We start from the raw sequence: 112,400 nt of genomic DNA, 5'->3' as shown, positions 1-112,400 counted from the left end.
TGGCCCTGTGGTGCCCTGAGCCCTCCCCAGAAACCAGCCATAATCTACTTATTTAGCAAAAATCATGAATATAATATATGATTATTTAACTATAATATATCCCTCATGTTGTACAGTCCATCTTTAGGATTGGCTATCCTTAATCTTACAGATTCTTTGATTCTTGAATGAATGAATGAATGTGTACAAAATACAAATAATTGGCTATACTTAATCTTATAGAATCTTTGGTTCTTGAATGAATGAATGGATGTGTACAAAATAAAAATAATTTAAAAATAATAGAATCTTTTGGGGTGTGTGAAGAACTATGACAGTGTATATTTTTTGTCCTTTTAGGAGAATATGAAGAAGCGCTTAAGGTAATGATTATTTAATCTCATTTTCAAATAATTTTAAAAATATTATTATGGGTGGTTTTTTTTTTTGTTTTTTTTTTTAAACAGGGTTGTGCTCTGTCATCCAGGCTGGCATGCAGTGGCACAATCTGGGGTTGCTGCAACCTCCACCTCCCAGGCTTAAGTGATCCTCCCACCTCAGCCTCCCGAGTAGCTGGAACTACAGACACACGTCACCACGCCCGGCTAACTTTTTGTATTTTTTGTAGAGACAGGGTTTCGCCATGTTTCCCAGGCTGATCTGGAACTCTTGGGCTCAAGCAATCTGCCAGCCTTCGCCTCCCAAAGTTCTGGGATTATAGGCATGAGCCACTGTGCCTGGCCTAAAATATTTATTGACTGAAACTCAAACCTGAATTCCATTAGTTACGGGGAGAGGCTAATAAGTATAAACACAGTGAAACCTATTTTTAGAGAGACTGATGAATGGGGACGACACTCAGCAAAAGGCAATTCATAATAAAAAGGTCCTTCTCAGTTATAGTCCCATCTCTTTGCTGGTCTTTGTGCTACTGTTCTAGTGTTTAAAAATACAAATAAATGGCTGCGCGTGGTGGGTCACACCTGTAATTCCAGCACTTTGGGAGGCCGAGGTGGGCGGATCACAAGGTCAGGAGGTCGAGACCATCCTGGCTAACACGATGAAACCCCGTCTCTATTAAAAATACAAAAAATTAGCCGGGCTTGGTGGCAGGTGCCTGTAGTCCCAGCTACTCGGGAGGCTGAGGCAGGAGAATGGTGTGAACCGGGGAGCCGGAGCTTGCAGTGAGCCAAGATCACACCAGTGCACTCCAGGCTGGGCGACAGAGCGAGACTCCATCTCAAAAATAAAATAAAATAAAATAACCTGGCCGGGCGTGGTGGCTCACGCCTGTAATCCCAGCACTTTCAGAGACCGAGGCAGGCAGATCACCCAAGGTCAGCAGTTCAAGACCAGCCTGACCCACATGGCGAAACCCTGTCTCTACTAAATACAAAAAATTAGCCACGTGTGGTTGCTCATGCCTATAATCCCAGCTACTTGGGAGGCTAAGGCAGGAGAATCATTTGAACCTAGGAGGCAGAGATTGCAGTGAGCTGAGATCATGCCATTGCACTCCAGCCTGGGCAACAAGAGGGAAACTCCATCTCAAAAAAAAAAAAAAAAAAAGACATCTCTAGAACAGTGCCTTGATGCTTTTTTTTTTTTTTTTTTTTTCCTAGAGAGACCGGGTCTTGCTATGTTACCCAGGCCAGGCTTGAACTCCTGGGCTTAAGTAATCCTGCTGCCTCAGCCTCCCAAGTAGCTGGGACTATGGGTGTGCACCATCATGCCTGGTCTAGAACTATGTTTTCTAGTTCACATTTTTCACCTCTTTCCCTCACTCTGTTCTCTCCTTTTTTTTTTTTCTTTGAGACACAGTCTCACGCTATCGCTTAGGCTGGAGTGCAGTGGTGTAATCTCGGCTCACTGCAACCTCCACCTCTGGGGTTCAAGCGAATCTCATGCCTCAGCCTCCCAAGTAGCTGGGATTACAGGTGTGCACCACCACACCCAGGTAATTTATTCTGTAGTTTTTAGTAGAGACAGGGTTTCGCCATGTTGGCCAGGCTGGTCTCAAACTCCTTACCTCAAGTGATCCGCCTGTCTCAGCCTCCCAGAGTGCTGGGATTACAGGCATGAGCCACTGTGCGCAGCCCACCTCACTGTTCTCTGTAGCCCATACATTCTTATATTTAAGGCAGAGATCACAGCCACTTTGTGGACATGGAATGCTTTTTTTTGTTTTTAGTTTCTGATTTTTAAAAATTTGGATTTAAGGTATAAAATGTGATGTTTTGAAATATGTATACGTTGTGAAATGATTACCACAATCAAGCTAATTAACACATCCATCACCTCAGATGTAGTTACCCATTGAATGCTTTTTTTTTTTTTTTTTGAGACGGAGTTTTGTTCTTGTTGCCCAGGCTGGAGTGCAATGGCACGATCTCGGCTCACTACAACCTCCACCTCCCAGTTTCAAGCAATTCTCCCGCCTCAGCCTCCCGAGTAGTTGGGACTACAGACATGCACCACCACGCCTGGCTAATTTTTTTTGTATTTTTAGTAGAGACGGGGTTTCTCCATGTCAGGCTGGTCTCGAACTCCTGACCTCAGGTGATCCGCCCACCTTGGCCTCCCAAAGTGCTGGAATTACAGGTATGAGCCACCACGCCTGGCCTAATTTTTGTATTTTTAGTAGAAATGGTGTTTTCACCATGTTTGCTAGGCTGGTCTCGAACTCCTGACCTCAGGTGATCTGCTTTGGATTAGCTGGGCGTGGTGGCCTGCACCCGTGGTCCCAGCTAATGGGGAGACTGAAGTAGGAGGATCCCTTGAGGCCAGGAGGTGGAAGTTGCAGTGAGCCAAGATCGCGCCAGTGCTCTCTAGCCCGGACGACAGAGTGAAACTCCATCTCAAAAAAACAAAACAAAACAAAAGGCTGGGCGCGGTGGCTCACACCTGTAATCCCAGCACTTCGGGAGGCTGAGGCAGGTGAATCACAAGGTCAGAAGTTCAAGACCAGCCTGGCCAAGATCATGAAACCCCATCTCTACTAAAAATACAAAAATTAGCTGGGCATGGTGGCAGGTGCCTATAATCCTAGCTACTTGGGACGCTGAGGCAGAGAATTGCTTGAACCCGGAAGGTGGAGGTTGTGGTGAGCTGAGATCGCATCATTGCACTCCAGCGTGGGCAACGAGCAAACTCCGTCTCAAAAAAAAAAAAAAAAAAAAAAAATCAGCTGAGCATGGTGGCCTGCACCTGTGGTCCCATCTACTGGGGAGACTGAAGGAGGATCCCTTGAGCCCACGAGACAGCGGTTGCATTGAGCCAAGATCACGCCACTGTTCTCCAGCCTGGACGACAGAGTGAAACCCCAACTCAAAAAAAAAAAAAAAAAGAGAAACCTGGCACAGTTGCTCATGCCTATAATCCCAGCACTTTGGGAGGCCGCAGGGGGTGGATCACAAGCTCAGAAGTTCAAGACCAGCCTGGCCAAGATGGTGAAACCCCATCTTTACTAAAAATACAAAAATTAGCTGGGCATGGTAGCAGGTGCCTGTAATCCCAGCTACTCGGGAGGCTGAGGCAGAGAATTGCTTGAACCTGGGAGGCGGAGGTTGCAGTGAGCCGAGATTGTGCCACTGCACTCTAGCCTGGGCAACAGAGCGAGACTCCATCTCAAAAAAAAAAAAAAAAAAAGAAGCAATAATACAAGTTCTTGCAAGGTTTTTCCACCATAAAGAAATCGTCTTCTCTTTTTTTCTCTGGACATTTGTGTCCTTTTGTTCCTTTATGTTCATGGTTTTGTGTCTTGGCCACAGCTTTCCAGGCTAAGTAACTGTGATTCTTCCTGCACTGATAGATCTGAGATATTTTGCGTACATTTTGGTGTGGAGAAGTTTTTTGTAACAGACCTCAAAGCATATCTTGGTTTATTTTAGCCCTGCAGGAGGCAAGAAGCCTACGAACTGCTACTTCTGGACACTGACTGTTGATGATATGATGCTTTCTCTTGATTGATGGTTCTCCTGTCATCATTCTCCGGATATGACTCCCTGCATGTCTCCTCTGCCACATGACAGTCCTTTAATAGAGAAGCCAGGCTTGGGGCAGATAGAGGAAGAGAATGAAGGGGCAGGATTTAAAGCACATCTTGGTAAGGGATTAAACATTTGTAAAGTATTTTCATCCTCCCTTTCCATATCATACCCTATTTTACGGCTATCCCCTACTGACCCTACTTTAGCATGTAAATGCGCTTTCTTTCTGTAGCATCTCATGTTTTGAAGTCTCCTCACCTTCACGTGGCACAGATAGCGGCTATTCCTTGGTTTAGTTTTAGCATGGGTAATGACTGGTGAATGTTCCTCAGCACTTTAAACACCAAGTGCAGACAAGGTTCGTGTGTCTTTCAGATTCTATGGTGTCAGTAAAGAGGAAGGCTGAGAACATTGCTTCTGTGGAGGAAGCAGAAGAAGACCTGAGTGGGACCCAATTTGTGTGTGAGACAATAATCCGATCCCTTACCTTGGATGCTGCCCCAGACCACAACCCGCCTTGCAGACAGAAGTCCTTGCAGAGTGAGTGTCCTTGCATTTCCCTCACCTAGCAGGGTGGCACCTGAATTGTGACTTCCAGACTTGACTAGTTAGATGTGCTCTTCACTGAGACTGAAGGGAGAGTGATCTTAGTTAGAAGTTCTGATCTTGTTTGTGTCTTTAGACTCTAGGTATGCTGCCTGACTGTTCTAATTAGAGCATCAGGAGCAAAGAAGCCACCATAGTCATTTCTCCATCTTCTCAGGGGCAGAATTACAGCTGCATTCCACAGTGGAATAGCAGCCATTTGTGGTACCTGGATTCTGCAGTAAGGAATCTTCCGGTAATTTGACAGAGCTCCTTAGCAGAGACCCCTATGGGTAGCTGGGTTGTCTGCTTTCTCCAAGGGCAGCAGTCCCAGAAACAGTGGATAGAAGCAGGAGTACCAACAAAGTTTCTCAAAGTTAAATTCTGCTGTAATAAATACCTTTATTGGCCAGTCGCGGTGGCTCACGCTTGTAATCCCAGCACTTTTATGAGGCTGAGGCGGGTGGATCACCTGTGGTTGGGAGTTTGAGACCAGCCTGACCAACATGGAGAAACCCCATCTCTACTAAAAATACAAAAAATCACATACCTGTAGTCCCAGCTGCTTGGGAGGCTGAGGCAGGAGAATTGCTTTAACCCGGGAGGTGGAGGTTGTGGTGAGCCGAGATTGTGCCATTGCACTCCAGCCTGGGCAACAAGAATGAAACTCCATCTCAAAAACAAAAAAAAAAGAATAGGATGAGTGCAGTGGCTCACGCCTGTAATCCCAGCACTTTGGGAGGCCGAGATGGGCGGATCACGAGGTCAGCAGATTGAGACCATCCTGGCTAACACGGTGAAACCCCGTCTGTACTAAAAATACAAAAAATTAGCTTGGCGTGGTGGCGGGCGCCTGTAGTCCCAGCTACTCGGGAGGCTGAGGCAGGAGAATGGCATGAACCTGGGAGGCGTAGCTTGCAGTGAGCCGAGATCATGCCAGTGCACTTCAGCCTGGGCGACAGAGCGAGACTCCGTCTCAAAAAAAAAAAAAAAAAAAAGGAATAAATACCTGTATAACAGAAACTTCTAGGTACCACTTAGATAGAAACAATAGCATATATTTTAAGAAGTATCCGAAAATTCAAATATAGTGTGTCAAAATAATATTGGAGAATCTATCAATGAAATTTGACCTATATCTTTAAATATTATTTATCTCACTTTTGTTTAAAGTATACGTAAGGCCAGATGCGGTGGCTCATGCCTGTAATCCCAGCGCTTTAGGAGGCTGAGGCGGGTGGATCACGAGGTTAGGAGATTGAGACCATCCTGGCTAACACGGTGAAACCCTGTCTTTACTAAAAATACAAAAAATTAGCCGAGCGTGGTGGCGGGTGCCTGTAGTCCCAGCTACTTGGGAGGCTGAGGCAGGAGAATGGCGTGAACCCAGGAGGTGCAGCTTGCAGTGAGCCGAGATCACGCCACTGCACTCCAGCCTAGGCGACAGAGCGTGACTCTTTCTCAAAAAAAAAAAAAAAAAAAAAAAAAAAAAAGGACAGGGTCTCCTTGGAGCCTGCTTGTGTTGTAACTTTTTCTCAGCCTGGCCTCTCTTGCAGGACAGTGCCCATTCATTTCGAAGTGAGCCAAGCCGATGAAATGACTGTCTCCTGCAGCCCTTCCCCACCCTTGATCCTCCCTTGCCCACCTACCGGCGTGGCAGCCTGGGGGTCCAGTCCATTCTCCACCACTGAGAGCATCTCCACGCACGCAGCTGCTCCCTCAGAGAATCACATGACACCTCGAGACAGATGGCAGCCAGATGAATGAGCAGGCAACTCCTCACCAGCCAGAGTCCATTCCCAGCAAGCAGTAGGAGGTCAGCCTCTCTTACTCGTACTGCAGCCAAAAGGCCTTTGAAGAACACAAAAATAAAAACTGAGAATGGATTTGAAGGAATGAAACCAGGAAGGAAAGTCCAGGGGGCTCAGTACTTGGGAGGCAAGGAGTCCTGGGTGCCGGGGGTGGGTCCACCCCAAGGAGTGGGTGGTAAGGGCACTTCACATCAAATGCTGCCCAGAAAGCCAGGGCCCTGTAGGATCAAAACCTGTTGGCAGGGAACGACAGGCTGATTCAGATATGGAGCTGTGGGTTCGAGGGGGAGGCTGCAGCTGAAGGTGGCAGGACCTGCAACACCCTGCCCCCACCCCTCCTGTCCCAGTCCAATGTCTGCCAGCTCATCAGTAAAAAGTACAACTGGAACGGCTTCAAAAGGAAAGGGCTCCCTTGCTGCACTTCTGCTTCTCATTCGGGCTTTGAGGGTCTGGCTTGAGCAGCACAGACAGGGACTTGTCTAATCGGGACGACCATGAGGTCTCATCGCAATTTGCCACTAACCAGGTAGGCATGCACAGACCTCTCAGTTGGAGAATGTGTAAACGCCTGTCACAGGGCCTGATATGTACCTGTACCTGATATGTTGTACTTGGTATCTGTCATCCCAGTGGATGTGGCCACCTAAACCTACAGATCAAGAATGCCATTGCCTAAATCAAGTCAATGAGTGGTTAAATCCCTCAAGGCTGCCGGCTTCTTCCTGGGAGTGGGTGGGGTCGGGTGGGGTGGGGACTTACAGCCTGAGCCTGAGGGGGCTGCTGGCTGGCTTGGTCCCACCCCAGCAACTTGGACAGACCTGGGCTAGGCAGGCACATTCACATGTAAACAAATCTCTAGCGAACACCTGGCTGAGCATCAGGGGAACGCAGGGAAAGGTGATGGCTGTCTCAGCTCTCAAACAATCACCGCACAAAGAAGTTAAAAAAACCAAGAAAAGTTAAATGGGCTCGATTCTCTTTACATATATTGCCTAATTTATAGTCCTCCTGAGCACCCTAGGAGTGCTGTTTTATTATCTCCACCTGACAGATAAGGAAATGGCAGCTGACCCAGGTCAAGGAAGTTCCTGAAGTCCCAGGGCTGATAAGTGGCCTGACTCCACCACCCCTTCTTCCAGAAGGAAGCCAACCCCAGCCCAGGAAAACCCGATTCCTGAGTGAGTGCTGTAAACCAAAAATAAAATTCTAAGCCCCCTAACTGCCTGGATGGGCCCCTCTTGGTCAAAGGGATTTCGAAAAAACCTAAAAACTGAGTTCAGGCAATGACAGCAAGTGGGGCGTGGGCCATGCCTCATCCTAGCCTCTCCCTTTTGGAGCTTGGACACAACTGACCAGCATTAACATTAAAGCAGAATCCTGGGCCAGGCGCTGTGGCTCACGCCTGTAATCCCAGCACTTTGGGAGGCCAAGGCGGGTGGATCACAAAGTCAGGAGATCGAGACCACCCTGGCTAACACGGTGAAACCCGGTCTCTACTAAAAAATACAAAAAATTGGCCAGGCACGGTGGCTCACGCCTGTAATCCCAGCACTTTGGGAGGCCGAGATGGGCAGATCATGAGGTCAGGAGATCGAGACTATCCTGGCTAACACGGTGAAACCCTGTCTCTACTAAAAATACAAAAAAAAATTGGCCGGGCATGGTGGTGGGCGCCTGTACTCCCAGCTAGTCGTGAGGCTGAGGCAGGAGAATGGCGTGAACCCAGGAGGCAGAGCTTGCAGTGAGCTGAGATCGCGCCACTGCACTCTAGCCTGGGCGACAGAGCGAGACTCTGTCTAAAAAAAATTAAAAAATAAAAATAAATTAAAAAAATTAGCCGGGCATAGTGGCAGGTGCCTGTAGTCCCAGCTACTCGGGAGGCTGAGCCAGGAGAATGGTGTGAACCCAGGAGGCAGAGCTTGCAGTGAGCCGAGATAGCGCCACTGTACTCCAGCCTGGCCGACAGAGTGAGACTCCATCTCAAAAAAAACAAAACAAAAACAGAATCCTAAGACTGACAGAACAGATTCTCAGCCATTAAGATACCAACTCCAGCCTGACTCTGGTTTAACATCACATGAGAGATAGCAGGCCCTAAAGGAAATCAAAGTGTATTTCTGTTTTAATGTATTTCACGGTGAAACCCCCTCTCTACTAAAAATGCAAAAAATTAGCCAGGAGTGGCGGCGGGCGCCTGTAGTCCCAGCTACTCGGGAGGCTGAGGCAGGAGAATGGCGTGAACCCAGGAGGCGGAGCTTGCAGTGAGCCGAGATCGTGCCATTGCACTTCAGCCTGGGCGACAGAGCGAGACTCCATCTCAAAAAAAAAAAAAAAAAAAAAAAGGATATCAGCTTTTCCTTTTTTTTCACCATTAATGTTAATGCTGGAGCCTTCGGCCCCGTGAGCCTCAACAGTCTACAGGGCGGCGCCAGACCCTCTTCCCAACGCCACCCTCTAAAGCCTGGGCTCCAACCGGTTCAACTGCTTCAGGCTCAGGATTTTCACTCTTCTCGAATGGGGCCCTCCCCTGATCTTCTGAATCGCAACAGCATCTCCCTCCCTCCAGGACCTCAGAGCCAGAGCTGGGCGAGAGGCCCTGACCTCCGGGGTAGGGTGGCAGTGTCCCTGTGAAGGTGCGGTCCTGCCTCCCATCTCCAGGCGCCCGGCCTCTCCCACCCTCAGCACCCTGCTCACCTCCAGCTGAAGATGCCAGGGCACCTCTGCTTCCTCCCTGCCCTCTCTGCAGTACCGCAGAGTGAGCATAAAAGGGCTTAATACAGGCTTCGGCGGGCGCGGGGGCTGCCGCCTGTAATCCCGGTACTTTGGGAGACCAAGGCGGGAGGATCACTTGAGGACAGGAGTTCAAAACCAGCCTGGGCAACAAAGTGAGGCCTGTCTCTAACAAAGACAATGATAAATAAATCTAGAAATTGGATAGACTGAAACAGGCAATGAGGAAAGGATTCCCTATTTAATAAATGGCATTGGGAAAACTGACTAGCCATATGCAGAAAACTGAAACTGGACCCCTTCCTTACACCTTATACAAAAATTAACTCAAGGTGGATTAAAGACTTAAACATAAGATCTAAAACCATAAAAACCCTAGAAGAAAACCTAGGCAATACCATTCAGGACATAGGCAGGGGCAAAGACTTCATGACTAAAACACCAAAAGCAATGGCAACAAAAGCCAAAATTGACAAATGGAATCTAAACTAAAGAGCTTCTGCACAGCAAAAGAAACTACCATCAGAGTGAACAGGCAACCTACAGAATGGGAGAAAATTTTTACAATCTACCCTTCTGACAAAGGGCTAATATCCAGAATCTACAAAGAACTTAAACAAATTTACAATAAAAAATGAAACAACCCCATCAAAAAGTGGGCAAAGGATATGAGCAGACACTTCTCAAAAGAAGACATTTATACAACCAACAGACACATGAAAAAATGCTCATCATCACTGGCCGTCAGAGAAATGCAAATCAAAACCACAATGAGATACCATCTCACACCAGTTACAATGTCAATCATTAAAAAGTCAGGAAACAACAGGTGCTGGAGAGGATGTGGAGAAATAGGAATGCTTTTATGCTGTTGGTGGGACTGTAAACTAGTTCAACCATTGTGGAAAACTGTGGTGATTCCTCAAGATCTAGAACTAGAAATACCATTTGACCCAGCGATCCCATTACTGGGCATATATCCAAAGGATTATAAATCATGCTGCTATAAAGACAAATGCACACGTATGTTCATTGCGGCACTATTCACAATAGCAAAGACTTGGAACCAACCCAAATATCCATCAATGATAGACTGGATTGAGAAAATGTGGCACATATACACCATAAAATACTGTGCAGTCCTAAAAAATGATGAGTTCATGTCCTTTGTAGGGACGTGGATGAAGCTGGAAACCATCATTCTGAGCAAACTATCGCAAGGACAGAAAACCAAACACCACATATTCTCACTGGTAGGTGGGAACTGAACAATGAGAACACTTAGACACAGGGTGGGGAACATCACACACTGGGCCTACAGTGGGGTGGGGGGAAGGGGGAGGGAGAGCATTAGGAGATATACTTAATGTAAATGACGAGTTAACGGGTGCAGCACACCAACATGGCACATGTATACCTATGTAACAAACCTGCACGTTGTGCACATGTACCCTAGACCTTAAAGTATAATAATAATTAAAAAAAAAGAATAAAAGAGGTCCCTTTTTCTGGGAGATTGATGTAGGGGGGAGCGAGCGTGTGAGTTGGAAGGGAGGCATCGAGGATCAGCCATTTAAAGCAGCGTACAAGGATGTTCAAGGCTAGAGATCCACGTGTATTTTCAGAAACTGAATTTCCTGGTGGGGCACAGTGGCTCATGCCTTTAATCCCAGCACTTTGGGAGGTCAAGGTGAGCAGATCACTTGAGATCAGGAGTTCAAGACCAGCCTGGCTAACATGGTGAAACTCTGTTTTTACAAAAAAATATAAAAATTAGCCAGGTGTGGTGGTGGGTGCCTGTAATCCCAGCTATTTGGGAGGCTGAGGCAGGAGAAACATTTGAACCCAGGAGGCAGAGGTAGCAGTGAACCAAGATCATGCTACTGCACTCCAGCCTGGGTGACAGAGTGAGACTGTCTCCAAAACAAAACAAAACAAAAACCCAAAATAGGCCAGGTGCAGTGGCTCGCACCTGTAATCTCAGCCCTTTGGGAGGCTGGGGTGGGTGGATCACCTGAGGTCAGGAGTTTGAGGCCAGCCTGACCAACATGGTGAAACCCTGTCTCTACTAAAAATACAAAAATTAGCTGGGCATGGTGGTGCATGCCTGTAATTCCAGCTACTAGGGAGGCCGAGGCAGAATTGCCTGAACACAAGAGGCAGAGGATGCAGTGAGCTGAGATTGTGCCATTGCATTCCAGGCTGGGCAACAAGAGTGAAACTCCATCTCAAAAGGAAAAAAAAGAAAAAGAAAAAGAAAAAAACCCCAAACAAAACCCCTGAACTTTCCTGTGGGCACCTTTCCTCTGGCAGCCTTTTTCAATGAGGGCTATGTTTTCTCCAATACTATATGGCCTGCGGACCGCTCAGCTTTCATTCCAGTGAAAACATTCCAGAACAAACTCTGGGTCAATCCCAGGTGTTTCTCCAATCAACTCAGGGCATGATTGTGTGTCACCTGCTGCCCAGCTAGAATGACACCTCTCCAGGCCTCTGACTTAGCTAGGTCTCCACCATGTGACTCCACCGTAGACTCCGTGCCTTCTTCTTTTGCAAAGCCTCGGACACCCAAACACCTACGAAAAGTGGGTAGGGTGCCAGGACACCTCTGAGTATAAGTGGGGCTCCCCATCATGCCTGGATGTGGAGTTGTGCTGCAGAGTGGTAGCTGCTCATGACACTCATTTCACCCCTTTCTGTGCAGGTGCCAGAAGCCCAGGAAGCACACATCAAGGCTCCCTTGCCAGCGGGGTGCTGCCAATAAAATGTAGTCACATGGAATTTGGAATGTGGAAAGGAGGTAGAAGTCATCCTTTCCTCCCCCGTAGCAGAAGGCGTGCAGGCTCTGGTGGTCAGCTGGACTCCATACTCCCCCACCAGTCACCAGCCTGGGGACCGTGGGGCTGCAAGGACCTCAGCAGCGGTTTCCCAAGTTTCCTGACTTCTTCCATCCTCTGGAAATCAGCTGTGGTAAAGTAGCCTGAAAGCCAGTTGTGCAACCCCCTCCCCCCAACCTTCACCACCTCTAGCCCCTCCAATGATAAGCACTAATTGCCTATATACAACCCCTTTTTGTTTGAAATATCTAGAGTAATTTCTGTTTTCCTATCTGGGGTAGTGGAACATAAGAACAAATATATATTTGGTCTCTGCCCCCAGTTCCTAACACAAAGCTCCTAAAACCCTTGGAAACTCCTGAATGATGGGGGTGCTGGGAGCATTGTCTTTTTTTTTTTTTTTTTTTTTTTTTTAATTTATCATTTTTCTTTTCTCCCAGGTGTTTTTTCCTTTTCTTTTTTAAACTTTTATTTTAGGTTAGGGGATACAATGTGCATGTTTGTTATATAGCTAAACTTGTGTCACATGGGTTTGTTGTACAGATTATTTCATCACCCAGGTACTAAGCCTAGTACCCGATAGTTTTTTTTTTCTTGTTTTTTTTTTTTTTTTTTTTTTTTTTTTTTTTTTTTTTTTTGAGATGGAGTCTCGCTCTGTTGCCCAGCTAGAGTGCAGTGGCACGATCTTGGCTCACTGCAACTTCCGCCTCCCAGGTTCATGCAATTCTCCTGCCTCAGCCTCCTGAGTAGCTGGGACTACAGGCGCCTGCCACCACGTCTGGCTAATTTTTTTTTCTTTTTATTATTATTATTATTTTTTGCACACAAAACAATAAACATTTTCTAAAAGTACATACAAACAAAAAGATGCATATCAAACATATTAGGTAGGTTGCACATGGGAAGACGGGGAATAGAAATGGGGGGTGGGAATTAAAGAAAATAAATAAGAGAGGGACTTTGTATGGATCAATGATAATAACTCAATCCTCTATTTGACAAAGAAGAAGGAGAAGGAAGAGGAAGAAAAAGAAAGTGGGATAAAGGATCAGAAAGGGAGGAAAATAGAAAAAATTAGAGTATGACTCCACGGTAGACCTGTTTAGTTGTGGCTTGGTTGGTTGGTTGGTTGGTTTGTCAGTTGTATTTTTCATATGTTTCGCCATGTTGGCCAGGCTGGTCTCGAACTCCTAGCCTCAAGTGATCAACCCGCCTCAGCCTCCCAGAGTACTGGGACTACAGGTGTGAGCCACCACATCCAGCCCCCACATTGCTTCTGGCCTCTGTGGTAGACCTCCCAGACGGGGTGGCCGGGCAGAGGCGCTCCCCACATCCCAGACGGGGCGGCCAGGCAGAGGTGCTCCTCACTTGCCAGACGGGGTGGCCGGGCAGAGATGCTCCTCACTTCCTAGACGGGGTGGCGGCCAGGCAGAGGGGCTCCTCACTTCCCGGACTGGGCGGCCGGGCAGAGGCGCTCCTCATATCCCAGACAATGGGTGGCCAGGCAGAGGCGCTCCTCACTTCCCAGACGGGGCGGCCGGGCAGAGGCACCCCTCACTTCCCAGACAGGGCGGCCGTGCAGAGGCGCTCCTCACTTCCCAGATGGGGCGGCCGCGCAGAGGCGCTCCTCACTTCCCAGACGGGGCGGCCGGGCAAAGGCGCTCCTCACTTCCCAGACGGGGACGTCTGGCTAATTTTTTATGTTTAGTAGAGATGGGGTTTCACCATCTTCGCCAGGCTGGTCTTGAACTCCTGACCTTTTGATCCACCCACCTCAGCCTCCCAAAGTGCTGGGATTACAGGCATGAGCCACCGTGCCTGGCCAGTACCCAGTAGTTTTCTCGGCTCTCTCCCTCCTCCCACCCTTCACCCTCAGGTAGGGCCCAGTGTCTGTTGTTCCCTTCTTTGTGTTTATGAGTTCTCATCATTTAGCTCCCACTTATAAGTGAGAACATGTGGTGTTTGGTTTTCTGTTCCTTTCTTAGTTTGCTGAGGATAATGGCCTCAAGATCCATCTGTGTTCCTACAAAAGACATGATCTCATTCTTTTTTATGATTGCACATCTTTTGTTCTAATGTTTGGTCCTTCACCTTGGTTCCTGACACAGGGATTCCTAAATCCCTTGGAATTTTCTGCATGATAGGAGCGTCCTTTGTTCTCATGAGGTGACTCTTGATGGGCTCCTTATTTGGGGATTGGTCACCAAAAATACCTAACTATGGTTGGAAGTTTAGTGCTTTCAGCCCCATTCCCCATCCTCTGGGGTGGGGAGCGGAGCTGGAGCTTGATCATGCCTACGTGACAAAGCCTCCAGAAAAATCCTTGAAAGACAGGACGTGGAGAGCTTTCGGGTTGACGAACACATCCATGTTCCAGGAGGGTGGTGCACCCCAACTCCACAAGGACCCTTCCAGACCTCACCCTGTGTATCTCTTCATCTGGCTGTTCATTTGTATCTTTTAAAATATCCTTTGTAATAAATCAGCAATAGTAAGTAAACTGTTCTCCTGGGTTCTGTGAGCTGTTCTAGCAAATGGTCAAACCTGAGGAGGGAGTTGTTGGGACCTCCAATTTATAGCCAGTTGGTCGGTTGCATAGGTGATGCTTGGCCTTGCATCTGGGGTCTGACATGAGGGCGGTCCTGTGTGACTGAGCCCTTAACTTGTGGAGTCTGGTGCTCACTCTACTTAGGGCTTCTCTGCCTTTGTAGTGTCCTGTCTAGAAGGCCTTTCCTTCCTCTTTTCTGCTCAGAAAACTTTTCTTCCACTTCCCTTCTTCTAAGCCATCCCTTACATCTACTCCTTTCCAGCCGACCAAGAGCAGAACCACAGCTGGCTCCACTGCCACCATGCTGTCCCACACTGTCTCCTCAAGATGTATTCAGATGTCCGGCCCTCCCCCCAGTCTAGGAGCCCTTTGAGGAAAGGGATGCTGGCCTAGTCAACTCTTTCCCAGCACCAGGTACAGTGTCTGGCATGTTCCATCTTTTTCATGGACTCTCCCCAGGTGGCCTGACCTTCCCTCCTCTGAACTGCTGCATTTCCCGTCTGCATCATGTTTGCCCTAATCAGACATCGCCTTATTTCATCATCCTTTAAAAAATGCTTATTTCTCTGGCAGATTTCATTGGAATCAGAATTTTCATTCATTTAGTAGCTGTTGGACTTGTGTCCACCTTTCTGTGGCACTCAGGTCTCACTTAAGAGCTGGCCGTCTGAGCTATGGTTTGCCGTCAGTGAGATGGAGACAGAGGCAGCGCTAGGCAGTCATGTTTTGTTCCACCTGACCCTGGGCACCCCTCCCCCTCCCAGGCTACTGGCAGGGATGGGCACCAGCCTGGGAGAGACAGCTCATCCATAGGCTGGCCCAGCAGAAACTCTGGGCTCAGACAAAACTGCTCAATTGAGGACAAACTGGGCAAAATAGAATCTTACTTTGGGAGTTTTTAGAAATATGGTTGGGGTAGCATTGGGGAATAATAAGAATTGTAGCCAGGCATGGTGGTGCATGCCTGTAGACCGCCAGCTACTCTGGAGGCTGAGTCAGGAGGATATTTTGAGCCCTAGAGCTTGAGGCTGCAGTGAGCTATGAATGCACCACTGCACTCCAGTCTGAGTGACAGATCAAGACCCTGTCTCAAAAGAAAAATGTGCACATTTGAGGTACATAAAAAATTTTTTGTTATATAAAAAAAAATTATCGCCGGGCACAGTGGCTCACGCCTGTAATCCAGCACTTTGGGAGGCTGAGGCGGGCAGATCACGAGGTCAGGAGATTGAGACTATCCTGGCTAACGTGGTGAAACCCTGTCTCTACTAAAAATACAAAAAATTAGCCGGGCGTGGTGACGGGCACCTGTAGTCTCAGCTACTCCGGAGGCTGAGGCAGGAGAATGGCGTGAACCCGGGAGGCAGAGCTTGCAGTGAGCTGAGATCGCACCACTGCACTCCAACCTGGGTGACAGACCAAAAAAAAAAAAAATATTATCTCTGGGCGACAGACTGAGACTCTGTCTCAAAAAAAAAAAAATTATCTAAGCATAAAAATGTGAAATTATGTAAATATGCTAAAATAGGAACCTGGAGGTGCTTGGAATCCAGACTTTGGGAGCCCAGCAGTGCAAGGATCTCTAGTCTTGGCTTCTTTTTTTTTTGAGATAGAGTCTTGCTCTGTTGCCCAGGCTGGTGTGCAGTGGCCCAATCTCGGCTCACTGCAACCTCCACCTCCTGGGTTCAAGCAGTTCTCCCTGCCTCAGCCTCCTGAGTAACTGAGATTACAGGCATGCATCACCATCCCCAGCTAATTTTTATATTTTTTAGTAGAGACGGGGTTTTGCCATGTTGGCCAGGCTGGTCTTGAACTCCTGACCTCAGGTGGTCCGCCCACCTCAGCCTCCCAAAGTGCTGGAATTACAGGCGTGAGCCACTGTGCCCAGCCTAGTCTTGGCTTCTTGTCAACTCCCTGATTATGTCCAACACTCACCCCTATTACAGAGCTGGTGTGGGGGAGTTTCTGTCCTGGTGACTTAACAGTGAAATTAAAGTGTAATTAAAGTGCTTAGAACTGTACCTGACCACAGCTGGTGCCCAATAAATAGCAGCTGCCATCATTCTCACCATCCGTATGTTATTGTTATTGACTCTTTGATGGCAACCATGGCTTATCTCCCTTTATCTCCCTATGCCCCACAGCTGGGCAGAGGAATGGTTAAGAGGCTTTGAGCCTCACAGTGCTGGCTTAAAACCATAACTTGTCGTTTTGGATGTGTGGCCTTGGGCACTTGGGCAGGTCACCTACGTTCTTCGAGCCCTGTATTCTTATCTGTCAGATGATGATTTTAAAAACTATGCTTCCATGGATTGCTGGGCTAAATCATATAAGACTGTAAAATGCCCAACCCAGGATTTGGCATCAAGTAAGCAAATTGTAAATGGTAGCTGCTGTTCTGCCTGTGACTCGTCTTGTGCTTTACTTTTTATTTATTTATTTTTAAGATGGAGTTTCGGTCTTACTGCCCAGGCAGGAGTGCAATGGTGCGATCTCGGCTCACCATAACCTCCACCTCCCGGGTTCAAGTGATTCTCCTGCCTCAGCCTCCTGAGTAGCTGGGATTACAGGCATGTGCCACCACGCCCGGCTAATTTTTTTTTTTTTTTTTTTTTTTGGTAGACACGGGTTTCTCCATGTTGGTCAGGCTGGTCTTCAACTCCCGACCTCAGGTGATCCGCCTGCCTTGGCCTCCCAAAGTGTTGGGATTACAGGCATGAGCCACCACGCCCGGCCTAGTCTTGTGCTTTAGACTCAAATATTTGTTGGCCCACTGAAGTCACCACACAGAGAAAGACGCTTTTCATTCTCAGTAAGGAACTTCGGGAGATAACTGGGGCAGGCAGCTAAAGAACAGGTGTCTTTTGTCCGGCATCAGCAAACTCATCGAAACCGACGGGCAGCTCACTTTGCTTAGAACCCCCACAGCACGCACACAGGGCTGCTTCCCAGTCACACTGCTCCTGGGAGGGGGGTGCTGCTGTTCTGCAGTTAGCGCTGTTCTTTACTTCCTATTACTGAACTGCCAGCGTTCGTTTGTGTTCAGTTAGATAGATGACCAATTCTTGTTCATTCAGATTTTCTTTTGCTCACTAATGTGTTTAATGTTCACTAACTTACCAAATGTGATTTATTAGTGACTTTTTCTTTGAAGATGGAGTGGAGGAATCCTTGCGTCTTCTGCAACATTCCACTGCCGTTATGGAACTGTGCCACTATGGAACCGTGCCGCTATGGAAGTGCATCAGCGGGGGATGGGGAGAGGCTAGGGCAGTACACGTGAATGGAGAGGTAGCCCCACCAGTATATTTTCTGAAATATAGTCTCGCAGAGGGCAGTCTTGGGAAATTACTGCTCTCACGCACTCTTCTTGACCCTATCCCTCCAGCACCTCCCTGCTATCCAAAGGTTGGGATTTTTAAAAAGAAAATTAAATTATAAAAAAATCCAGGCGGGGCGCGGTGGCTCACGCCTGTAATCCCAGCACTTTGGGAGGCCAAGGTGGGAAGATCACAAGGTCAGGAGATCGAGACCATCCTGGCTAACATGGTGAAACCCTGTCTCTACTAAAAATACAAAAAGAAATTAGCCTGCCATGCTGGCAGGCGCCTGTAGTCCCAGCTACTCGGGAGGCTGAGGCAGGAGAATGGCGTGAACCCGGGAGGCAGAGGTTGCAGTGAGTCGAGATCGCGCCACTGCACTCCAGCCTGGGTGACAGAGCGAGACTCCGTCTCAATAAAAAAAAAAAAAAGTGAATTTTCCACCATCTTGTAAGGGTGACAAGCCCCCTACCACATCTGAATGAACATTCATGCATGGGCTTGAGGGCTTGGGAAAAAGACAGGGCTTGGCCGCACAGTGCAGGTAGGCCCAGTGATCCTATGAGAGGGGCCAGGAGGTGGTAGGTCCCCTGTGGGCAGGAGGTCAAGTATGTGGTATTATACTTGATGAACCAGGGGATTGGGCACCAAGAACAACGATATTTAATTGTAAAATCTCCATCCTCTGAGGATATGTTTTTAGGTCTGGGTGACTAGACTGGGAAACAAGGGAGGGAAAGATGGTCCTGTGCTTCCTCTGCCTGTTGCCTTTGTGGATGCGTGGGCCGCCAGCTTCAGTCCTGCTTTTCTTTCTGATGGCCCTTGTTATTTATGCATAAATATTTAACTACACATTTAAATGTCTTACTGCATGGCTAGAATTAGTTATATATATTCTTTAATATAAGAAAAATAAGAGCAGCTCCGAGGCCAGGCACAGTGGCTCACGCCTGTAATCCCAGCATTTTGGGAGGTCAAGGCAGGTGGATCATCTGAGGTCAGGAGTTCGAGACCAGCCTGGCCAACATAGCGAGAGCAGCTCCAGCGGCAGCAGGAGTGGCAGCGGCCAGGCAGCGCAGCTTCGCGAAGGCTGTAGGCACACCGTGGCCGGCAGCCCCCTCCACCGAAGGGGCTGCCAAGGAAGAGCCCAAGAGGAGATCAGCGCAGTTGTCAGCTAAACCTCCTGCAAAAGTGGAAGTGAAGCCGAAAAAGGCAGCAGCGAAGGATAAATCTTCAGACACAAAAGTGCAAAAAAAGGGAAAAGGGGAGCAAAGGGAAAACATGCCAAAGTGGCTAACCAAAAAACTAAAGAAGATTTACCTGCAGAAAATGGGGGAAACGAAAACTGAGGAGAGTCCAGCCTCTGATGAAGCAGGAGATAAAGAAGCCAAGTCTGATGAATACCATAAACCATGTCTTATCAGTGGTCCCTGTCTCCCTTCTTTACAATCCAGAGGAATTTTTTTTTTTTTTTTTTGAGACAGAGTCTCACTCTGTCACCCAGGCTGGAGTGCAGTGGCACAATCTCGGCTCACTGCAAGCTCCGCCTCTCGGGTTCATGCCATTCTCCTGCCTCAGCCTCCCGAGTAGCTGGGACTACAGGTGCCCACCACCACGTCCAGCTAATTTTTTGTATTTTTAGTAGAGACAGTGTTTCACCAAGTTAGCCAGGATGGTCTCGATCTCCTGACCTCGTGATCCGCCCACCTCGGCCTCCCAAAGTGCTGAGATTACAGGCATGAGCCACTGCACCCAGCCTCCAGAGGAATATTTTTATCAACTATTTTGTAAATGCAAGTTTTTTAGTAGCTCTAGAAACATTTTTGAGAAGGAGGGAATCCCACCTCATCCCATTTTTTAAGTGTAAATGCTTTTTTTAAGAGATGAAATCATTTGCTGGTTGTTTATTTTTTGGTACAACCAGAAAATTGTGTAGGATATTGAATTATGGGAGGCTTTGACTGTCTCGGGTGTCAGCATAACGTTCTATAAATGGGGGGTTAGTTTTTATATCCTGTAATAAAAAGCATATTAAATGGCAATATGGAGTCAGTCCTGCGTTTAATGTCTTGAACATTTTAAATTACTTCCATCCCCATGTTGTTTTTTAGTAGAATTGTTTCCTAAAGAAAACCACTCCTTGATCATGGCTCACCCTGTCGGAATTGTGTGCACTCTGTAACATCTTTGGTTGTGGTAGTCCTGTTTTCCTAATAACTTTGTTACTGTGATGTGAAATACTAAAAATTTGAATATGTAGTGTACATGCTATTCAGTTGTGAACCGTGGGCCATACATAACAGCTGATCAACATGTGAAGATACTGGTACTTAATAGTCTCTTAAGGAAAATTTGTTTCCAAATTTTAAGCTGGAAAGTCATTGGGATAACTTTTAAAAAGGATTACAGTACGTGGCTTTTTAGATTTTTGTTACTTATGTTTTTTTTTTTTTTTTTTTTTTTTTTTTTTTTTTTTTTTTTTTGAGATGAAGTCTCACTCTGTGGCCAAAGCTGGAGTGCAGTGGCACGATCTTGGCTTACTGCAAGCTCTGCCTCCCAGGTTCACGCCATTCTCCTGCCTTAGCCTCCCAAGTAGCTGGGACTACAGGCACCCTCCACTATGCCCGGCTAATTTTTTGTATTTTTAGTAGACAGGGTTTCACTGTGTTAGCCGGGATGGTCTCGATCTCCTGACCTCATGATCTGCCCACCTCGGCCTCCCAAAGTCGTGGGATTACAGGCATGAGCCACGAAACCTGGCTGATTTTTGTTACCTATGTTAAGAATTGTGTACAAATTGAAATGTCAGTACTGACCCTCAACCAATAAAATCTCAATTATGAAAGAAAGAAAAAAAAGAAAAATAAGTAATTTTACAGGAGGCCTGAGGTGGGCTAGGGTCACTCTGTGTTCTCCTCCTAGGGCAGGGCCTCACTCTATTCCCCTCTCGGCAGCCCACTCTCCGGTTGGGATCTTCTCTGTTGGGGATTCAACATCCCTGGGATAAGAATAACAATGCCAAGGTTTTGACTCTTGAAAGGAGCAATTAAGTTTCTCACCCCCTCCTCATTTTAGATGGGAACCTTGAGGGCCCGGTCATTTACCCCGCATCCCTGTTGAACATCTCATCCTCACTAAAGACTCCTTGTCGTGCAGCCTCATGGCTTTTTTTTTTTTTTTTTAAGATGGAGTTTCACTCTTGTTGCCCAGGCTAGATTGCAATGGCGCGATCTTGGCTCACCATAACCTCTGCCTCCTGAGTTCAAGCAATTCTCCTGCCTCAGCCTCCCAAGTAGCTGAGATCACAGGCCTGCGCCACCGTGCCCGGCTAATTTTGTATTTTTAGTAGCAACGGGGTTTCTTTTTTTTTTGAGACAGAGTCTCGCTCTGCAGCTGAGGCTGGAGTGCAGTGGCACGATCTCGGCTCACGGCAAGCTCCGCCTCCCAGGTTCACGCCATTCTCCTGCCTCGGCCTCCTTAGTAGCTGGGACTACAGGTGCCCACCACTATGCCCAGCTAACTTTTTGTATTTTTAGTAAAGATGGGGTTTCACCGTGTTAGCCAGATGGTCTCGATCTCCTGACCTCGTGATCTACCCACCTCGGCCTCCCAAAGTGCTTGGATTACAGGCGTGAGCCACCGTGCCTGGCAGTAGCGACAGGGCTTCACCGTGTTGGTCAGGCTGGTCTCAAACTCCCAACCTCAAGTGATCCACCCGCCTCGGCCTCCCAAAGTGCTGGGATTACACGTGTGAGCCATCCCGCCTGGCCTTTCTAGTTGAAATTCTGTGAGGTTTGTAAAAAAGGAATAGAGTGGGGGCCCAAAAACCAGTAAGATGAGAAAGTACTGTTTCCTCAGTTTTAGGATCCATGAAATAAATAAATAAGAGAAATTAGTGTTTCCTGCCACTTTAGAGGAAGGACTCACATATCCTACCTTCCATCAGCCTTGAAGGAGATGAGTGCCCTCTCTCCAACACCTGGTGGCCTTCCCTACCCCTTCCCCAAAGCCTCCAAGAAGGCACCTGGCCTGGCCTGATGCCCACTATCAGCAGGAGCAGGCACCAAAACCTTTCCCCTTCCTATCCCTCCCCACCTCCGGAAAGGGCTGGGGGACAGCAGATGTGTCCTTGTTCCATCCATTTCAGCATTGGCTGGGGAGCTAATTTCACTGGAGCCAGGATAAGCATTAGGGTAAGTACCTATTTTTCCTGTCTTGGGCAGTTTCCTCACTGAAAAATGAGGGCAGAGTTCTAAGCTCTCCTCTAATTCTAAAATTCTAATTTAAAAATTGCCAGACTAGTGGTGGCGCATGCCTGTAATCCCAGCTACTCAGGAGGCTTAGGCAGGAGAATCGCTTGAACCCGGGAGGCGGAGGTTGCAGTGAGCTGAGATCGCGCCATTGTACTCCAGCCTGGCAACAAGAGGGAAACTCCGTCTCAAAAAAAAAAAAAAAAATCACCAGACTAATATTTACCTGGAGTGTTATGCGCATCTGTGAGAAGAGACCACCAAACAGGCTTTGTTTTAATCACCTGGAGTCAGCAAAAGGAGATGGGGCGGGGCAGTTTTATAGGATTTGGGTAGGTAGTGGAAAAATTACAGTTAAAGTGGGTTTTCTCTTGTGGGCAGGGGTGGGGGTAACAAGGTGCTTGGTGAGGAGCTCCTGAGACTCATTGTCCAGAAGGAATGTCACAAGATCAATTGATCAGTTAGGGTGGAGCAGGAACAAATCACAATGGTGGAATGTCATCAGTCAAGGCAGGAACTGGCTATTTCATTTTTATGGTTCTTCAGTTGCTTCAAGCCATCTGGATGTATATGTGTAGGTCACAGGGTTATGATGGCTTAGCTTGGGCTCAGGGGCCTGACATTGAGAATTCTTTTTTATCTTCCTCTGATGCTCTTCTATAAGAATGAATCTGTTTTGGAAGAAAACGCAATTAAGATTATCCATCACAACAACCACTATCTCCAAATCTGTATTCATTCCTTTTAATTCATTATAAGTCTCATCTACCAAATGAGATAACTTTTTTGAAGACAGGAATTGTATGCTGTTTAACAGTGCTTTGTTTCTTCTATAGTTCAGTCATCCTTGATATTTTGCGGGGGACTGGTTCTAGGATACTGCCCCCACACACCAGAATCTGTGGATGCTCAAGCCCTTACATATAACGGTGCAGTATTTGAATATAACCAACACACATCCCCCCGCTACCCAATTAACTTTTTTACTTTTTTTTTTCCCCCAAGACAGAGTCTTGCTCTGTCTCCCAGGCTGGAGTACAGTGGTGCGATCTCGGCTCACTGCAAGCCCTGCCTCCTGGGTTCATGCCATTCTCCTGCCTCAGCCTCCTGAGTAGCTGGGATTACAGGCGCCCGCCACCACACCCAGCTAGTTTTTTTTTTTTTTTTTTGTATTTTTAGTAGAGATGGGTTTTCACCGTGTTAGCGGGTGGACCTCGTGATCTGCACACCTTGGCCTCCCAAAGTGCTGGGATTACAGGCGTGAGCCACCGCGCCCGGCCAATTTTTGTATTTTTAGTAGAGACAGGGTTTCACCATGTTGGCCAGGCTGGTCTCGAACACCTGACCTCAAGTCATCTGCCCACCTTGGCCTCCCAAAGTATTAGGATTACAGGCATGAGCCACTGCACCCAGCCTCAGACTAAACTATTATAAAAGAGAAAGCAGAGAGAGTAAGAGCACCTCATATGGAATCACCTACATTTCAGAAGCTGGAAAGAAAGAAAGAGTGATCTACTTGATGATATGAAGCATGATCAATCAGTATCAATACTAGCTTTAGGGTGAAGGTATAGCCAAATTGGAAACTATGGACAAATTTCAGAAACTATGCACCAAAACTTACAAACCTCAAATCCTAGTTCTCTTCCTTTCTCTTTGGCCACTACCCTCAGTTTCTTTTTTTGTTTTTGAGATGGAGTCTTGCTCTGTCGCCCAGGCTGGAGTGCAGTGGCGTGATCTCGGCTCACTGCAACCTCCACCTCCCAGGTTCAAGCAATTCTCCTGCCTCAACCTCCCGAGTAGCTGGGATTACACCGTGCCTAGCTAATTTTTGTGTTTTTAGTAGAGACGGGGTTTCACCATCTTGGCCAGGCAGGTCTCGAACTCCTGACCTCAGGGGATCCACCCGCCTCAGCCTCCCAAGGTGCTGGGATTATAGGTGTGAGCCACCATGTCTGGCAAGTTTCTTTTTACTTAATTTGTATTTATTTATTTATTTATTTGAGACAGGGTCTTGCTCTGTTGCCCTGGCTAGAGTGTAGTGGCGTGATCATGGGTCACTGCAGCCTGAACCTCCTAGGCTCAAGCAATCCTCCCACCTTAGCTTCCTGAGTAGCTGGGACTACGGGCTCTCACTACTACACCTGGATAAATGTTGTATTTTTAGTACAGACAGGGTTTCATCATGTTGACCAGGCTGGTCTCGAACTCCTGGCCTCAGGTGATGTGCCTGCCTCGGCCTGTCAAAGTGCTGGGATTACAGGTGTGAGCCACTAGGCCCAGCCTCAGTTTCTTTTATGGACTCACCTCTACAGATTGGCTCAAATGTCATTATTCTTAGGCTTCTCTCCTGTTTACAGGTGTCCTGGACCATCCAGTCCAGTCACTCTCTTGATATTTGCCAGCCAATGTGCTCATGTTTCCCAAACCAGCATCTCTTGTCTAGACCCATCCTCTAATTAGCTGTTTCTCAAGCAACCTTTTGACTGTTGTTTTTTTTTTTACTTCCCTGGTACCAGGGATAAAAGTCCCCTGAATTCAAACATGAATATTCACCTCACCCAGTCCTCTGGGAGGTCCACCAGTCCCTGTTTTGGGAAGAATTAAGCTGAGCTCTAGCTAAGAAAAAAAAACTCCATTTGGGGATCTAAAAATTTTGCAGCTTGGAAGTTCAAAAAAAAATGTGCAGCTTTGCACAGTGAGTCAGGGTGACCAAGTTCTCCTAGTTTGCCAAAAAAGAGTCTCCCAGTTTTAGTACTAAAAGTCCTAAATCCCAGGAAACCTCTCAGTTCCAGGCAAACCAGGTAGTTTGGTCAACCCGACAGGAAGGTGTCCTTTATGAGGTATGGCAAGAGTGAAGGCTTGGCAAAGGGTGGCTGTGCCCATCAAACACAGACAGTTTATGAATACTTGGGTGGGTGGGGCATATGCTTTATTCTCTAGGGCCCTCAGGGCCTTCGCAGAGGTCTGTAAGAGCTGGTGGGGACAATGGGACAGTGAAATTTGGGTAGAAGTCTAATGTGACCTCATTTAAAATCACAGGCTGGAGAGGCCCATGGACTTTATGTATCTATTTACGTAGCCAAGATCACATCAGATTCAAATTTTATCTAGTGCTTTTTGTATCTATGACTGTCAAACATTGTCGCAGTTTAACAGCTACATAACACTCCATCAAAAGGATATTATATGAAGCGCAGTGGCTCACACCTGTAATCCCTGCATTTTTGGGAGGCCAAGGCAGATGAATCACTTGAGGTCAGGTGTTTGAGATCAGCCTGGCCAACATAACAAGACCCCATCTCTACTAAAAATACAAAAATGAGCCACATGTGGTGGCACATGCCTATAGTCCCAGCTCTGGGACTCTGTCTCAAAAAAAAAAAAAAAAAAAAAAAAACCTAGAGGAGGATTTTCAGAGTGTTCCAGAAATGTTCCTATTATAAATACATCTTTGTGCTAAAAGTTTTTTTTCCCTATATGTAAGATTTACTTCAGGCTAGATGCAGTGGCTCATGCCTGTAATCCCAGCATTTTGGGAGGCCAAGGCAGAAGGATTGCTTGAGGCCAATAGTTCGAAACTAGTCTGGTCAACATAGGGAGACCCCGTCTCTACAAAAAATGTTTAAAAAAACTTAGCCACACATGGTGGCACGCCCCTGTCGTTCCAGCTACTTGGGAGGCTGAGGAGGGAAGATCACTTCAGCCTAACTGTTCAAGGTTGCAATTAGCTATGGTTGCACCACTGTACCTCAGCCTGGGTGACAGAGCAATACCCTGTCTCTTAAAAAATAAAAATTACATTTTTTTCTGTAGTAATTTGGAAGTACCATTACGTGCCAGAGACAGTGCTAAGCACTTTACATGCATTATTTCCTTTAAATATCATCATAAATAACACTCTGGAGTAGGTAATATTCTCCCCAGGTAGAAACTGGTGCTTAGAGATTATGTAATTTTCCCAAGGCCACATAGTGCGTGATGGAGCCAAGATTTGAAATCAGCACCACCACATACTTTCAAAATATGTCGATGGTGAATTTTGGTTTGTTTACAGCTGTGTCATCTTTTGCCTGGCTTTGCTCTACTGAGCCACCACTGAGCCTTGTATATGTCTCTATTTTTGGTTATGTGCACGGCCCCAGTGACCACGCAGTTCTCTCTTTAGCACCTCTCCCACTGTGTTGAAATTGCTTGTTTACACTTCCACTCCACCTACAAGTGGAGGGTAGAACTGCATTTATTCATCCTTTTCCAACACATCTAGCAAGATATAGTAGAGACTCAAGAGAAATTTTTTTTTTGAGACGGAGTCTCCCTCTGTCGCCCAGGCTGGAGTGCAGTGGTGTGATCTCGGCTCACTGCAAGCTCCACCTCCTGGGTTCATGCCATTCTCCTGCCTCAGCCTCCTGAGTAGCTGGGACTACAGGCGCCCCCACTACGCCCACCTAATTTTTTCTATTTTTAGTAGAGACGGGGTTTCACCATGTTAGCCAGGATGGTCTTGATCTCCTGACCTTGTCATCTGCCCGCCTCGGCTTCCCAAAGTGCTGGGATTACAGACATGAGCTACCATGCCTGGCCGAGAAATTTGTTAATGTATAAAAGGAGAACTCCAGGCCGGGCGCGGTGGCTCACACCTGTCATCTCAGCACTTTGGGAGGCTGAGTGGGTGGATCACGAGGTCAGGAGTTGGAGACCAGCCTGGCCAACATGGTGAAATCCTGTCTCTATTAAAAATACAAAAAATTGGCCAGGTGCAATGGCTCACACCTGTAATCCCAGCACTCTGGGAGGCCAAGGTGGGCAGATCACAAGGTCAGGAGATCGAGACCATCCTGGCTAACACAGTGAAACTCCCGTCTCTACTAAAAAATACAAAAAATTAACCGGGCGGCTGGGCATGGTGGCTCACGCTTGTAATCCCAGCACTTTGGGAGGCCGAGCCAGGCGGATCACAAGGTGAGGAGATCGAGACCACGGTGAAACCCCGTCTCTACTAAAAGTACAAAAAAATTAGCCGGGCGTGGTGGCGGGCCCCTGTAGTCCCAGCTACTCTGAGAGGCTGAGGCAGAAGAATGGTGTGAATCCGGGAGGCAGAGCTTGCAGGGAGCCGAGATTGCGCCACTGCACTCCAGCCTGGGTGAGAGAGCGAGACTCCATCTCAAAAAAAAAAAAAAAAAAAAATTAACTGGGCATAGTGGCGGGTGCCTGTAGTCCCAGCTACTCGGGAGGCTGAGGTAGGACAATGGCGTGAACCCGGGAGGTGGAGCTTGCAGTGAGCTGAGATCACACCACTGTACTCCAGCACTCTAGCCTGGGTGACAGAGCGAGACTCCATCTCAAAAAAAAAAAAAAAATACAAAAAATAAGCTAGGCATAGCAGTGGGCACCTGTAATCCCAGCAACTTGAGAGGCTGAGGAAGGAGAATCCCTTGAACCTAGAAGGTGGAGGTTGCAGTGAGCCGAGATCTTGCCACTGCCCTCCAGCCCGGGCAACAGAGTGAGACTCTGTGTCAAAAATAATAATAATAAAAATAAATAAATAAATGGAGAACTCCACTGGTTAAGAGCGAAGGGAAGGATTACTTCTGGATTGAGGAGACTGGAACTGCTGGACAGGTCACTTGACCTGTAGAGTTTCCTGCATTTTGGATTTTGCTGATTGTATAACCCCATGGTGAGGTTTAACATGTTCCTCTGGAACAGGAATTAAAAGAAATTAAAGAATGTGTAAGCAGAAACTCAGTTGTATGTAAGAAAACCCAATTCCCCCTGAGAAAAAGAAGGAGCTGAAGTTCTTTAAAAATTAACTGCCACCGGGCGCGGTGGCTCATGCTTGTAATCCCAGCACTTTGGGAGGCCGAGGCGGGCGGATCATGAGGTCAGGAGATCGAGACCACAGTGAAACCCCATCTCTACTAAAAATACAAAAAAAAATTAGCTGGGCGTGGTGGCGGGCACCTGTAGTCCCAGCTACTCGGAGAGGCTGAGGCAGGAGAATGGCGTGAACCCGGGAGGTGGAGCTTGCAGTGAGCTGAGATTGCGCCACTGCACTCCAGCCTGGGCGACAGAGCGAGACTCCGTCTCAAAAAAAAAAAAAAAAAAAAAAAATTAACTGCCTGTTTTTCTGTGGCTAGTGAGCCTTATCTCTCCTCCTTTCCGAGGCATTGTGAAGACCCTGTTTCCCTAGCTGTGCAGCTGCAGGGTCACTAGACAGATAAACTCAAGTCGTAAAAAATGTTTTTCCTTGAAAAGTAAAAAAGATGTAATATATGTCTCAATTAATTGAATAACTGTCTTTGTTTCTCACTTCTGTAATAGGCTTCCCCCTGCACAGATCTCCTCCCACCCCACGAAATGCTTAAAAGGTAACTTAACTCTTTGTTCAGGGCTCAGTCCTTTGGATGTTAATCCACCTGGGCCAGTGCACCTAAATAATAAAGATCCTCTTCAATCCCATCAGTCTCTCTGATTCCTTATCAATCCTGCTAACCCTCCAACCTTATTTCCTGTAAATTAGACTTATAGGCCTAATCAAATTCAGGTTTAACCTTTTGGCAAGAACACTTTACAGATGGTACTGTGTACTCTTATTAGATCACTTCAGAAGAGGCATGATGTTTGGTTTGTGATTACTTTATAAAAACAGTGTAATAAGTACTCACTAAAGGAAATTTAGAAAATAATAAGCTTAAGGCTGGGCATGGTGCCTCATGCTTGTAATCCTAGCACTTTGGGAGGCTGAGGTGGGTGGATCACCTGAGCTCAGGAGTTCCAGATCATCCTGGACAACACGGGGAAACCCCGTCTCTACTAAAAATACAAAAATTAGCCAGGCGTGGTGGCCCATGCATGTAGTGCCAGCTATTTGGGAGGCTAAGGCAGAAGGATCACTTGAACCCTGGAGGTGGAGGTTGCGGAGTGAGCCAAGATCATACCACTACACTCCAGCCTAGGTGACAGAGGAAGACTCTGTCTCAATAAAAAGAAAATAAGGCCAGGCACGGGGGCTCATGCTTGTAATCCCAGCACTTCGGGAGGCCAAGGCCAGCAGATCATGAGGTCAGGATTTTGAGACTAGCCTGGCCAACATGGTGAAACCCCATCTCTACTAAAAATACAAAAACTAACTGGGCATGGTGGCAGGCACCTGTAATCCCAGCTACTCAGGAGGCTGAGGCAGGAGAATTGCTTGAACCTGGGAGGCGCAGGTTGCAGTGAGCCAAAATCGTGCCACTGCACTCCAGCTTGGGTGACAGAGCTAGACTCTGTCTCAAAATAATAATAAGCTTAAAAAAATAAAAACTTTAGAAAATACATCTCCCCAGTTCCCATCCCTACCTGTCCATCCACAAAACAAGGCATGCCTGAGAGTAATTCATTTATTATACTAATATAACAAGTGTTTATTAAGTATCTACTACTATATTCAAGTACTATTCTAGGAGATAGAAATATAGCAGCTTACAAAATAAAGCCTGCACTCACATTCTAGTGTGGTAGATAGTTGATGCAGAATTAAAGAATACATGGGAATAAGTGTATTAAAGAGAAAAAATAAGCAGGGTAAGGGGAAATAGGTAGTGTAATATGTATAGGGGGTAGATGTACATAGGGGGAGTCAGGAAAGGTTTCACTGAGGTGAGACTAGAGGACAGCTTAATAATGTAAAGAAACACACTATGCAACAATTAGGGGAAGAGCATTCCAGGAAAGAGGGAGCAGAGAAGGCAAATCCTGAGCAGGACCATTCCTGTGTATGCAGGATGTCGGATAGGTCATGGTGCTAAAATGTAATAATCCAGGGGGATATTGTAGGGGAAGATCATCAGAGAGGTAGCTGGTAACTTCTGGTAGGAACCTGCAAGCTATTTTAAATCTTTAGCTTTATTCTGGTCTTTTAAATTTTCTTTTTTGAGACAGAGTCTCACTCTGTCACCCAGGCTGGAGTGCAGTGGCACAATCTCAGTTCTCTGTAACCTCCACCTCCTGGGTTCAAGTGATTCTCCTGCCTCAGTCTCCCGAGTAGCTGGGACTAAAGGCATGCACCACCATGCCTCGGCCTCCCAAAGTACTGGGATTACAGGAGTGAGCCACTATGCCTAGCCATCTTTTAAATTTTTAATGTTAATTAATTTTTGTAGAGACAGGATCTCACTATGTTGCCCACGCTGGTCTTGAACGCCTCGCCTCAAGCAATCTTCCTGCTTCAGCTTCCCAAAGTGCTGGGATTACAGGTGTGAGCTACTATACCCAGTGAAACTTTTTTGGGGGGGAGATGGAGTCTCACTCACACTGCTGATCAGGCTGGAGTGCAGTGGTGCAGTCTTGGCTCACTGCAACCTCTGCCTCTCGGATTGAAGTGATTCTTGTGCCTCAGCCTTCCAAGTAGCTGGGACTACAGGTGCATGCTGCCACGCCTGGCTAATTTTTTTGTATTTTTGGTAGGGAAGGGGTTGCACCATGTTGCCCAGGCTGGTCTTGAAGTCCTGACCTCAAGTGATCCACCTGCCTCAGCTGGGATTACAGGTATGAGCCACTACACTTAGCCCTACATGTGAACTTTTGAAACGGATTTTTTGGGTAAAGTCCAGGCAGGACATCAAAGAACAAGTAACCTGGTAGTGCAACAAGAATGTGGTTCTTTTCATTAAATATTTAACTTTTTAGAAAACCAGGTGTGGTGGCTCATGCTGTAATCCCAGCACTTTGGGAGTCCGAGGCAGGTGGATCACCTGAGGTCTGGAGTTTGAGACCAGCCTAGCCAATATGGGGACACCCCGCCTCTGCTAAAACTACAAAAATTAACCAGGCATGGTGGCACACACCTGTAGTCCTGGCTACTCGGGAGGCTGAGGCAGGAGAATTGCTTGAACCCAGGAGGCGGAGGTTGCAGTGAGCTGAGATTGTGCCACTGTACTCCAGCCTGGGTTATAGAGTGAGACTCTATCCCCAAGAAAGAAAAGAAAAAAAAAGAGAAGGATCACAAGAAAAGCTTGGGGACAGTAACCTTATTGTGAAGGATTTATAATACTACTCTTGTAATCATGGTGTTTCTGACGTAGCACAGGGCAGTGAAAAGAAAAACACTGAACTAAGTCAGGCGGCTGGGTTTCTACTACCAGTTGTGTATATAAGCAGAGCCACCTTGGGCTAACCACTCTACCTGAACCTCAGTTTCCTTCTCTGTCATTCACCCTGCCAGTCTCCTTGGGCTATTTCAAGAATAAAATTAAATGCAACTTGGGAAAATGCTTCACAACCTGAGATGACTTGTACCAATGTGGATATTATTACTGGGACCAAATGTGACTTTATTTTTTTATTTTTATTTTTTTTAATTCTTTTTGAGACGGAGTCTCGCTCTGTCGCCCAGGCTGGAGTGCAGTGGCGCAATCTCGGCTCACTGCAAGCTCCGCCTCTCGGTTTCACGCCATTCGCCTGCCTCAGCCTCTCCGAGTAGCTGGGACTACAGGCGCCCGCCACCACGCCTGGCTAATTTTTTTGTATTTTTAGTAGAGACGGGGTTTCACTGTGGTCTCGATCTCCTGACCTTGTGATCCGTCCACCTCGGCCTCCCAAAGTGCTGGGATTACAAGCGTGAGCCACCGTGCCCGGCCTACACACAGAATTTTCTTTACAATTAACGTTTTGAAACTTGCTTAAATCTTCAAAACAATAATTTTTTTTAACTTTTTAATGTAGGTGAAAATGTACATTCTTATGCCTCCTTTCAATTCTTTTACCAAAGGTATATTTTACTTTTCTTATACACATTGTATATAAACTTTTTTTTTCAATAGTTTTACATTCAGGAGGCCTAGTTACTTTTAAATTATACAACATTTTTTGCATAAAATTTTTTATAACATTTTTCTCTTTCGTGACTTTCGCAGACAATTCTTCGATATGCCTCAACTTTCTGACTTATTACAAATATTTATTTCTTTTTTTTTTTTTTTTTTTTTTTTTGAGACGGAGTCTCGCTCTGTCGCCCAGGCTGGAGTGCAGTGGCGCAATCTCCGCTCACTGCAAGCTCCGCCTCCCGGGTTCACGCCATTCTCCTGCCTCAGCCTCTCCGAGTAGCTGGGACTACAGGCGCTCGCCACCACGCCCGGCTAATTTTTTTGTATTTTTAGTAGAGACAGGGTTTCACCGTGGTCTCGATCTCCTGACCTCGTGATCCGCCTGCCTCGGCCTCCCAAAGTGCTGGGATTACAAGCGTGAGCCACCGCGCCCGGCAAATATTTATTTCTTTAAACAACCAGTTAATTTGTTTCAGGACAAGAATTTACCATATAATACTCTTTTTATATAAATTCCGCCCCCCTTTTTTTTCCGAAGATGATAAACATTCTTTTCCAAAGTGAACCTTTTTTATGTCTGTGGACTAGACTGTCTAAGGCCACAAGAATAGAAGTTACTATAATACATGTTACACTATTAACTTTAAGCAAACTTTAGTTGAAAACCTTTAAAAAAAATTTAAAAAAAATGCACGTTGTACACATGTACCCTAAAACTTAAAGTATAATAATAATAAAAAAAGAAAACCTTGTAAGTTTGAGATTTTAATTATCCTTTGCTATTAATAAGACCTTGTTTTGTCTAAATTAGAATTGGTATAGATGGCTTTTTTTTCTTAACTTTGTGTATCTCTCTCTCTCTCTTTGACTTTGTTTCTCTCTTTGACTTTCCTTTTGCCTCTGTCTCTTCCTCTCTCTCTCTCTGCCTCTCTCTTTCTCTCTCTCTCTATCCTTGACTCTCTGTCTCTTTCCTTTCTCTCTCTCTGCTGGTCTTTCCTTGCCTCTGCCAGCCACTTACATTGCTGTTCTCTCAACCACTATGTGTTGGGGGCAGGGGGTCTAAAACCAGCTCTAATCAAGTGTCTATGTAAGGGAACTGGTCTGCGTTCCTTGGCTTATAGGTTACCTTGTGCCATACCTTTGAAACAAGGGACCTGTCCAGGCTTCCTTCTAATGGCCAACATACCTCTAATGCTGGCCAGTCTATCTTACACAAAGTTTTAAGTTTTCCTGGTGTCATAGCACTCCATAGTCTCCCTTAGATTCTTTTTTGAAATTTGTCAACATAGTTCCTAGTGGGGTGGGCTTATTTGTGCCTGACCTATGCTTCTTCAAGACAAAACACCACGCTAACACCACACACACACCACAAAACAAAGAACGGGTAAAAAGGGCACACACACAGTTTTGCAGTTTGCATCAAACCAAAATCAAAACCAAAATCAGAGTATCCAGAAATCCAAGCCAGGTCAAAACCAAAACCAAAGTATCAACCAATCCAAGTCAAGTCAAAAACAAAAACCAAAGTGCCAGTACAGGCACACCATGAGTGATCAGGCCACGCTTCCACTCAAATGGAGTAGGCAAGTTCCCAAGACCAATCCTGTCAAGCAAGTCAAACCAAAACCAAAGTGCCGATAACGGCATGCCATGAGTGATCAGGCCACACTTCCACTCAAATGGAGTGGGCAAGTTCCCAAGACTGGTCCTGTCAAGCAATTCAAGTCAAAACCAAAACCAAAGTGCCGATAAAGGCACGCCATGAGTGATCAGGCCACGCTTCCACTCAAATGGAGTGGGCAAGTTTCAAAGACTAGTCTTACCAAGTTTTAGATGTCCAGACTCCAAGTGCCCGTTCCTTCCCAGTGTTCAGCCACTGCGTTGATCCTCCGTGGGGACCTGCCACACACTGCTTTGGCGAGGCGTCCCAATGGGGCGAATGCCTAACCGGGAGCGCTCTCAGGATCCGTGTTGCTCGGGCTGGTTGGAGTCCCCTGCAGGGATGTTCCACAGGGCAGGCTTAAGCTGCCTAAGGAGCTGCCTTGACCATCTGCCATTCACCTCGCTTCCCAGTCAGGGAACCAAGAAATGGAGCTGCAGACAAAACTCCTCAGACACCGAGTTAAAGAAGTAAGGGGTTTATTAGGCCAGGGGCAACGGCAAGACTCCGGTCTCAAGAGCCGAGCTCCCCGAGTGAGCAATTCCTGTTCCTTTTAAGGGCTCACAACTCTAAGGGGGTGCGCCTGAGAGGGTCGTGATCGATTGAGGAAGCAGGGGGTACGTGACTGGGGGCTGCATGCACCAGTAATTAGATCGGAATAAAACAGGAAAGGGATTTGCACAGTGCTTTTCTATACAATATCTGTAATCTATAGATAACATACCAATTACGTCAGGGGTTGATTTTTAACTACCAGGCCCAGGGAGTGGCACCCGGGGTGTCTGCTTGTGGATTTCATCTCTGCCTTTTAGTTTTTACTTTTTCTTTCTTTGGAGGCAGAAATTGGGCATAAGACAATATGAGGGGTGGTCTCCTCCCTTACACCATGTTAGCCAGGATGATCTCGATCCCCTGACCTCGTGATCCGCCTGCCTCGGCCCCCCAAAGTGCTGGGATTACAGGTGTGAGCCACCGCCCCCGGCCTCATTCATGATTTATTTTGCCATTTCAAGTGATGGAGCTGGTTTTAGAGCTAGAAGAAAACCAAAATGCCAGTTAATCTAAACTAGATTCCTGCCCCAGTGCAGAACCAATCAAGACAGGGTCCCTGTCTTTCAGGGACCACAGGATTTGTGTTGAAGAGGAGAGGAGTGGGAGAGGCAGAGTGGATGGAGAACAAGGAGTCATTTTCTATATTTTTAAAGTTCTTTGGTTAAGAAAATCAGCAATTACAATAGCCTAATCTTACTAGACATGTCTTTTCCTCCCTACTATGTAAGGTCAATTCTGTTCATTTGCATAGGAGATAATCATTTAGGAATCCCAAATTAATACCCTCTTCTGGTGACTTACCAGATTGGACACTCTAAGATTTTCTGCATAGTATTAAGGACATTTTGTACTTCTTCAACGCGAACAGCAGATAAATCTATCTCTTTCTGTTCCAATGAACTTTAACACATTAGAAAAACATATATCTTTTAAAAAGGTTTATAAAAATGACAACTTCATTTTATCATTTTAAAATAAGGTAAATTGGGCTGGGTGTGGTGGCTTACGCCTGTAATCACAGCACTTCAGGAGGCCGAGGCGGGCAGATGACCTGAGGTCGGGAGTTCAAGACCAGCCTGATCAATACGGAGAAACCTCGTTTCTACTAAAAATACAACAAAATGAGCCAGGCGTGGTGGTGCATGCCTGTAATCCCAGCTACTCAGGAGCTGAGGCAGGAGAATCACTTGAACCCACGAGTCAGAGGTTGCGGTGAGCCCAAATCATGCTATTACACTCCAGCCTGGGCAACAAGAGTGAAACTCTGCCTCAAAAAATAAATAAAATAAAATAAGGTACATTTAAGATTTGGAAGGTTTTAGAATAATACAAAATCCTTTATTTTTAAAGGTTCTAGAAGTTGCTTTTTGTAATTAGACAACAAAAATTCTGTATTTTTTCACATATTGCTTCCAACCCTTTGTGTCTTTTCCTTTCTCCAAGAAAGAGAAAGCTACAGGGGAGCGACTGACCGGGTAAGTGGTGAGCTTTCTTCAATGCTTCTGGCTATTTTCTTTCTCTTGCATAAAACCAAAATCAACAACGACCAAATCAACACCAATCAACGCCTCCCTGCCCCTAACCTTTCCCAGTGACCTGCTCTCATCTCAGGATCCCCCTCAAGCACATCCCTGCCCACAGCATCTGTTACTACTGACGTTCCTCTACTTCCCTCTTGCGCTTTCTCAATAGCGCAAATGGATCCAGTTCTTAAGTTCTCCCTCTCATAAAATCCTGTCTCCTCCCCTTCCCAGACATATTCCTGGCACTTCTTCCGCAAGGGCCCATCCTCTCATATATACCAGCCAGTGTTTATTTCTTTGTTTTTGAGACGGAGTGTCGCTCTGTCACCCAGGCTGGAGTGCAATGGCGCGATCTCGGCTCACTGCAACCTCCGCCTCCCGGGTTCAAGCGATTCTCCTGCTTCAGCTCCTGAGTAGCTGGCGCACGCCACCACGCCCGGCTAATTTTTGTATTTTTAGTAGAGACGGGGTTTCACCATGATGGTCAGGCTGGTCTGGAACTCCTGACCTCGTGATCCGTCCGCCCTGGCCTCCCAAAGTGCTGGGATTACAGGCTTAAGCCACCATCCCCGGCGACCAGCCGATGTTCTTATACACATGGTGTCCCCTTCAAGGCACATCCCAGTTCCTATCAGGAGGATTCCTCCTCGGACACACCGTGCCCCCTACCTGATCCTTAGTGCTTCCCTCGCGACCTACAAACTGTCCCCTTCCCCGGGGGGTTCACAACGCCTTATGCCTCTCAGGTTCCGCCCCCCGCCCCTCGCCTAAACAATACCCATCTGCCTGCTTCGGAAATTCACTTTCCCCCGCCCCTCCCCGGAGTATTAAGGACAAAATGTCCTTAATACTATGCAGAAAATCTTAGAGTGTCCCTTTCCCGGGGATCTTCTACCTTTACCCAGAGCAGAGGGTGCAGGCCTCCCGAGCCCAGGGGCCCAGTTATCTGAGAAACCCAACGGCCTGTCCCCCGTCCAGAAAGTCTCAGCGAGCTCACGCCGCGCAGTCACGGTTTTTTTTTTTTTTTTCCTACATTGCAGATGTGGCTCCCAATGTTGACGTTGGCCAGGACCTTTGCAAACAAGCCAGGCCAAAAAGGTTCAATATTTACACTGGCTGCTTTAATAAGGGCATTGATATTATCCTCCGTGAAGTTCACCTCATAGTAGTGCAGAATGAGGGCAGAGTAGATGCAGGCAAGCTGGGAGACGGAGGCCATTGCGCGGGCGAGTGTGGGGCTGGGGCTGCCGAACGCGGTGCTACTCGCCGGATGAAGTGAGGGTCTCACCCCAGCGCGGCCTTAGCTTCCCTCGGAAGGACCGAGCACCTTGGCAGCAGCCGAGGAAAGGGGTTCCACAGTTTTAATTTATCTGTAATTCCCACGCTTTACTGTTGCCACGGAAACCGCTGAGCAATAGCCTCTCAGAATAGGAAATCAAGACACAGTCAGAGGAAGGGCGGGACAGAAAGAGCCTAGCGTCTCTCGGGGCTCTGGATTGGCCACCCAGTCCTCCCCTGGTGACATAAAAAGAAAGAGACGGAAAAGGAAGAATTCTACCTGAGTTTGCCATAAAGCGCCCGCCCTCTTGCCTCTACGCTTCCAGTTGCGGCTTATTACGTCACAGTAATTGCTGTACAAAGGTCAGAATCGCCACCTGAGGCCTGAATATCAGCGTAAGATAGTGTCCAAAGCAGTCTTAAGAAGAGGTCCCATTCCCCCACTCTTTCCGCCCTAATGGAGGTCTCCCGTTTAGGTAAATAAAAGGATTGTTCGGAGGTGGAGGGAAAGAACTACTATTTCCAACATGCATTGTTGCGGAACGAAAGGCCTTGGCCACACTGTTCCTTGGAAACTGTAGTCTTATGGAGAGGAGCATCCAATACCGAAGCGGGCACAATTCTTACGGAAATCCAGTGGATAGATTGGAGACCTCCGCGGGCTTATACATGTCAACAGTTATGGATTGGAGTGTTGTTATGTTTTCGTATCTTGAGAGCAGAGACTAGGCCAAGAAAAGATACCTACAACTCCTAGGAAGACTACAATTTCCATCCAGCCCCACGAGTCTCGGGCAAGTAGTCTTCTAAGGTCAGTGGCCTGCGGGGACCCAGTGGGCGCCGAATTTGCCTGGGGAAGCGGAAAGCCGCTCTGGCCCACATCTGCGCACTGGTAGTTCCGCCCCTCAGCCTCAATGTTTGTTATTGTTGTTCGGGTTCAGGTTGCTTCTGCCCCGCCCCGTCGACGCAATCTCCACCAATCAATGGGGTGGTCGTTTTGAGGGACAAGTGGTAAGGGCCAATCATCTTGGCGAAAACTCGGAGAAACGGGACTAGTTACTGTCTTTATCCGCCATGTTAGATTCACCCCACAGGGATAGCGGCAGAGCTGGCAGCGGACCGTCCTTGCATTGGCCTGCGGCAGGCGCCCCCCGGGGGCGGGAAGCTGGTAAGGAAGCAGCTGCGGTTACCTAGGGGTGGGGTCACGTCACACTAAGAGGGTTTGGGGAAGCCCAAGGGAGGAATCCTGCAAAGAAGAGGGGTGACTTTTTCCGTGTTTCGGGACAGCTAATCTTTTTAGTGACAGGATGAGAGAGCCCTTCATGTTCAGAGGGACCTAGTTGGCGAGAAGCGCTGGAGAGTTGGAGAGTCTGTGGGTCAGAACATCCGGCTTCTACTGATGGAAGGCCACGACCCCCCAGTGGAATGAGGACCTAGGCAAAGAAAATGAGAGAGAGCCCTCGGGGTAGTGACACTGTCTTGGGAACATGGAGTGCTAGGAAACGAAAACTGGAAGGCTAGGATGAACTCTGCAAGTAAAAAAATGACACTACTTACACATCCTTCTCATCCCATCCTCCTTTTTTCGAGACCTTAAAGAGATCTCCTTGGTTAGGGACCTTCAGTTTTGGAAAGGCACTGTTTTTCCTTTTTGTCAAACACTCAGCTTTCAGGCCACACTTTTTTTTTTTTTTTTGAGACAGAGTCTCGCTTTCTCAGAGGCCAAACCAGGCTGGTCTTGAACTCCTGAGCTCAAGCGATCCTCGTGCCTCGGCCTCCCAAAGTGCTGGGATTACAGGCATAAGCCACCGCTCCCGGCCTCAGGTCACACATTTTAAAGCCTGGATAACTTGGCTTGTAAAGGCCTCTGGTGGAGACAGTAATCAAAGCTCAGGTTGCCAGGTCTGTTTCATTAAAGGGATTTTGTTGAGGCTGAAAAAAAAAATCGACGTGGAGGAAAAGCTAACTTGTGCCAAGCAAAGGTGAGTCAGTGGCATGGACTTACAATAATGCCAGTTATGAAAGCTGAAGGCCTAGGACCCAGCTATCTGACTCTACTGGCTTTAGACCTAAGGGGCAGATAGGGTTAACCATAGCTTTGGTGTTTACACACGTTTAAGATTAATGCTCCTGCTGAAAGAATTTTTTTACATGTCAGCCAAAGAGAGTTCCTTATGAAGACCTGGATATGATCCAGTTAAGCTAGAATCTCCCACTTCCTGTTTTCTCTTAGTTGGCCCACCAGCTGGAGGAGCTCCAGAGGATCTAAATTAATTTCCAGTTGTATAATTTGAGAAAAAGAGAGGAAGATTCATTTCCTTCAGAAGTAGGGAAGTGTGTTTCTTGAAGTTAGAAAGTGATATTTCAGAATATCCACTTTTGGTGGACTGAGTGAGTCACTTCATTTCCCTGATTTTTTGCCTAAGGTCCTGGGGAATTGACAAAGATTCTCAAATTTTAAGGACCCCAATAATTACATTTCATATGAATGAATACTAGATGTCAGCAGGATTGTTGTTAAGAGACTAATATTATTTTGGTGATGAACTTGGTTCTTGGCAGAAACAAAGAATGGAGAAAATTGGGGTATAATTGTCTTAGGGTTTCAAAAAAGTGCCTTTAAATGACAGTCTTAATTGTAGTATTTTACAGGGCAGTGCATTACATTGTGGAAAACAGTACAGGTTTATGGTTCTAACGACTGGTTTATTATTTATTTATTTATTTATTTGAGACAGAGTCTTGCTCTGTTGCCCAGGCCAGAGTGCATTGGCACGATCTCGGCTCACTGCAAGCTCTGCCTCCCAGGTTCACGCCATTCTCCTGCCTCAGCCTCCCGAGTAGCTGGGACTACAGGCGCCCGCCACCATGCCTGGCTAAGTTTTTTGTATTTTTAGTAGAGACGGGGTTTCAACGTGTTAGCCAGGATGGTCTTGATCTCCTGACCTCGTGATCCACCCACCTCGGCCTCCCAAAGTGCTGGGATTACAGGCGTGAGCCACCGCGTCCGGCCCTATTATTTTTTAAAATGTTTAATTGAACTTAATTTTTTTAAGGAGACAGGGTCTGGCTTTGCTGCCCAGGCTGGTCTTGAACTCCTAGGCTCATGATCCTTCCGCCTCAGCCTCCCAAAGTGCTAGGATTACCAGCATCAGCCACCACACCCGGCCAGTTTTTTATTTTATTTTATTTTTGAGACAGAGTCTCGCTCTATCACCCAGGCGGGAGTGCAGTGGCGTGATCTTGGCTCACTGCAACCTTGCCTCCCAGGTTCAAGCAATTCTCCTGCCTCAGTCTCCTGAGTAGCCGGGATTAAAGGCCTGCGCCACTACACGAAGCTAATTTTTGTATTTTTAGTAGAGACAAGGTTTCACCATGTTGGCTAGGCTGGTCTCAAACTCTGGACTCAAACGATCTGCCTGCCTCTGCTTCCCAAAATGCTGGGATTACAGACTTGAGCCACTGTGCCTGGCCTTTATTATAATATTTTTTGTATTTGAATGACATTTTGAAAGAACTTGCGTACACATTTTTAATTTGATGCTTATGGTAACACTGTGAGATAGGCAAAGCAGACGTATTAGACCTATTTTATAGGTTAAAGAACCGAAGCTCAAAAGTGAACTGACCTGCTCACAGTTTTATGTCTAGTAATGGGCCGGAGCTGTGTCTGAAAGCTAAGTCTTCCCAGTTTGTGTGCTCCTCTGCCTCCCCTCTGCCCCCCGCCCAACCCCCACAGACCACGCCATAAATCCCTGGGACTTCATTTTGTTGCTCTCAACCTAAGCTATTTTTTCATAAAGTCATAAAAACCAATTAAACATAACCATTCATCAGTAAACAAAATCCTTAATTAAAAACATAATGATCAGAATAGAAATCTAATTAAGGAATTGTTAACTTGTTAGGCATGATAATGATATCTAGACTGTTTTTAAAAAATTCTTATCTTTTAGAGGTACATACTCAATTCTTAATGGATAAAAGCATAGATGTCTGTCAAAATAATCTAGTAGGGAAAGGGTATTGCTGTAAACCCTTGGTTACAGCAGACTAGTCCTGAGTTGATAATTATGGAAGAAGCTAGCTTATGGGTCCTTAGGGATTCATTATATTCTCTCTACTTTTGTATAGATTTGAATTTTCCCATAAAAATATTTTAAAAAGTAGTCCAGGCATGGTGGCTCACGCCTGTAATCCCAGCACTTTGGGAGGCCGAGGTGGGTGGAATCACGAGGTCAGGAGATCAAGACCATCCTGGCTAACACAGTGAAACCCTGTCTCTACTAAAAATACAAAAAAATTAGCTAGGCGTGGTGGCGGGCACCTGTAGTACTAGCTACTCGGGAGGCTGAGGTGACAGAATCGCTTGAACCCAGAAGGCGGAGGTTGCAGTGAGCCAAGGTTGTGCCACTGCACTTGAGCCTGGGCGACAGAACAAGACTCTATCTCAAAATAAATAAATAAATACAATAATATAAAATAATTAGATTATTATAGTTTGGTTAAAACATTAGTTGACTATGGTCAGTTCATTGTTGGGGCAGAAGTGGGGGATGCAGGGGTATATGTGAAATGAGGATAGCCTTGAGTTGATTGTTGGTTTAACTAAGTGTTTATTACTCTCCACTTTTATATATGTTTGAAATCCCCCATTTAAAATTTCAGTACAAGGCCGGGTGCGGTGGCTCACGCCTGTAATCCCAGCATTTTGGAAGGCCAAGGCAGGCAGATCATGAGGTCAGGAGATCGAGACCATTCTGCCTAACACGGTGAAACCCTGTCCCTACCAAAAATATACACACAAAAAAAAATTAGCTGGATGTGGTGGCGGACACCTGTAGTCCCAGCTACTTGGGAGGCTGAGGCAGGAGAATGGCGTGAACCCGGGAGGTGGAGGCTGCAGTGAGCTGAGATCGTGCCACTGCACCCCAGCCTGGGGCGATAGAGCGAGACTCCGTCCCAAAATAAATAAATAAATAAATAAATAAATAAAAAATCAGTAGATTGTGAAAAAACGTAGTAACTTGGATGGAGGGCATTGAATGCTACCTCTGTGTAGTTTCTTGGCTAGTGTTTGGGCCTGTAAGTTCTTAAAACTGATAGAAAACCTAGGTTCTCAAGTTAGGACAACCCTCCTTCTGCAAGAAAAATGTAGAATGTCACTCTCAAGTCATACAAGAATACAAGTTCCCTGAGGGCAGAGACCTTATCTCTCTTATCCATGTTGGTATGTCCTGCTACTAGTAAGTATTTGTTTAGTTAACCAGTCATCATAAAGTACCGTAAAATATTTAAGGATTTTACAAATGCTAGATGATTTCTGGGAATGTGGTCAGAATTTAAATACTCTCAGCATACTTCTGTTTCTAATGTGGAAGTTCCTAATAACTTCAAGAATAATTTTTGTGACTTAAGTACAAGTCTTTATGGCATGGTTTTAGCCTGTCTTTCTTTCCTGAAACAATTCCTATTTAACAGTTATGGTAAGTTCCGTAAGAGCAGGGACAGTGTTTCTTTTGTTCATTGCTGTGTCTCCCAAGCCCAGCCCATATTGGGTCGTCACAAGTATTTGCTGAGTGAACTTTTAGTGCAACTTATAGAACCCTTTCTAATGTGTTTTTCTCTCGCTCCCACCAACCTTCTCAACCCTAGCCTCACAGCATGGAACCACAGGTTACTCTAAATGTGACTTTTAAAAATGAAGTTCAAAGCTTTCTGGTTTCTGATCCAGAAAATACAACTTGGGCTGATATCGAAGCTATGGTGAGTGTTACTTTATTTTGTTTCTCCTTGGCTTAAGCATGGTTATTTTTTCCAAAGGTAGCTATTTTTAGCAGTGTTGTTTCATAGCTGTGAAGTCTGTCATAGTTACCATTTCTGGGCCTTTTGGAAAATTGCTTTTGATAGGGTTTCAGTATTCATATATGAGATGTGCCCCAATAAAGGGAACCAACACATAAATTTCCTTTTGAACATTTTAGAAAGGGAAGGTAAAATTGTTTTTAGTGAGATAGGATTTAGAAAACCTATTAATTTTAGAAACAGTATGAGGAGTAAATTGGTGTGGACTCCACCCCAACCAGATCCCAAGGAAATGTTCTCTTGTGTGAGGATATGACTTGTGTTTTGCAAGAGCCTATTGGTTGTTTTTATTGCTAGGTCAGAAGTTGAGTATCTCAAAGTTGAGCAGGAAAAACTTTCATACCTGCTTAGACAGCAGTTCACCTGTTCCGTTTTTTTGCTAAGGCTTTTCCTCCTCTTGGTTTGCCCTTTGTACTCTTCTGTTTTTGTTCAGTTTGCAGTGGTGAATGTTTTACTTCCTGTGTTGACTGTGTTTCTCTCTGAAACCCTTTGGTAAATCTACGTTTACCTGGTTATATCTGATGATAACTAAAAAGGGAAAGAAATGGTAGATCTTAAAAGATGATCTGAGGTAGTTGTCTGCCTTCCAGCAAATACATGTTCATACTGTCCTAACAGTGACAGTGAGACCCGTCTCAAAAAAAAAAAAAAAAAAGATTGGATTCAGAAAGAAGTTAGATCTTGTTTGTCAAAAGATGTGAAAATCACAGTTGTCTTTCTTTTCCTAGTAGTTAAATGAGCTGACAGCTTGCCTTTTTTCTTCATTGTAAATTTTAAATTGTAAAAGTATAATACATGCCCATTTTAAGAAGAGAAACCATCTCAAGCAGTTAATAGCCCTCTGCTCTCCCTCCCCTCATCTGTTACTCCCACCTGTTTTGGGTAACCAATGTTAACGGCCCTATATGTACTTTACATTTTCCATGTTCATGCAGATATCATACTAGGATCATACTATAAACATTATTTGGCCGGGCACAGTGGCACACGCCTGGAATCCCAGCACTTTGGGAAGCCGAGATGGGTGGACCACTTGAGCTCAGGAGTTTGAGACCAGACTGGGCAACATGGTCAAACCCCATCTCTACCAAAAAAAATACAAAAATTAAATGAGCGTGGTAGCAGGCACCTGTGGTCCCAGCTACTCCAGAGGTTGAGGTGGGCGAATTGCTTGAGTGCTGGAGGTTGAGGCTGTAGTGAGCCAAGATCGAGCCACTATAATCCAGCCTGAGCGACAGAATGAGACCCATCTCAAAAAAAAAAAAAGATCCTTTTCGTTTTTTTTTTTTTCTTATCATGAAACTTCAGGAGATATCCATCTATACACATAACTTATACACTGTTCTATAGGATAAACTCTGTCCTATACAAATGTGAGATTAATGGGTCACAAAGCATTTTATTTGAAATTTTAATAGATTCTGCCAAATGCTTTGCAGAAAAATTGTAGCAGCACACAGAAATACATGACAATGTCCTGAAGTTTTGACAACACTGGATGTTACGGCTTTAAAAAAACATTTGCTGTTCCCTACCCCACACCCCACCCAAAACACACACACACACACACACACACACACACACACACACACAATTTGGTATTCTGATGAGATGTCATCTCATTCCTTCAATTTGCATTGTTCTGACCACCAGAAAGTTTGAAAGTCTTCTGATGTATTTGTTAGGTGTTCTGATTTCCTCTTGTATGAATTTTATGTATATTTTTACCTGGGTTATTAATTGTATCATTAGCAGTTTTGCTGATACTCTGGGCGTGGTGCAGATATTAACCCTTTGTTATGGGTTGTTATGGTTGTTTGTTGTTTGTCTTTTGATTTTGTGGGTTTTTTTTACTTTGACTTCTGTGTACATTATAACTTGCCTTTAAATGTGTATCTCTTTTATAGGTAAAAGTTTCATTTGATCTGAATACTATTCAAATAAAATACCTGGATGAGGAAAATGAAGAGGTAAAGTATATTATGGTACTTATTGCTAGGTGTTCAGAATAGGGATCTTATTTCTCCAGTGATATGGGCTTTAATAATTCAAAATAGTGTTTAGCTCATTTGTGTGGTGGTTTAAATATATTTGATAATTGAATATTCTAAGAAGACTTGTAGCATCTGAGATGGAGTTGAGAAATGGAGAAACAACACTGAAGAATATCTCAGAGATAACTTTCACTTTAAAAAAAAAAAAAAAAGGCCAGGTGTGGTGGCTCACGCTTGTAATCCCAGCACTTTGGGAGGCCGAAGCGGGCGGATCACGAGGTCAGGAGATCGAGACCACGGTGAAACCCCGTCTCTACTAAAAATACAAAAAATTAGCCGGGCGTGGTGGCGGGCGCCTGTAGTCCCAGCTACTTGGAGAGGCTGAGGCAGGAGAATGGCGTGAACCCGGGAGGCGGAGCTTGCAGTGAGCCGAGATTGCACCACTGCACTCCAGCTTGGGTGAAAAAGCGAGACTCCGTCTCAAAAAAAAAAAAAAAAAAGGAAACAGGGTCTCACTATGTTGCTCAGGCCAGTCTTGAACTCCTGGGCTCAAGCAGTCCTCCCACCTCAGCCTCCCAAAGTGCTGGGATTATAGGTGTGAGACACCATGCCTGGCCTGGCCTGAGATAACTTTTTTTTTTTTTTTTTTTGAGATGAAGCCCCACTCCATAACTTAGGCTGGAGTGCAGTGGTACGATCTCTGCTCACTGCAACCTCCAGCTCCTGGGTTCAAGTGATTCTCCTGTCTCAGCCTCCCGAGTAGCTGGGACTACAGGTGTATACCACTACGCCTGGCTAATTTTTGTATTTTTAGTAGAGATGGTATTTCACCATGTTGGCCAAGTTGGTCTCGAACTCCTGGGCTCAAGCGATCGGCCCACCTCAGCCTCCCAAAGTGCTGAGATTACAGTCGTGGGCTACCACACCTGGCCAAGATAACTTTTAAAATTATATGGTGACCTTAAGTTCACATATAGCACGAGCTACCACTTAGTTTATCGTAATACAAATATAATGGCTAAGCTTTTTTTTTAAAGAGACAGGGTCTCAGTCTGTTGCCCAGGCTGGAGTGCATTGGCATGATCATAGCTTGCTGCAACCTAGAGCTCCTGGGTTCAAGGAATCCTCCCATCTCAGCCTTCTGGGTAGCTAGGACATACCTCTGCACCTGGCAGAATTTTTAAGTTCTTTGGAGGGATGGGGTCTCACTTTGTTGCTCAGGCTAATGGCTAAGCTTTATTGAGTGGTTACAGTGTGTCAGACTAGCAACAATACCATCTATTCAGTACATTATTATCATCACTATTTTACTCATGAGGAAACTGAGGCACAGAGAGGTGAAAATAACTTGTCCAAATGCACAAAAACTTGGAAGTAGTAAAGTAGCGGTTCAGTCCATACCCTCTGGCTATAGAACTCAAGATCCTCAGTTATATTGCACTGCCTCTTAATGTATCTGAAATAAAGGAGGGCACAGTAGATAAGCAATAAAATTTCTTAAGTATTATTCATGACTAGCAAGTGATACGGAAAAGCTGAACGCTTGGCCTGAGTTTTTGTCTGTCCTATGGGGCTGGTCCTAGTAACAGAAATGCTTAACTGATGAGACACTTAAAATTCACTGTTGCTTTTTTTCCTTTTATAGGTATCCATCAACAGTCAAGGTGAGTCCCTGAGAATGTCTGTTCAGCCTTATTTGAAAGCCTTAATCTGCTCATTGAGGCATTTCTATTTATACTCAAACCTTATTGCAGTATTAATTTTAGTTTGGAATTTGGTATACTATAAATTGACGTTGCACTATTGGACATTAGTTACCTAGGGGAATTTATTGTATAGCAGATTTTTTATATATAGGATGATGCCTTTGAATGGACCCTAAGGACAGCTTTAATAGGAGGTTCTCATATTTAAGATGCCAGTCCTCTGAAATTAATATGCCTCCCAGTTCAACACATATAAGTATTCTCATGGTGTTGCATTTGTTTCTGACTTGGTATATATGTTAATATCAACTTATAAAACAAGTGGTATTCCAAAAGTTTATTTATCAGATGTTCAGAGCTTGGAGTGCATTTTCCCATGGGAACCATGTTATAGTTGAAGATTAGTTTCCCAAGATAGCCCCTAAAATCTTAATTTAATCAGGCAAAATGATAGTATTAACACTGAACTCTCTTGAGTCCTGAGCATCACAGTGCGTAAATGTGAGGGACCTGGGTTGAGATTTTGTAACTGGAAGATTCCCAGTAGTGATGAAAGAGGGATTTAAGGGGAAGAACTGATCTATAGTAGATTCTGTTTGCAACAAAAAGGGAGTTTGTCAGCAAAAAGATAGTTGCTGTTCATATATTATAAGCTAAGAATTCTTTAAAGTCAGGATTGGCTGTACATTTAACAAATTTTTATTGTATATATTGAAGGTGTACAACATGATGTTATGAAATACATATACAGTAATGCATCGCTTAATGACAGGGATTTGTACTGAGAAATGCATCAATTAGGTGATTTTGTCATTATATGGACATCATAGAGTGTACTTACACAAACCTAGGTGGTATAGCCTAGTACACACCTAGGATATATGATATAACCTATTGCTCATAGGCTATGAACCTGTAGAGCATGTTACTGTGCTGAATACTATAGACAGTTGAAACACAATGGTATTTGCATATCTAAACATAGAAAAGGTCACAGTAGGCCGGGCGCGGTGGCTCACGCTTGTAATCCCAGCACTTTGGGAGGCCGAGGCGGGCGGATCACGAGGTCAGGAGATCGAGACCACGGTGAAACCCCGTCTCTACTAAAAATACAAAAAAAATTAGCCGGGCGTGGTGGCGGGCGCCTGTAGTCCCAGCTACTCGGAGAGGCTGAGGCAGGAGAATGGCGTGAACCCAGGAGGCGGAGCTTGCAGTGAGCCGAGATCACGCCACTGCACTCCAGCCTGGGCGACAGAGCGAGACTCCGTCTCAAAAAAAAAAAAAAAAAAAAAAAAAAAAAGTCACAGTAAAAATGTGGCATTATAATCTTATGGGATCACCATCACACACACGTGGTTGACCAAAATGTTACGTGGCAATGGTTACTGTAGTGAAGCAAATTAACATATCTATCATCTCATTATAGTGGCCCTGTGGTGCCGTGAGCCCTTCCCAGAAACCAGCCATAATCTACTCATTTAGCAAAAATCATGAATATAATTTACAATTATTTAACTATAATATGTTCCTCATGTTGTACTGTCCATCTTTAGGATTGGCTATCCTTAATCTTATGGAATCTTTGGTTCTTGAATGAATGAATGTATGTGTACAAAATAAAAATAATTTAAAAATAATAGAATCTTTTGGGGTGTGTGAAGAAGTATCACAGTGTATATTTTTTGTCCTTTTAGGAGAATATGAAGAAGCGCTTAAGGTAATGATTATTTAATCTCATTTTCAAATAATTTTAAAATATTATTATGGGTTGGTTTTTTTTTTTTTTTTTTGAGACGAGGTTGTGCTCTGTCATCCAGGCTGGCATGCAGTGGCACAATCTGGGGTTGCTGCAACCTCCACCTCCCAGGCTTAAGTGATCCTCCCACCTCAGCCTCCTGAGTAGCTGGAACTACAGAAACACATCACCACGCCTGGCTAACTTTGTATATTTTTTGTAGAGACAGGGTTTCACCATGTTTCCCAGGCTGGTCTGGAACTCTTGGGCTCAAGCAATCTGCCGGCCTTGGCCTCCCAAGTGCTGGGATTATAGGCATGAGCCACTGCGCCTGGCCTAAAATATTTGTTGACTGAAACTCAAACCTGAATTCCATTAGTTATGGGGAGAGACTAATAAGTATAAACACAGTGAAACCTATTTATAGGGAGACTGATGAATGGGCACGACACTCAGCAAAAGGCAATTCATAATAAAAAGGTCCTTCTCAGTTATAGTCCCATCTCTTTGCTGGTCTTTGTGCTACTGTTCTAGTGTTAAAAAATACAAATAACTGGCCGGGCGCAGTGGCTCACGCCTGTAATCCCAGCACTTCAGGAGACCGAGGTGGGTGGATCACGAGGTCAGAAGATCAAGACCGTCCTGGCTAACACGGTGAAACCTAGTCTCTACTAAAAATACAAAATAGCCGGGCGTGGTGGTGGGTGCCTGTAGTCCCAGCTACTTGGGAGGCTGAGGCAGGAGAATGGTGTGAACCCGGGAGGCATAGCTTGCAGTGAGCAGAGATCGCGCCACTGCACTCCAGCCTGGGCGATAGAGTGAGACTCCGTCTCAAAAAAAAAAAAAAAAAAAACAAACAAATATCTTGGCCGGGTGCAGTGGCTCATGCCTGTAATCCCAGCACTTTGGGAGACTGAGGCAGGCAGATCACCCGAGGTCAGCAGTTCAAGACCAGCCTGACCATGATGGTGAAACCCCATCTCTACTAAATACAAAAAATTAGCCAGGTGTGGTGGTGCATGCCTATAATCCCAGCTACTTGGGAGGCCAAGGCAGGAGAATTGTTTGAACCTGGGAGGCAGAGGTTGCAGTGAGCTGAGATCACGCCATTGCACTCCAGCCTGGGCAACAAGAGGGAAACTCCATCTCAAAGACAAAAAAAAACCAAAAAACTCTTGATGCCCTCTTTTTTTTTTTTTTTTTTTTCCCTAAAGAGGCTGGGTTTTGCTGTTACACAGGCCAGCCTTGAACTGCTGGGCTCAAGTGATCCTGCTGCCTCTGCCTCCCAAGTAGCTAGGACTATGGGTGTGCACTACCATGCCTGGTCTAGAACTATGTTTTCTGGTTCACATTTTTCACCACATTCCCTCACTCTGTTCTCTTCTTTTTTTTTTTTTTTTTGAGACAGCCTTACTCTGTCGCTCAGGCTGGAGTGCGGTGGCGCAATCTTGGCTCACTGCAACCTCCACCTCTGGGGTTGAAGTGAGTCTCATGCCTTAGCTTCCCAAGTAACTGGGATTACAGGTGTGCGCCACCACACCCAGCTAATTTATTTTGTAGTTTTTAGTAGAGACAGCGTTTTGCCATGTTGGCCAGGCTGGTCTCAAACTCCTTACCTCAAGTAATCTGCCTGCCTCAGCCTGCCAAGGTGCTGGGATTACAGGCATGAGCCACTGTGCACAGCCTACGTCACTCTGTTCTCTATAGCCCATACAATCTTATGTTTAAGGCAGAGATGACAGCCACTTTTTGGACATGGAATGCTTTTTTTTGTTTTTAGTTTCTGATTTTTAAAAATTTGTATGTTTAAATATAAAAATGTGTATAAAATGTGATGTTTTGAAATATGTATACATTGTGAAAAGATTACCACAATCAAGTTAATTAACACATCCATCACCTCAGATGTAGTTACCCATTGAATGCTTTTTTTCTTTTTTTTTGCGACGGAGTCTCGCCCTGTTGCTCATGCTGGAATACAGTGGTGCGATCTTGGCTGCCAGCAGCCTACACCTGCCAGGTTCAAGTGATGTTCCTGCTCAGCCTTCCTAATAGCTAGGATTACAGGCGTATGCCACCACGCCCAGCTGATTTTTGTATTTTTAGTAGAGATGGCATTTCACCATGTTGGCCAGGCTCATCTCGAACTCCTGACCTCAGGTGATCCTCTTGCCTTGGCCTCCCAAAGTGCTGGGATTACAGGTATGAGCCACTGCGCTTGGCGTCTTTTTTTTTTGAGACAGGGTTTTACCATGTTTCCCAGGCTAGTCTTGAACTTCTAGGCTAAAGCAACTCACCCACCTCAGCCTCCCAAAGTGCTAGGATTAGAGGTGTGAGCCATCACGCCTGGCCCCTTTTTTTCTTTGACATATGTGTCATTCTTTTTGTTGTTGTTTTTTGAGACGGAGTCTTGCTCTGTTGCCAGGCTGGAGTGCAGTGGTGCAATCTTGGCTCACTGTAACCTCCACCTCCCGGGTTCAAGCAGTTCTCCTGCCTCAGTCTCCCGAGTAGCTGGGACTATGGGTGTGTGCCACCACACCCAGCTAATTTTTGTATTTTTAGTAGAGACAGGGTTTCACCATGTTGTCCAGGGTGGTCTCAATCTCTTGACCTCGTGATCCACCTGCCTCAGCCTCCCAAAGTGCTGGGATTACAAGCATGAGCCACTGCGCCCAGCGACACGTGTGTCATTCTGTCATAGAGGCTGGAGCACAGTGGTGCAATTATGGCTTACTGCCCCCTCAACCTCCCAGGCTCAAGCAGTTCTCCCACTTCAGCCTCCTGAGTAGTTGAGACCACAGGTGTGCATCACCACACCTGGCTGGTTTTGTTTGTTTGTTTTTGAGTCTTGCTCTGTCACCCAGACTGGAGTGCAGTGGTACAATCTCAGCTCACTGCAGCCTCCACCTCCTGGATTCAAGCAATTCTCATACCTCAGCCACCCTAATAGCTGGGATTACAGGAATGTGCCACCACACCCAACTGTTTTTTGTATTTTTAGTAGAAATAGGGCTTCACTATGTTGGCCAGGCTAGTCTTAATCTCCTAGCCTCAAGTGATCTGCCTGCCTCAGCCTCCCAAAGTGCTGGTATTACAGGTGTGAGCCACTGTGCCCAGCTACCACACCTGGCTAGTTATTTTTATTTTTAAAAAGTTTTTTTTCACTGACAGCACTTGTTAAAAAAAAATCACTTCGATATATTTTTTTGAGATGGGATCTCACTGTCACCCAGGCTAGAGTGGTATGATCACAGCTCACATAGCTGGAGTGCAGTGGTATGATTGCAGCCTTGACTTCCTGGGCTCAAGTGGTCTTCCTACCTCAGACTCCTGTGTAGCTGGGACTACAGGAACATACCACCATGCTCCGATAATTTTTAAATTTTTGTTTTTATAGAGACAGGGCCTTGCTGTGTTGCCCAGGCTTGTCTTGAACTCCTGGGCCCGAGTTATCTGCCTCAGCCTCCCAAAGTGCTCGGATTATAGGCATGACCCACCTCTTATCGCCCCAAAATACTATTCTTTTTTTTTTTTTTTTTTGAGACAGAGTCTCACTTTGTTGCCCAAGTTAGAGTGCAGTGGTGCCATCTCAGCTCATTGCAACCTCTGCCTCCTGGGTTCAAGCAATTCTCCTGTCTCAGCCTCCTGAGTAGCTGGGATTACAGGTGCACGCCACTATGCCCAGCTAATTTTTGTATTTTTAGTAGAGATGGGGTTTCACCATGTTGGACAGGCTGGTCTCGAACTCCTGACCTCAGGTGATCTGCTCAGCTCAGACTCCCAAAGTGCTGGGATTACAGGCATGAGTCACCCTGCCTGGCCCCAAAATACTATTTTTATTGGAAAAGTAAATGCTTAATTATAGGACATATCTTTAAGTTTCTTGAGTTTTTGTTAGTCTAGAATTAACCTTTTTGGAAACCTGAGTTAAGATTCCATAGAGAAAGTCTTGTATAAAAACCAATTAGACTGGGCGCAGCGGCTCACACCTGTAATCCCAGCACTTTGGGAGGCTGAGGTGGGTGGATCACGAGGTCAAGAGATGGAGACCATCTTGGCTAACATAGTAAAACCCCATCTCTACTAAAAATACAAAAATTAGCCGGGCGTGGTGACGCGCGCCTATAGTCCCAGCTACTCGGGAGGCTGAGGCAGGAGAATCGCTTGAACCTGGGAGGTGGAGTTTGCAGTGAGCCAAGATTGCACCACTGCACTCTAGCCTGGCGACAGAGTGAGGCTCCATCTCAAAGAAAAAAAAAAAACAAACAGAAAAATAGTAACCCAGAAAATCTTACCTAATTTGCCATCTTAAAACCTACTTTTATGGGTTTTTTTGTTTTTGTGGAATAAAGCAACACAATACTTTTTTTTTTTTTTTTTTTTTTTTTTTTGAGATGGAGTCTCGCTCTGTTGCCCAGGCTGGAGTGCGGTGGTGCAATCTTGGCTCACTGCAAGCTCCGCCTCCCGGGTTCACGCCATTCTCCTGCCTCAGCCTCTCCGAGTAGCTGGGACTACAGGCGCCCGCCACCACGCCCGGCTAATTTTTTGTATTTTTAGTAGAGACGGGGTTTCACCGTGGTCTCGATCTCCTGACCTCGTGATCCGCCCGCCTCGGCCTCCCAAAGTGCTGGGATTACAAGCGTGAGCCACCGCGCCTGGCCAACACAATACTTTTGTGGTTTTCATAGAAAAACCAAGTTCATGACCGGCCTGGGTAACATATGACAAAAAATTTTTTAAATTAGCCAACAAGCATAGTGACCCAAACCTGTAATCCTAGCACTTTGGAAAGCCGAGGTGGGCAGAGCCCTGGAGTTCAAGACTAGCCTAGGCAACATCATGAAATTCCATCTCTACAAAAATACAAAAATTAGCCAGGTATGGTGGTACGCACCTGTAGTCCCAGTTACTCAGGAGGCTGAGGTAGGAGGATAGTTTGAACTCAGGTGTCCAAGACCGATCTGGGCAACACAGTGAGACTCCTGTCTCCAAACTAAAACAAAACAAAAACCTTAGCCAGGTGTGGTGGCATGCGCTTGTAATCCCAGCTACTCAGGAGGCTGAGGTGGGAAGATCACTTGAGCCCAAGAGACAGGCTGCAGTGAGCCATGCACTGCATTCCAACATGAGTGACAGAGCAAATTGCCATCTCAAAAAAATAAAAATAAATTTCTAGGCTGGGCACGGTGGCTCACACCTGTAATCTCAGCACTTTGGGAGGGCGAGGTGGCTGGATCACCTGAGGTCGGGAGTTTGAGACCAGCCTAGCCAACATAGTGAAACCCCATCTCTACTAAAAATACAAAAATTAGCTGGGTGTGGTGGTTGGCACCTGTATGTAATCCCAGCTGCTTGGGAGGCTTAGGCAGGAGAATCGTTTGAACCCAGGAGGCGGAGGTTGCAGTGAGCCAAGACCGTGCCATTGCACTCCAGCCTGGGCAACGAGCAAAACTCCGTCTCAAAAATAAATAAATAAATAAATTTCTAGTTAACATTCTTACCAAAGAAATAGCAAATTGAGTGTAAACGTTATATTTGTTGTTGGATTTAATAAAGCAAACACAAATCCTAGTATTTTCTAGCATAACTTACTACACTTCTGTTTTGATGTCTTTGAAATGTTACTTAGGAGAAGATAATCACATCGCATGTTTTTGTTTCATAATGTATGCTCTTAGATGGCAGTTAAACAGGGAAACCAACTGCAGATGCAAGTCCACGAAGGGCACCATGTCGTTGATGAAGCCCCACCCCCAGTTGTAGGAGCAAAACGACTAGCTGCCAGGGCAGGGAAGAAGCCACTTGCACATTACTCTTCACTGGTAAGAGTCTTGGGATCAGACATGAAGACCCCAGAGGATCCTGCAGCACAGGTATGAAGGGTGTGGCCCAGTCTGTCCAATATCTTTTCTTTTTTCTTTTTTTTTTTTTTTAAAGCTGAACAGGTTTCTTTATTTTTTATTATACTTTAAGTTCTGAGATACATGTGCAGAATGTGCAGGTTTGTTATATAGGTATACACGAGCCATGGTGGTTTGCTGCACCCATCAACCTATCATCTACCTTAGGTATTTCTCCTAATGCTATCCCTCCCCTAGCACCCCACCCCCTGACAGGCCCCCGTGTGTGATGTACCCCTCCCTGTGTCCATGTGTTCTCATTGTTCAGCTCTCACTTATCAGTGAGAACATGCTGTGTTTGGTTTTCTGTTCCTGAGTTAGTTTGCTGAGAATGATGTTTCCAGCTTCATCCATGTCCCTGCAAAAGACATGAACTCATCCTTTTTTACGGCTGCATAGTATTCCATGGTGTACATGTGCCACATTTTCTTTATCCAGTCTATCATTGATAGGCATTTGGGTTGGTTTCAAGTCTTTGCTATTGTGAATAGTGCTGCAATAAACATACGTTTGCATGTGTCTTTATAGCAGAATGATTTATAACCCTTTGGGTATATACCCAGTAATGGGATTGCTGCGTCAAATGGTATTTCTGGTTCTAGATCCCTGAGGAATCGCCACACTGTCTTCAACAATGGTTGAACTAATTTACACTCCCACCAACAGTGTAAAAGCATTCTATTTCTCCACATCCTCTCCAACATCTATTATTTCCTTGTTTTGAAACGGAGTCTCGCTCTATTGCCCAGGCTGGAGTGCAGTGGCGCAATCTTGGCTCACTGCAAGCTCTGCCTCCCGGGTTAATGCCATTCTCCTGCCTCAGCCTCCTGAGTAGCTAGGACTATAGGCACCTGCCACTACGCCCGGCTAATTTTTTTTATTTCTAGTAGAGACGGGGTTTCACCGTGTTAGCTAGGATGGTCTCAATCTCCTGACCTCGTGATCTGCCCGCCTTGGCCTCCCAAAGTGCTGGGATTACAGGCGTGAGCCACCGCGCCTGGCCTCTAACATCTATTATTTCCTGACTTTTTTTTAATTTTTTAATTTTTTTATTTTTATTTTTTTTTTGAGACAGAGTCTCACACCTTCGCCCTGGCTGGAGTGCAGTGGTGTGATCTCGGCCCACTGCAACCTCTGCCTCCCAGGTTCACGTGATGATTCTCCTGCCTCAGCCTCCTGAGTAGCTGGGATTACAGGCACACACCACCACACCTGGCTAATTTTTTGTATTTTTAGCAGTGACAGGGTTTCAGTATGTTGGTGAGACTGGTCTGGAACTCCCGACCTCGTGGTCCACCCGCCTTGGCCTCCCAAAGTGCTGGGAGTACAGGCGTGAGCCACCATGCCCAGCCCTGTTTCCTGACTTTTTAATGATTGCCATTCTAACTGGCGTGAGATGGTATCTCATTGTGGTTTTGATTTGCATTTCTCTAATGACCAGTGATGATGAGCTTTTTTTCATAGATTTGTTGGCTGCATAAATGTCTTCTTTTGAGAAGTGTCTGTTCATATCCTTTACCCACTTTTTGATGGGGTTGTTTTTTTTCTTGTAAATTTGTTTAAGTTCCTTATAGATTCTGGATATTAGCCCTTTGTCAGATGGATAGATTGCAAAAATTTTCTCTCATTATGTAGGTTGCCCGTTCACTCTGATGATAGTTTCTTTTGCTGTGCAGAAGCTCTTTAGTTTAATTAGATCCCATTGTCAATTTTGGCTTTTGTTGCCATTGCTTTTGGTGTTTTAGTCATGAAGTCTTTGCCTCTGCCTATGTCCTGAATGGTATTGCCTAGGTTTTCTTCTAGGGTTTTTATGGTTTTAGATCTTATGTTTAAGTCTTTAATCCACCTTGAGTTAATTTTTGTATAAGGTGTAAGGAAGGGGTCCAGTTTCAGTTTTCTGCATATGGCTAGCCAGTTTTCCCAACACCGTTTATTAATAGGGAATCCTTTCCGCATTGCCTGTTTCAGTCTATCCAATTTCTAGATTTATTTCTCATTGTCTTTGTTGTAAGATTTGCACATTTATCAGAGATTTGGGAATTATTGTGCTCCTCTCTCTGACTTTTGAAACTGGTAATAGTTTACTTCTGTAGAAGGGGAGCAGGCTAGAGACTTTGTTTTCCTTTAGTATGCCTTCATACTGTGACTTTTTAAAAAATTATATACTTGCATGATTTCACAAAAGAAACCTCAAAAGAATACACTCCAGGAAAAGTATTTTAAATAGAAAAAGTAACCTCTAACATCTCGGCTTGTGTTTTCTCCCAGTCGTTTCCACTTGCTCCATGTGACACAGACCAGCCTCAAGACAAGCCCCCAGACTGGTTCACAAGCTACCTGGAGATGGTGAGTGTTCTCTCTTGCTTGGGTTTTAACTGCGGTGTTGGCACAGGTGGAATGTGGAAGAAATAGAAAACTGAACCCAGGTGGCTGCTGCCTCTGGTACAGGTGAAGAGTGGTAGCTTATAATCTCCAAACTTAGAATAGTTCCAGTCGAGAAAGCTCTAACCTTTGCAGTGAAGTGTCAGAAAAAGGAGTCTAATTCTAAGCATGTAAGGGAGAGGGACAAATCTCTGCTTGAGAAAATGTTAGAAATTTACTTATCAAAAGGATTTTTTGATATTTTCTTCAAACCAGTTTAGCTGTGGAAGGAATAGACCTTTTGCTATGTTTCTGTCTATTTAGTAGCAGTTGTTTATTGTGTTTTTGTATTATACCAGAGACAGTTAGGTTTCAGATCTATTGATATCTTCACACTTTTTTCCAATATTGGAACTGAGTTTTTTCCCCACCTTCTGCTCCATATTCTAGTTCAGAGAACAAGTGGTTAAAGAAACGGTTGAGAAGCTTGAACAGAAATTACATGAAAAGCTTGTCCTCCAGAACCCATCCTTGGGTTCTTTTCCTTCAGAAGTCTCAATGCCTACTTCAGAAGAAACATTGTTTTTGCCAGAAAACCAGTTCAGCTGGCATATTGCTTGCAACAACTGCCAAAGAAGGATTGTTGGTGTCCGCTACCAGTGTAGGTAAGCAGTTGCTTGGGAGTAGCTAGCTAGTGATAGACTTTACAGCTTTTACCTCCCTGGCTTTCTGTGTAGGTAAAGGGAAATTAATTGTACCCTGTTTCTGAACATTAGATCTTGTAGCTATGAGTTGGAAGCACAAGCTACTCTTCACCCACATGCATTGTGGGTTGTAACTGTTCAGATTGTTATGTTCAAATGTGCATTTGGATTAGCAAAGCCAGGCAAAATTATGTTCCCCTGAACGGACAAAATTAGATCACTAAGGGTAGTTCCTCGGTTGTTCCAAATGCCTTTTTTTTTTTTTTTTTTTTTTTTTTTGGTGACAGGGTCTCTGTCACCCAGGCTGGAGTGCAGGGTGCAATCATGGTTCACTGCAGCCTCACCCTTCCATGCTCAGACAATCCTCTCACTTCAGCCTGCCAAGTAGCTGGGATCACAGACACGGGCCATCATGCCTGCCTTTTATTTATTTATTTATTTATTTTGAGACGGAGTCTCGCTCTGTCGCCCAGGCTGGAGTGCAGTGGCGCAATCTCGGCTCACTGCAAACTCCACCTCCCGGGTTCACGCCGTTCTCCTGCCTCAGCTTCTCCGAGTAGCTGAGACTACAGGTGCCCGCCACCACGCGCGGCTAATTTTTTTTTTTTGTATTTTTAGTAGAGACGGGGTTTCACCATGATCTCGATCTCCTGACCTTGTGATCCGCCCGCCTCGGCCTCCCAAAGTGCTGGGATTACAAGCGTGAGCCACTGCACCCGGCCGCTGCCTTTTAATTATTTTTTTTAGAGATGGGGTCTCCCTATATTGCCCAGGCTAGTCTCAAACTCCTGGACTCAAGTGATCCTCCTCTCCATGGCCTCCCAAAGTGCTGGGATTACAGACATGAGCCACTGTGCCTGGCCCCATGTACTTTCACATCTTACCTTCCTCCCATAGATTTTCCTTTGAAATGGATATGGGTTAAGTGTTATTATCCTCATTTTATTAATGAGGAAGATTGAGGCATGGCATAGTCAGATGGCATGCTCAGGTTACCTGCTAGTTGGTACTGGAGCAAACATAGAAGTATGGTCTTATATCTCCCTACCCCAGGTACTTCCTATTCTGCCATTGTGTATTGTGCCATTCTTTCCCCACAGCCTATGCCCATCCTACAATATCTGTGAAGATTGTGAAGCAGGGCCATATGGCCACGACACTAACCACGTCCTGCTGAAGTTGCGGAGACCCATTGTGGGCTCCTCTGAACCGTTCTGTCACTCAAAGTACTCTACTCCTCGTCTTCCTGCTGCTCTGGAACAAGTCAGGTAAAACCCTCTACATGGAGATGCTTATTCTCTGATTGACTTCTTGGTTCTGGTGACAAGGTGTGAATCACAAAACTACAGATAGTCTCCTTAGTTCTGCTCATTTTCAATTGATGTGCAATAATGAAGACAGTTATCCAAAGTTAGTGAAATATAAATAATAATTATAAAAATAAATTAAGAAACTAAAGTAGGCTGGGCACAATGGCCCATAACTGTTATCTCAGCAACTTGAGGGGCTAAGGTGGGAGGAGTGCTTGAAGCCAAATATTTGAGACCAGGCTGGGCAACATAGCAAGATCCCACCTCTACAAAAAAATTTAAAAATTAGCCAGGCGTGGTGGTGCGTACCTATAGTTTCAGCTACTTGGGAGTCTGAGGTGAGCAGATTGCTTGAGCCCAGGAATATGAGGTAGAAGGGAGCCATGATTACACCACTGTACTCCAGCCTACATGACAGAGTGAGACCCTAATTCTAAAACAAAAAAAGAAATTAAACTGGAAGCTGACACTGATGGAGATTGCAATTGGCTCTACATAGCTTCAGAATTTATTTGTGACTTTCTTTTAAGACCTGCTTTTATTATCTCACAGGCTCCAGAAACAGGTTGATAAGAACTTTCTTAAAGCAGAAAAGCAAAGGTTGCGAGCTGAGAAGAAACAACGTAAAGCAGAGGTCAAGGAACTTAAAAAGCAGCTTAAACTCCATAGGAAAATTCACCTGTGGAATTCAATCCATGGACTCCAGAGCCCCAAGTCTCCTTTAGGCCGACCTGAGAGCTTGCTGCAGTCTAATACCCTGATGTAAGCCCAGGGCTGGGGTGGGAGCCAAAACTTTAGGCCCAGCTCTCTGAAACTGGAACTTCAACCAACTTCCGTCTTATTTATTGGTAGCCCTTAACACCCAAATCTTTAAAACTTTCCATTATCTGGTCTTAGTATTTTTTTTTGTTTTTTGTTTGTTTGTTTGTTTTTTGAGACAGAGTCTTGCTCTGTCGCCCAGGCGGGAGTGCAGTGGTGCGATCTCGGCTCACTGCAAGCTCTGCCTTCAGGTTCACGCCATTCTCCTGCCTCAGCCTCCTGAGTAGCTGGGACTACAAGCACCCGCCAGCACGCCTGGCTAATTTTTTGTATTTTTAGTAGAGATGGGGTTTCACCATGTTAGCCAGGATGGTCTCGATCTCTTGACCTCGTGATCTGCCCGCCTTGGCCTCCCAAAGTGTTGGGATTACAGGCGTGAGCCACAGCACCCGGCTTTTTTTTTTTTTTTTTTTTTTTTTTTTTGAGATGGAGTCTCGCTCTGTCGCCCAGGCTGGAGTGCAGTGGCATGATCTAGGCTCACTGCAACCTCCGCCTCCCGGGTTCAAGTGATTCTCATGCCTCAGCCTCCTGAGTAGCTAGGATTACAGGTGCGTGCCACTATGCCCGGCTAATTTTTGTATTTTTTCAGTAGAGACGGGGTTTCATCCTGTTGGTCAGGCTGGTCTCAAACTCCTGACCTCATGAATCCACCTGCCTTGGCCTCCCGAAGTGCTGAGATTACAGGCGTGAGCCACTGCGCCTGCCTGGCCTGGTCTTAGTATTATTAAAGGGTGGTTTGGTAGTTTTTTGTTTGTTTTTTTTGTTTTTGAGACGGAGTCTTGGAGTCTCGCCTGTTGCCCAGACTGGAGTGCAGTGGCACAATCTCGGCTCACTGCAAGCTCCACCTCCTGGGTTCACGCCATTCTCCTGCCTCAGCCTCCCGAGTAGCTGGGACTACAGGTGCCCGCCACCACGCCCAGCTAATTTTTTGTATTTTTTAGTAGAGACAGGGTTTCACCATGTTAGCCAGGATGGTCTCGACCTCCTGACCTCGTGATCCATCTGCCTTGGCCTCCCAAAGTGCTGGGATGACAGGCGTGAGCCACCGTGCCTGGCCAAGTTTGGCAGTTATTTTTGACACTTGTTTTGTTTCCTTCTTCAGAAAGATAGAAACCACTAAAGTTCAGAATGGCGGGGTCCCTCTCTTCATTGGAGGCAATCTGCAATTGAAGCAAAAGGAACAAATGTTTTAAAAGCCTGACTCTCTAGGTGTTGTATTTATAGGCCCCTTTAATTACTCTTACCATGACTTTTTAAGCTCAGGAGTGAGACCTATCCTCTGTTTTGTTTTATTGTTTTAAGTTTGTCAGAAAATTTATTGTTTCTAATATGTGGTCCTATACTAGTAATATCAGTATTATTTTTAAGGCAAATGGGTTAGTACATTTTCAAGAGTCACAGTCAGACTCTCAAGCTAGTGTGAGGTATTCAGAAGCCTTCACACCCAACAGCAAGTGACTAAGCATCTGAATTTCTGTTCAGACTCCCTTTGCAGCCCTATACCCCCGTTATGCCAATGCTCAGTGCAGCATTTGTGGATGAGAATTTGCCTGATGGGACTCACCTTCAGCCAGGAACCAAGTTTATCAAACACTGGAGGATGAAAAATACGGGAAATGTAAAGTGGAGTGCAGACACAAAGGTAATTTTTCCCACAAAATGCGAAGATGAGGTGATTTGAAGTGGCAGAGTGCTCAGCTGACAAGCTTGCTTTCTCTTCTTACTGTTCTTTTCAGCTCAAGTTCATGTGGGGAAACCTGACTTTGGCTTCCACAGAAAAGAAGGATGTTTTGGTTCCCTGCCTCAAGGCCGGCCATGTGGGAGTTGTATCTGTAGAGTTCATTGCCCCAGCCTTGGAGGGAACGTATACTTCCCATTGGCGTCTTTCTCACAAAGGCCAGCAATTTGGGCCTCGGGTCTGGTGCAGTATCATAGTAGATCCTTTCCCCTCCGAAGAGAGCCCTGATAACATTGAAAAGGGCATGATCAGCTCAAGCAAAATTGATGATCTCACCTGCCAGCAAGAGGTGAGCATTGACTGACAGGCTTTGGCCTAGTATCCAAATCTTAGTTAGAGAGGAGATGGCTAAAACTAAAAGAACCCACTCATAGCTGGTTGTTTTCCAGAAATCTTGAAAGGTTAGCATCTCCCCCTGCCCCAACACATTTCTATGCTGATATTTGGCCTCTTCCTTAGGGTGTTTGTTTTGGTGTCTTTAGGGTCTTGCTGCAGGTAGTCCCTGAATACTTTTGTACCTCTTTGTAATGTTGCATGGTCAGCCTGTTGGCTGCACAAGGGAAAAAGGGGCTTCTGGCCTGGGCTGGCCTGTGGAACTGCTGAACTGATAGCTTTACTCCTTAACATCCATCTCTCCTGAAATACCCTGTGTATGTTCCCTAAATACTAATGAGGTCTTGCCCTGGTTGCTACTTAGTGCGCAGTTTTTTAATGCAATTTCTCTGTATTAGTGGGGCAGAGTGTTTACTGCTTAAAGTTATCCAATGTTAATTTTCTGGTTTTGACTATTACAGTTAATATAAGTTGTCATTAGGGGAAGCTGGGTGAATGTGAATTCTCTCTGCTGTTTTTACAGCTTTTTCTATAACTAAAAATATATCAAAAACATTTATTAAGTTTTTTAAAATATGGAGGTACAGCAGCGTTTTTATTTTTGGGGGCATTGTCAGCCTGCCTCTTCAGTTCTGTTGAAGGCCTAAAATTTGTCTCAATGGTTTGTCTCTATAGGAAGCTTTTCTTCTGGCTAAAGAAGAAAGACAGCTTGGTGAAGTGACTGAGCAGACAGAAGGGACAGCAGCCTGCATCCCACAGAAGGCAAAAAATGTTGCCAGTGAGAGGGAGCTCTACATTCCATCTGTGGATCTTCTGACTGCCCAGGTGGAAGATTCAGCACTTTGAAGGGCAAGGGACAGAGGGAGAGAGCACAGGAGAGAAGGTGGTAGAGCCATAGGCGGTAATCAGGAAATCAGAGATATGCCCACTTTGATCTAGTCAGGTATATTTAATGGGAAGGAGATCACCCATGGAAGCAAGTTTGTAATCTAGATGTTTCCTCTTTGAATTGGGAACTCAATCCTGTACTTCCCCACAAACTCCCTTTAGTTGCCTCTTCACTTCAGCCTAGCTAATTCTCCTTCATACCTGCTGCATTTTCTCTTTCCTGCTATTGGGTTATTTCAACATCTAATCCCCATTTAACTCTTCTTGTTTTCACTTGTCTGGGGACAGGCATGAATTTGAGCAGAGTTGAATACAAAATGATGTGGAAATGGTCTACAGGTCCCATCAAGACATGGCTCCAGCATGCACTCCAAACAGCCTAACATTGTCTTTTTTTATAGGACCTGCTGTCCTTTGAGCTGTTGGATATAAACATTGTTCAAGAGTTGGAGAGAGTGCCCCACAACACCCCTGTGGGTAAGAATGTCACTCATTTCATCTTGTTCATCTTACTAATAGGCACAAAAATACCACAGCCTAGACACTGGTAGTGTTTTATTCTGAGGAAATGGTAAGGATTTCTCCCACAGTAGGACAGTAAAGCAGCAATCATGGATCCGTTTTCCTTGTTTCCTGTCCTTTGTCAAAAGCAACAACATGTTGGGCATGGTGGTTCGTGCCTATAATTCTAGCTCTTTGGGAGGCCAAGGCAGGAGGATCACTTGAGGCCAGGGTTTGAGACCAGCCTGGGCAACATGGTGAAACCCCCATCTCTACAAAAATTACTTTTAAAAATTAGCTGGGTGTGGCCAGGCACGGTGGCTCACGCCTGTAATCCCAGCACTTTGGGAAGCCGAGGCGGGCAGATCACCTGAGGTCAGGAGTTTGAGACCAGCCTGACCAACATGGAGAAACCCCTTCTCTACTAAAAATACAAAATTAGCCTGGCATCGTGGCACATGCCTGTAATCCGAACTACTCGGGAGGCTGAGGCAGGAGAATTGCTTGAACCCAGAAGGTGGAGGTTGCAGTGAGCTGAGATTGCACCATTGCACTCCAGTCAGGACAACAAGAGCAAAACTCCGTCTCAAAAAAAAAAAAAAAAAAATTAGCTTGGCATGGTGGCCTGTACCTGTGGTGCCAGCTACCAGGGAGACTGAAGTGGGAGAATCTCCTGATCCCAGGAGGCAGAGGCTGCAGTGAGCCAGGATTGTGTCACTGCTCTCCAGCCTGGACGACAGAGTGAAACCCAATCTCAAAAAACAACAACAAAAAAGAGGCTGGGCATGGTGGCTCACGCCTGTAATCCCAGCACCTTGGGAGGCCAAGGCGGGTGGATCACAAGGTCAGAAGTTCAAGACCAGCCTGGCCAAGATGGTGAAACCCCATCTCTACTAAAAATACAAAAATTAGCCCGGCATAGTGGCAGGTGCCTGTAATCCCAGCTACTCGGGAGGCTGAGTTAGAGAGTTGCTTGAACCCGGGAGGCAGAGGTTGCAGTGAGCCGAGATTGTGCCACTGCATTCTAGCCTGGGTGACAGAGCAAGACTCCATCTCAAAAAAAAAAAAAAAAAAAAAAAAAAAAGCAATAAAACAAATTCGTGCAAGGCTTTTCCACTATAAAGCAATCCTCTTCTCTTCTTTTTCCTCTAGATATTTGTGTCCTTTTGTTCCTTTATGTTCATGGTTTTGTGTCTTGGCCACAGCTTTCCAGGCTAAATAACTGTGATTCTGCCTGCATTGATTGATCTGAGATATTTTGCATACTTACTGGTCTGGAGAAATTTTTTGTAAGAGACCTCAAAGCATATCTTGGTCTGCGGGAGGCAAGAAGCCCACGAACTACTACTTCTGGACACTGACTATTGATGATATGATACTTTCTCTTGATTGATGGTTCTCCTGTCTTCATTCTCCAGATATGACTCCCTGCATGTCTCCTCTGCCACATGACAGTCCTTTAATAGAGAAGCCAGGCTTGGGGCAGATAGAGGAAGAGAATGAAGGGGCAGGATTTAAAGCACTTCCTGGTAAGGGATTAAACATTTTTAAAGTATTTGCATCCTCCCTTTCCATATCATACCCTATTTTACAGCTATCCCCTACTGACCCTACTTTAGCATGTAAATGGGCTTGCTTTCTGTAGCATCTCGTGTTTTGAAGTCTCCTCACCTTCACGTGGCACAGATAGCGGCTATTCCTTGGTTTAGTTTTAGCATGGGTAATGACTGGTGAATGTTCCTCAGCACTTTAAATACCAAGTGCAGACAAGGTTCGTGTGTCTTTCAGATTCTATGGTGTCAGTAAAGAGGAAGGCTGAGAATATTGCTTCTGTGGAGGAAGCAGAAGAAGACCTGAGTGGGACCCAGTTTGTGTGTGAGACAGTAATCCGATCCCTTACCTTGGATGCTGCCCCAGACCACAACCCTCCTTGCAGACAGAAGTCCTTGCAGAGTGAGTGTCCTTGCATTTCCCTCACCTAGCAGGGTGGCACCTGAATTGTGACCTCCAGACTTGACTAGTTAGATGTCCTCTTCTTCACTGAGACTGAAGGGAGAGTGATCTTAGTTAGAAGTTCCGATCTCGGCGGGGCGTGGTGGCTCAAGCCTGTAATCCCAGCACTTTGGGAGGCCGAGGCGGGCGGATCACAAGGTCAGGAGATCGAGACCATCCTAACTAACATGGTGAAATCCCGTCTCTACTAAAAATACAAAAAATACAAAAAATTAGCCTGGCGAGGTGGCGGGTGCCTGTAGTCCCAGCTACTTGGGAGGCTGAGGCAGGAGAATGGCGTGAACCCGGGAGGCGGAGCTTGCAGTGAGCCAAGATCGCGCCACTGCACTCCAGCCTGGGCGACAAAGCGAGACTCCGTCTCAAAAAAAAAAAAAAAAGAAAGAAAAAAGAAATTCTGATCTTGTGTGTGTCTTTAAACTCTACGTATGCTACCTGACTGTTCTAATTAGAGCATCAGGAGCAAAGAAGCCACCATACTCATTTCTCCATCTTCTCAGGGGCAGAATTACAGCTGCATTCCACAGTGGAATAGCAGCCAGTTGTGCTGCCTGGATTCTGCAGTAAGGAATCTTCCTGTAATTTGACAGAGCTCCTTAGCAGAGACCCCTATGGGCAGCTGAGTTGTCTGCTTTCTCCAAGGGCAGCAGTCCCAGAAACAGTGGATAGAAGCAGGAGTACCAACAAAGTTTCTCAAGGTTAAATTCTGCTGTAATAAATACCTTTATAGGCCGGGCGCGGTGGCTCACCCTTGTAATCCCAGCACTTTTATGAGGCTGAGGTGGGTGGATCACCTGAGGTTGGGAGTTCGAGACCAGCCTGACCAACATGGAGAAACCCCATCTCTACTAAAAATACAAAAAATTAGCCGGGCGTGGTGGCTACATGCCGGGGATTACATGCCTGTAATCCCAGGTATTTGGGAGGCTGAGGCAAGAGAATCACTTTAACTCGGGAGGCGAAGGCTGTGATTAGCCGAGGTGGCGCCATTGCACTCCAGCCTGGCAACAAGAGTGAAACTCCGTCTCAAAAAAAAAAAAAGGAATAAATACCTTTATAACAGAAACTTCTAGGTATCAGATAGATAGAACCAATAGCATATATTTTAAGAAGTATCCAAAAATTCAAATATACTGTGTCAAAATAATATTAGAGAATCTCTTTATTATAATCAAATTTGACCTATATCTTTAAATATTATTTATCTTACTTTTGTTTAAAGTATACATGTAAGGCCAGGCGCAGTGGCTCATGCCTGTAATCCCAGCACTTTGTGAGGCCGAGGCGGGCAGGTCACGAGCTCAGGAGTTTGAGACCAGCCTGACCAACATGGTGAAACCCCATCTCTACTAAAAATACAAAAATTAGCTGGGCGTGGTAGCGTGTGCCTGTGATCCAGCTACTCAAGACGCTGAGGCAGGAGAATTGCTTGAACCCAGGAAGCAGAGGTTGCAGTGAGCCGAGATCCCGCCACTGCACTCCAGCCTGGGTGACAGAGCGAGACTCCGTCTAAAAAAATAATAATAAAGTGTACATGTGGCCAGGTGCGGTGGCTCATACCTGTAATCCCAGCACGTTGGGAGGCCGATGCGGGTGGATCATGAGGTCAGGAGATCAAGACCATCCTGGCTGACACGGTGAAACCCCATCTGTACTAAAAATACAAAAAATAAGCTGGGTGTGGTGGCGGGCACACCTGTAGTCCCAGCTACTCAGGAGGCTGAGGCAGGAGAATGGCGTGAACCTGGGAGGCGGAGCTTGCTGTGAGCCAAGATCATGCTACTGCACTTCAGCCTGGGCAACAGAGTGAGACTCCATCTCAAATCAATCAGTCATGTATATCTTTATTTTTTTTCCACATGTGTGTACAAATACATAACAAAAAGCTCTGGAAAGACAATACCAAAATGTTTACAGCTGTTATTCTGATAGGATTTATGGGGAATTTTTTTTTTTTTTTTTTTGAGATAAGGTCTCACTGTCGCCCAGGCTAAGGTGCGAGTAGCAAGTTTATGGCTCATTGCAGCCACAACATCCTGGGCTCCTCCTACCTCTGTTTCCCAAGCAACTGGGACCACAGCCGCGTGCCACCACAATGAGCTAAAATTTTTTTTTTTTTTTCTGTAGAGATGGGATTTCGCCATGTTGCCCAGGCTGGTCTCGAGCTCCTAAGCTCAAGCAGTCTGCCTGCCTTGGCCTCCCAACATGCTGGGATTTTAGGCATAAGCCACCACACATGGCCTGGGTAGCTTTTTTTTTTTTTTTTTTTTTTTTTTTTTTTTTTTGGGACACAGTCTCTGTCACCCAGGCTGGAGTGCAGCGGCGTGGTCTCGGCTGACTGCAACCTCTGCCTTCCCAGGTTCATGCCATTCTCCTGCCTCAGCCTCCCAAATAGCTGGCACTATAGGTGCCCGCTACCACGCCCAGCTAATTTTTTTGTATTTTTAGTAGAGATGGGGTTTCACCGTGTTAGCCAGGATGCCCTTGATCTCCTGACCTTGTGATCCACCCACATCGGCCTCCCAAAGTGCTGGGATTACAAGGGTGAGCCACTGCGCCCAGCCCTGGGTAGCTTTTTTATATCCTTTTTTTACCCCCTCAAACATGATTGGCCAGTTTTCTCCCATGACTGCATCATCTTTGTAAAGAAGAGGAGGAGATAGGCATATAATCCTGCAATACTCATCTCCTAGCTTTTTCTCTTTTTATAGCACTGTTAGTGTATCAGTTTTGGTTTAAACTCTACTCAGTATATTAACCATCACATAAAAAGGAAAAGGGAAGGGATGGAGCTGCCTCCTTTTATGATTCATAGAGCTTCTTGCAAGCCTGGGTGTTTCTGCCTACCTTGTTTCTGTGAGCTTTGATTCTATTTTGTTTTGCATAGTCTTCAAACTTAGAATATGGTCATGGTTCCAGAACCAGCCCTTCCCTTTAGTTCTCTCTCTTCTGGCTTTCATAATTCTAGCTCATGATCCACAAGGCTTTACCAAGTAAGGATAGTACTTAGGCCTTCTTTTAGCTTCCACCTTAAAATTGGTTGCTTTCATCCTTTAGTGAAATTTGCCTTGCCTGAAGAAGGACCACTTGGAGATGAGAGGGAGGAGATTGTCCATATCACTGAGGAAGAAGCTGTCATGGAGGAGGAGGAGGAGGAGGATGAGGAGGAGGAGGAGGATGAGCTCAGAGATGAAGTTCAAAGTCAGTCCTCTGCTTCCTCAGAGGATTACATCATCATCCTGCCTGAGTGCTTTGATACCAGCCGCCCCCTGGGGGATTCCATGTACAGCTCTGCGCTCTCACAGCCAGGCCTGGAGCGAGGTGCTGAAGGCGAGCCTGGGGTTGAGGCTGGGCAGGAACCAGCTGAGGCTGGGGAGAGACTCCCTGGAGGGGAGAACCAGCCACAGGAGCACAGCATAAGTGACATCCTCACGACCTCACAGACTCTGGAAACAGTGCCCCTAATCCCAGAGGTAGTGGAGCTTCCACCGCCACTGCCCAGGTACCACTCACAGCCCCCTCAGCTGGGGTGTTCTTCAGAGGTGAAATAAAGAGAGGAACCGACCTGATCTCAAAACCTGTTTTTTCCTCAGTATGGAAAGAGACTATTTTCCATAGTAAAGTCTGAATTTAGATGAATAAAAGTTGTATTTCCCAGTATTTGTGGATTCTGGATTTAAAGAAATATTTTAGTTGGCCTTAAATTATCTGAGTATAGTCTGTCTGCTTATATTTTGATTATTGAGAGCTGGTTGTGTTTTTTTTTTTTTTTTTTTTTGAGATAGGGTCTCACTCTATTGCCCAGGCTGGAGTGCAGTGGCACAATCTGGGCTCACTGCCACCTCTGCCTCTGAGGCTCAAGCAATCCTCCCACATCGGCCCCCTGAGTAGCTGGGACTATAGGCATGGGCCACCACACCCAGCTAATTTATGTATTTACTGTAGAAGTGGGGTTTTGCCACGTTGTCCAGGCTGGTCGAACTCCTGGCCTTAAGCGATCCAACTGCCTGGGTCTCCTAAAATGCTGGGATTACAGGTGTGAGCCACTGTGCCTGGCTGAGAGCCAGTTTTTAAACACAAACATCCCTGGACCTTCCCTCCTTGTTTTATTGACTCTTCAGTAAAGGCAGCAAAAACTCAACCAAAACAGCCATAATTAGGAAGTTAAATCCATTATGGGAAAAAACACTATAAAACCAAACCAATTATTTTTAATTCTCTGGTGAATCTATCTGAATCATTCTTGTCTCCTAATAGTAGGAAAAATGCTGGAGCCTTGACTATAATGTAAACCATTCTCCCCAAAAGCTAGACATTTCCGTTTATTGACACCACTTGATATAGGTAGGACATGACCAGACTGAAGCCAACATTTCTAGCTTGCCTGTGGCTAAAGAGGAAAATGGGGTAGAAGGTAGCCCTTATGATGGAACCCTAAATCCAGACATGTGATCTGGATCAGAAATGTGAAGCCTCTGTAGAGAATTTGGCACTGCCGTGCTGTGTTTACTATTTCTCCACTGTTGCCATAAGTGCCTTTTCAATTTACTTTCCATATTGTGTCTTTCTGAAAGGAGCCCTCCTTGTGTACATCATCATGGTTCCCCAGGAGTGGATTTACCAGTTACCATACCAGAAGTTTCTTCAGTCCCTGATCAGATCAGAGGAGGTAATGATCAGCCTAAGCTTTTTCTCTTTTTCTCTGCTCCTGTCTAATGGAAACCAGGTATAAATAGTCTCTCTCTCTTCGTGATTCTTGGCAGTTTTTAGAAACTTGCCCTTCACAGGCTGGGCGTGGTGGCTCACACCTGTAATCCCAACACTTTGGGAGGCCAAGGCAGGCGGATCATAGGGTCAGGAGTTCAAGACCAACCTGGCCAACATAGTGAAACCCTGTCTCTACTAAAAAATAGCAAAAATTAGCCGGACATGGTGGCGGGCACCTGTAATCCCAGCTACTTGGGAGGCTGAGGCAGGAGAATCGCATGAACCTGGGAGGCGGAGGTTGGAGTGAGCCGAGATCGCACCATTGCACTCCAGCCCAGGCAACAGTGCGAGACTCCGTCTAAAAAAAAACAAACAAAAAAATCTTGCCCTTCACTCTCTCCATGCTCCTCCTGCATACTCTAATTTCTATTATCTGGCTGAATATATCGTTAGACCTCATAGAGGTAGTGGAAAGAACACAGGCTTTGGAGCCAAACAGTCTAGATTCCAGCTCCATGTCCACCTTTCCTGACTAGCAGTTCAGCAGGTTTCTAATGGCTGAGAGTCTGTTTTCTTACTACAAAATATATCAGTGTGTTAGGATTATAGAGTTGATTTTTCTGATTCAATAAACAGTCATCTTGCATTGCATTTCTGAACAGTTTCTCCTTATCACTTAAACTACCCTTAAAACTTCCCAAATACTTAAAAAAAAAAAAAAAGACTTCAAACACTGTGATCAGATTGCCACCTGCCTCAATAATAGCCTTGCTGTGAGTTAGGAAACAGTAGGTGCTTATGGATGCTGCATCTAACCAACAGCTCTTTTGCTTTTAGAGCGCAGAGGCTCATCAGGACTTGTAAACAGCAGACAGAAGAGCTATGACCACTCAAGGTAACAACCTTGTGCAGTCTCTTTTTTCAGAAGCAGGTGGATATTCTCGTATTCCTTCTGCTTAAAAGGGCCTCTCACAGTATGTACCCATCTTCAGAGAGCAGAGAAACGGAGCCCTCGTTCCTTCTTGTTCTTGTTTCTTCTAAAGGCTTTGAGCGACACTGAACAAACAGCTAAAGCTGATGTTTAAGAGTGTTCTATTTGGGGCCGGGCGCGGTGGCTCACGCTTGTAATCCCAGCACTTTGGGAGGCCGAGGCGGGTGGATCACGAGGTCAGGAGATCGAGACCACGGTGAAACCCCGTCTCTACTAAAAATACAAAAAAATTAGCCGGGCGTGGTGGCGGGCGCCTGTAGTCCCAGCTACTCGGAGAGGCTGAGGCAGGAGAATGGCGTGAACCCGGGAGGCGGAGCTTGCAGTGAGCCAAGATTGCGCCACTGCACTCCAGCCTGGGCGACACAGCGAGACTCCGTCTCAAAAAAAAAAAAAGAGTGTTCTATTTGGGAGGCCGAGGCGGGTGGATCATGAGGTCAGGAGTTCAAGATCAACCTGGCCAACATAGCGAAACCCCGTCTCTACTAAAAATACAAAAATTAGATAGGCATGGTGGTGGGCGCCTGTAATCCCAGCTACTCAGGAGGCTGAGGTGGGAGAATTGCTTGAACCCAGGAGGCGGAGGTTGCAGTGAGCTGAGATTGCACCATTGCACTCCAGCCTGGCTGACAAGTGAAACAACATCAAAAAAAAAAAGAGTGTTTTAGGCCGGGCGCGGTGGCTGAAGCCTGTAATCCCAGCACTTTGGGAGGCCGAGGCGGGCGGATCACGAGGTCAGGAGATTGAGACCATCCTGGCTAACACGGTGAAACCCCGTCTCTACTAAAAATACAAAAAATTAGCCGGGCGTGGTGGCGGGCGCCTGTAGTCCCAGCTACTTGGGAGGCTGAGGCAGGAGAATGGCGTGAACCCAGGAGGTGGAGGTTGCGGTGAGCCGAGATTGCGCCACTGCACTCCAGCCTTGGGGACAGAGAAAGACTCCGTCTCAAAAAAAAAAAAAGAGTGTTTTATGTTCCAGATAAGGAAATAATGTCCCCAAATTACCTCACTCTTAGCACTGGGGAAAAGGCAGAAAGGTTAAGCCCAGTATACATTTAAATAATTTTTTCTTGGACATACCTGGTTCTATGCTCCCACTCATATTAGGCCAGTGTCCAGAAAATCACATTTCCTTTGCAAGGTGTTTTCTCTGAGAGAATAATTGAGCAGACAAACTTGATATCCTGGTGTGTCCTCGATCACATTAATTTTCAGCTAGGAGTGAGAGCCGTCATGGTTACCAGAGTGGTGTGTTTCCTGCAGTGCCCATATCTTGCACCAGTAGAGCTGGGCCCTCTATCAAACCATGATTTGTAGCTATAAAGCTGATAATGAAAGCAATCATGTTCTCTTTTTCCATCTGATTTTTTTCTCTTAAGGAAATCTTATTTTCTTCCAAGGATTAGAGCCCAGATTATCTTGTAAAAAGGTAATGATTTGTGTTTGGGGAGATAATTTGGTTTTCCTCTACAGGCACCATCATGGGAGCAGCATTGCTGGAGGACTGGTGAAGGGGGCTTTGTCTGTTGCTGCCTCTGCGTACAAGGCCCTGTTTGCTGGGCCACCAGTCACTGCACAGGTCAGTGTGTGTGTTTTATTTTCCTGAATCTCAACTCCATGTCACCAGTGAAAGTGATGGCATCTGTCTGGGTTGAAGAGTAATATGGCATTGTGGAAAGGGCATAGGCTTTAGATTTAGTCTTTAGTTAACACACGACACAACTCTGCCACTTTTTTTTGTTTTTTTGAGACAGAGTCTCGCTCTGTTGCCCAGGCTGGAGTGCAGTGGCACGATCTTGGCTCACTACAAGCTCCACCTCCTGGGTTCATGCCATTCTCCTGACTCAGCCTCCCAAGTAGCTGGGACTACAGGCGCCTGCCACCATGCCCGGCTAATTTTTTGTACTTTTTAGTAGAGACGATGTTTCACTGTGTTAGCCAGGATGGTCTTGATCTCGTGACCTCGTGATCTGCCCGCCTCGGCCTCCCAAAGTGCTGGGATTACAGGCATGAGCCACCGTGCCCGGCCAACTCTGCCACTTTCTAACTATATGACTTTAACCAAGTTACGTAAGGGAAGAAAAGAGAAGAATCTATTATTGATGATCTATTAATATTTTCTATAGAGAGAAGCTATTCCAGGTGTTGGCACTATGGCATGAATAAAACACCAATTCTTGGCCAGGTATGGTGGCTCTTAACCTGTAATCCTAGCCCTTTAGGAGGCCAAGGTGGGAGAATTGCTTGAGCCCAGGAGTTTGAGACCAGCCTGGGCAACATAGTGAGACCCCCATCTCTACAAAAAAATTTAAAAATTAGATAAGTATGGCCGGGTGCGGTGGCTCATGCCTCTAATCCCAGTACTTTGGGAGGCCGAGGCGGGTAGATCACGAGGTCAGGAGATCGAGACCATCCTGGCCAACATGGTGAAACCCTGTCTCTACTAAAAATACAAAAATTAGCTGGGCGTGGTGGCAGGCGCCTGTAGTCCCAGCTACTCGGGAGGCTGAGGCAGGAGAATTGCTTGATCCAGGGAGTCAGAGCTTGCAGTGAGCCAAGATGGTGCCACAGCACCCCAGCTTGGCGACAGAACGAGACTCCATCTCAAAAAAAAAAAAAAAAAGTATGATGGCATGCACCTATAGTCCCAGTTACTTGGGAAACTAAGGTGGGAGGATCACTTGAGCCCAGGAGGTTGAGGCTGCCGTAGTGAGCCACAATGGAGCAAGCAGAGGTTGCAGTGAGCTGAAATTATGCCACTGCACTCCAGCCTGGGTAACAGAGCGAGACTCCGTCTCAAAAAAAAAAAAAAAGGGAAGTCCCTAAGAGAATCCATGTATTGGTGGAAAGGAAGGGTAGAAAAGATAATTAAGAGATGAAAATGGCATAACTTTGAGATGATGATTAAGTGGCTAAAAAGAAGTCAAGGATAGGCTGGGCACGGTGGCTCACATCTGTAATTTCAGCACTTTGGGAGGCCAAGGTGGGCAGATCACTTGAGGTCAGGAGTTTGAGACCAGCCTGGGTAACATAGTGAAACCCTATCTCTACAAAAAATACAAAGAAATTAGCTGGACTTGGTGGCACACACCTGTAGTCCCAGCTACTTGGGGGGCTTAGGTGGGAGAATAGCTTGAGCCCCAGAGGCAGAGGCTGCAGTGAGCTATGGTCATGCCACTGCACTCCGGCCTGGGCAACAAAGCCAGACACTATCTTGGGGTGGGGGGGAAAAGTCAAGGATAAATCCCAAGTTTCTGGCTTAGTACCATTCATTAAGAGCAGAAGAAGAGAACTAGGTCAGTTTTGCTGGACAGTGTTGAGTTTGTGGCATATCCAGGTAAAGGTAAAGATATCCAGAGTGCAGCTGGATATATAGTTGTCCCTCAGTATCTATGACGGTTGGCTCCAGGACCCCCCGTGGGATACCAAAATCCATAGATGCTTAAGTCCCTTATATAAAATAGTGTTGTATTTGTATGTAACCTAGGCACATCTTCTTACTTGCTTGTTTAGTTTTAGTTTTTTAGAGACAGGGTCTTGCTATGTCATCCAGGCTGGAGTGCAATAACTAGATTGTAGCTCACTGCAGCCTAGAAGTCTTGGGTTCAAGCAATGCTCTCACCTCAGCCTCTTGAGTAGCAGGGACTACAGGTGGGCACCACCATGCCTGGCTAGTTTTTTAAAAATCTTTTTGAAGAGATGGGGTTTCACTATGTTGCCCAGGGCAACTAACTCCTGGCCTCAAAACAATCCTCCTGCGTCAGCCTACCAAAGTGCTCGGATGACAGACTTGAGCCACTGCACCCAGCCCATCTCATATACTTCATCTCTATATTACTTACAATACCCAATACAATGTAAATGCTATCTAAATAGTTGTTATACTGTATTATTTAGGGAATAATGACAAAAAAGTCTGTATGTGTTCCTTTTTTTCTCCCCAAATATTTTCAGTCCTTTGTTGATTGATCCATAGATGAGGAACCCACAGACAATGGCAAGCCAACGGTATCCATCCAGATCACAGGGGAGGGATTTGGCCTGGTGATACATGCTTGAGAGTCGCTTGCCTACATATTATAGCAGAAGCCATCTGATGGGATGAGATGATCCAGGAATAATGGGGAAAGCAAGAAGCAACCTTTAAGGATCAGGGAAAGGAATACTCTGAAAGAAAGCTGGGAACTAGGAGGAAAATGAAGAGAGAGAGTTCTATGCTGGAACTTAGGGAAGGGTGTTTTAATAAGGGGGACATGGTCAACAGTGTTAGATGCTACAGAGAGATGTGAACTGGTGGTGAGGAATTTGAGAGTGGAAGTATGCCACACTTTCAGATAGCCAGGCTACAACAGGCAGAAGCTAGGATACATAAGACAAGAGGAAGCATTTTTAAAGTTGGGTGAGACTTTAGAGATGGGCAAGCCAGCAGTGAAAGAGTTAATGATAAAGATGAGAGACAGATTTGAGACGGAGAAAGATTTCTGAAGTGGTGAGAGGTAATGAGATACAATGCAAGGTACATTCCATTAACCTGCAAAGGAGGATGGATAATCTATTCTGAAATAAGGTAGAAGGGAACAGTGGAATCAAGTTTGGAGGGAAATACTTCACATGTTTGCATACTGTTCTCATCTTTACATACTTTCTCAACAACCCTGCAAAGTAGGAGGTATGATATATCTTCAGTTCATAAAGGAATCGATAGCACAGTTGGTAAGTAAATGGAAGATTAGGGTTTGAGTCTAAGCCTATCTGCCTCCAAACTTAATAATCTTTCTGCTGCACAGTTTCAGTATCCCCAGTCTGTGAAATTGGGATAATAACAGAACCAGAGGCCAGGCGAGACGGCTCACATCTATAATCCCAGCATTTTGGGAGACCAAAGTTCAAGGACCACTTGAGCCCAGAAGTTCAAGACCAGCCTGGGCAACATAGGGGAACCTCATCTCTAGTAAAAAATTTAAAAATTTGCCGGGCGTGGTAGCGCGGACCAGTGGTCCCAGCTATTTGGAAGGCTGAGGCAGGAGGATCACTTGAGCCCAGGAGGTTGAGGCTGCAATGAGCTGTGTTCACACCACTGCACACCAGCCTGGGGAATAGAGTGACACCCTGTCTCAACAAAACAACAACAAAAAAACAAGTGTTTAAGGATTTAGGAAGGTAATGTTTCCACCACAGGGCTTGAATGAATGAATGTTAACTTCCTCTTACCTATTCTTTTTTTTTTTTTTTTTTTTTTTGAGATGGAGTCTCGCTCTGTCGTCCAGGCTGGAGTGCAGTGGCGCGATCTCGGCTCACTGCAAGCTCCACCTCCCGGGTTCACGCCATTCTCCTGCCTCAGCCTCCCGAGTAGCTGGGACTACAGGCGCCTGCCACCACGTCTGGCTAATTTTTTGTATTTTTAGTAGAGATGGGGTTTCACTGTATTAGCCAGGATGGTCTCAATCTCTTGACCTCGTGATCCGCCCACCTCAGCCTCCCAAAGTGCTGGGATTACAGGCATGAGCCACCGTGCCCAGCCCCTCTTACCTATTCTTTTGGAGGAGAAAAAAATCAAGAAGCCTTCCCAGATTGTAATTTCCCAAGCTGTTTTTTTTGTCCAGCTCCTCTGCATATCTGACAAAATTTCCCATAGCATCTTTCAGTAACACTTTTATCTTGCTCATACTTCCCCCATCATCACAATTACATTTATGTTCACAGGGTCTCCGGGGCTTGCTGTCATTCCTTCATCTGGCCAAAAAATGCTTCTTCCTGAAAGTCCCGCGTGAAGCATTCTCCTAGTTCTAAGTACAGTTCATTAGCTCCCCGGTTTCCCTTTTCTCCTCCTTCAAGTACACACATAACTAATCTAAAACAGGGCTTTCCCAGTTCGAACCATTGGTATCAAGTACACAGGAGTGCCATAGCCTTGAATCTAATTACCTAGTACTTTGAATAAATCTGGAAAGACTAGTATGCTTACAAGATGATACAAATGTATAAAATAAACATTTAAATTATACAGAATTTTTTTTTTTGTTTGTTTGTTTTGCTTGTCTCTACACAGCCAATAGTTTCTGAAGATCAGACAGCAGCCCTGATGGCCCATCTCTTTGAAATGGGATTCTGTGACAGGCAGCTGAACCTACGGCTGCTGAAGAAACACGATTACAATATCCTGCAGGTTGTGACAGAACTTCTTCAGTTAAACAACAACGACTGGTACAGCCAACGCTATTGAGGAGTGACCTTGTATTAAATAACTGCCTGCTGCTCAGAGATGATCTTTATTCTGTCATTGGGGTATGGGATAGAAGCCCTTGCTTATTTTTAATCTGATGAATCTGTATAGAGCCGATCTTTGAGTTACCAAGACAAAATACCTGTTACAGTATTTGGGGGAGCAAATTAAAGACCAGAACTTAAATTTTCACTTTAGACAGTGGATGAATAGTATGAAGACAGTTTTTCAGTTGATTTGGATAAAACTATTTTAGTGCATTGACAAGTGTAACTTCAACTTCGTATAGAACCATGTTTCTTTCTGCTCTTATTGAAGTTGAGTATTTTTCTTTGGTTAATGTGGATTTTTTATGGGGATATCTGTTAATTTTCAGATTTTGAAAGACATTAACCTCGGAAGTTGTTTTTAAGAATTCTCATAATTTCTGTAATCCACCTCAAGCTTCATAGTTATTTGGCATTGAAATAACACCCAGAGCATGATAGAAATGTTGTTACTCTTCCTTTCTCAAGGAGAAAGTAATTTTCCTGCAATACTTAATAATTGGCACCGTTGCTTTCTAAAGACTCCATGGTGCATTCAAGAGTATCCAACTTCAAGGGAATCTCTGCATTTCAATGAAAGGAGGAAGAGTGCTGATAAACCCACCAGCACCTATTGAGCAATGTCTATTATAGTAATTTTGCATACATTTTTATTTAAGGGAAAAGATATAGGTATTGTGAAATATTTTGCTAATCTTGTAGAAAAGGAAAAAATCCTGTTATTTAAAGGGAAAAGTAAATTTAACAGTTGCCTTTTTTCTTAATGTCAGGGCAGATCTTATTTTACAGTACAGTGGGGGAAATAGAAACATGTGAAAGGCAAAAGGCAGGCTCCTAAATTAATGTCAGTGAAGTTCAGGGTGGGCAAATGAGTGTGTGTGAGGTATAGGAAATGCTGATGACTTCTTTAACGCTTGAAGTCCGTTCAGAGGTATCTAGCCCTAGAAAGCCTAGAACAGGAAGAGGCAGCTGGTGTTCTGCAAAACTTGGACGGGGGCAAAGTTGCTGAAAAAGTTTTGGTTTAACCCCAAGATAAGTGGAAAAGAGCTTGTCCATGAACCCAGGTTCTCACTCTGTTTACAGAAGGGTGTTGAGTACAGTTGGTGAAGGAAGAGGTAACAAAAAATGCTAAATATTTTATCCATGAAAATGACTTCCAGAAAAGGAAGAATATGAACCCCAGACCGAAGGGGAAAAGATAGTTAAAATAGTATTATCTAACCTGGTTGGTATTTGTAATGAATGGTGATTTTAATTAGTCATTAGCCATAATGATGTTTATTTACAGTATAACTCCTGAATGCTACTTAAATAAACCAGGATTCAAACTGCAAGCCAACCAGGCCGTTCATTATTTAAAACGTTTTAATCGGGGCTTCCGGGTAGAAGGTAGAGCGGCAGGGTGTGTGTAATTGGGTTGATGGGTGGGACCTGTCTTGACCATCGGAGTTTTATAGTCGAGGGCCAGGAGGGCCCGGGTTGCCCTCTCCGTTGTACTTGTACATAACCAGCTAAAGAATGGTGAAATAAATGTTCTTGGAAATTCCTACCCGGACTGGCTAGTCCTTGGGGAAGCAGCGTCCGGGCCCTCGGGTAACGTTTGAAGAGCTGGGAGCATCTCAGGCCGCTGCGTGGTGAAGGGGCGGACCGGGGGACGAGGGGGTGGGCCCTTAGGGGCTGGGGCGGGACTTCCCTGGGCACTGAGTCAAAGCTTGAGGGGAGTGTCCGCTCCCGCACTTCCGATTCCGCTCGCTGCGGTTTCTGTCGCTGCAGTCGTCCGCGGGTAAGGCCCTCCCTGGACCCTTTATACCTACTTTACCTTTCGGAGGTCAAGACACCTCTTGTTGCCACCTCCTCGCCCAGCACACAGGCGCCTCCCGCACGGGTACCAAGCTTGACTAACGGCCTCTCGGGGTGTGTGGTGGGACTTGAAATCCTCCCTTAATGAAGTCACACCTTTTCCGTCCGCTTCCACCCGGTCGGCCCATGGCAGAGCCCCCATGTAGCCCAGGAATCGGCTAGGCCCTTCGGGGAGGTCAGCGTCCTTACTATCCCCACTCTCCAGTGCGACACATTCGCTCCCCTAGGACTCCGGCCGGTTGCCGGCCCCAGGCGGTGCTTCTCCCCACCACCACCCAGCTCAGCTCAACCCAGCCCAGCCCAGCCCACTCTGCCCTTAAAGGCCCTTCTCCCCAAAGACGCACTCCAGAATCTCGCCCTCGTGCAGCTGAGGAGCCTGGGATCCCAGACCTGAACCAGGTGAGCATCCCTATATTTTAGCCCAGAAAGATCTGTGTGGCTCACTTGCCGGCCTCGTTCTGCCACACAGAGTCCAGATTTAGCCTTGACTTTTCCTAGTGAAAGACGGACCTTGGTATCACTATGACCCTCCTGAGGCTTTCTTACCCCGCCTCAGAAAGCAGTGAGGTGTCTGCTTTCTCCCAGGGCTTCTTTAGATAGGGGTCTTAACCACACCTGTGACCAGTCTGGCCTCCTCTCTCCTTGTTTCAAAGAACCTCTTTTCTGCCCTATCCAACTTCCTTCCCTTAAACTGAATGACAGCTCAGCAACTTTTCCAGAGAAAAATTAAATGCTCTGACAATCACTTATGGAAGTTCCTTAAAGTGAAGTAACTTCTGCTTTCCGTTTTCCCTTTTGTAGGCAGATTGGTCTCTCTTAAAATAATGAAAGGAGTTGAAATGCATTGAGACTTCTGAGAGTCCTATGTGACCATCCAATTTTTCACATCCTATCTTCCTTAGGCTTGAGCTTGCTCAAACTGTGGTGGAGCTCCTTGCCAGTCTTGAGAACTTCAAACCAAAATTACATTTGGCGTCAGTGCTAACAAGCTTAGCACTGAACTTTGGTCTTTTCTCATTAGTGAAACCCCCGCCCCCGAAGAATGGGTAAGACGTTTTCCCAGCTGGGCTCTTGGCGGGAGGACGAGAACAAGTCAATCCTGTCCTCCAAACCAGCCACTGGCAGCAAGGCTGTCAGCTACTCCAGCACCGGTAGCAGCAAGTCTTTTTGTTCCTGTGTGCCTTGTGAAGGAACTGCTGGTGCCAGCTTCGTGACTTGTCCCACCTGCCAGGGCAGTGGCAAGATTCCCCAAGGTGAGTGGCCCAAGGCTCTGGAAATAGCCTGGAATCCAGGGAAAGTTCTTAGCCTGTTGGCCTGGGGCAGCCCCTCTGAGTCTCCTTGGATGGGATTAGATCTGCTCCCAGCTCTTGACCTCCCAGTCTCAGGCTGGCCAGGGAGATACTTAACTATCCTTGGGTTCCCTGCAAAAACCTGCCCTCCTTCCCTGGTTGTATTCCCTAGCCCCTTGTAGGAAAGAGGGGTTCTAGCCACTGTGCTTCTGAGCAACACTGTGTGTCTTAGGATTCATTCAGTTCAGGAAGTTACAAATGAACTTTCCAAAGATGCTGGGCATCTCTGATTTGCTGGTGATTTTCAGAGATTCTTCATACCTATTAGTGAAAATCTAACTTCCATTCTAGAGATGACAAAGCTGAGCTGCCAACTTTGGTAGCAGAGTCCAGTGCTTCCAGTCCTGCTCTGGGGCAGATGTGGCATGCTTCTAACATTGCTCTGTGGTGTGGGTGGAGGTGTGCTTCTGGGAAGCTGGCACAGTAAATATTTGTCACAGTTGCATCTTGGCCCTCCCTCTCATCTTCTCTCTCTCTAGAGCTGGAGAAGCAGTTGGTGGCTCTCATCCCCTATGGGGACCAGAGGCTGAAGCCCAAGCACACGTAAGCCCTCCTTCCTCCCCTAGCTTCACAAGCCATCGCCCCTGGGGGCTGCTCCCTTTGTCTCCCCTGTTTTGACCCCCCCTAATTTCTTCCTATTAGTTCTTCCATAGAAAGCCTGAGCCTCAGAGGTACCAGCTCCTTACGTCCAAGGATTTTTTCCTGATTTAGAAGCTCCTGGACCGGGTGTGGTGGCTCATGCCTATAATCTCAGCACTTTGGGAGGCCAAGGCAGGCAGATCACTTGAGCTCAGGAGTTCAAGACCAGCCTGGGCAACATGGTGAAACCCCAACTCTACCAAAAAAAAAAAAAAAAAAAGAAAGAAAAAAGCAGCACCTGTGGGCACGGCAGATGTCACCTGAGGCCACCTGGTGGCCTTCCTTAAGCATCACTGCTTCCAGGAAGCATGGCCCCCTCTCCAAGACAGGAAGGATCTGGTAGCTCTGCAAGTCCTCCCGGGAAGGAGGGAACAAGCATGTGGCCCTGGCTGCAATTGATTTGAAAACTTTATTTTTCTTAAGCACCTCCCTTGCTGAGGCAGTTCAGATTTGCTTGTTTTTCTTCCAGTAGAGATGAAAAACCTATTGGCCACTGTTTTGGGATACTTCAGAACCTCAGGCAGCCCTGGGGCCTACCGTGTTTGTGATCTGAGTCCATCTGACATGGAGCTCCCTCAACCTCCTCCCAAGGTCCTGGTGTCAACCTGGGAGTCACCACCAAGCCGAACCCTCTCCGCCACCCCAATATACCAGAATTAGGAATCAGGCTGGGTGTGGTGGTTCATGCCTGTAATCCCAGCACTTCGGGGAGGCCGAGGCAGGCAGATCACCTGAGGTTAGGAGTTCAAGACCAGCCTGGCCAACATGGCGAAACCCTGTCTCTACTAAAAATAGAAAAATTAGCTGGGCATGGTGGCAGACACCAGTAATCCCAGCTACTTGGGAGGCTGAGGCAGGAGAATTGTTTGAACCCAGGAGGTGGAGGCTTCAGTGAGCCAAGATCATGCCACTGCACTCCAGCCTGGGCAACAGAGTGAGGCCTCATCTGAAAAAAAAAACAAAAACCTGTAATCCCAGCACTTTGGGAGGCCAAGGCGGGCAGATCACGAGGTCAGGAGATTGAGACCAGCCTGACCAACATGGCGAAACCCCATCTCTACTAAAAATACAAAAATTAGCCAGGCACAGTGGCAGGCGCCTGTAATCCCAGCTACTCAGGAGGCTGAGGCAGGAGAATGCGTGAACCCGGGAGGTGGAGGTTGCAGTGAGCCGAGATCATGCCACTGCACTCCAGCCTGGGCGACAGAGCAAGACTCGGTCTCAAAAAAAAAAAGAAAAAAAGAAATTAGCAGTGCACATCATAAGATACTAACAAAGTACTATCTCTTTAATGCATATCTGAATTTTGAATTGGATGGATGGTGTCCTGTTCTGAATGTTAAAATTCAGAACATCCAAATATGGACTTATTTCTTCTAGTGATAATAACTAGCATTCATTGTGCTTTTGCCATGTGCAGGGACCTGTGATTAGTATTTTTTCATATATTAGCCGATAACAAATTCTATGAGGTCAGTACAATTATCTGCCTTTTACCAACAAGGAAACTGAGACTTGAGGCTAAGTGGGCTGCTCCATGTTATTGGGTCAATGGGAACAGAGAGCTGGGAGTGGAAACCAGGCTGCCTGCCTGCCAATCCTGTGCTCTTACTCATTCCGGGCCACATCTGGGGAGCTAAATGTTGTTGGGGTAGTGTGCAGGGGAAAGCTTTGTATATGGAGAGGAGTGTCTGAACCCCCTCCCCGAGTTTCCTTGGTGTTCAGACTTTTCCATTCCTCCATCCTGGGTCCTCCTTTCCCACAGGAAGCTCTTTGTGTTCCTGGCCGTGCTCATCTGCCTGGCGACCTCCTCCTTCATCGTCTTTTTCCTGTTTCCCCGGTCCGTCATTGTGCAGCCTACAGGCCTCAACTCCTCCACAGTGGCCTTTGATGAGGCTGATATCTACCTCAACATAACGGTGGGTGGGCGCCCTTGGCTCCAAACCCCCCGTCCCAACAATATTTCGCTGTAACCTTTGTCCAGTGCTATGACCCTAGGCATGGGAAGCCAGGGATCTTATGGCACCCAGAGGGTGTTGGGAGCCTGAAGAGAAGTAGGAGCAACCATGAGCTCCATGACAGATGGTAAGGATTGGGACTCTACACAGTAAGGGGTCAGAATCCAGGCCAGATAAGTAAATCATAGGGGTGGAGTGGGGTGACAGTGCCTGAGACTCTCTGGATGGACAGGACTGAATGGAAAGAAGCCGTACAGGGTGGGCCTGGATCCTGAGGCAGCTTAACTTCGTAAAGTTGACCCCTCACCATTCAATGCCCCTCCAAGGGGCTCCCGGTTTTCGTCCTCTGCACCTGAAGCTTGTCATGGTAGATGGGGCTCAGGCCAGACAGCCAGACTTTTGCAACTATTTGGCTTTTCCTAAGGATGGGCCATCTTCACTCCTCCCTTCCCTTGTCTTCATCCCCAGAATATCTTAAACATCTCCAATGGCAACTACTACCCCATTATGGTGACACAGCTGACCCTCGAGGTTCTGCACCTGTCCCTCGTGGTGGGGCAGGTTTCCAACAATCTTCTCCTACACATTGGCCCTTTGGCCAGTGAACAGGTGACTCCCCTCTCCCTGGCCAGCCCCGCCCACTGGTGTGTGGATGTGTGGTGGTGGGAAAGGGGCAGCTGGAGTTGGGGCTAATCCTGTGCCCATTTGGTTGACAGATGTTTTACGCAGTAGCCACCAAGATCCAGGATGAAAACACATAGTGAGTACCTGTTGATCTCTTCTGCCCTAGCCGCTTGCCTGGCTTAGGAACCCAATTAATACCCACCAGCTTTCCTGATTGCTTAGTAAATTCTTCAGCCAGCATCTGGCCTGCCCTCCCATGGCCAAGAATGTAATAAGCAAGGGTTCAGGGTCCCCAGCCTCTGCTTGTTTGGACCTTGATTAGAATGAAAAACAGGCTGGAATTTGGTTAATCTTTACAATATGTGACCTTGGGCTCTTCAGCCTGCATTGCTGAGGAAGATTAATGTTTTGTTTGTCTCCTGAGGGGGGGTCCAGCATGTGCCTGGGCCAAGCGAGTGGAGGTCAGAGTGATAGTGCAGCCATGCTGCCACACTCACCTGAAGGGTGGGAAGGGGTGGGAGTGACATTTTGGGGGCACCTGATGGAAGGAAAGGGTTCTGTGGGGTAAGGAAACTGGGACCTGCAGGCATCTTCTGAGCTGACAGGCTGCTCCATGTGACACGTGGTCCCACGTTCTCTTTTCTTCTCTCTCAGCAAAATCTGTACCTGGCTGGAAATCAAAGTCCACCATGTGCTTTTGCACATCCAGTAAGTAGAGCTTGGAGCTCTGGTATCCCTGCTCTCACTTCTGACTTCATTCTTACTCAGCTCCACCTTGTGGGCAGAGAGTCATCCAAGCTGACCCCATGAATCTTTGTTGGCTCTTGGGAATAGCAAGTCTAGCCCTTTTCTAAGTCTCACCTTGCCTATAAGCTATTAGGGGCAACAGGCATAAGGCTGTCTGGAAGCTGCTGGAAAACAGGTGGGGCAGCTGTCCCAGGTACCTTGGCAGAGTGGGGAGCCAGAGGGAAGGGCAAATGAGGGAGCTCCCCGCTCCCCACCCCCAGACAGTATAATGGGGCCAGAGCTTTCCTTTTCCTCCCAGCCATGGCAACAAGGCCTGCTTCCTCTCCAGGGGCACCCTGACCTGTTCATACCTGAGCCATTCAGAACAGCTGGTCTTTCAGAGCTATGAATATGCGGACTGCCGAGGAAACGCATCGGTGCCCCACCAGCTGACCCCTCACCCACCATGACCTGTCTGCTGTCCCTGTACTCCAGGCACCTGCAACCCTGGTCTATATCTCCCACAACTCCCTGGTGACTAAGGAAGGACTACAGAGGCTTTGCCAAAGGAGAAGCCCTGCTTCATCACACCCTTACCTCCCACCCCATCAGCACAGGAAGCTTGCTTTGAAGTTAATTTCATACACACACATCATATCCTCCAGTTTCCCCAGATTCTTTCAGGGGCTGCCATCAGATTCTGCCTTTGGTTAGTCTTTTTTTTTTTATTTTTTGGTAGAGACAGAGTCTCACTGTTGGTCCAGGTTGGTCTTGAACTCCTGGGCTCAAGCAATCCTCCCTTCTTGGCCTCCCAAAGCACTTGGATTACAGATGTGAGCCACTGTGCCTGGCTGGTCTTTCTTGAGGAAAATCTGACCTGGCATTTTCTTGAGGCACCTTAGATTACCTGGAGTGGCACCTGGCCTTTCTGTACTGAGCACCTGGTCAGTCTGAAGGGGCCATTTCACTCCAGCTCCATCAGGGCTGGCCGTCCTGTCTGAATGCGGAGAGAGCTGTAGTTTTATCTGGCTTTTAAAACATGGACCTGCCAGCTGGGCGCAGTGGCTTACGCCTGTAATCCCAGTAATTTGGGAGGCCGAAGTGGGTGGATCACTTGAGGGCAGGAGTTCGTGACCAGCCTGGCCAACATGGTGAAACCTTGTCTCTACTAAAAATACAAAAATGAGCCGGGTGTGGTGGCGCACGCCTGTAATCCCAGCTACTCGAGAGGCTGAGGCAGGAGAATCACTTGAAACCGGAAGGCAGAGGTTGCGGTGAGCCAAGATCGTGCCACTGCACTCCAGCCTGGGCAAAAGAGCAAAACTCTGTCTCAAAAAAAAAAAGGACCCTTTTCAAGTTTTCTACCCTCTGATAAGAAAATCTGGGGATATCCAGTGCCATCTCCAAGGACTTTCAGGGGATCATAGATGCTTTTCTGTGCCTATCTGCTTTGACCATGTGAAAAAGTGATAGTCTGCTTCTCTCTGGTAACTTGTCTGCCACCCATCTGATAGCAAGATTAGCCAAGGCCCTTTAGCCCTCTGTCCTTTCTGGTTATTGACTGTCCCTGGTTCCTAGGAAGACAGAGCTGTTCTCCAGCTAAAGCGTCTCCTCTCTATAAAGCAGTTTTACTATTCTTTTCATAGCAGGAGCCAAAATAGTAGAGGAGGGGAGGGAGGCACCTGGCACTCTGTGGGCCTGCACAGGAAAAACAGAGCCAAAGGCAGAATCATTGCATAAGATATTTATTAAAGGAGAGCCTCTAAGTCTACATCCTGAGCCCATGTGAGTGGACACAGGTAGGTCAAACGGTGGGCCCAGCTGCTCTCATCTGAAAGCCTGCAGGAGATGAAGCTATCAGTATCCAGCTGAGGCTGCTGGGTTCTGTTCCACCACCACCTTAGCACCAGGGCCCACTCTGGTCCCAGAGGCCTCATCTCTCCTTGGGCTTTGACAGTGTGGAGCAGCACATCAGCAGGGACTGGTCTAGACCCTCCCTTTCCTGTCACTCAGCTGGGGCTAAGCCCCGGATAACCCCTAGGTTCCCACTGGCTCCTAGTAGAAATGGTTTCTGTACTTTAGCAGAACAGGAAGGATATTTGTTCATTAAAGGTGGCTTGGTCTTACAGCTGGGTGCAGTGGTATATACCTGTAGTCCCAGCTACTCAGGAAGCTGAGGTGGGAGGATCTCTGGAGCCCAGAAGTTTAACTTTAACATGAGCAGCAACATTAGCAAGACCTCGTTTAAAAAAAAAAAAGCCGGGCATAGTGGCGCACACCTGTAATCCCAGCTACTTAGGAGGCTGAGGCAGGAGAATCACTTGAACCCGGGAGGCGGAGGTTGCAGTGAGCCAAGATTGTGCCACTGGACTCCAGCCTGGGCAACAAGAGCGAGACTCTGTCTCAAAAAAAAAAAAAAAGATGGCTGTCTCTTTATCATTCAGACAGAAAGATGAACATAGGTGAGCGGGGAAAGCTAAATTTGAAGTAGGATGCATGGAGAGGGAGAAGTGGTGACAGAACTTGGTAACTAGCTGGCTGGGGGAACGAGGGGAAGGAAGGAGACTGCTGTCTCCAAGCTGAGGTCAGGGTGGTGTTGGCAAGAGCGCAAAAGTCCAAGGAAGCCAGGCTGGAGCTGCTATGTATAGACTGCCAAATGTGAAGTATTTATATTGTATTCAATAAACTATACTTAAGAGTGCTCAAAAAAGTCTCCTGGGAGTGGGAAGGGAGCTAGTGGATACTCCCTATTTCACAAACTTTTTTTTTTTTTTTTTTTTTTTTTTTTTTTGAGACAGTTTCACTCTGTTACCCAGGCTAGAGTGCAATGGCACGATCTTGGCTCAGTGCGACCTCTGCCTCCCATGTTCAAGCGATTCTCGTGCCTCAGACTCCCTGAGTAGTTGGGGTTACAGACATGTACCACCACACCCAACTAATTTTTGTATTTTTAGTAGAGACAGGGTTTTATCATGTTAGCCAGGCTGGTCTCAAACTCCTGGCCTCGAGTGATCTGCCCGCCTCAGCCTCCCAGTGTGCTGGGATTACAGGCATGAGCCACTGCACCTGGCAGAAACTGTTTCCTTAATGTTCCAATGGGCAGCAAGATTTCTTCCCCAGGCCTCTGAGCCATTGATGACATATCCTGCCCTTCTGTTTTCTGTGAGATTGCTCACAGAAGCTCACTCTCTCCCTCTTGCTCCCATTGTGTATCTCTAAAGTCTCTTCCAATTTTACTATTCCTGTTCTGTGCCACCACCATTCTGTTATCTTCCCCAGCTGCTCTCATCAGGAAATTTCGTGGGTTGCACTGAAACGGCCCCTTCAAACCAAAGGCAATGCTATGTAGGCTACAATGAAATATGCAGCTGATCCCTCGGACGGGGCTTGTGATTGAGGTGACTGAGGCAGCCTTTCTCAGCATGGAGGAAGAAAGGCCTTCCCAGGGCTTGCACCTTCCTGAAGTCTAACACCCAGGGCCTCCAGCCCTACCCACTCCTTCACCTTGAGCTGGTGAACCTCTTGGTTGTCTCTGCTAGATGGAGAGGCTGAGAGCCAGGAAGCTCCGGAGAGGGCTGTGGTTTTTAGAAGGCAAGCCTCCCTCCACTTCCCAGGGTCAGGTGTCATGTTCCTGAGGCTACAGCCTCCCTTTCCTCCAAGCTCTTTCTCTCCATCCCTACCTCCATTGTCCATTTGACAGCTGAGTGCCCACTGTAGGCCAGACATTGCAATGGGCTTGGAGGTGGGGAGCATCACTGCCTGCTACCACTTTCTGCTGCTGCAGGTCTGCTCTGATGTGATGCGACCCCTCCTTCCCCAGGCTATATCTCAGTAAGCACGGGCTTGGGGGAATGGGTGATGGCTCCAGTGACAGTCATAAACTGAAGCCCCTGACAGACTTATCACTGCTGAATGAGGGCAGGTAGTGATAGTAGTAGGAGCTGCATACGTGGGGGGGGGACCCAAGACCCAGTTCTCCCATTGGTTTTGCCTAGAGAAGCATAAACCTGCCTTCCACTCTCTTTCCACCCCCTCCATCCCCTTCGTGAGTCCTCCTGCCCTCTTCCTCTCATAAGTCTCATAAAGCTGACCAGTCCCGTGATTCCTCCCAGGAAAAAAATTACATTTTATTCCTGGCAGCCTCCTCTTCTAGAGTGGGTGGCTTTTGGAGTGGAGATATTGCTGGATGCTGAGAAGATGTGGTTGCTCATCTGCATTTTGGGGATGGCCATGGGGTCTTGGGTTCAATCTCTGGATCACCACTGCTGTATGTAATTGGTAGACTGAGAAGAGGGAGAGACAGGAAACAAAACAAGTTAGCAGCTTCTGGTTTCAGAACATTGTGTGAAATCCCTTGAGTCCAGAGGAATCAAAGTGAAATGTTGCAGCCCAGTCTTCATCCTAGAAGTGCTCGCATCAGGTTCTTTCATCTGTTGCATCTCTGTCAGAGACACCTTTCCAATGCCTTGCACAATTGCACAGTTATATATTCTTGTTAAGAGTTGCCATCCAGGCCGGGCGCGGTGGCTCACACCTGTAATCCTAGCACTTTGGGAGGCTGAGACGGGTAAATCTTTTGAGACCAGCCTGGCCAACATAGTGAAATCCCATCTCTACTAATAATATAAAAATTAGCTGGGTGTGGTGGTACATGCCTGTAATCCCAGCTATTTGGGAGGCTGAGGCAGGAGAATCGTTTGAACCCGGGAGGTGGAGGATGCAGGTGGAGTGCAGCTGAGATCCAGCCTGGGTAACAGAGTGAGACTCTGTCTCAAAAAAAAAAAAAAAAAAAGGTTGCCATCCTGAGTTTGATGGCCTACAATGAGCTGGACTCCAAGCTAAGTGCTTTTTTTTGTTTGTTTGTTTGTTTTTGAGACGGAGTCTCGCTCTGTCACCCAGGCTGGAGTGCAGTGGCGCGATCTCGGCTCACTGCAAGCTCCGCCTCCTGGGTTCACGCCATTCTCCTGCCTCAGCCTCCCGAGTAGCTGGCACTACAGGCGCCCACCACCATGCCCGGCTAATTTTTTGTATTTTTTAGTAGAGACGGGGTTTCACCGTGGTCTCGATCTCCTGACTTCATGATCTGCCCGCCTCAGCCTCCCAAAGTGCTGGGATTACAAGCGTGAGCCACCGCGCCCGGCACTAAGTGCTTTTAATGCTCTTTCCTCTGTCTGTCTGTCTGTCTGTCTGTCTCACTCTTTTACCCAGGCTGGAGTGCAGTGGTGTCATCCTGGCTCACTGCAACCTCCACCTCCAGGGGTCAAGTGATTCTCCTGCCTCAGTCTCCCGAATAGCTGGGACTACAGATGCGCCCTACCACACCCGGCTAACTTTTTGCATTTTTAGTAGAGATGGCATCTCAGCATGTTGCCCAGGCTGGTCTCAAATTCCTGAGCTCAGGCAATCTGCTCACCTCGGCCTCCCAAAGTGCTGGGATTTCAGGTGTGAGCCCCTGCGCCTGGCCCCTTTCCTTTATTAATAATTGCCATATTCAGTCCTCATGCCACCTCTGTTGAGGAAGTTGTATCATGTTTCATTTTATGGATAGCGCTGAGCAATAGGCCATCCATACCCAGGCATTTTTTCCTTTTTTTTTTTTTTTCAGGGAGGGTCTCACTCTGTTGCATAGGCTGGAGTGCAGTGGTGTGATCACCACTTACGGCAGCATCAACCTCTGGGGCTCAAGCGATCTTTACCTTAGCCTCCCAAATAGCTTGGACTCCAGGTATGTGCCACCATGCCCAGCTAGTTTTGGTTTTTTTTTTCGGTTTTTTTTTTTTTTTTAAACGAAGTCTCACTCTGTCACCAGGTTGGAGTGCAGTGGCACGATCTCGGCTCACTGCAACCTTTTCCTCCTGGGTTCAAGTGATTCTCCTGCCTCAGCCTCCCGAGTAACAGGGACTTCAGGCACGTGCCACCATACCCAGCTAATTTTTGTATTTTTAGTAGAGATGGTGTTTCACCATGTTGGCCAGGATGGTCTTGATCTCTTGACCTCGTGATCCGCCCGCCTCAGCCCCTCAAAGTGCTGGGATTACAGGCATGAGCCACCGTGCCCGGCTGCCCAGCTAGTTTTTAAAATTTTTTGTTGTTGTTGAGACGGAGTCTCACTCTGTTGCCCAGGCTGGTCTCAAACTTCTGGGCCCAAGCGATCCTCTCACCTTGATCTCCCAAAGTGTTGGGATTATAGGCATGAGCCACCACACACTTGGCTGTTTTTCAATTTTTTCTTTTCTTTTTTTTTTTTCTTGGAGATGTCTGAACCTGAACTCCTGGGCTCAAGCAATACTGCTGCCTCAGCTTCCCAAGTAGCCAGGACTCCTGCACCCAGCTTCCTACCCAAACATTTTTAATGGTGGCAAAGAAGAGAGGAATAGACCATCCAGAAGTAATTTGAAGTAATTCTAATCTCCTCCCCTTACTCCTGCTAAGGAGGTTTCTCTGGACTACACACACACACACACACACACACACACACACACACACACTCTCTCTCTCTCTCTCTCTCTCTCTCTCTCCCAGTCACCCAGAGTCTGTTTTTCAGGGTCTGTGTCTCTATCTTACCTTGAGTTGTGAATACCCAGTGTTTTTGATGGGGCTAGATTGGCATGGGTTCATGAGACCTGATGATGAAACAAAGTACAGGTTACTCATCCAGCAGTTTTCCAAGGATGGAACACTGCAAGCCTGGAGTGCTTGTGTCCGGTGACCCAGGGGGTAATGGGGGTGCGATGAGGACAGGCTCCTACCTGGGACAGGGCACAGACTGAGCCCTTACTGAAGATTCTCAACTAGGAAGCTATGCTGTGGTTCCCTGTTCCAGACCTCATGGGGCTCAGTATATCTGTTAATAAGCCTACAATTCATGTCCCACCCTCTGATCACCCCCACCTCCTCTGTCACACTCACTCTGGAAGAAGGGCCGACAGCTTCTCAACCACTCTCTGCAGAAGTTGGAAGGTTCCTTTGCAGCCGTAGGTTGGCATTAACCCACCCAGAGGGAGTTGACCAGCAAGGCATTAAAGGCCGAGGGTACTTGGGAGAGTCAGAGAGGATAGCGTGGTAGATATGGATTCTGCACTACAGGGCTGGGATGGAAGCAAAGGGCTCCTCTCCTCACCACCTCCCACTCCCAGGCTCCAGTCCAGAGTCTGTAAGGATTTTCTGCCCACCCTGGAATCTGTTGTTCATACAGAGACTGCCCTCCAGCTTAGTAGATCCCCGCTGAGGTAGGCTGGTGACCTGGACTTTGGGAATCCTGGAGATTCCTTTTGGAGGTGTGCTGAGTACGACGGGCTTCAACACTTGGTTGTGTTGGCGGAGGTGGTGGCTGTGGTTGTGGTGGCTGTGGCCCTGGCCATGCCTGTGCCTGCGCCTGTGCCTGTGGCAATGTTGATGGCTGTGCTGGTGGCTGCGATGGTGGTTGCACTGATGGCTGCTGCTGTGATGGCTGTGGTTGCTCCTGTGATGTCCACAATTTCGCCACTGGTGGTTGCAGCACATTTAACTTCTTAGGTGGCTGGAGTTTTTTCTCCGATTGTTGTTCTTCCTCCTGGTGTTTCTTCAGTTCCTGACAAGAAGCCCCCGGGCAAGTGGCATCCTCCTCTCCCCACCCAATCACCCATCTGCCAGAGAAACTTCAGGGAACAAGGCAAGTGAGTAGAGAAGTATAGGTGGCAGTGGTCTCTGTTCCCTAGAGCTGGAGGCTGAAATTGGGCCTACGCTGTCTGCCTCACCCACTGTGACACCCAAGAACGATTTCTGGGTGGCACAGCCCCAGCCCAGGAAATAGCACTGTCTCTGAGCACCTGCTTCCTCACTTGCGACCTCAGCACTGAAAGCAGTTTTTAGTGCTGGAGGATAAAGAGTAATTCCCTGCAAATGTCTTGTGTTTTGTTTTGTTTTTTAGAGACAGGTTCCCACTCTGTCACCCAGGCTGGAGTGCAGTAGCATGATTATGACTCACTGTAATCTGGAACTACTGGGCTCAAGTGATTCTCCTGCCTCAGCTTCACAAGTAGCTAGGACTACAGGTGCACACTATCATGCCCGGTTAATTTTTTTTTTTTTTTTTTTTTTTTTTTTTTTTTGAGACAGAGTCTCACTCTGTCGCCCAGGCTGGAGTGCAGTGGCGCAATCTCGGCTCACTGCAAGCTCCGCCTCCCGGGTTCACGCCATTCTCCTGCCTCAGCCTCTCCGAGTAGCTGGGACTACAGGCGCCCGCCCCACGCCTGGCTAATTTTTTGTATTTTTAGTAGAGACGGGGTTTCACCATGGTCTCGATCTCCTGACCTCGTGATCCGCCCGCCTCGGCCTCCCAAAGTGCTGGGATTACAAGCCTGAGCCACTGCGCCCGGCCAATTTTTTTTTTTTTTAATAGAGACAGGGACTCATTATGTTGCCCAGGCTGGAGTGCAGTAAGTGGTGCAATCTTGGCTCACTGCTGCCTCAACCTCCCAGGCTCAAGCGATCCTTTCACCTAAGCCTCCTGAGTAGCTTGGACTAAATGCATGCACCACCGTGCCTTGCTAATTTTTAAATTTTCTGTAGAGACAGGGTCCCCCTATGTTGCCTAGGTTGGTTTGGAACTCCTAGCCTCAAGCGATCTTCCCACCTCAGCCTCCCAAAGTGATTTTTTTTAATAGCCCAAGGGTGCTTCTAAACCTTACAAGTGCTTTGAAATAGCAGTGTCAAATAAAAATATAATTCATGCTGGGCTGGACGCGGTGGCTCATGCCTGTCATCCCAGCACTTTGGGAGGCCGAGGCGGGCGGATCACGAGGTCAGGAGGTCCAGACCAGCCTGACCAACATGGTGAAACCCCGTCTCTACTAAAAATACAAAAATCAGTTGGGCTTGGTGGCAGGCATCTGTAATCCAAGCTACTCAGGAGGCTGAGGCAGGAGAATTGCTGAAACCCGGGAGGTGGAGGTTGCAGTGAGCCAGGATCATGCCACTGCACTCCAGCTTGGGTGATAGAATGAGACTCTGTCTCAAAAAGAAAAAAAAAAAAAAAAAATATATATATATATATATATATATACGTATATATATATACGTGTATATATATACGTATATATATACACGTATATATATATACGTATGTATATATATATACGTATATATATACGTATATATATACACGTATATATATATACGTATATATATATACGTATATATATATATATACATATATATGCATAAAATGCATGCCACATGTGTCATTTTAAATTTTATTTTTTTTTTGTTTGAGACAGTCTCATTCTGTCCCCCAGGCTGGAGTACAATGGCCTGATCTTGGCTCATTGCAATCTCTGCCTCCCGAGTTCAAGCGATTCTCCTGTGTCAGCCTCCTGAGTAGCTGGGATTACAGGCATGTGCCACCACGCCCAGCTAATTTTTGTATTTTTAGTAGAGGCGGGGTTTCACCCTGTTGGCCAGGATGGTCTCGAACTCCTGACCTTGTGATCCGCCCGCCTCGGCCTCCCAAAGTGCTGGGATGACAGGCGTGAGCCACTGCATCCAGCCACTAAATTTTCTAATAGCCACATAGAAGAAGAAATACGGCCAGGTGCAGTGGCACATGCCCGTAATCCACACTTTGTGGCACTGAGACGGGAGGATTGTTTGAGGCTAGGAGTTTGAGGCCAGCCTGGGAACATAGTGAGACCTGGTCTTTACAAAAAATTAGCTAGGCATGATGGTGCATGCCTGTAGTCCCAGCTACTCAGGAGGCTGAGGCTGGAGGATGGCCTGAGCCCAGGAGATCAAGGCTGCAGTGAGCTATGAATGGGCCATTGCAATCCAGGTTTGGTGATAGAGGAAGACCTTGTCTCAAAAGAAGAAGAAGAAAAAACAAGTGAAACTAATTTTAATTACTTTTATTTATTTATTTTTTGTGTGCAACAGGGTCTCACTTTGTCTCGCAGGCTGGAATATAGTGGCGTGATCACAAGGCTTACTGCAGCCCTGACCTCCCAGGCTCAAGTGATTCTCCCACCGCAGCCTCCCGAGTAGCTGGGACTATGGGTGCACACCACCATGCCCGGCTAATTTTTGTATTTGTTTTAGAGATGGATTTCACCATGGTACCAGGCTGGTCTGAAACTCCTGGGCTCAAACGATCAGCCCACCTTGGCCTCCCAAAGAGCTGAGATTACAGGCATGAGCCACTGCGCGCAGCCTAATAATATATTTTACTTAACCCCATGCATCCAAAACATCAATATGAACATATCAATGAAGTATTTTATATTCTTTGTTTTCATACTAAGTCTTCAAAACCTAGCTTGAATTTTAAGCAACAGCACATCTTAATTTGGACACTAAATTTTCATCAAAAATATTTCATTAATTTAGATTTCATACATTTACAATTGAAAATGTAGGTGTACATACCCAAATTGTCCCAAACATGCTTAAAATTTTTCCAGTATGTATGTTGAGTGTTTTAAAATATATATATATTTGTTGTTGTTGTTGTTTTTTAAAATGGATTTTTGCTCTTGTCGCCCAGGCTGGAGTGCAACGGCGCGATCTTGGCTCACTGCAACCTCCGCCTCCCAGGTTCAGGCGATTCCCCTGCCTCAGCCTCCCGAGTACCTGGGATTACGGGTGTGTGCCACCATGCCCGGCTAATTTTTGTATTTTTAGTCGAGATGGGGTTTCACCATGTTGGTCAGGCTGGTCTTGAACTCCTGACCACAGGTGATCCACCTGCCTCGGCCTCCCAAAGTGCTGGGATTACAGGTGTGAGCCACTGTGCCCGGCTGGGAGCAAGACTGGAGCAAGACTCCATCTCAAAAAATAAATAAATAAATAAGTGAATTAATGGCCAGGCATGGTGGTTCACACCTGTCAACATTTTGGGAGGCTGAGGTGGGAGGATTGCTTGAGTCCAGGAGTTCCAGACCAGCCAGGGCAACATAGTGAGACCCTGTCTGTATTACAATAATAAAATAAAATAAAATATTTAATTTTTTTTTTTTTGAGACAGAGTCTCACTCTGTCACCCAGGCCAGAGTGCAGTGGCACCATCTTGGCTCACCGCAACCTCCACCTCACTGGTTCAAGTGATTCTCCTGCCTTAGCCTCCCCTAGTAGCTAGAATTACAGGCAAATGCCACCATGCCTAGTTACTTTTTGTACTTTTAGTAGAGACCAGGTTTTGCCATGTTGGCCAGGCTGGTCTTGAACTCCTAACCTCAAGTGATCCACCCACCTTGGCCTCCCAAAGTGCTGGATTACAGGTGTGAGCCACCATGCCCGGCCAAAATAACATTTTTAAAAACTAAATTAAATTTATATAACACTGACTGGGCATGGTGGCTCATGCCTGCAATCCCAGCACTTTGGGAGGCTGAGGTGGGTGGATCACCTGAGGTCGGGAGTTCGAGACCAGCCTGACCAACATGGAGAAACCCCGTCTCTACTAAAAAATACAAAATTATCTGGGCACGGTGGCGCATGCCTGTAATACCAGCTACTCAGGAGGCTGAGGTAGGAGAATCACTTGAACCCGGGAGGCAGAGGTTGTGGTGATCCAAGATCACACCATTGCACTCCAGCCTGGGCAACAAGAACAAAACTCCATCTCAAAAAAAAAAAAAAAAAAAAAAATTGGTTCCTCGGTCACACTCCAAGGCTCAATATAGCACACAGGCTGGGGGTTACCCTATTGGACAGAGCATCTTTAAACCTCCCAGGCTTAGTACCCTTGCCTTCCCCCAGACTATTACAAGAGGGAAATTGAGTCAGCTGATAGTGTTCCCCCCAACACAGACACAGTCTATCTGAGAGAACGCCAAATGACCTTGCTTTCCTCCTACCCCAAGCAAACAACATTCACCAAATAGTAGGCAGCTTCCTAGCTTTCTGTCTCCATTCTCCATTCTCCATTCCCTTCCTGCTCCAGAAAGGACCCTGAAGCACCCAGCCTATCCCATGCACCTGTTCTTTCTGCTGCAGCTCCTGCTGCTGCTGGGCCATCAGCCACCTCCTTCGGTCCAAAGCCATCTGCCGGCGCCGGGCCTCCCAGTGGTAGGCACTACCCATGATAGTGGGATGATGTGAGGCCCCAGGTGGGGGTGGGGACAGGCAGAGCCCACTGCTCCCACCACCTCTGTCTCTTCCCACTCAGACCCCTCTGCCTGTAACTGGAACCACCTCACAATGTGGTTACTGCCAGGGCAACTGGGCAGGCCCCGCCTGCTTTGTTGAGGGAGGGAGGCATTTTCCCAAGGCTCCCAGGGAACATCTGCAAAGTACCTTTCTCTCCTGGGTCCTGATCAGGTAGAAGACCTTCCCACCTTAGCTTTAAGTCTCAGTGGGCCCCATGGGCAATTCAGCAGTAAAGTCTTTTCTCTCAGGCTTCTTTCCCCTACCCTTCCTCAGAGGCTTCCAGCATCGTCATCTGACCCTTCCTCTGCTCATCTCTCCCCACTTAGGTCTCCGGAATTACCTTTTTCTCCTTAATCTCTCCTGTCCCCATCTCCCCCATAAATGTCTGTGCTGAGTCAGAATGAAAGAAAATACAAAATCCTACTAAGCCTCACTGAGGTCTGAGCCCCCAGAACGCAAAGGGGCTTCTTAGAAAACACCCTAGCTCTGAGATTTCTAATGCTGGACTCAAGCCTAGCGTCTACCTCTTAATTTTATTTTCATTTTATTTTTTATTTTTTGAGACGGAGTTTCACTCTTGTTGCCCAGGCTGGAGTGCAATGCCGCAATCTTGGCTCACTGCAACCTCTGCCTCCTGGGTTCAAGAGATTCTCCTACCTCAGCCTCCCAAGTAGCTAGGATTACAGGCATGCACCACCACGCCCGGATAATTTTTGTATTTTTAGTAGAGATGGGGTTTCTCCATGTTGGTCAGGCTGATCTCAAACTCCCGACCTCAGGTGATCTGCCCTCCTCGGCCTCCCAAAGTGCTGGGATTACAGGTGTGAGCCACCACGCCCAGCCTGGGACTGTGCATTTAAGATCACCCCAAGTGGTTGGGCGCAGTGGCCTCTGCCTCCCGGGTTCAAGCAAACAAAAAGAAAGAGCCTAGGCAACCTAGTGAAACCCTGTTTGGGCTGGCGCGTATCTGTACTCCAGCTATTCCAGAGGCTGAGGCAGGAGGGTGGATGGACGCTAGGAGGTGGATGCTGCAGTGAGCAGTGATTGCACCACTGCACTCCAGCCTGGGTGACAGAGCTAGAGCCCGTCCCAGATAAATAAACATAAAAATAAAGGAACCAGTTTGTAGAAAGTGGGAGAGGGTCCCATTGAACTTCAAGCCTCCAAGCTACAGCTGTGGCTGCACAGGCTGGACCAGCAGGCTGGAGCAGTCGCCATCTTGGCAGGGATCATTGACCCTGATCTATCGTCGGGAGGAGGAAGAGCTGATCTTATGCAGGGAGGGCAGGTGGACTATGTGTGGACTCTGGTGATCTGTTTGGGTGCCAGGTGTTACTCCCAGGGCCACCTGTAACTGTGAATGTGCAGGAACCCTGACTTGAGAAGGGCCTGGCCACGGGGGGCTTAGGCCCCTCGGGAATGAGAGTTTGGTTCCCGGTACCCAGGGAAACCACCAGCATCGGTAGAGGTGATAGGTGAGGAGGAGCGGGGATTTGGAGGAGAGACACAGGATGAGTACCAGGGGCAGCCCCGTGATCAACAACTGCTTCGAGAGGGGCTGTTTGTTCGACTCACTAGTCTTCTGCGGCTCTATGCGGTACTAAAGAGCAGAAGACAGAAGATACAAAAACCACAAAACTTAGCCAGGCGTTGGCCGGGCGCGGTGGCTCACGCTTGTAATCCCAGCACTTTCCGAGGCCGAGGCGGGCGGATCACGAGGTCAGTAGATCGAGACCACGGTGAAACCCCGTCTCTACTAAAAAATGCAAAAAAAAATTAGCCGCGCGTGATGGCGGGCGCCTGTAGTCCCAGCTACTCCAGAGGCTGAGGCAGGAGAATGGCGTGAACCCGGGAGGCGGAGCTTGCAGTGAGCCGAGATCGCGCCACTGCACTCCAGCCTGGGTGACAGAACGAGGCTCTGTCTCAAAACAAACAAACAAACAAACAAACAAAAAAAAACTTAGCCAGGCGTGGTGCTGCGCGTCAACAATCCCAGCTACTCGGGAGGCTGAGACAGGAGAATCGCTTGAACCCGGGAGGCGGAAGTTTCAGTGAGCTGAGATCACACCATTGCAGTCCAACCTGAGCGTCCGAGCGAGACTCTAGCTCAGAAAGTAAAGACAGAATTAAAGTGCCCAGCGTGGTGGCTTACACCTGTAATCCCAGCACTTTGGGAGGCCGAGGCGGGCAGATCACCTGAGGTCAGGAGTTCGAGACCAGCCTGGCCAACATGGCGAAACCCCCTTAAAAATACAAAAATTAGCCAGGCATGGTGGTGAACGCCTGTAATCCCAGCTACCCAAGGAGGCTGAGGCAGGAGAATCACTGGAACCCGGGAGGCAGAGGCTGCAGTGAGCCGAGATCACACCACTGCACTCCATCCTGGGTGACAGAGCAAGACTTTGCCTCTAAAAAAAACAAAAAAGACTGGGCGCGGTGGCTCACGCCTGTAATCCCAGCACTTTGGGAGGCCGAGGTGGGCAGATCATGAGGTCAGGAGATTGAGACCATCCTGGCTAACATGGTGAAACCCCATCTCTACTAAAAGTACAAAAAAATTAGCCAAGCATAGTGGCACGTGCCTCTAGTCCCAGCTACTCGGGAGGCTGAGGCAGGAGAATCACTTGAACCCAGGAGGTGGCGGTTACAGTGAGCTGAGATTGTGCCATTGCACTCCAGCCTGGGTAACAAAGCAAGACTCCGTCTCCAAAGAAAAAAAAAGATCACCCGAAGTAGGCCATTGACCTATCTCCTATATATACACACACTTTTACCCAGAGGTATAAATCTTTCTGAAAGCAGTGAGCCCAAGTCCAGCTTCAGGGCTGGGGGCAGGGAAAGGGTTTAGGTGAAAAGGATGCTTCAAATCCGGCCTCTAGTGTGGTGGGGATTGGGGTGGGGAGCAGCCCTTGAATCAGAACAGGTCTAATGATTCTGCTGAGATGTTTGGAAAAGAAAAAAAAAAAAAAAAACAGGTTCCAGGAGAGCCTGTCAATTCCAGCAACCAATGTTGTGGAGTCAGCTTGGGCTTTGGAGTCAGACTCAGGTTCAATCCTGGCTGTGTCACCTTGTTTCATCCTGCCAAACCTGCAGCTGGAGTTCCCCCAAAAGCAGCAGCAGGGGAGTTCCCACAAAGGAGTGCTCCAAACTGTCCTGAGCTGGGAATCCAAAGAAAGTACTCAACCCTGAGGTGATTGGTCCAAAGCATGTATTAGAGGAACTTTCCTGTACACAACATGCTGCAGCAATCCTCCAGATGGACAGTGAGAGAAAAGTGATGTTCCACCTAGCTATGTCAGCAGTGAAGGGTCAGGGTGTGAAGTGTATATAAAGGTTTGAAGAATTTGGCTCAGGACTGTTTTTTTTTTTCCTCTTAAACCTATATATCTCTGTCAATGGCTATTCAAGGCCCTGGTTTGGATTCAAGCCTTTTGGGAAAACTTGCAGTGGGCTGAGTCAAAAAGCAGGCAAAGCATTCTGCTTTATGGTCAGGACACAGAACGAAAGCAGGAGGAACTGGAGGACCCTGCCCGCCTACTAGCTGGGGGTACTTGGACAGGTCAGTCGGGCACTCAGTGTATCCAAGGCCTCTCTCCTTGTTAAGGTTGTCAGGAGACCCAGAGAATACTTGGAAAGTGCCTGCCCTCACAGTGGGGCACCGAGCTATGAACAGGTGGTAGGGATGGGACGTCCTACCAGCTCTGCTGCTGGGGTCACTAAGGTTTGCTGGATCTCCTTCTCTTGTGAAAAGGAGAACTAGTTCCTTCTCCCAGCACTGAGAGATTGTCTTCTGTAACCGTAGGTACAGGAGGGTTTCCAGATGCAAAAGATGTCATTGAGGCTTGTCACTGACATTTATCTTCATAGCATATTTATCTTATTATAAATCTAAAAATATTCAGATAAAAAACAATGATAGGAGGGAAAGAAAGGCACTTCAACGGTCTCAATAATTAAATGGGCAAAGGAGGAAGTGGGCTATTTTTGGTATCTCTTCCTCTCTCACTTTCGTCTTTCCTCCTACCCTGGAAGGAACAGAGATCAGATGGAGAGATACTTAGGGTGGAGGAGGGGGCTTGGGCTGAATTTGGGAAAAAGTCTCCAACCCTCTAAGCCAGTCCTCATGCCAGAGGATTTTCAGAGTGATTCTACCAAAATTGTGCCGTCCTCCTTCTCATCTTCCCACCTATGCCCTTTTTGTTTGTAGAGACAGGGTCTCACCATGCTGCCCAAGGTGGTCCAAACTCCTGGGCTCAAATGATTGATCCTCCTGCCTTGGCCTCCCAAAATGCTGGAATTATAGGCAAGAGCCATCACACCTGGCTTCATCTCCCTTTTTGAGCCCCTCCTGCCTCCCATGTGCACACTGCCTCTCCAGCTCCACCTCTAGGGGTCTGCACCACATTCTACTCTCCCTTACAATCTGGATTTTAACTCACATTGGTCCTCAGGGCCCCATGCTGTCACTAATTTTTAAAGATTTGCACATTTGCATTTTAAAATAAAGCCTGGGCTGGGTGGTTCACACTGTAATCCCAGCACTTTGGGAGGCTGAGGTGGGCAGATTGCCTGAGCTTGGGAGTTCAAAACGATCCTGGGCAACATGGCGAAACACCGTCTCTACTAAAAATACAAAAAATTAGCCAGGGCCAGGTGCGATGGCTTATGCCTGTCATCCCAGCACTTTGGGAGGCTGAGGAGGGCAGATCACGAGGTCAGGAGATTGAGACCATCCTGGTTAACACGGTGAAAGCCTGTTTCTGCTAAAAATACAAAAAATTAGCCGAGTGTGGTGGCACATGCCTGTATTCCCAGCTACTCAGGAGGCTGAAGCAGAAGAATTGCTTGAACCCGGGAGGTGGAGGTTGCAGTGAGCCAAGATAGCGCCACTGCACTCCAGCCTAGGTAACAGAGCAAGACTCCGTCTCAGAAAAAAAAAAAAAAAATTAGCTGGGCCTGGTGGCGGCTGCCTATAATCCCAGCTACTTGGGAGGCTGAGGCAGGAGAATCGCTTGAACCCAGGAGGCAGAGGTTGCTGTGAGCCAAGATTGCACCACTGTACTCCAGCCTGGGTGACAGAGCGAGACTCTGTCAAACAAACAAACAAACAAATAAAGCCTGTAGGCTGGGGCATTGGCTCGTGGGTGTAATCCCAGCACTTTTGGAGGTGAAGGTGGGAAGATTGTTTGAGCCCAGGAGTTCCAGACTAGCCTGGGCAACATAGACACGACATATCAACTGGCACGCCCACCCCACCATTTCCCAACCCCCATCTCTACAAAAAATAAAGCAAGTTTGTTGTTATTCAAGACCCAGAATATTCTGTTTTGGAAGAAGCAAGTGTGGTTAGAAGCACAAGCAGGGCCGGGTATGGTGGCTCACGCCTGTAATTCCAGCACTTTGGGAGGCCGAGGCAGGCAGATCACCTGAGGTCAAGAGATCAAGACCAGCCAGGCCAACATAGTGAAACCCCGTCTCTACTAAAAATACAAAAAATTAGCTGGGCTTGGTGGCGGGTGCCTGTAATCCCAGCTACTCGAGAGGCTGAGGCAGGAGAATCGCTTGAAGCCGGGAGGCAGAGGTTGTGGTCGGCCGAGATGGCGCCACTGCACTCCAGCCTGGGCGAAAGAGCAAAACTCCATCTCAAACACACACACACACACACACACACACACACACACACACACACACACACACAGAAGCACAAGCAGGTAAGATAAGTCCTGTGAAATATCAGCTGCAAGGCTGGGCACAGTAGCTCACGCCTGTAATCCCAGCACTTTGGGAGGCCAAGGTGGGCAGATCACTTGAGGTCAGGAGTTTGGGACCAGCCTGTCCAACATGGTGAAACCCCGTCTCCACTAATAATAAAAAAATGAGCCCGGCATGGTGGCCAGCGCCTGTAATCCCAGCTACTCAGGAGGCTGAGGCAGGAGAATCGCTTGAACCTGGGAAGCAGATGTTGCAGTGAGCTGATATTGCATGCTGCACTCCAGCCTGGGCAACAGAGCAAGACTCCGTCTCAGAAAAAAAAAAAAAAAAAAAAAAAAATCAGCCGGGCATGGTGGCTCATGCCTGTAATCCTAGCACTTTGGGAGGCCGAGGCAGGTGAATCACTTAAGGTCAGGAGTTTGAGACCATCCTAGCCAATATGGTGAAATGCTGTCTACTAAAGTTACAAAAAAAAATTAGCCGGGCGTGGTGGCAGGCGCTTATAATCCCAGCTACTCTGGAGGCTGAGGCAGGAGAATCGCTTGAAACCAGGAGGCAGAGGTTGCAGTGAGCTGAGATCACGCCACTGCACTGTAGCCTGAGTAATAGAGTGAGACTCAGTCTTAAAAAAAATAATAATAAGGCCAGGCCTAGTGGCTCACACCTGTAATCCCAGCACTTTGGGAGGCTGAGGCGGGCAGATCACCTGAGGTCGGGAGTTCGAGACCAGCCTGACCAATATGGAGAAAGCCCATCTCTACTAAAAATACAAAATTAGCCGGGCGTGGTGGCACATGCCTGCAATCCCAGCTACTCGAGAGGCTGAGGCAGGAGAATTGCTTGAACCTAAGAGGTGGAGGTTGTGGTGAGCCGAGATCACACCATTGCACTCCAGTCTGGGCAACAAGAGCAAAACTATGTCTCAAAAAAAAAAATCATTTCCATTATTAATTGTACAGATATGATCAATTGCTCTACCTCTATTATCAGTTCACTCACCAGCAAAGTAGGAGTAATAATACCTCCATCCTAGAGGTATTGGTATATTAAAAGAAGTAATCCGGCCAGGTGCATTAGCTAACACCTGTAATCCCAGCACTTTGAGAGGCCGAGGGAGGCAGATCACCTGAGGTCAGGAGTTCAAGACCAGCCTGGCCAATATGGCGAAACCCTGTCTCTACTAAAAATACAAAAATTAGCTGGGTGTGGTGGCTGATGCCTGTAATCCCAGCTACTCAGGAGGCTGAGGTAGGAGAATTGCTTGAATCCGAGAAGTGGAGGTTGCAGTGAGCCGAGGGAGATGGCGCCACTACAGTCCAGCTTGGGCGACAGAGCAAGACTTTGTCTCAAAGAAAAATAATAATAATAATAATAATAATCCATGTCAAGCACAGGGTTTAATAAACAGAGATAAACAGAGGCTTCTATTGTAGTATTTCATGATGTTTAAGATGTCATGGATTGTGAGAGGCACCATTATTTTATGTACCCCTCAGAAAGAAAGGAAGAAAGGAAAAAAAAAAAAAAGATGCTGACATTTAAACAGCTGTAGTGCTTTTTCCTGGCACTGGATGTAAGATGCATCCTAGTTTCTGAGGTATAAAAATATGGAACAAAAATGTGCCCTCTGAATGAATGAAATCATCCAGGCGTGGTAGCTCACACCTGTAATCTCAGCACTTTGGAAGACCAAAGTGGTAGATCATTTGAGGCAGGAGTTCAAGACCAGCCCGGGCAACATAGGGAAATCCCTGTCTCGACAAAAAATTTAAAAAGTAGTCAGGTGTGGGCCGGCGCGGTGGCTCACGCTTGTAATCCCAGCACTTTGGGAGGCCGAGGTGGGCGGATCACAAGGTCAGGAGATCGAGACCAAGGTGAAACCCCGTCTCTACTAAAAACACACACAAAAATTAGCCGGGCATAGTGGCGGGCGCCTGTAGTCCCAGCTACTCGGAGAGGCTGAGGCAGGAGAATGGCGTGAACCCGAGAGGCGGAGCTTGCAGTGAGCCGAGATTGCGCCACTGCACTCCTGCCTGGACGACAGAGCGAGACTCCGTCTCAAAAAAAAAAAAAAAAAGTCAGGTGTGGTGGCGCATACCTGTAGTCTCAGCTTCTCACTTCCCAGGAAGCTGAGGTAGGAGGATTGCTTGATCCCTGGGGACAGAGCAGGATCCTGTCTCAAAAAAAACAACAAAAAAAGTGAAATCAGGCACCATCATGGAGTGTGGTCACTTGGAAGCCTGGGCCTTGAGCCTTGGTGTCATCCATCACCTGGAAGACCCTGAACTTTCCCTCTCTGGGCCTGAATTTTCTCATGGACCAAATAAGCACAGAATGGATGTTTCCTCTGGCCTGCTGGGAGGCCATAACACACTGAGAGGCAAGGGCTGCTTTGCTGCTCTCTGCTGCCCCCTGCTGCTGCAAGGAGAGAATGGGATCTTGGGGATGACCCAGCGCTCCTAGAGGTGGTAAAGCGCAGCAGGCTGATCCCTGATACCCAATACCCTTGTGATTTTTTTTTTTTTTTTTTTTTTTTTTTTTTGACAGCGTCTCACTCTGTCGTCCAGGATGGAGAGCAGTAGCGTGATCACAGGTCACTGTAACCTCAAACGCCTGGACTCAAGCGATTCTCCCATCTCAGCCTCCTGAGTAGGTGGGACTACAGGTGTGTGCCACTACACCTGGCTAATATTTTTGTTTTTTGTAGAGATGGGGTCTCACTGGTCGGGCGCGGTGGCTGACGCCTATAATCCCAGCTCTTTGGGAGGCTGAGGTGGGCAGATCACGAGGTCAGGAGATCGAGACCATCCTGGCTAACATGGTGAAACCCCGTCTCTACTAAAAATACAAAAAGTTAGCTGGGCGTGGTAGTGGGCGCCTGTAGTCCCAGCTACTTGGGAGGCTGAGGCAGGAGAATGGTGTGAACCCAGGAGGTGGAGTTTGCAGTGCCCCGAGATCGCACCACTGCACTCCTGCCTGGGTGACACAGCAAGACTCTGTCTCAAAAAAAAAAAAAAAAAAAAGATGGGGTCTCACTATGTTGCCCAGGCTGGTCTCAAACTCCTGGGCTCAAGTGATCCTCCCACCTGGGCCTCCCAAAGTGCTGCTGGGATTACAGGCATGAGCCACTCCACATGGGCCCTCTTGTGATCTTAATCATTGTGCCAGGCTCTACACATTCCATCCTCAGCATCCAGGTTTCCACCTTCTTGAATATGTATCACAGAGCTAAGTCAGTCTCTTGGAAGATTTGGTTAGCTCGAATTTCCTTCCTGATACTCAGCCTTCTCATCTGTTCAATGGAGAGTATAAACCCTGACCCACTTTCCTCTAAGGTGGATGAGAATAAAGATCTACTGATAATAAAGATATAAAATTGCCAGCCAAGAGTGGGGGTCCCTTTTATACTCTGGGAGGAGGAAGAAGAAGAAGGCTGAGGATATTGGGAAGTCAGTCTAGGCAGCCTCAATTTCATCAAGTATAAAATGGGATAAATAACATGTTGCATTTGGGATTTTTTTTTTTTTTTCTGTCGCCCAGCCTGGAGTGTGCTGGTCCAGTCACGTCTTGCTGCAGCCTTGACCTCCTGGGCTCAGGTAATGCTCTTGCCTCGGCCTCCCAAGTTGCTGGCACCACAGGCATGCACTACCATGCCCAGCTAACTTTTATTTTATCTTATTTTATTTATTATTACTATTTTTAATAGAGATGAGGTCTCACTTTGTTGCCCAGGCTGGTCTTGAACTCCTGAGCTTAAGCGACCCTCCTGCCTTGGCCTCCCAAAGTGCTAGGATTATAGGTGTGAGCCACTGTACCTGGCCCTATTTTTATTATTATTATTTGTAGAGATGAGGTCTCACTATGTTGCCCAACCTGGTCTCAAACTCCTAGGCTCAAGTGATCCTCCCACTTTGGCCTCCCAAAGTGCTGGGATTACAAGTGTAAGCCACTGCAACTGGCTGCATTTGGGATTGTTGAAATACCGAAAAGAAAATGTAGATACTCAGTGGCGTACAGTGGGCTCAGAAAACAATACCCTAAAATGAAGGCCTCAGCAGCAGCCTCAGAAGTAAAAAGTTTTTCTCTGACTCCCTCAGTCCCATTCTCCCCTGAGGCTAGCCATAGACACGAAAATCCCTCTTCCCTGAGGCAGGTCATAGAAACCAGAAGCCCTTTTCTCCAAAGCCAGCCTGCAAGCGTAAAAATATTACTCTGTTTTTCCCTCTGTCCTATCTGTAAAAACTGGCCGCAAAGAAATTACCTGACCTACTTTGTTTGACTGTAGGTCATAAGACCCCCATTCCACAGAGCATCCTGCCCCATAGCCAGAAGGAAGGAATACATGCTCAGAGAAGCCAACAAGGATCTGGACAGGCCAGGCGTGGTGGCCCACGCCTGTAATTCCCACACTGTGGGAGGCCGAGGTGGGAGGATCGCTTGAGGCCAGGAGTTCAAGATCCTCCATCTGGCAAAAGTCTAAAGGAGAAAGTGACAGACAGCAACAGCTCGTCATGGAAAGTGTGGCTGAAGAGAAAGAGATGAAAAAGGCTTCAAGAAATTTCCACTTTGAGTCTCAAAAGGCAACATAGCAAGACACTGTTTCCTTTTTCTATTTTTTTTTTTTTTTTTTGAGATGGAGTCTTGCTCTGTCGCCCAGGCTAGAGTGCAGTGGCGCGATCTCGGCTCACTGCAACCTCGCCTCCCGAGTTCATGCCATTGTCCTGCCTCAGCCTCCCGAGTAGCTGGGACTACAGGTGCCCACCACCGCGCTCGGCTAATTTTTTTGTATTTTTAGTAGAGACGGGGTTTCACTATGATAGCCAGGATGGTCCCGATCTCCTGACCTCGTGATCCGCCCACCTTGGCCTCCCAAAGTGCTGGGATTACAGGCGTGAGCCACTGCGCCCTACCAGCATGACACTGTTTCTACAAAAAATTGAAAACTTAACAAACTTAGCTGGGTGTGGTGGCACACACCAGTAGTCCTAGCTACTTAGGAGGTTGAGATGGGAGGATCTCTTGAGCCCAGGAGTTTGAGGTTACCGTGAGCTATGATCACGCCACTGCTCTCCAGTCTGGGCAATAGAGTGAGACTGTGTTGGGAAAACAAACAAACAAACAAAAAAAAAACGCTGGACAGACAGGGGCCTTAGGGATTTCCCCACTCATTGTGTTCTCCTTACAGCATGCCCTCTTGTCCAGTCATATTTCTACATGGCCTTCCATACTTTATTGACCCTAAGCATTAAAATGGACAATTTTCTCTGTATCTTTGGGTCTTCGTTCTGAAGACTCTCATGTATACACATTAAAAACAAAATTATATGCCTTTTCTCCTGTTAATCTGCCTCATGCCAGTGATTTTTTTCACTGAACCTTCACAGGGCAAAGACAGAAGTTTCCCCTTGGCTCCCCTAAGGATTCAAAAACAATGCCGGGGGCTGGGAATGATGGCTCATGCCTGTAACCCCAGCACTTTGGGAGGATGAGGAAGGATAATTGCTTGAGCTCAGGAGTTTGAGATCAGCCTGGGCAACATGGTGAGAACCCATCTCTACTAAAGTAAAAAAACAAAAAAGCAGTACCTGGGAAACCAAATTAGCAAGCAAAAGATGGCCTGATAAACATGAAAATGAGCAGAGAGGCAGTAAAATAGCCCTGCACGGTCATGATACTTACCACAAGCCAGGAGATTTACTAATCATTTTCTATTGTAGGAAGTAATATATTTAATATTCATTCATTCATTCATTCAAAAAATATATATTGAGTGGCTACTATATGCCAGGCATTGTTCAGGGTGCTAGTCATATAAAAGTGAACAAGTGACAAAGATTCCTGCTCTGGAGCTTACATTCTACTATGCTAAAATGCAATAAACGTATCACTGTATAAAATGTCGGGTGACAGGTGCCACTGAGTAAAATAAAGCCAGGTAAAAGAGAACAGAGACCCTGTGTGGATGAGGGTAGAGAACGCCGGGACTACAGACTAGATTTTAAGATTCCTGTTTTATACAGGAAAAAAAATAAGCCTCAGAGGAGTGACTTGCCTAAGCTGTTTTCCCTTGCATTTTTTTTTTTTATGTGGCGTCTCGCGCAGTTGCCCAGGCTGGAGTGCAGTGGGTGGCATGGTCTTGGCTCACTGCAATCTCCACCTCCCAGGCTCAAGCGATTCTCCTGCTTCAGCCTCCCGATTAGCTGGGATTACAGGCACCCACCACCATGCCCAACTTTTTTTTTTTTTGAGACGGAGTCTTGCTCTGTCTCCCAGGCTGGAGTGCAATGGTGCCATCGTGGCTCACTGCAACCTCCGCCTGTGGGTTCAAGCGATTCTCCCACCTCAACCTCCCAAGTAGCTGGGATTACAGGTGCCCGCCACCACGCCTGGCTAATTTTTTGTATTTTTGGTAGAGAGGAGGTTTCACCATGTTGGCCAGGCTGGTCTTGAACTCCTGACGTCAGATGATCCGCCTGCCTAGGTCTCCCAAAGTGCTGGGATTACAGGTGTGAGCCACCCTGCCTGGCCGTTTTTTTTTTTTTTTTTTTTTTTGAGATAGGGTCTCAATCGTTCCCCCAGATTGGAGTGGAGTGCAGTGGCCTGATCACAGCTCATTGCCACTTTGGCCTCCTGGGGCTCAAGCTGTTTTCCCAGGGCTCAAGTGGTCCTCCCAGGGCTCAAGTAGTCCCCCAAGCTCAGTCTCCCCAGTCACTGGGACTACAAGCCTGGTCCACAACGCCCGGTACATTTTCTGTATTTTTTTTTTTTTTTTTTTTTGTAGAGATGGCGCTCACACTTTGTTGTCAAGGCTGGTCTCCCATTTCGGCCTCCCAAAGTGTTGGGATTACAGGCATGAGCCACCGTGCCAGGGCCGAGGCTCTTCTCAACTGCTGCAGCAGACAGCTTGGTTCTTGCCTCTCTGCAGACAGAAGACTTGTGTCTCAGGCTCAGTGCTTTGTCTCACAGAGTGCTGGACACATAAGAACAAATTATCTTTCTCTAGGTATCCATTTTTTGGCTCTAAGCTCTCTGCTTCACAGGTGGATGGAGTGATGGGGAAGATGCTGTGGCCAGTGCACCTAGGTTCAAATCCTATCTCCCTGTGGTCTTGGGCAAGCTGTTTAACCTTTCTGCTTCAACTTCTGCATCTGTATGTAACTTTTGCAAGTTTGTAATGAGGACAGCACTTAACACAGAGCCTAAGCCAAACAGTAAATGCTTCCTATTTTATTGTCTCAGTCATTTCACAGTCATGACCCCTTCTGGGGAAGCTTGTGGGAGACTCTGACTCATATTGCAGACTGCCGAGCCACGGCCCCTTCCTCAGCTCCGTTTCTGCTTCCTCCACCCCACGAGGTAGGCATTGGTGTTTCTGCTTTCCAGCTGGGGAAACAGAGTTCGGAGGTTAAGTGGTTTGCCCCCAGTGCCCCGCCGACAGGGCAAGGCGCGGGGGCGGGGTTGTGACTCCCAGGACGGCAGCCCCCTCGGCGCGGTCTCGGGGCCCGACTTCTCTCTGTGGCCCCGGGAAGGGGGTGGGGGGCGGCGGGGGGCTCGTCGGCTCCGCCTTGGCTTCGGACCCAGCCAGGCCGCGGGACGCTCCAGTCTTTTTTTTTTTTTTTTTTTTTTTTTTGAGATGGAGTCTTGCTCTGTCGCCCAGGCTGGAGCTCCGCTTCCCAGGTTCACGCCATTCTCCTGCCTCAGCCTCTCCGAGTAGCTGGGACTACAGGCGCCCGCCACCACGCCCGGCTAATTTTTTGTATTTTTAGTAGAGACGGGGTTTCACCGTGGTCTCGATCTCCTGACCTCGTGATCCGCCCGCCTCGGCCTCCCAAAGTGCTGGGATTACAAGCGTGAGCCACCGCGCCCGGCCGCTCCAGTCTTTATAGTGATGACCTGATGGCTTTCCTCAAAAGAGCTCGGACCACTTTCCTCCAACTCCCACAGACCGCTAGTGACGCCCACGCGCATTTCCCCCTGACCACCGTCTTGACACCCGGCTGGTCCAGACCGGGAGCCCCAGCCCAGCTTCAGCCGCTGCGAGCAGAGCTGGACCGCAGAGGGGACTCAGATCGCCGTAGCCACACCTACCCACGCGGGAAAGGGCGAGACATGCAAATTAGAAATGGCGCTTCAGCCACGGGGCAAAAACCGATCTGAGAATTCACTTGAAAACGTAGCCAACTATAAACCATGCCCAAAGGCTTGCTGTTTTCAACAGGCCTATTGAGAAATAAAGGGAGTACTCAATTGCCCCTGTCGTGGTTCACCGTGCCTGTAATATGGTGATAGGAGGGTGGTAATGGCGACGGAAAGTACACTGGGTTCGGCCAAGTTTTTCGATTTTTTACTTGTGATGAAGTATAATTGTTGCGTTGCGTGATTTTTTTTTTTATTAGTAAGTTGTTTTTTTTTTTTCGGAGAAAGCTGTATTAGGTGCGGTTTTAGTTAAGGTAGTGGGAATGGGAGGTTGTAATACTTTGTGTTTTAAGGGTTAGACTTTGTTATATTCACGTTCTTGTTGCGTTATAATGCGATTGGAAGTAACTTTTTGTTTTGGGTGTGTCTCTATGCTTTCACTGGCTTCGGAATTGGTCGTAGATATTCTTGTCTAGGTGAGAGTATGTGCAATCAGCTTTTCTCCCCTTTTTTTTTGGCTTATAGAGTGTCCCTTTTGTTATCCACGCTAGAGTGCGGTGGCGGGATGAGAGCTCATTATGACCTCGACTTCCTGGACTCACATGGTTATCCCACTTCAGCTTCCGGATCTAATATTTCAATAATTTCAAGAACGCTGCATTCATTCCTCTCCACATGCGCAATTGCCAAAAGTAGGCTTTACATTCTTGCTCTTTTTCTTTTGGGTCTGTGGCCAGTCTCACTTCCTTTTTTTTTTTTTTTTTTTTAAGATAGTCTCACTCTGTCCCCCACAACCCCCAACCCCGGCTGGAGTGCAGTGGCCAGATTTGGGCGTACTGCAACCTCTGCCTCCCAAACATCAAAGTGATCCACCCGTTTGGGCCTACCAAAGTGCTGGGATTACAGGCCTGAGTTACTGTACCCGGCCTGTGCCCGAAATTCGATTGCAACCGGCGAAAAAGCTTTTTTTCCCCCGCTTCTTGGCAAAGCGTTGTGTTTTTATTTTAGCAGACTCACCTGGCACTGAGGACTGCTATGGTGGTCTTCGGAGGCTAATGGGATCAACTGCTTGGACAGAGGTGACATCACCCAAGTAGTGAGAGCCAAGGCCTAAGGCTGCAGCTGCCTTCCAGGTATCTGCCACTCACTGTAGAAGGATCCCAAAGTTCTGCATTTCCGCCCTATGCCCGCCAGTCACAAGAAGTTCAGGTCTCTTATCACAGGTCTGATTCCTGAAACCTTGCTAATTTTTCTATCATCCTCCCTATTCCCAACCTCCTTTCTTCTTCTTCTTATTTTTTTTTTTTTTTGAGGCTGAGTTTCACTCTTGTTGCCCAGGCTGGAGTGCCCAGCTATTGTTGCCCAGCTGCCCGGGAGGCTGAGGCAGGAGAATCGCTTGAACCCGGGAGGCGGAGGCTACAGAGAGCCTACATCGCCCCATTGGACTCCAGGCTGGGTAACGAGAGCGGAAACTCCGTCTCAAAAAAAAAAATTGTGAGGATTTTACTGACACTGCCGTCAAAATCTCATGTGTATTTCACACTTACAGCACAGCTCCATTAGAACTGACCACATTTCCAGGGCTCCCTAGATACCCGTGGCTAGCGGCTGCCACACTCCACCGTGCTGGGCGGTAGAATGGGGATGACAAGACACGACGGCGGAGATGGGGATGGCGTGAAGTGAGGGAAGCACTCGCCCGCAGGAAAAAAATAGAATAGCAAGGGGGCACCGAAAGACGCGGTAGTCCACATGAATATCTTGATTATCTTGTAGCTGAGATAATGTGGGCTCCAGCTCTACGGGGTCTGTGGGTTTTCTCTTCGTGTGTGCCGGAGACGGAGACGAGAGATCGTAGAGATAAAGAGAGAAGACGAAGAGATAGGAAGAAAGACAGCTGTTCCCGGGGGACCACTGCCACCAAAGCGCGGAGGCAGGTAGTGGCCCGGGATGCCTGGAGGCGCTGCTATTTATTGGATTCAAGGCAAGGGGGCAGGGTAAGGAGTGTCAGTCATCTCAAATGATTGATAGGTCACGCGAGTCACGTGTCCACTGGACGGGGGGCCTTTCCCTTTGTGGTAGCCGAGGTGGAGAGGGAGGACAGCAGACGTCAGCGTTTCTTCCACGCACTTCTCAGAAAGATCAAAGACTTTGGTACTTTTACTCATTCTGCTACTGCTCTCTTCTAAGGACTTAAAAGGGGGAGCCAGGTGTACAGGCGGAACATGAAAGTGAACAAGGAGGGTGACCACTGAAGCCCCCAGCATCACAGGGAGACGTTGAGGCCTGCGGATGACTGCGGGCAGGCCTGGCTGATGTCAGGCCTCCCTCAAGAGGTGGTGGAGCGGAGTGTTCTCTATCTCCCCTGGAGAGAGGGAGATTCCCCTTCCCGGTCTGCTAAGTAACGGGTGCCTTCCCAGGCACTGGCGCCACGGCTAGGCCAAGGCCTCCTAAGTAACCAGGGCCTTCCCAGGCAACTGGCATTACCGCTAGGCCAAGGAGCCCTCCAGCGGCCCTTCTCTGGGCGTGAATGAGGGCTCACACTCTCGTCTTCTGGTCACCTCTCGCTTGGCCCT

General features: G+C 46.9%; 3 protein-coding genes and 2 long non-coding RNA genes across 9 annotated transcripts in view; 3 read left to right on the top strand and 2 right to left on the bottom strand.

Moving 5' to 3' along the window:
- LOC115833609 overlaps positions 1 to 4,422 on the top strand; it is a 6,326-nt gene extending 1,904 nt beyond the window's left edge. Inside the window, exons 2-4 of the long non-coding RNA XR_004028993.1 lie at positions 340 to 362; positions 3,870 to 4,084; positions 4,344 to 4,422. This is a non-coding gene — a long non-coding RNA (uncharacterized LOC115833609). The remainder of the gene's footprint in view (positions 1 to 339; positions 363 to 3,869; positions 4,085 to 4,343) is intronic.
- A 17,874-nt stretch (positions 4,423 to 22,296) lies between these two features.
- LOC115833608 lies at positions 22,297 to 37,044 on the bottom strand. The gene is made up of 2 exons (XR_004028992.1): positions 36,753 to 37,044; positions 22,297 to 22,720 (listed from the first exon to the last, which is right to left on the bottom strand). It is a non-coding gene; the product is annotated as an uncharacterized LOC115833608 (long non-coding RNA).
- Positions 37,045 to 37,148: 104 nt separating this feature from the next.
- NBR1 (NBR1 autophagy cargo receptor) lies at positions 37,149 to 78,249 on the top strand. Of its 4 annotated transcripts, none has more exons than XM_030808257.1 (21): positions 37,149 to 37,682; positions 42,527 to 42,637; positions 44,644 to 44,706; positions 46,376 to 46,394; positions 48,131 to 48,153; positions 53,850 to 54,044; positions 56,340 to 56,417; positions 56,883 to 57,097; positions 58,237 to 58,404; positions 58,999 to 59,208; positions 60,748 to 60,907; positions 61,002 to 61,292; positions 62,012 to 62,161; positions 62,626 to 62,701; positions 64,144 to 64,254; positions 64,514 to 64,678; positions 67,793 to 68,237; positions 69,310 to 69,404; positions 70,280 to 70,337; positions 71,904 to 72,009; positions 76,480 to 78,034. In XM_030808257.1, exons 2-21 carry the CDS (start codon positions 42,536 to 42,538, stop codon positions 76,651 to 76,653), a joined length of 2,904 nt encoding a protein of 967 aa, XP_030664117.1. In that variant the 5' UTR covers positions 37,149 to 37,682; positions 42,527 to 42,535; the 3' UTR covers positions 76,654 to 78,034. The 4 variants fall into 4 exon arrangements, with proteins under 4 accessions (XP_030664117.1, XP_030664116.1, XP_030664118.1 ...); XM_030808256.1 differs by lacking the exon at positions 37,149 to 37,682 and adding an exon at positions 37,850 to 38,039 and having other exon boundaries at positions 76,480 to 78,249; XM_030808258.1 differs by lacking the exons at positions 37,149 to 37,682; positions 76,480 to 78,034 and adding exons at positions 37,850 to 38,039; positions 76,134 to 76,473.
- A 142-nt stretch (positions 78,250 to 78,391) lies between these two features.
- TMEM106A (transmembrane protein 106A) lies at positions 78,392 to 86,566 on the top strand. Its single transcript, XM_012503728.2, has 8 exons — positions 78,392 to 78,959; positions 79,582 to 79,813; positions 80,389 to 80,452; positions 82,314 to 82,467; positions 82,975 to 83,115; positions 83,223 to 83,266; positions 83,785 to 83,838; positions 84,206 to 86,566. Exons 2-8 carry the CDS (start codon positions 79,603 to 79,605, stop codon positions 84,324 to 84,326), a joined length of 789 nt encoding a protein of 262 aa, XP_012359182.2. The 5' UTR covers positions 78,392 to 78,959; positions 79,582 to 79,602; the 3' UTR covers positions 84,327 to 86,566.
- A 1,396-nt stretch (positions 86,567 to 87,962) lies between these two features.
- On the bottom strand, positions 87,963 to 95,910 carry CCDC200 (coiled-coil domain containing 200). Of its 2 annotated transcripts, XM_030808255.1 has the most exons (4): positions 95,806 to 95,910; positions 91,099 to 91,426; positions 90,421 to 90,479; positions 87,963 to 88,139 (listed from the first exon to the last, which is right to left on the bottom strand). In XM_030808255.1, the coding sequence occupies exons 1-4, from the start codon at positions 95,908 to 95,910 to the stop codon at positions 88,113 to 88,115; spliced, it is 519 nt and encodes a 172-aa protein (XP_030664115.1). In that variant the 3' UTR covers positions 87,963 to 88,112. The 2 variants fall into 2 exon arrangements, with proteins under 2 accessions (XP_030664115.1, XP_012359186.1); XM_012503732.2 differs by lacking the exon at positions 95,806 to 95,910 and having other exon boundaries at positions 91,029 to 91,810.
- Positions 95,911 to 112,400: the final 16,490 nt, after the last annotated feature.

The sequence above is a fragment of the Nomascus leucogenys genome, unplaced genomic scaffold, assembly GCF_006542625.1.
Source record: "Nomascus leucogenys isolate Asia unplaced genomic scaffold, Asia_NLE_v1 Super-Scaffold_285, whole genome shotgun sequence".
Lineage (NCBI taxonomy): Eukaryota > Metazoa > Chordata > Mammalia > Primates > Hylobatidae > Nomascus > Nomascus leucogenys.
This window is presented reverse-complemented; position numbering and strand designations above follow the sequence as displayed.

Excerpts from the sequence above, each read along its gene's own strand:
- NBR1 (XM_030808256.1), top strand. The coding sequence starts at position 42,536 with ATGGAACCACAGGTTACTCTAAATGTGACTTTTAAAAATGAAGTTCAA. Across the intron at positions 56,418-56,882 it reads TCACAAGCTACCTGGAGATG|TTCAGAGAACAAGTGGTTAA; the intron begins GTGAGTGTTCTC and ends TCCATATTCTAG. Across the intron at positions 72,010-76,479 it reads GGCCACCAGTCACTGCACAG|CCAATAGTTTCTGAAGATCA; the intron begins GTCAGTGTGTGT and ends GTCTCTACACAG.
- TMEM106A (XM_012503728.2), top strand. The coding sequence starts at position 79,603 with ATGGGTAAGACGTTTTCCCAGCTGGGCTCTTGGCGGGAGGACGAGAAC. Across the intron at positions 79,814-80,388 it reads CAGTGGCAAGATTCCCCAAG|AGCTGGAGAAGCAGTTGGTG; the intron begins GTGAGTGGCCCA and ends CTCTCTCTCTAG. Across the intron at positions 83,839-84,205 it reads CATGTGCTTTTGCACATCCA|GGGCACCCTGACCTGTTCAT; the intron begins GTAAGTAGAGCT and ends CTTCCTCTCCAG.
- CCDC200 (XM_030808255.1), bottom strand. The coding sequence starts at position 95,910 with ATGGGTAGTGCCTACCACTGGGAGGCCCGGCGCCGGCAGATGGCTTTG. Across the intron at positions 91,427-95,805 it reads AGCTGCAGCAGAAAGAACAG|GAACTGAAGAAACACCAGGA; the intron begins GTGCATGGGATA and ends GCTTCTTGTCAG. Across the intron at positions 90,480-91,098 it reads CCAGGATTCCCAAAGTCCAG|GTCTCATGAACCCATGCCAA; the intron begins GTCACCAGCCTA and ends TTTCATCATCAG.